At 34.5% G+C, this 127822-nt stretch overlaps 2 protein-coding genes and 1 pseudogene across 3 annotated transcripts; all 3 read right to left on the reverse strand.

The window, feature by feature from the left end:
* Window positions 1-18241: 18241 nt before the first annotated feature.
* On the reverse strand, window positions 18242-32458 carry LOC102516267 (annotated as a pseudogene).
* A 5309-nt stretch (window positions 32459-37767) lies between these two features.
* Window positions 37768-102855, reverse strand: STK31 (serine/threonine kinase 31). The gene is given in 24 exon segments (XM_032483849.1): window positions 37768-38156; window positions 44722-44790; window positions 54361-54483; window positions 57154-57303; window positions 57986-58072; window positions 59645-59770; window positions 60363-60488; window positions 62185-62265; window positions 63603-63704; window positions 64741-64872; window positions 65946-66065; window positions 67072-67185; window positions 69009-69185; window positions 73485-73607; window positions 75960-76119; window positions 77625-77740; window positions 82999-83173; window positions 84160-84518; window positions 89173-89331; window positions 90591-90665; window positions 95626-95724; window positions 100997-101049; window positions 101139-101185; window positions 102739-102855. Coding segments are annotated over 24 exon segments (3018 nt in total). The 5' UTR covers window positions 102756-102855; the 3' UTR covers window positions 37768-37928.
* A 2657-nt stretch (window positions 102856-105512) lies between these two features.
* On the reverse strand, window positions 105513-125489 carry FAM221A (family with sequence similarity 221 member A). 2 transcript variants are annotated; one of them, XM_032483850.1, is made up of 7 exons: window positions 125339-125488; window positions 122988-123161; window positions 119875-120065; window positions 118062-118268; window positions 114090-114197; window positions 110802-110884; window positions 105513-106580 (listed from the first exon to the last, which is right to left on the reverse strand). In XM_032483850.1, the coding sequence occupies exons 1-7, from the start codon at window positions 125401-125403 to the stop codon at window positions 106515-106517; spliced, it is 894 nt and encodes a 297-aa protein (XP_032339741.1). In that variant the 5' UTR covers window positions 125404-125488; the 3' UTR covers window positions 105513-106514. The 2 variants fall into 2 exon arrangements, with proteins under 2 accessions (XP_032339741.1, XP_032339742.1); XM_032483851.1 differs by lacking the exon at window positions 122988-123161 and having other exon boundaries at window positions 125339-125489.
* Window positions 125490-127822: the final 2333 nt, after the last annotated feature.

The following is a 127822-nucleotide window of genomic DNA, read 5'->3' on the forward strand; positions in this document are numbered from 1 at the left end:
AATGACTACTGAATAAAGGAACAGGAAGCATCCAAATATTTCTGAAAGGAAGGAAAGAAGAACAATAGGATTAAAGAAAGAGAGAATTAGTTTAAATACAAAAGGATAGACTTAAGGATTTAAATCCTTAAGATTCAGAAGACAAATTCTGAATGAGAACTGACTAACATTATATCGAAGCCAAGGGAGATCTAAGACCTACAGTGACTCTCCCTCATCTACTCCACTGGTTTTAACACAATAATGTAGAAACCTACCTATCAATTGTAGCCTTTTCAAAATATTTATATTTATTATAGAGTTACTGAACACAACAAAAGATAATCCAATATGAAATTACCTAACTTATCTAAACTAAGCCTTCCTATTAATACGCACACCATACTTCTTTGAGTAAAAGACCACAGTAACAACCTCTAGATGGGATCTTTGATAGTGCATTATCATCCTGTGGGTAAGGATGTGCTCCACCACTCACCTGCAGCTGCTTAGGCCCATACTGGGGATTGGGTCCAATAGGAGGGCCCTCATTGGAGCAGTGTCAATAGACTTTCTCAGAGGCTCAATCTCTAGGCTCAGGCAAGAAGAAGGAGAGCATGCACACTGTAATGGGAGCAAGTGTCATATGGCTGTGAAAGCTTGAGATTCTTATAATTAGTGGGCACTAATGTGTTGGTCCTTGACCTGTGTATGTTGATACTGTTATCTCAATCATATACTCATAAATTTTATGTATATGTAAATTAAGCAACCCTAAGGTGTTTGTTTTAGCTGTAGTTTATATATATACATAAATTAGGCAACTCTATATGTCAATTCTGGATGTGGTTAAGTATACTTCTAGAGTAGACTCTGCTGATACTCCCATTCAACTGGCTAGAGTTTTACATATATGTAAATTAGGCAGTCCTAACTTATTGCTCCTAATAAGATGTGGTCCTTTCTTTCACTAGACATAGGTATCTCCTATAGGTTAGTATGGTAAGGTGCTGAGACCAGAGCTGTGGCTCAGAATTGTAAATCACACACAACTCACAAACATTGGAAGCTATAACCTACATTGTATAATTTTCTTCTTTAAAGACAGGAGTACACATATGATTCATTTCATTCTGCTCATAATTTATAAAGGGAGCAGAAATGATTCTTGAGGTTCCTTCCCAGGTCTGTGATACCTTACATAGGTTCTAACCAAAGCTATTTCCTTTCTATCCTCTTATTTCCTGGGTTGAGATAAAGAGAAAGTTTCCCCAATGTCAAGCCCTGCTTCTATGACAGAAGTTCCCTGCACTTGACTTCTTAAAACTTATACTTAGCACAAATTCTTATTCTTGATATTCCTAAGAGAAGAGAAAATTATGAAAAATTACATGTCAATGGATTGATGGTCCCACAACAAACATCTTTCAAAGAAGATGGAATCAATACTGATGCAACACATAGCCACACAGTAGAATAAAAAGCAAGGAGACAGATTTCCCAAGATTCATATAAGCTTATTAGTTTCATTTCTGTAGTTGTGCCTCATATGTCAAGTCTCCAGAAGGGAGAATCGGTCACCTAGAGACATAATATCCTCACTACTCAAATAATCAAATACCTGTATTTACTATGGCAGAAGAATACACCACATACCGGACATCCCTCTCCCCTAAAGCTGCCTAGTAGTAGGACATGGGGAAGCCATGGGAAGCAAAAATTGAGGCATAAATACAGCATATCTTCCTAAAAGTCAATTTTACTATGAGATTTGAAGTGGGAAGTGATGCGAAAAGATGGAAAGTAGCTTAAAACATAGTTTGGTATAAAATAACTTAGATATATTATGATGTCTAATGAAACATGTCCATGAATTTTAAAGATTAAATGAAAAAAGAAAGTGTGAACTTGCTACAAGTTATTTCACGTTCTGACTCCAGCCTCTATTTTCCCCAAACCCACCTAGGCTGGTGATCACTCCCCTTTGCCTTGCCTTTCTATTTTGCAGTAGAAAAGTTTAAGCACTAAATCCCTATATATTTTTAGAAATATTGAATGAGGGCTGAAACCAAAAGGGATGTTTGTGTGTACTTTAAATAAATGGAAAATTCATCTAATCAGGGCATAGATCTCTTCATTCCAGAGTCTGTCTTCCTTTTTTTCTGTTGTACCATAGTACCTCCCCAATCCCTGCAACAACAATAATAAAAAAAACCCACATACAATATTTCTGCTGCCGTCAGGCATTCTTAGTCAGCGAAGATTTATTTGCACTGATGATAATGTTCATTACACATGGACATATCCATCTATCCCCACATCTAACAATCACTGTGCTGAACACCTCTGAGGATACAAAGATGAGTATAATGTTACCGCTACCCTGGAAAAACTCACAGGTAGGTGTGGGATCTTGATATCAATTTTAATGACTTTATAATGTGATAAACCCATTAATGAAGCTACAAACTGCAACAGAAACAGTCAGGGAGAAGGGATTCCTTGCTCCTCATTAGAAGGATTGTCAGGGAAGACTTCTCAGATAAAGCAGAATTCTTAGGGTCTCTGCAGTAGCAAAGTGAGCCTCCAGCTGGGTGGAATCCAGATGTGCTCTGGAAACTCCACTGCCCAGCTGGCTTCTTGCTTCCTAAGTGCCTCCATTGCCTGCACTTCACTCAACAGCCCAAAGACACTTTCCTACCTTTAAAATTATATTATCATTGCACCTTTTGTTGAACATCTGTCCTATGAAAGGCTGCCCTTGCACAGCTTTTACTTTAACACTTAATACTCCCCACAACCATATTTTATTATGTCTAGTTTACTCATGAAGAGATTAAGGTTCAAAGAGTTTCACAGATCAGTCTGTACTCTCCATTGCACCCAATCTCTCTCTTGGTCACAAAGCTGCCTTTGTCTGCCAATATTTGACAAGCTTATGTTTATGAATGAAATACCAACATTTAGTCTGGCTAGTAAAAAAGATTCAGGAAGAAGGGGGTCATTTTTGATGATGGGATTTTTTTTTTAATTCTTTCTACTGTTACATGTTTCAAAAAATTTTTTGTCTTAGCCTGAGCATATATTATTTGTAAAATGGAAATTATGCAATATTTATTTGTTTCTACTGAAAGAAACTGTGCCATGCTGGAAAAGATAATAGAGAAATTCAATTTAGAAGATGGTGAAGGAAGTGAAAGAAAAACAAGCAGCCAGAAAGACCTGAAGTGAGGCAACCCAGAGGAAAAGGTCACACAGCCCAATCTTGATGTCCTTTGAAATTTTAAAGGCCCAGAAACAGTGTTCATAAAATACTGATCTAAAACCGGGAAGCACCAGACTGCAAATTGAGCCTGGGAAATGTCAGGGAAGCAAGGCTCTTAAAACCAACGTGGAACAGCTCAACCAAGCAACCCCTGGTGAGCCCCTGGTGTTCCCAATGCACAGCGGTGCTCAAGAGGGAGGCCAGCAGGGGGTCCTGCTCCATAATCAGGTGTGCAGAAAGAGCTTTCACATGTGTGTTGGCACTGTCAGCTCCTCTGAGCTCGGATGCAGAGCTGAAGCTGACAACATGATGCCCCACCCCACCCTGTGTTGGGCCAGAGCTAGGATCTGTGCCCAGGCTAAAGTGGGGTGCCAGGAGTGAACAAGCCAGGGTGAGAAACAAAAACACCCTCCTCTTGTCAAATCCCTGCCTTCTGTCCTGTGCCCTGAGCGTGAGAAGGGGCAGCATGTCCACTGCCACTTTGTCAAGGAGCATTTCTCAGGGTGGGTTTGTCAAGAGGCTGAGGCAGAGCTTTCTGCCAGAGTCTTCCTGCTCCTCACCCAGGTGGCCACAAGAAGGCATCTCAAGCTAAAGACTCATCAACAAGAAAGCTAAATTTAACATTTCAACTCTCTTTGATCTCCACTCCTCTGTGAGTCCTTTTCAAAATCCATGTGGGTTTATTAAATGCTCACCTAGACCCTATTGGAAGTTAAAGAGGAAAAAATCACCAACCCAAACAGGCCTCATCATTCCTTTTTCTGTAGCTGCCACATCAAAGGGCTAGTAGATTCAGTCACAGTTACCATTTTCCAGAACCTAGTTATAACAAAGGAAAAGGATTTTTATTTAAGGTGACAAAATAAAAGCCAGCAAGTAGGCCAATTTATGTTTCTTAGAAGCAGCGAATGCCAGGGACTGGATGCAGATAAGATTATCTGAACTTATAGTGTAGTGTAGCAGAGATAGCTTACCTCCCAGTCCATTTCTCATACTCTATCTACTGATAAAGAATTGCCAATTAAAGAAAACCTCAACTTTGCATTTGTCAAAAGGGAGAGTCAGTAGTCAGACAGAAAAACTCAGATGAGAAGTATCAGCAACATTCCAGGAAATAAGTTGAAAGAAAAAGACTTCATATAAAAATACATATACACATATATGGCATCAGGGAAGCAGTCCTGGGAGATGCAGAGCTCTGTGGTATAATTAATCCCTCTCCCTGTAACCTCAGCAAAACAAAAACTGTTATCCACCCAAACCCTGGAAAGCCTCTCAAAAAGAGTTAGGGGGGTAAAAAACCAGATCCAGTCCTCCTGGTCAGGGGTTCTGATGTGGATGGAGAAGAGACACATGCCACAGATGCAGAGTTCTCCTGACACTGAATGGAGGCCCTCTGCAGCTGCTGATCTCCCCTCTGGTAGCAGCCACACAGGAACGTCTGCATATTTCTAGTAACTCTTCTAATACACAAAGTGAAATACACCCTCCTCAACAGTCATGGCCCTGGGAAAATGAGCCTGTGGTGTCAGATCCACCAGTGGACTGTTGCTAACGGGGATCAGGCATGTGCTGTCTCTCTGCCCCAGGGTTCCGCACATGGCCTACATCTCTCCCCTTACACTTACAGTGACTCTCCTGTACTAATGGCTGCTTCTCGGGAACAGTCAGTTGTATTTTCTTCTCTCATTCTGTATGATTCTTTCTAGCTCACTTTGCAACCCCTCAAAGAGGATGCACTCCAGAAAGGTGATAGTACAAGAAAATCTCACTGTAATTCAGCATTTCCCTTAAGAAGCAGTTATCATAGAACACAGGTAGGGCCATCTTTGCCCACAACATAGTGGGAGTTACCTATGTGTACAACTGTGTTAACTCAAACTGGCCTATTATGGAGTCTAAAATTCTAACATAAATAATCAGTTTCTAGAATACAACATACTCAAACGTGCTCTTACAAAATTCGACAATAGAGAATACTTAAGAATGGAGCAATTGATTTTCTCAGCTGTGCTGGATGACTGTGTGGGAATCTGGCAGAGAGAAGAACAAGGAAACTCTTAGAAACTCTACTGCAACCCAGTAAATCTCTAGTCCAGTCCATCCCCTACCAGCTGGTCTGCCCTGGTATTCAGAGGTTCGTGAAATAAAGCTGAGAGTATCTCCATATGCAATACAAACTCTTTTTTTTATTTTATCTTTAAATAAAATTCTAAACTCTCCTCAGCTTTGCATGCTCATTATTGTTCATTACCGGCCTTTAGCGCCAAGACATTTCCCATCGAAAATGAATAGTGCCTTTCCCAGAAAACTCCATTCTCCTTCTAGCCACCCCATAACAAGTATTTATTTTTATTGAAGTACAGTTGATTTACAATATTGTGTTAGTTTCAGGTGTACAGCATAGTGATTCAGTATTTTTGCAGATTATACTGCATTACAGGTTATTACAAGATAATGGGTATAATTCTCTGTGCTACCAAACAAGCATTTTTTTCTTTGTCTTTTCTCCTCTTTCTCTCACCTAGTGCCCCTCTTCCTTCTACTACCCACGCTCCAAACCTATTCTCCCTTATTTTACAGAACTGGGATGAATTACACTGTCAAACATAACAGACGAACTTTCATCCTCAATGGATTTCCAGTGAGTTAAATTAAATTTGGAGTTCACACTTCTTGTGTTTCCACTGAGCTGATTAAAGCCCAGATTTAAAGAGTTTGGGAACATGGCAGATAGTAAGACTGTAGGAATTTACTGACTGCATAAGGATTGCATCGAACCCTGATGCTAAGGAGCTATATAGAAGGAGCATGAGCTCTGGAGGCTGCTGGACTTGCAAGTCAGAAATAATTAGATTCAAATCCTGGCTCCACCACTATTAAGTATACAACTTCGAACAAATTGTTCAATCTTACTGAGTCTCATTTTTTTCATCTCTACAATAGGAATAACAATATCCATTTTTCAGAGTTGTGAGTATTAAAAAGGCAATAAAGGTAAAGAAATGTAATAAGTGTAAATGGAAGCTTTTTTTTTAATTCACTCTTTCCTTCCTGATCAAAGTATCAGTGGTTTCTTTTGATTTTGAGAGCAGAGAGCTTAGTTTCCAGTTCCATTTCCAAGATCCTGAGACTCTGGTTGAAAATATAGCTTACTACATGGGCACTGGGTATCACATGCAGTACTCAGATGACATCAATGTCAAACAGCATGAAACCAGATGAAAACTCTTGCTCAGGTTTCGTATCACACCTCTCCCTATCTTTATTTCCAGATAAGTCTACTTGAGTGATTAAAACCAGCTCCTCTCTGAAGCCTTTCAAAAGAGTAACTGAGTACCCTCTGTTCTCACTATACAATGTCAATAAAATGGTGAGCAAAACTGATATGAAACCTGCCCTCCACAAGTAATAATGTATTTACATATCCGCCTTTTCCAAGAGACTCTGGAGTCAGAGCTACGTGTGTGGTTTATTTTGGGGATCTCTATTCTGATCCGTTGATCCATATGTCTGTTTTTGTGCCAATACCACATTGTTTTGATTACTGTGGCTCTGGAGTACTGTCTGAAGTCTGGGAGAGTTACTCCTCCAGCTTCATTCTTTTTCTTCAGTATTGCTTTGGCCATTCTGGGTCTTTTGTGATTCCATATAAATTTTAGGATTATTTGCTCTAGTTCTGTGAAAATGTCCCGGGTAATTTGATAGGGATTGTATTAAATCTGTAGATTGTTTTGAGTAATATGACCATTTTAACAATATTAATTCTTCCAATTCAAGAGTGTGGGATATCTTTCCATTTCTCTAAATCATCTTTAATTTCCTTAATCAATGTTTTATAGTTCTCCATGTTTAAGTCTTTCACCTCCTTAGTGAGGTTTATTAACTATTTTATTTTTTCTGATGTGATTTTAAAAGAGATTTTTAAAAATTTCCCATTCTGATATTTCATTGTTAGTGTAAAGAAATGCAGCTGACTTCCGTATGTTAATCTTGTATCCTGCTATCTTGCTGAATTTGTTTATCAGCTCTAGTAGTTTTTGTGTGGAGTCTTTAGGGTTTTCTATATGTAGTATCATGTCATCTGCATATGGTGACATTTTTACCTCTTCTCTTCCAATATGGATCTCTCTTAATTCTTTTTCTTTTCTGATTGCTATGGCTAGGACTTCCAATACTATGTTGAATAGAAGTGGTAAGAGTGGGCATCCTTATCTTGTTTCAGATTTTAGCTGGAAGGCTTTCAACTTTTAACCATTGAGTATTATGTTGGCTGTGGGTTTGTCACAAATAGCTTTTATTATGTCTGGATGTTTCCTCTACACCCATTTTGGTAAGAGTTTTTATCATGAGTAGATGTTGAATTTTATCAAATGCATTTTCAGCATCTGTTGAGATGATCATGTGGCTTTTGTCCTTTCTTCTGTTGATATGGTGTATCATATTGATTGATTTGCATATGTTGAACCATCCTGTGTCCCTGGGATGAATCCAACTTGATGGTAGTGTATAATCTTTTTTATGTATTGTTAGATTTGGTTTGCTAACATTTTGTTGAGAATTTTTGCAACTATGTTCATCACAGACATTGGCCTGTAATTTTCTTTTTTGGTAGTGTCTTTGTCTAGTTTTGGTTTCAGGGTGATGGTGGCTTTACAGAATGAGTTTGGGAGTGTTCCATCCTCTTCAATCTTTTGGAATAGTTTGAGAAGGACTGGTATAAGTTCTTCTGTATATGTTTGGTAGAATTCTCCAGTGAATCCATCTGATCCTGGACTTTTGTTTGCAGGAATTTTTTTTTTTCAATTACTGATTCAGTTTCACTTCTAGTGATTGGTGTGTTCAAATTATCTATTTCTTCTTGATTCCGTTTGGGTGGACTGTATGTTTCTAGGAACTTGTCCATTTCTTCTAGGTTGTCCAATTTGTTGTCAAATAGTTGTTCATAGTTTAAATTCTATTTTTTAATGTAAGAGTCCCTATTATTGCCTTTTGCCACCACAAATAAAAATGATGGCTATTTTCACTCAAGACTGCACCATCCATCAGGGAAACAATTGCCCTACATTTTTTAGTGAAAAGACAAACACAGAAACCAAATTGAAACTCTTTCAGAGGGTACCTTGAACTTGAAAAAATATCTAATTCCACTTACATAAGAGATGCTCCTTAGGAGTTTATAAATGCTTATATTCAAGCATAGTATATTATTAAAAAAAAAAAAAAAAACTCAACACCCAAATCATATAACTTCTCAATTTTTAAAAAGACTGAAGCTGTTGTAGTGCTGTTATTGACACACTGTATTTTCTATTTTGAATTCTGCTAATATGTGATTGCAGTCAAAAAAGATGTACCCACAGAATCCTCAAAGATCAGAAAGCCCCAGATGAAGACTGAGTATTTAGAATGTTCATGTTGCTAGTTCAGGTTTCCGCTCTGTGTTTTTCCCAGATAACCTTAATCTCAATTGGGAATTTTAATAGAGTTAGATTGGTAATAAAAAATAAAAGGACTTCTCTCTTTCCCCCTGCTGTTTTCTATTAGTAGTGCAATGCATTGCATTATTTTCCAATGTTTACTTAAAACATCTCATAAATATTAGAGAACTGGGCTAGCAAGAATGGTGACCACAAAATAATGAACAGCTGAAGATTAGGCTTTTGAACAGAAAAAGTTCACATGTCATACTCATGTGCATAAAGGCAATCCAGGCCTCCCTTCAATGCAGTACATTCTGTGAAATCACATGGGAAAGAAACAGATTTATTCTCTTTCGCACTGAAACCTAGTTATTCCCTTTTTGCTGGTAGATGGTGACCCTGCAGTTGTAAGTGGAAACCATGGAATCAGTGACAGAATATTACAAATCAGCAGGCAAAGTGTATACCAACATGCAAAAGTACTCATTCTATCACCTGGTAGACCCAAGGGCAGAAGCTTCCACTGTCTTACACAATTCTCAAAAACACTGTGAAAAGGCAGTATTATCTCCATTTTATAGGTAAGAGAACTAAGAGAGTTTAAGCAACTTCCCCAAGGTCATTTCAGTTGGTAGGTGATAAACACCTAGTTCTGATAGATTCCCAGACTCAAATTTGTTTCTTTACACTGTGAACACAAGTGCCATCAAAGTCATTGAAGGAGCCATGAAACTGGAAATCAACAACAGAGAAACAAAGGAGAAAAAAAGGAAAGCATGGAGATTAATCAATATGTTATTGAAAAAACAATGGATCAATGAGGAAATCAAAGCTGAAATTAAAAAATACCTTGAGACAAATGATAATGAATGCACAACCACTCAAAACCTATGGGACACAGTAAAGGCAGTGCTAAGAGGGAAGTTTATAGCGATACAGGCCTTCCTCAAAAAAGAAGAACAATCTCAAATAAACAATTTAACCCACCACCTGAATGAATTAGAAAAAGAAGAACAAAAAGCCCCAAAAAGCAGCAGAAGGAAGGAAATAATAAAGATCAGAGAGGAATTAAATACAATAGAGATTAACAAGACCATAGAAAAAATCAACCAAACCAAAAGCTGGTTTTTTGAAAAAGTAAATAAAATCGACAAACCTCTGGCCAAACTCACAAAGAAGAAAAAAGAGAGAGCACAAATTAGCAAAATAAGAAAGGAAAATGGAGAAATTACAACAAACAAAATAGAAATACAGAATATCATACGAGAATATTATGAAAAACTATATGGAACCAAACTGGATAACCTAGAGGAGATGGACAAGTTTCTGGAAACATACTGTCCACCAAAACTGAATCAAGAAGAATCTGAACACTTGAACAATCCGATCACTAGAAAGGAAATAGAAATAGCAATTAAAAACCTCCCTATAAATAAAAGTCCAGGACCGGACGGCTTCACCTGGGGAATTCTACCAAACATACAAAGAAGAACTCATACCAGTCCTTCTCAAACTCTTCCAGATGATTGAAAAGGAGGGAATACTCCCAAACTCATTCTATGAAGCCACCATCACCCTGATACCAAAACCAGGCAAAGACACTACAAAAAAAGAGAATTATAGGCCAATATCACTGATGAACATAGACAGCCAAAATCCTCACCAAAATTTTAGCAAATAGAATCCAACAACACATAAAAAAGATTATACATCATGACCAAGTGGGGTTCATCCCAGGGACACAAGGCTGGTTCAACATACGCAAATCAATCAGTGTAATACATCACATCAACAAGAGAAAGGACAAAAACCACATGATCATCTCAATCGATGCAGAAAAAGCATTTGATAAAATTCAACACCCATTTATGATAAAAACTCTCAGCCAAAGTGGGTATAGAGGGAACATATCTCAACATAATAAAAGCTATATATGACAAACCTACAGCCAGCATAGTACTCAACAGTGAAAAACTCAAAAGCTTCCCACTAAAATCTGGGACAAGACAAGGATGCCCACTATCACCACTCCTATTCAACATAGTCCTGGAAGTCCTAGCCACAGCAGTCAGGCAAGAGAAAGAAATAAAAGGGATCCAAATTGGAAAAGAAGAGGTAAAAGTGTCATTATATGCTGATGACATGTTACTATATATAGAAAACCCTAAAAGGTCCACACAAAAGCTACTAGAGCTGATTGAAGAATTCAGCAAGGTAGCAGGTTACAAAATTAACATTCAAAAATCAGTTGCATTTCTTTACACTAACGATAAATCAACAGAAGAAAGTAAAGAAACAATCCCCTTTAAAATAGCACCCAAAGTAATAAAATATCTGGGAATAAATCTAACCAAGGAGGTGAAAGAATTATACACAGAAAACTATAAACCATTGATGAAGGAAATTAAAGAAGACTTTAAAAAATGGAAAGATATTCCATGCTCTTGGATTGGAAGAATCAATATTGTTAAAATGGTCACACTGCCCAAGGCAATCTACAGATTTAATGCAATCCCTATCCAATTACCCAGGACATATTTCACAGAACTAGAACAAATCATAATAAAATTCATATGGAACCATCAAAGACCTAGAATTGCCAAAGCATTACTGAAGAGAAAGAAAGAGGCTGGAGGAATAACTCTCCCAGACTTCAGACAATACTATAGAGCTACAGTCATCAAGACAGCATGGTATTGGTACCAAAACAGACATATAGACCAATGGAACAGAATAGAGAGCCCAGAAATGAACCCACAAACTTTTGGTCAACTCATCTTTGACAAAGGAGGCAAGAATATACATTGAAATAAAGACAGTCTCTTCAGCAAATGGTGTCGGGAAAACTGGACAGCAGCATATAAAACAATGAAGCTAGAACACTCCCTTACACCATAGACAAAAATCAACTCAAAATGGATTAAAGACTTAAACATAAGACAAGATACAATAAACCTCCTAGAGGAAAACATAGGCAAAACATTATCTGACATACATTTCAAAAATTTTCTCCTAGAAGAAATAAAAGCAAGAATAAACAAATGGGACCTAATGACACTTACAAGCTTCTGCACAGCAAAGGAAACCAGAAATAAAACAAGAAAACCTACGGAATGGGAGAAAATTTTTGCAAGTGAAACCGACAAAGGCTTGATCTCCAGAATATATAAGCAGCTCCTACGACTCAATAAGAAAAAAATAAACAACCCAATCCAAAAATGGGCAGAAGACCTAAACAAGCAATTCTCCAAGGAAGACATACAAATGATCAAAAAGCACATGAAAAAATGCTCCATATCACTAATTATCAGAGAAATGCAAATCAAAACTACAATGAGGTATCACCTCACACCAGTCAGAATGGCCAGTCATTCAAAAATCCACAAATGACAAATGCTGGAGAGGCTGTGGAGAAAGGGGAACCCTCCTACACTGCTGGTGGGAATGCAGTTTGGTGCAGCCACTATGGAAAACAGTGTGGAGATTCCTCAAAAGACTAGGAATAGACTTACCATATGACCCAGGAATCCCACTCCTGGGCTTGTATCCAGAAGGAAATCTACTTCAGGATGACACCTGCACCCCAATGTTCATAGCAGCACTATTTACAATAGCCAAAACATGGAAACAGCCTAAATGTCCATCAACAGGTGACTGGATAAAGAAGAAGTGGTATATTTATACAATGGAATACTACTCAGCCATAAAAACCGACAACATAATGCCATTTGCAGCAACATGGATGCTCCTGGAGAATGTCATTCTAAGTGAAGTAAGCCAGAAAGAGAAAGAAAAATACCATATGAGATCGCTCATATGTGGAATCTAAAAAACAAAAACAAAAACAAACAAACAAACAAAAACAAAGCAGTAAATACAGGACAGAAATAGACTCACAGACAGAGAATACAGACTTGTGGTTACCAGGGGGGTGGAGGGTGGGAAGGGATAGACTGGGATTTCAAAATTGTAGAATAGACTACACTGTATAGCACAGGGAAATATACACAAAATGTTATGATAACTCACAGAGAAAAAAATGTGACAATGAGTGTGTATATGTCCATGAATAACTGAAAAATTGTGCTGAACACTGGAATTTGACACAACATTGTAAAATGATTATAAATCAATAAAAAATGTTAAAAAAAAAAAAAAGTCATTGAAGGAAAAAATACACCCTATGCTATGGCCTAAATTGTTTCCCCAAAAAATCATATGTTGAAGTCTCAAACCCAATATAACTGTATTTCCAGACAGGGCCTTTGGGGAGGTAACTAAAGATAAATGAGGTCATAAGGGTGGGCTCCTAATCCAAAAGGATTAGTGTCCTTCTAAGAAGAGACACAAGAGAGCTCCCTCTCCCCTTTTCTCCCTCTCTCCTTCTCTCCCTCTCTCCAAGGGTGCACAGAAAGGAAGTCATGTGAGCACACATCAAGAAGGCAGCCATCTGCAAGCCAAGAAGTGGATCTTAACCAGAAAACCCATCAGCCAGAACCTTGACCATGGGCTGCTAAGCCTCCAGAACTATGAGAAAATAAATTTTTGTTCCAGCCACACAGTCTTTGGTATTTTGTTAAGGCACCCTGAGCAGACGAAGATACCCTACATATCCTGTGAACTCACTCACCATTCTCTAATCCTCCCACCATTTCTTATCTTATCTACTGTACTGTTCTCGGTCCACCCTCTATCCTACCACCCATGTGATCTTTCCAAAAGACACATTTAAAATCCTCAATCTCAAGGAAACAGCTCCATTGGCTTCTGAATTATCAATAGGAAATCCACTCCCAGAGTTTTCAATGTCATTGGGAGAAATCAAAACAGACATAAAACAGGAGCATAAACTCCAAACTCCTGAGCTAATGAGGCTCATCACAAAGCCCCAGGCTGCTTTTCCATTCTTATCTCGGATCATTCATACCACTCCAACACATATCCTAATGAAATACATTCTAATTTTTTTTTATTTTAATGGAGATCCTGGGAATCGAACCCAGAACCTCATGCATGCTAAGCTAATACCACTGAGCTATTTCCCTCCCCACATATATACCCTGAATATGTTTTTATACCATATTCTCTCCCCCAAGAAATGAAATTTCTCCTCACTTCATATTGTCCCCATCCCTCCAGATAATTCCTATTCTTTCCTCAAGATCCACTTTATTTCCTCCTCGAAATCTTCTCTGATAGAATCTTCCCTCCTAGGATTCCACAATATATGATATGTGACAGATGATAAATATTTATAATGTCTGGTTCCCTAGTAGGTCCTGGCATTTAGCCCTATGCATGACACACAGAAGGTCCTAATAAACATCTGTTGTATTAATGAAAACATATGTTTTCTAAGAGGACTAAGAGGACAATATCAGTGGTTTCCAAACATTGCTGCACATTAGTGCACTGATTCCCAAACTTTACTAGGGAACTTCAAAAATTTCAATGCCCAAGCAGTACTCTAATTAGAGTATCTGCAGGTGTTAGCATCAGTCTTTTTTTAAAAAATCACCAAGTGATTCTAATGTGCAACAAGATTGGAAACCACTGAACTACATCTTACTTTGTGAAATTGGCAGTGAGGCACATGGTATGTTGTATGTTTTCAAAGTGCATTTATAGTCACTACCTTGTTGCCTAGACTTTAGTTATATAATATTCTACAACTGTTGTGTGTGCTGTCTAATTTTACCAATAAAAAAATGAGAGTTCCATGATTACAGGCCACTCACACCAAACAAGACCCTTCTATTACTACTATAATGCCCATGTTGCCCTCCTGCTGTGCCAAGAGAGATAAGAGCAGAAGGAATGCCTCTTCCTGCTGGGAGAAGTCACAATGGCTCTTTCTCACCAGCAGGAAGGCTGCAGGAAAAAAGCACCTTTAACAACTGGGACCATAGAGCAGGAAAAGACAAATGCCATGGGGGAGGCCAGAGACAGCATGAGATGCATTCTCAGACCCTAGTCCCCAGCCAGATCTTAATCCATATTTGCCCACAGAAATAGTAAACAACAACAACAACAACAACAACAACAAAAACTCATACAACAGTAACTTCTTGCCTGTCCTCAAGGTCACTTATTTGTATTTAAGACTATTCAGAACTGTGCTGTCTAATACGGGAGCCACGTGCTGCTGTTGCATACTTGAATTATGGCTTTGAATTAGGAATTGAGATGTGCTATAAAAGCAAAATACACAACAGATTTCAGTATTATTGCTGAAAAAGTAAAATATTTCATTGATAATTTTTATATTGATTGTATGTTAAAACAATATTTTGGATATATTTAGTTATATAAAACGTATTATCAAAATTAGTTTTACCTATTTCTTTTTACCTTTTTAATGTGGCTACTAGAAAATTTAGAATTATATATGTGGCTCACATTATACTGAGATTAAACAGCAGTACTCTGGAATATAGTTAGGAAGAAAAGTAGATCTCAAAGCAATATAAGTTCAGAAGTTTCTCTATTTTCAGGTAGATCAGATTCTAAAAGGTTTGTCCTAAGTCCATTTGTTGGGACTTCTAAGTAAGAGTGTCAGTTGGGTCCTCTCAGAAACAGATGCCAAGAAGGAGTTAAAAGTGCAAGAGATGTACTGGGGATAATACCAGTAAGAGATAAAGGGGAGAGGGAGCAGGAGTAAACAAGTAAAACCTTTAGTCCATGATGTGGGTCTAACCTCTGTGAAAGCAGACAGGGCAGTAGGGAGGACTGAACAGCAGGAGCCTCAGACTACAGCGCAGCTCTGAGAAAGCTGGAGCTCTGGCAAGCACTATAACTCTAGCTCAAGCCACTTTGTCTCTCACCTGAGTTATCAGTAAATTCCTAATTGGTTACCTAGTTCTGTTCTTGAAATCAACAGTCTGTTCTGTGGAGAGCAATCTTTTTAAACATAGACATGATTATGCCACTTCTTTACTTAAAATTTTCCAATGCTTGCCTACCATACTAAGCATAAAATTCAAACTCCTAACTGTGATCACAGGTGTGCTACTGAATTGAGTTTGACAGTAATTTTTTGAGATTTTTTGCATCTATATTCATCAGGGATGTTGGCCTATAGTTTTCTTTCCTGTAGTGTCTTTATCTGACTTTAATATCAGGGTAATACTGGCCTAACAAAAAGAATGTCTTGGAGTGTTTCCCCTCTTTGACTTTTTTGGGCAGTGTTTGGGAAGAACTGGAATTGATTCTTCTTTAAACGTTTGGTAAAATTCACCAGCGAAGTCATCTGATCCTGGGCTTTTCTTTGTTGGGCAATTTTTGGTTATTAATCAATCTCCTTACTAGAAATTGGTCTGTTCAACAGCTTTTCTATTTCTTCCTGGTTCTGTCTTGGTAGGTTGTATATTTCTAAGAATTTTTCCATTTCTTCTAGGTTGTTCAGTTAGTTGGCATATAGTTGTTCACAGTAGCCTCTTAAGATCTTTTTTATTTCTGTGGTATCAGCTGTAACGTTATAGAGCTACTCTTCAGAGATATTCTATACTTCTAAAAGAGCATATGTATGTGTCTACTTTTTGTCCTTTTTCTTACATGAATGATAATATACTATAAATGCTCTTCTGCATCTTGATTTTGTTTAACTTAACAAATAAACTTGAAGGCCATTCAATATCAATATATAAACAGCAACCTCATTTTTTCAGATGTTCAGAGTTTTCCATTGCATGGATATATAATTATTTACCCAGTCCTCTTATGTTGTTAGGCTGTTTGCAGGATTTTTCTATTACAGCAAAGCTGCAGTGAATAGCTTTGTACATGAATCTTTTCATACATGCAGTACTTACCTATTTTTGCCCATTGCACAGGCATGACATTTGCATGTTCCGAATTTGCTCTCGGGCTTTCAGAATTAATCCTACTATTAAATAATTCTCCCATGTGCCCATTTTCTTGCTGTTCCATTATTTTTCTTCTTTGCTTTCATCTCCATCCTAATCACATGCTTCTTTTAACCAGCACTGTCAACATTCTTTCTGTTCCACACTGGAGAAGCATGATGAGGTTAATAATGTTCATGTATGACCTCAAAACTAGTTGCAAACATGCTGAAGAGTGATAAGCAATGTAGTGACTGCACACAATTACTGCTACCATCATCTCTCTGTTGAAGGAAGGCAGAGATGGTATGTTTGACTTTGGAGTATGGTTTTGTTTCTGATCTGTGACTTCAGGTAAAATTGTGGGCAAAGGAGTTTAAACAAAGACCATGTATTCTTCATGATAGTGTCTCTAAATCCTCAGAGCCTGTCTACATTTGGCTTATAGGCAATTCTAATGAATGAAGTCCTCTGGGTTCTCCCCACAGAAGATTAAGAGTAGCGCATAATAAAGCTAGAACTAGACACTAATAACATCCAGAAGTGCCGCTTTACAGTGAAGGTGAGGCATCTAAACTATAAAAACATAAAATAACACTCGAAGATAACTTAATGTAGAAGAAATAGCCCTATATAAGCAAACTGTTCTTGAGGGCACCACTTACCATATTACAACACAAGTAGTTGATGAACCAGAGTCACTAAAATACTAAATTATGGTTAAACCGTTCCTTTTAAGAAAGCAGAAAAAGGAGAAGAGAGGTGTGGCTCATCTATCTATGAAAAGATACTGCATACCTTGAGAAGGATTCGCATATTATATTATCTCATTTGACCACCAACACTTTGGGATAGACGTTATCATTCTCATGTTACAGATGAGATTCAGAGAGCAAAAGTTATTTGCCCCAGGTTACCCAACTACTCAAATTTAGGTCTGATTCCAAAGTCCTTGTTTTTCACACTACATCACACACTGTCTCTCTTGCTGTGCTCATCACTACACTGAGGATTAAAGTGCTGTGAGCCAACCCAAGAAGTTAATACCTGTTCATAACATTATTTCTGTGGAAAGAATAGATGACCTATGTCAGGCAACCTACATGTGAATTTCAAAACCCAACTTATTCATTTCTTGGATTTTTCCTTTAGCACATTTGTTACCTGTTAAAATACTTACTACTTGGCACAGTGCTGGAAAGAGAAAAGGCTTCATAAATATTTGTTGGATTTTTAGCCAGTTTCTTGTGTCTTAATATTGTCTGTTTAGATTCCTATTTTAGGTAAATCTTCATAATTCTGTAATATTGGGGGCAATGTCCTTTTTTATGGAAATAAGACATCTTTGTCAATTATGTATTGTATACAGTGGATGAAACCACTTCCTTCCACAGATCTACTGGCAGGAAGTTCTCTCCTAGAACAGTGCCAGACACATAGTAGGTATTTTAAAAACTGCCAGTGAATGAATGTATAAATTAAAGAATGAAGAGTGTGGCTTACTCAACTTTGGCAAGCTGGTTTGCCTGGGGAATCAGAATCCGGAAGTAGACCAATTCACTGAGAATCAATTCACTGAATGAGCAATTTGCCAATGTTACAGCAAAACTGAAACAAATCGGTGGACTGATTATCTGATTAATTAATCATTCGGCAAATTGATGTTGGCAAACTAGTTAATAGGTAAATTGATCCCCTGATAAATCAGTCATTACTTTTTTTTTTTAGTGAAATTTTTATATTTAGAATTAGCCAGCTGGACTGAGTTTAGATGATTCCAATTTTGTTGGCAACATCCAAAGCATCATAGTCAGGAGCCAGTCGTACATATGCCTTCTTCTCTCCATCAGGCCTGATCAGGGTATTGACCTTAGGCATGTCAATGCCATAGAGCTTCTTCACAGCCTGTTTATCTGGTGCTTGTTGGCCTTGACATCCACAATGAACACAAGTGTGTTGTTGTCTTCTATCTTCTTCATAGCTGACTTGGTGGTGAGGGGGATCTTGATGATGGCATATTGGTCAAGCTTGTTTCTCCTAGGGGCGCTCGTCCAAGGATATTTGGGCTGCCTTCTGAGCCACAGTGTTTTGGGCCATCGGAATGTGGGTTACGTCTGGATCTTCTTTTTTTTGTGGCTGTGGATGCCTTTCAGCACTGCTTTCTTGGCCTTCAAAGCCTTTGCTTTGGCTTCAGCTTTGGGAGGGGGCTTCCTTCTTTGCTTTTGGCGCTATCTTCGTGAAAAGCAAGCAGTCATTGCTTTTAAAGCACTTCTTGAGCAACAACTGGGACTTGCATTTTAAAAGCAGGGATCTAACCTGGACTGTCTCTGTGGCAATGTCTGTCTGATTAAGTATACATCAAAGTCCACCTATATAAGTTCTCTCCCTCACCTAGGCGACCCTTCCCGTCCCTTTATTTGGGTCCTTCTACTTCTCTGGCTACTACTGCCTTCTGTCACAATAAATTTCCCTTTCTCTTATCTCTGGTATATGCCTCCATCATTCCTGTCAGGTCGACAGCTCTGGGCACAAACTGTTGAATGTTTTTGTCCTTTCTGCTCTCACTCCTCATCCTAGTTCTAACCTAACCCTCCATCCATACTGTGTCTATTTGAGGCAAACATTTGGTGAGGGGTGGAAAGTGTGTTTCAATATGCATTATCTAGAGGACACCCTAAAGGTCATGTGCTTCGTGTGCTTCATCATGGAAATGGGAGTACTTCCATTAACAATGTTTTCATTGTGATTCTTCATTTTATATATATAATGTGGCAAACATTATCTATATGAATAACAATTTGCAGAGAAGTAACAGTCTAGGTTCAAAATTATTTTATTTCAATAGTTTAAAAATATTTCTCCATTGTCGCCTTGCCTTCAGTGTTGCTGTTAAGACACATGAAGTCCATTTGATTTTTGTTAATTTGTAGGTGAGTTGCTTCCCTTTCACTAAAAGCTTTTAAGATTTTCTTTAACCTTGAATTTCTTACATCTTTTATATGTCTAGATGTGGGTTTTTCTTCTCCTGATTGGTATTCTATGGGTCTTTTTGATCTGAGGTAATTCAGCCTTTTTTATTGTTGTTAATTCTGAGAAATGTTTTTTCACTAATTCCTCAACAGTTTCCTACTCTCCATTTTTGTTTCTGAAACTCCTATTATTGACACTACAATTTTCATCTTTCATTTCTCAAGTTTTCTTTCTAAGAGTGTCCCTCAATCTAACCTTTTAACTAGTTAATTCTTCAGTTGTATCCTCTTTATTACTTATCTCATCTATTGTGTTATTTCAACTGTTAACATTTTTTTATACCTTATACTGCCAGGTACTTCTTTTAGGAAGATGCAACATTTAGGAGAAGACCATCTTCCTTGATTATAACATTTATTTAATTTTCACTTTGTATTTTTAAAATACTTTTCAGAACTTGAAATAACTTGCTTTTGCTTTATACTATTCCAATGTAGTTTACATTTGTGTAGCACATTGCCAAGCACTTTCAAAGACATTATCATAATCTCTTCAATTGACCTGAAAGGTAGATATTACTTTATCTCAATGTTACAGGTAAGGAAGTGGAAACCCAGATAGAAAAAGTGATGTGCATAGTGTAATACTGTCATTCATAAGAAATATATTTAGTTGGTCTTTGTCCCTGTTTCTGCCACAGAGCTCCTAAAATCCTTGGCATTTCCTAAGTGATGAGAGCCATAAAGGTGTTTTGGTATCTTAACAAATTTCTTTCAACAACACCCGATTTTACGTTAAAGGTGACTTTTGGAAAGCCCGAGAACCAACCATGAGATTAGAGGGTTATAAACTTTTAATCCCACCCCAACCACGACCTCCCAGGATGGGAAAGGCGCTGGAGGGTAAATCAATGGATAGGCAACTGCCAGGCATCAAACATGCCTATGTAACAAAGCCTGTATAAAAACCAAAAGGACTGGGTTCAGAGAGCTTCTGGGTTGGTGAACATGGGAGATATGAGAAGACTGGAGAGAGCACAGAAGCTCTGTGGTTATTTCCCACGTACCTTGCCCTATGCATCTCTTCCATCTGACTGTTTCTGGGTTATATCCTTTTATAATAAACTAGTAATATAGCAAGTAAACTGGTTTCCTGAGTTCTGTGAGCTGTTCTAGCAAGTCAATAAAACTCCAAAAGAGGGTCATAGTTTCCTCTGATTTATAGCCAGTTAGTCAGGAGCATAGGTAAAAACCTGGACTTGTAACTGGCTTCTGAAGTGGGAGCAGGCTTGTGAGACTGAGCCATTAATCTGTGGAATCTGACACTATCTCCAAGTAGATAGTGTCAGAATTGAGTTCAATTATAGGACACCCAACTGGTGTCAGAGAATTGCATGGTGGGTGGGAAAAAAATGTACATCAGAACTGGAGTCAGAATTATACATAGTAATGGTGTAGGCTGGCCTAAAACACAATTCCTGTGACTCCAAGTCCAGTGCTAATTCAGATATGTGCATCTGAAACACTTATTCTCTACCAAGAAATTTTTGTTTTAAAATACATTATGATAAATTATATTTTTAAATTATTTAAATTATAATGGTAAATATAATCATACTACAGAAAATTTAGAAACAAATGAAAAAATTATTATTAAAATCATTATCCTAATATTACTTTATCATTTTCCGTTTAACATTGTATCACAATGCAGAGACTTCTTGAATACATTTAGAGAAAATACATTTAGCAAATAAATACAAGAGAGTCAGCAGGAAAGTTATCATTACCCCCAGTTCAAATTCCTATGTTCTGATTTCTGATGCTACCTGGCTCTCTGTGCTCCTGAGTTCTAGATCTTTGTATCTTCTTTTTAACAAACTAGAACTGGTTATTACAAACTCTAATTTCAGATTCTTGATTTTCACCTAAAAACTGAATTACTTAAATCCCTAAACTGTGACGGCAAAAGTACCTGGGTTCATGGAAAAGAATGCCATAATCTACTAAAGGATCTGTCATAGAGCTGTAGGTAGAGATATGATGGAGCATCTGGCCAGTTCCAAAAAGAAAAAAAAAAATTACGATTTGCTAGAACATGTAGGAACTGAACACCTCTGAGTAAGAAGGAGAATTCAGGCAAAAAAGTCAATAGTCTCAAATAGTAACAGCGAAGAATGCAATAACTGTGAAATGCATCTTCTATTTCCCAAAATATTTTTAAGAAAAGAAATACAGCCATCTTCTAAATTCCTCAAATAAAACGCCACATTTTCTACTCTTCAAAAGTGCATAACAAACACAAAATCTTTGGGAACACTGAGGTGGGTAACACTTCTTTCTAATCACTCCACACGCAATGCCTCTGTTCTCTTTATCTCAAATTGATTAATTAAAGAGTGAAAACAAAAACTATTTAGCATACCTACTGTGGTCTGTTTTCCCTCAAATTAAGAGATATTGCCTTCAAATTGGTGTGAAAAATAATAAAATCACTTTAAGCTCTTACTCAGACCAGAAGTGGTATTTTTGTATTCCATGTTACAGTTACTTATTCATTCTACATAGATGCTCCTTGGCAATGACGTTGCTCTGGAAAATGAGCTTCAATTAAAACTGTTTCTATTAAAGGGATATCTCCTACAATAAAGCATTCTGATAAAAAAAAAATTAAACACACACAGAAATTAAAATTTATTTCTCCACATATATAGTGAATCTTTCTGCCAGTTATTCAAGAAAATTATCTTTACACTTGAAAATAACTAGCTTCTGATTTACCAATTTAGTCAAATAATGTATGGCTTGATACCTAAGGTAAGAACTTTTTCTTTACTGTACAGAAGCTATCCTTCCAAGTGCCACTTCAAGAAAATAATCAGAAGAAATAGATTTTAACTCTCTCAAGAAAGTAAGGGCAGTAAATAGATTCATGTAAAAACAGTACAGTTCCACTTCATTTTGGACTCCTCTGCTAAGATAGTCTTAGGTAGGTTTGCTGATCCCACGGTTGATTTACTTTTGTGGGAGACACCACTTTAGGAATATTGGCACTTAGCAAACAATTCTCATCTCATTTTTTTCACAGATATGCCTTGTCTCAAGCATACTGAAGGCTTTCTAAAACAGACTCTTACCTTTGAGTGTCTTCAGCATCTATCCTGGTGTCCCACACAAAATTTCAAGAGTGATAAATACGATCCTTGACAAAACCTAGTCTCTCATGCCTCATTTTCCTTCTTTTTCTGTAAAAGAGGAGTAATAATGGCACTTTATAGGGCTGTGGTGAAGATTAAATGAGATAACGTAGACAAAATGCCTAGCATCTATCCTACCTCTTGCACTGTGGTAATTGATTCTACATAGCCTTTCATTATGAAACATTTCCAGACTTCAGAAATTTTTAACACAAAAGGAGGGGAAAATTGAAAGCAGTAGGTTAAACTAACAACCAAAGTACATTTTAACATCAACTACTATATCAGGGTCTAATGTACTTAATTACATTAAAATCATCTATGGCCACCCTGGCTCAGATTTTAATTCTGAATACGCTACCATTATGTTAGAACAAACTCCATCCCCTCCCAACTTGCAAAAATACAATGAAATAATCTTGTCAAGCCCATTAATTAGTAAATAATCAAATTTAAAATAACCTCTGAACATGACTTTAAACACTATGAAACAGGAAAAAAAGATCATTTCTGGGGCATAAAGTTTATTATTTGCTTTAAAGAAAAAGCTGAAAATTCTTACAGCAGCCAAAAGAAATTATCTGGGTTTTCCTGCGAAAGCAAATTAGTCATCACATATTTATATGTCATGGCTGATGCTTGTGTGAGGTTGAAAAGGATATAGTAGAAATAAAATTCTGTGAATCATAAATTAGAATTGCAGGAGAAGATGCAAGCCATGACTCAGGCAAGTACAATAATCATGCCCAAAATTACGCTTGTATTTTTCATATACAGTCTGTCACAGCAATTGTAATTTGCAGTTACCAGCTGGTTGCCATAAATGGAGCTGATATCAGTTAAAAATAAATCATGACATTCAAGAAAAAGCAAATAAATGTTAAAATATTAATCTGTATAATATTTGGGGGCAGTTACAAAAGCAAGTCTGTACGTTCATAGAAGTTGTTCAAGAACTATTTTATGTTTTCAATTTAATTCTTTCAGCAGCAATTAATCTTTCTCTAAATGAACTAGTAATGGTAAACAAAAAAAGGGGAAGGTGTGGAATACAGGGAGGAGAAGAGGGGAAAGAGGAGAGAGGAGAAAAAGGAGGAGGTAGAGGGTATGAAAAACAGGTATGCAATATAGACATTATTTACCTTTTAAAGAAATGAAAGATAGTAAAGGCCTTCAAAGTCCAAGCCCTTCAGGCTGTGTATATAGTGGCTCTTCTTTGTGAAGTACAGTTGAAAGAATACATGTAAAAGCAAAATACAGTGATAAGACAAAATGTTTGTCAATAACTTAAGTCTCAAGCTAAGTAATTTTGTGGTCTTGTTTCTCTGGTATTTCTCCTCTTCCTGTACAATAAGAGTCCTTCTAGAAACAGCAACTCTAGTGTTTGTTCTTATCTTCTCCCTTGATAAATTTTTTCACCTTCCTATCTGAAACTCAAAAGAATGACACTAAATTCTTTGAGAAAGACATCTCTACTTATGCTAAAATTCTCCCAAGACCTTTTACCCTGAATAGCTTCATTTTATAGAAAAAAAAAACTACTGTGTTTCATAGACAGCTTGTCAAATATTCTCTCCTTTAAAAAAAAAAAGACTTTAATTGGAAAAGCTTCCCCCTGTTATTCCAGTAGACAGTTTAACTTATTTGACCATACTATTGGATTCTTGCCTCCATAATTTTATTCTCTCATATGAACAAATTAATACAGTAAACTTACCAATTACTACAAAATAACCTTTGGTAAAATTTTCAAGTAATTTTTTATATTTATCATTCAACTAATATTTATCAAATGTCTGTCATTGTGGTAGGTGACAGTCCCAAACCTTATAGAATTTGTGTTTAAAGAAATACAAACATTAATCATATAATCACACCATTGTACAATAAAGTCTGAAATTTTCCATATCCATGACTAATTTAAACTTTCTTAAAATTAACATTTAAAACAGCTGTTAACAAACATTTGCTGCATAACCCAAAACTTTTGACCTGGAGAAGTTTTGACTGTGGAATAAGAAAGTCAAGTTCCAGGTAAGAGAAATTGTGGCAAAGACATTTTGAACAATAAAATAAATATATAACCTAAATACTGTAGATCTCAGTGAAGGAGAAATGTACTATACCCTTACCCAAATAAACAAAACAAGTCCAACTGCATTTAGAAGTTACCTTTACTAAAACCTTCCTTGCAGATGATGCTTATCCCAGGATGTGATAGGTCCAGAGCTACACCTTGTGGCCATACACAAACTTACAAGAAACTGTTCTAATGTTTTCAATGAAATTTAAAAGTCACTCTTCTGTTAATCAAAAATAAGTATATCTCAAGAAATGGCATATTATTACTTGACAGCTGGAAAAAGTTTTAAATTCTTAATAAAAAAGATTAAGGTAGGTAATTATATGGTAAACTGTAACAATGGTAATGGTAGAATTTAAGTGATGATATATGAATATTTGCTGTAAAATTCTTTTAACTTTGCTATATGTTGGAAATGTTCATAATAAAATGTTGGAAAAATGAAGGATTTTTTAAAATGTTTCATCATCCATATTTTTATCACAAACACATTTTAGGGACTGTTTCCTTTATGTATGAGCATGATGGGTGTGTCTTCATAATTTATGTTAGTATAGTAGTCTACACTAGCAGTTAGTACAGTAGTAGTGAAGTAATGTAGTTGTATTGATGTACAATGAATTATGAAACAATTCACTTGTTTCATACTTATTCAATTTTGAATTAAACATTTATATGTATGTAACTTTATTTCTATTAAATCATGTTCCTAAGACAAAGTTTTAACATTGATAGCATTGGGTTCTAAGGAGATAATCATTTTCCTGGCTCATGAGACATAGGATCAAAGTACTTTCTACCAATTCACACTGCTTTTGTAAACGAAAATGTGCACCAATTTAACTAACGTCATAGGATCTTGCCATTTTAATATTTTGCTGGTTTACTAAGCATGAAATTTGCTTTATCCAGGTTAATTGTACTTCTTTGATTTTTGAAAATTTTTTTTACATATTTCTGCATTTATCTACTGAAATCTTAATTTTCTTATAAATTTGAATAATCACTTTATGTACTGTAACTATTACCCTTTGTCTCTAAACTCATGCAAATTTTTCTGATCAACTGTCATTTTTTAGTTATTTTCACTGTGTTGACTTTTATCTATTCTCATCTGTCAGTCTTATCCTTCATGATTTCTTCAATGCATTTAGAACTAAGAAATACACTGTTTCTTCACAAATATGACAAGTATTCTAATTTTTTTGTTTTAATCTATACACATTCAATTCAGAGAGTAAAGATACCTTCAAGAAGAGGATAGGAAAGTACATAAATAAAAACATGGCTGGTAAAATTCTCCTAGAGCACCATTTTTAAATGTAGTCCTCCCAGAGTAGTTACATCGGAGATACTTATGGGTACTTGTTATAAATGTAGATTCCAAGTCCCATCTCCGATATACTGAGGCAGAATCTCTGGGAATGGACACTGAGAAATTCGCACTTTTTTAAAGATAACCAAGTGGTTCTTATCCAGATTTAGGTTTGAAAATCACAAACCAGGAAAAAGACTCTAGGTGATTCACACATAGCAGGATTAGAAGAAGATAAGAAAGCAACTTACAGTGTCTGACATTCAGGAATCACGCAAAAATTTATTGAGTGAACACGTGTATTTTTTCTTATATAATAACTGTCTGAGGTATAATTCACATGCCACAAAATTCACCCTTTAAAAGGAAATGATCAATTGAGTGGTTTTAGTATATTCAGAGTTGTGAAACCATCTCCACTATCTACTTAAAGATTATTTCTGTCACACCCAAAAAAAAGATCATACACCCATTAGCATTCATACCCTCTACCCTTCTACCCCCTATTCCCAGGAAATCACTAATCTACTATCTATCCTTATAGATTTACCTGTTTGGGACATTCCTTAATGCCCAGAAAATATGAAATGCTCAGGTAAATGAAATCATACAGTATGCAGTCTTTCATGACTGACTTCTGTCACTTATAATGCTTTCAAAGCTCGTCCATGTTGTAGCATGCATTAGTGCTTTATTCCTTTTTATTGCTGAATAACGTTCCATTGTATGAATATACCACATTATGTTTATCCATTCATCAGTAGATGGATATTTGGGTTGTTTCCACTTTTTGGCTATTAAGAATATGCTGCAATAATTGTTCATGAACAAGGCTTTTGTGTAAACATAAGTTTTCATGACTAAAGGGTAATTAGTTAGGAGTTAAATTCCCAGGTCGCATGGTAACTACGTTTACATTTTGAGGAACTGCCAAACTGTTTTCCAAAGCAGCTGCGCCTCTGTACATTCCCATCAGCAGCTCCAATTTCTCCTCATCCTCCTCAACATTTGTTATTATCTGACTTTTTAATTCTAGCCATCCTACTGGGTACAAAGTGGTATCTCACTGTAGTTTGATTTACATATACTTAATGACTAATGATGTTGAACATTTTCTTATGTGCTTACTGGTCATTGATCATTTGTATATTTTCTTTGGAGAAATATCTATTGAGAGCCTTTGCCCATTTTTAAATTGGTTTGTCTTTTTATTATTGAGTTGTAAGAGTTCTTTACACTAAATTCAAATCCTTTAGTAGATATATGATTTGAAAATATTTCTCCCATTTTGTGGGTTGTCTTTTCACTTTCTTAGTAGTGTCCTTTGTAGCACAAAATTTTATAATTTAATAAATTCCAGTATATCTAATTTTTCTACTCTTCCTTTTGCTTTTCACATCATACCTAAGAAAACTTGGCCTAACCCAAGATTTATGTCTGTCTTCTTCTTCTAAGAGTTTCATAGTATGAGCTTTAAATTTATGTCTATGAACCATTTTGAGCTGATTTTTCCATATGGTGTGAGATAGGAGTCCAACTTCATTCTCTTATATGTGAATATCCAGTTGTTCCAGTATCATTTGTTAAAAAGACTTCTTTCCTTATTGAATTGTCCTGGTACCCTCGCCAAAAATCAACTGGTCGTATATGTAACTAGAAACTCTCAATCCTATTCCATGGGTCTGTATGCCTATCTTTATGCCAGCATCCACACTGTCTTGATTATAATTGCTTTATAGTAAGTTCTGGAATTAGGAGTGTGATTCCTTCTATTTGTTCTCCTTTTTTGATATTATTTTGGCTATTCTTGGTCCATTCCATTACTACATTAATTTTAGGGTCAGCTTGTTAATTTCTATAAAAATAGAAGCAGAAATTTTGATGGGGACTATGTTGATGATTAGGGAGTATTATCATCTTAACGATGTTAAGTCTTCCAATCCATTGATATATCTTGCAATTTATATGGATCATCTTTACTTTCTTTCACCAATGTTTTGTGGTTTTAGTGTACAAGTTTTATACTTCTTTTGTTGAATTTATTCCCAATTATTCTTTTTTTATTGAAGTATGGTCAATTTACAATGTTGTGTTAATTTCTGGTGTAAAGCATAGCGATTCATTTATATATATTTACATATATATATATATATTCCTTTTTATATTCTTTTTCATTATAGGCCATCACAAGGTATTGAATATAGTTCCCTGTGCTATACAGTAGGATCTTGCTGTTTATTTTTTGTAGTTGAAGTATAGTTGATTTACAATGTGTTAATTTCTGGTATACAGCATAGGGATTTATATATATAGTCAAATTATATATATATTATATATATAAAGTAGAATTGTTTATCTATTTTATATATAGTACAAATCCCAAACTCCGAATTTATCACTCCCCACCAACTTTCCCCCGGTAACCGTAAGTTTGTTTTTTATGTCTGTGAGTCTGTCTCTGTTTTATAAATAAGGTCATTTGTCTTTTTTTTTTTTTAAGATCCCACTTATAAGTAATATCATATGGTATTTTTCTTTCTCTTTCTGGCTTTCTTCACTTACAATGACAATCTCCAGTTTCATCGATGTTCCTGAAAATGGTGTTATTTTATTCTTTTATGCCTGTATAGTATTCCATTGTGTGTATGTGTGTGTATATATATGTATGTATGCATATGTGTATGTGTATATATATATGTGTGTGTGTGTGTGTGTATCATAACTTCTTTATCCAGTCATCTACTGATGGACATTTAGGTCTCTTCCATGTCTTGGCTGTTGCAAATAGTGCTGCTATGAACATGGGGTGTATGTAACTTTTCAAATTAGAGTCTCCTCCAGATATATGCCCAGGAGTGGGATTGCTGGATCATAGGGTAAGTCTATTTTCAGTTTTTTAAGGAATCTCCATTCTGTTTTCCATAATGGCTGCACCAAACTACATTCCCACCAACAGTGTAGAAGGGTTCCCTTTTCTCCAAACCCTCTCCAACATTTATTTTTTGTGAACTTTTTAATAATGGCTACTCTGACCAGTGTGAATTTATTCTTTGATGCTACTGTAAATGAAACTGTTATAGAAATTTCTAGGCTATAGAAATACAATTTATTTTTTGGTAATGACCTTCCATCTCCAACCACGCTGAACTTACTACTTCTAAAAGTTTTTAAGTGGATTTCTTAAGATTTTCTGTGTACAAGATCAAGTCATCTGAAAACAGAAACAGCATTACACATTCCTTTTCAATCTGGATGCCTTTTATTTCTTTTTCTTGTCTAACTGTCGTGGCTAGAACCAATAGTACAATGTTAAAGAGAAGTAGTAGGAGTGGAATCCTTGACTTAGTCCTCATCTTAGGGGAAATAATTCAGTCTTTTACAATTAAGAATGATGTTAGCTATGAGTTTTTTTACAGATACTGTTTATCAGGTTGAGGAATTCCCTTACTATTAATTTAAGTGTTTTTCTATAATAAAAGACATATTGGTATGGTCAAATGCTTTTTCTGCATCTATTAAGAAAATCATGGACTTTTGTCCTTATTAATGTATTACATTGATTTTTCAAATATTAAAACAGCCTTGCATTCTTGAGACAAATCCCAGTTGTTCATGGTGTATAGTCTTTTTTAAATGTTGCTAGATTTTGTTTGCTAGTATTATGCTGAGGAATTCTGCATTTATATTCATGAGATACTTATCTATAGATTTTGTGTGTATGTGATGTCTTTGGTAGAATTCACCATGATCATGTAGCTTAGGCTTTTCTTTGTAAGAACTTTCTGATTACTAATTCTCTTTCTCCTCATTATAAGTCTATTCAGGTTTTCTAAACTAAGGTTGGGTTAGGTTACGTTAGTGACTGACATCTTACTTTTTTTTTAAATGTAAGTATTTACAGCTGTAAAGTTTCCCTCTAAACACTGCTTTAGCTGCATCCTGTAAGTTTTGCTTATGTTGTGTTCTCATTTTCATTCACCTCAAACTATTTTCTAATTTATGTTATTTCTTTCTTTGACCCATCGGTTATTTAGAAATGTTTTTAATTTCCACATATTTGTGAATTTTATAGATTCCTTTCTGTTGTTGATTTCTAATTTCATTCCACTGTGATTGGAAAACATACTTGTGATTTAAATCTTTTTAAATTTTTTAAAGTTTGTCTAATGACCTCACATATGGTCCATCCTTGAGAATTTTCCACATATTCTGCTGTTTTGGGGTATAGTGTTCTAAAGATGGTCTATAATTTATAGTGTTGTTTATGTATTCTATTTGCTTATCTTCTGCCTAGTTGTAGTACCCATTATTAAACCTGAGGTAATAAAATCTCCAATCGTTACTGTTGAATTGTCTATTTCTCCCTTCAATTCTGTCAGGTTTTGCTTTATGTATTTGGGACTCTGTTAGTAGATGCATATATGCACACATTTTCCTGATGGATTGACTCTTTTGTCATTATAAAATATTTTGTATCTTTAGTAATCATTTTTGTCAGTCTGTTTTGTCTGGTATTAGTGCAGGCACTACAGTTCTTTTGGGTACCGTTTGCATGGTGTATCTTTTCCCATCTCTCTACTATCAATCTATTTGTATCCTTAAATCTACATTGGGTCTTTTATAAATTTTTAAATTATTTAATCAATGTATAAAATATATATATGGAGAAAATATTAATAATCTATAAGTAAAATAATAATAATAATCTACAAGTACAGTTTTCTACCTCATGTACAGGAAAGGAAAAGCATAAATTCTTCATAAAATTTCATAGTCTCTTTGTTTAAAAAGAATAAAGCCAGGTTTCCATCCTCCCTCCCTTCTTCCCTCACACACACACACACACACACATTCACACGATCCAGTAGTTCAAATGACTCCAAACCTTAGGTTTGGTAGTGGTACTGACTTGCACTGAGAGAAAAGGAAATATGTGCTCATTGTTAATACTGAGCCATTTGATTTAGTGCGGAACTTGGGGTCTGGCCCTGACTTTCTTTCTTCTAATCAAGGAAACTCCACACTACTAAGTATATAATGTCTTAAAAAAATACAGCATAACATTTAAATTCATTCATTTTTTTACCAATCATATTTGCATCAGAAATTTTACCCCACTTACTTATAATCCTTTTTGAAGGCTGCCAAATCTCCCCTGGCCTCTGAGAACTCCCATGTCTTCCGCAATATACCAATGTAGAAATGTCTTCTTGGCATACACGAGGTCAACCTGTGGTCCAGGAGGGTTCAGGCCTCCACGATTACTGTGCTGTTGTCCAGGATGCAGATAGCCTGCTGGACATTGGCCAGGTCCCTTCCTGACATCACCATGGGTGGCTGATTGTTGATGCCTACCTTGAAAACAGTTGGAAACCAATCTACAAACTGAATAGAGTTCCTTGACTTCATGGCTGAAACTGCTGCATTCACATCCTTGGGGACAACATCCCCTTTGTACAGCAGGCAGCAGGCCATGTACTTTCCAAGTTGAGTACCACACTTAACCAGCTTGTTGGAGAACCCAAAGGAAGCAGTAGGGATGTTTGATATGGAGACATGGTAGGTTTTGTCAGCAGAGATGGAAGAGGGCAAAGATTGTGATGGGGAAATATATTCTCAGATAAGGTACAAGTTTTTCTCTAATTCAGTTAAGTACACATTCAAGGGCCCTTCAAAACAGAAGAAAGCAGTAATAGAAGAGACAAATCAGCCTATTAATGCTGGCATAAGAGGAGCATTCTACACCAAGCATATGATGGCATGTCATAGATGGCCTCAGTACCATGCAGCTACAGTTTGAGTGCTCTGTGGTGAAATGAGTGATAAGAATAGAGTTGTAAGGCTCTATTATGCAAGTGGAGACACTGAGGGCTGGATATACAGAGAACTCCAATTTAGTCTTCTTGCTATAGTCTATTAAAAGCCACTCTAAGAGAGATGTAATCTGGATTCAATGCTTCATCCAATGCTTCAGAAAGACCAAATCTGTTCTGCCAGCTTTCAGATGCTCTCTAGTCCAAGTTGGATAACCTCTGACCCACAGAGTAGTGACCTCAGACATAGCTGTTTGGAGTATCCTCCTTTCCACTAACAAGCTTTGGGTGGAAGAGTGAATAGTACTTCCCTGTATGAATCCTACCTACAACAGCTGGTTCTAAGTCTGAGAAGAGTGCTCTGGGCACATGATTTGCAACTCTTGTCTCACAACAGAAGGCATCAAAAGATGCATTCATATGCTCCATTTCAGCATTTTCCAACTGATCCTTTTCACTACCAAGAATGATACTATCTGGCTGAATTTCACATTCCAGGCAACAGTTTCCAGCAAGTGTCCCCAGTCTGGATGTCAGCTTGGACAATACAAATGGAAAGGCATCCCTCATGATTATCTGAAGGTGTTGACACCACTCTGTGGTAATGACAATAAATTATGTCTCTTACAGAGAGCACATCATATTTGTAAATATATTTTTTCAGCTTCTATCTTTTGACTGGAAAGTTTAATACATTTGTATGTAATATAATTACTATAGTAGGATTTACACCTTTCATTTTGCTATTTCCTGTATGTCTTATGTCTTTTTTTCTATTTATCTCTGTTACTGTCTTCCTTAGTGTTATATATTACTAGTGTACCATTCCTTTGTTGTTTCCTCTACCATATTCTTAATTTTCTTAATGATTGTGCTGGTAATTACAATTAAAACCTTAATTTAAAACAACCTACTTTGGGTTCATACTAACTTAATTTCAAGAGCATACAAAAACTTTGCCCCAATATACCTCCATTTGCTCTCCTCTCTTTTGTGCTATTGTTGGAAAAATTACATCTTTACACATTAGAAACCCACTAATACAGTTTTATAATGCTTTATGCAGTTTTCTTTTGAATCATAAGAAAAGTTATATACAAAAATAAATTTATGCTGTATTTTATATTTACCTATGTAGATACCTTTACCAGTGCTCTTTATTTTTGTGTGTGGACTGAAGTTACTGTCTAGAGAGTTTTCATTTCAGCCTGAAAGACCCATTTTTTGTTTTTGTAGAATAGGTGTTCTAGTAACATTCTCTCAGTTTCTATTTATCTAGTAATGGCTTAATGTCATAAATCAAAGTCTTAACATCTCCTTCATTTTTGCTAGACATACAATTCTTGGTTGATAAGGTTTTTTTTTTCCAATACTTTGAATATGTCATCCATTTGAATTCTAGCTTCCATTACTTCTGATAAAAATCAGCTGTTGCGCTTACTGAGGATGTCTTGTACTCAGTAGTCATTTCTCTCTTGCTGCTTTTGAGATTCCACCCTTGGCTTTAGACTTCAATAGCTTGATTATGATGTGTCTAGTTGTGGGTCTCTTTTGAGTTCACTTTGCTTGAAATTTGCTGAACTTCTTGATTATGCAGATTCATGTTTTTTATCAATTTGGAAATTTTTCAGCCATTATTTCTTCAATATTCTTTCTGCCCCTTTTTCTCTTCTCCTTCTAGGACTCCCATTACACTGTTGGTATGCTTGACGGTGTCCCACAGGCCTCATAGTCTCTTCAGTTTTCTTCATTCCTTTTTCTTTCTGCTCCTCAGCCTAGATAATCTACAATGACCTGCCTATATTTAAGTTAACTGACCTTTTCTTTTGTCAATTCAAATCTGCTATTGAGCCCCTCATGAATTTTTTATTCTGGTCATTATACTTTCAGCTCCCTAATTTCTATTTGGTTTTTTCTTTTAATTTCTCTCTTTATCATTATTTTCTATTTGGTGGAACACTGTTCTCATATTTTCCTCTAATTCTTCAGAAATGGTTTCTTTTAGTTCTTTGAACATATTTTAATAGTTGATATAAAGTCTTTGTATACTAAAGTCTAACAACTAGGCTCCCTCTGGGACTTTTTACTGACTGAATTGTTTTCTTCCTATCTAGACCATACTTTTCCTGTTTGGTGTCTCACTTTTTATTTTTGCTTATAAGTGTACATTTTAAACACAATAATTTCCAACTTTGGAAATCAGATCCCCCCTCAAACCCAGAAATTGTTACTGCTAGTTGTTACTGATGATGATGATGATGTTTGCTTAGTGACCTTCTTCCACTAATTCTATGAAGTCTGTATTCTTAGTGGTCAGCTAATAATTGGATAAATGTTCCTTAAATGCCTGAAACCAGTGTCCCAACCTTTGCTAAGGCTGTGTGTATGTTGGGGCACACCCTCAACACTGGCAGTTTACAACTCTGCCTTTGCCTTCACAAGGCAGAACGTGTTTTCCAGAATCTCAAGGTCAGCCAGAGATGAAAGATTAGGACCTTTCCTGGGCATGCACAAAGCCCTGAACATGTGCATGGCCATATGGAACCCTAGGAATTTGTTGGAGCTTTTCAACGCACCCTATGAACATCATTCCCAGATTTTCCTATTAAACTGTTTATCGCAACAGGTATCACTGCCTCAGGCAGCTGTGACGTTGAACAGTTGCCACGGCTTTTTTCAACAAATGCCCTGAGTTAGGTCAGGGAATACAAGCTCTATAAATGAGGCTTTTCCAAAGAGCTTCCAGACAGGTCAAATAGTGACAATTCTCTGGCAACAGGGCTTTATCAGAAGCTTGAAACATTCTACAAACTCCACTGGCTGTTAGACCACTGTCTTTCACAGCTAATATAATTGTGAGGCTGTTGGTTTATAAGGCTACTGCAGAGCTGGGGACAGGAAACGGCAATAGGGCAAGTTAAAACACTACAAAGCTTGCAATTCTTACCAAGAGTCAGATGTTTTTCTTGAACAAATACTCTTCAAATTGTTGCAGGTCCCTGGTTGATTCCCAGAGTTCGGAAAAAGTTGATTTTGGCAATTTTTTCCATGGCTCTTGTTGCTTTTATAAAGGAGCAGATTTTCAAAGATCCTTACTCCACCATTCCAGAATTGCTTCCACGTGTAGTTTTAATGGCAGAAGACATGGTTATACTAACAACTAAGAAATGATAAAGCATGTCATTTGCTGAGTTAAAAGAGAGATGCTAAGAATAAATTTAATAAATATTAACATTTAAATATACACTGAAATGACTTAGCACTGATACTATGAAATGGTCCAGAGGCTCCCCATACATTTCTTTTGAGAAAGTTTATATTCTTAATTCTCTTTCAATACCTTGTTCTAAAACAGGATGTTTTCTTTGCCTTAATTACTTCAGTGAAATATGCCATCCTTGACTTTTTCCATACTGCCATTACTTCCCAAATCATCCTCTCTAGTTAGCTATTTCATTCTAAAACAAACAGGACTGTGTGATTCAACTGCTCATAAATTTGTAAGAGTCCCATCTCTTATAGAGCAAGTCACAACCCTGATTTGTCCCAAAAATACTTTTCTAAGCCTTTTTCTCAGCTACCCTGTGAATATCCTATACTCCAGTCAAATCCATGCTCTTTCACAAATCTACCCTTTGAGCTTAATTTCCTTTGTCTGAAATACTTTCTTCAAGTTCCAAACAAGCAGAATCCTACTGCGCCTCTAAAATGAGTCAAATGTCTTCCTCAACCTCATTATCCCTCTCTTCCTTTCCTCTTCTTTGTGATGACACACATTTTGTTCTTGTAGCTTATTACATCATTCTCAGACTGCCCACAGGGCAGTGAACACATTTGTTTGCCTTTGCATTGTCCTTTCACCTATATACATATATTTCAAGAAACATTTGTGGCACTGAAGAGATACTTAGAAATTTGTCTCTTTTCACTTTATATTAATATTTGCCATTTTAAAATAAGAAATAAAAGTAAGTACTTTCTAACTTAGTATGCCACAAAATCTCAAACTCTAGCTTCATAAGAGAGAAGTTGCTGGGTATTATTTGAAAAAAAAGGAAGTCTCATTGTCAATTCAGGCAAATGCTGGCTAAATAAAACTGAACAGGTTTCTTTTCTGGAGAACTTTTTAGAACTTTTACCCTCTAATATGTGTGATCAATCTCCAATTTAATATTATGTTCCAAACAACTAATCACAGAATTCTTTTTGCGCTGAACATCCCAAGGGACTAGTATTCAGCAGAACACATTCGGAAAATGCTGATCTAATTCTTTATTTAAAAGAGTGAGTATAAGTAAAGTGATCTGTTCTTTGTCCCCTTGAATCCACATTTGCTTTAAACCTAACTGCTGTGTTTATTACTTAATCAGCTAAAATTAAGTTCTACTATAAAACAAGAAACCCAAAAAAGTAACAATAGCTTGAATGTGTGGCAATGATCCTCTTTAGTATGCATTACAATGACTTAAAGTGCTTGTTAAAACACAGACTGCCAGGCTCCACCCCCAGAGATTCTCACTTAGTAACTCTGGAGTGGTGCCAAGGTTCTGCATTTCTAATAAGCCTCCAGGTGATGCTGAGGCTGCTGATATAGAGACCACACTCTGATGTAAGAGTTTATTCTCTCAAATAACATGAAATCTTGAGACTAGTACAAAGGCTCCAGAATTATTAGGAACATCAGTTCCTTCTAACTTGCTGCTCCATCACCCTAGTTCATGAATTTCATCCTCCAGGTCATCTCATGGCCCAAGGAGACTGCTCAAATTCTAGCCACCATGTTAGCCATGTTATTAGCTTCCAGGCAATAGGAAAGGGGTAAGGGTAAAAGGGCACATCTCCAAACTAAGCTCCTTCTAAGGAGCCTTATTTGCAAAAACTTAGTCTAAAGGCTTCAACTAATAGAGAAAAATGGTAAATGCAATCTTTTAGTCAAGTACACTGCCACCCTAAATAAAACTTAATTACTACTAAGGAAGAAAGGAAGACTAGATTTTGAATAGGCATCTAGAGACTCTAACATACTTTAGTCTACATATACTTCAATAACTAAGTCCAATCGATCTGCCTGTTTCATATATTTGACCCATATGTTTCATCACTATTTCTCCTTCCCTAGATTCTTTTATTATTGCTCACCTACCTTATTATAATATTCTTTAAATCAGTCTTCCTATCCCTTATCCGGTAGTTGCTATAAGATGGATTTTGAGGGAGTTAAAACTGTTTAAAATTCTTCAATGACTCCACATTTCCTATAAAATTATAAAGTATGAGCATTTCTGTTTCACATAAAGCCCTCATCTATGACTATTCCCTGCGTCATATTCTACTATTAAACACAACAAACTGTTTCTCTCTTCAGTGCTTTCATCATGCTTTCTCTGCTAATTAAGATACTCCTGACCCTCCTTCACTTTTACTACTCACCTTTAAGATTTAACTAATGTAGTACCTCCTCCAGAAATCTCTCCCTGAGACCCCTCTTCCATAGGATGAGTACCTTTCCTCTGAAATCACATAAAAGCTCTGTCCAGAGATATCACTGGATATTACATATTGTATTATGAGGATCTGTTTAGATCTCCAGCTTTCACAATAGATTATGTGCTTTGTAAGTGTAAGGACCATGTTTGATTTATCTTTATGTTCCCAGAACTGGGTACAAAGCAAATGCCGACTATCATTTGTTGAACATAAGTATTACCCTTCATCATGAACTGGCCTATACAATGAAAATCTGAGTTGGAACTGTCCAACAATCTAATAACCTTTTCTGTTACAAATAACATATTCTAATTACTCAATTCAAAAAAGTAACTACAAATGGAAAATTCTTCCTTAATAACTCTAGTTAAATGAAATTTCAAAGTATACAATTTTTTTTGCATAGCCAAACATCTTTTATTTTTCAGAACTAGAATACCAAAGACACAACCCAACTAGCTCCAGAACACTTCCAGACTTTTTATGTTTATTTAACCAAACTAAAAAAAGTTTTTAAAAGGAACATCTGCAACAACAAAATAACACTAATCTATCAATCAAAGTTCGCTTCACCATTTCTTGTCTTTTCCTTATGTTAATCCGAGCTCTCCACCTTTAATTCTTCTTCCTCTTTCTTTTGGGAATATTCAGTATCTTCTTCTGAGTTTGGAGATGATGTCTCCTTTGGTAGCACAAAACATTCAGCACTTACAACTTGTTCAGCAGTCACTGAACTTCTACAATAGATCAAGCTGCAAAGGAGGGATCTGACATTATCATCCTGCAAGAAAAAAGGGATGTTATAAAACAAGAATCAATAAAAACAAAACAAATGAACAAAAAGATAAATCTGTAAGGAGTATCCAATGCAAACAATCAAAATCAATTTTGCCTATTTAGGTCTTTAAAGATTTCTATCAAATTCAGCTAGTTTTTACTGGAAAAGAATTAATCCACTATGAAAACAATGGGATCAAATCACAGGGAAAAAAATAGAAGGAAAAAAAAATCACAGTTGAAATATATTAAAAACAAGTGTCTATCTAGTAAGGTTCTCGTTCAGATTTGATGGAGAAATCAAAAGCTTCAAAGATAAACAAAAGCTGAAAGAATTCAGCACCACCAAACCAGCTTTACAACATATGTAAAAGGAACTTCCCCTAGCAATCAAACTATAAGAAAAGAGAACAAAAAGAAGAGAGAAAAAAAAAAAAAAACCCTACAAAAGATTGCTTTGGCAGTTCGGTTCTTTTATGATCCCATATAAACTATGGAATTGTTTGTTCTAGTTCTGTGAAAAATATGACTATTTTGACAAGGGTTGCATTGTGTCTGTAGACTGCTCTGGATAGTACAGCCATTTTGATAATGTTGATTCTTCCAATCCAAGAGCACAAGATATCTTTCCATTTCTTTGTATCATCAATTTCCTTCATCAATGTTTTACAGTTTTCAGAGTATAGGTAGCCTCCTTGGTTAAGTTTATTTCTAGGTATTTTATTGTTTTTGATGCAATTGAAGTGTTTATGCCAGTAATAAAATTCAGATTTTTGAAGTGAAAAGAAAAACAAAAGTGAATGAAGGGCCGCAAATGGCAAAATATCCTTTCTTACTGGGTGAGTTGTACTCCATTACATATATATGCTGCATCTTCTTTATCCATTCATCTACTGATGTGCACTTGGGATGGTTCCATATCTTGGCAATTATAAAGTATGCTGCTGTTAATAGCAGGGTATATGTATCTTTCTGAATTCTTATTCTGCGGTTGGCTTTATTCCTTTGATAACTGTGTAAGTTTAAAAACTTAAAGCTCTAAATATTCTTGGAAACAGTGAACAGTACATATATGTAAATTCTTGAAAAATATGTACAGTATATTAGTGTATATGTATTTATATACAATATATTGTACATGTGCAAACTGTAATAATTCTACCTAATAAAACTGGAAAATTTTTTAAAAATTAAAATTTTTTAAAAAGGACATTTTTTAATTCCCCCTGTCCCTCTTTTTTGGGACACTAGTCAGAGTTTGATACTATGAAAATTTTACATTGACATTCCTGTCTGGAAGGGTAACCTCCGTTACATGGTCAAACGCTTCTAGTTTCACCTATGAAGTGACATCCTTTTGAAACACTTCTGCACCACTACCACCATCATCATCATTATGGAGACCAGAATTTATTATGTACCACTATTTTAAAGAATGTTATTTGTGTTATCACATGTAAATAACACTATAATGTTGCTCTTCCACTAGTTCCACCTCCCAAAATACCTGGGTATGCTCTTTTTTGCTCCCTGTGATGACTCTAATTACAGCACATTTCACATTGAATAAAAATCACCTATTTATTGCTACTGTCCTCATCAGACTCTAAGATGCTTAAGGTCAGAAATTTTAGTTTATCACTTCATCTCCAACAGCAAACACAGTATCAGGGATATAGCAGGTATTCAGCAAATAATGCCCATACTTCATTCTACAGAATACGTTTTAAAACAGATTTTAAAATAGTATCTTTAGTAAGTATAAACTAAAACTTACAAAACCTAAATGAGAAAAAATAGCATATGCTCTTGAAAGCCACAAAAACAGATTTAGAACATGTAGAAAATCTTAGACAAAAAGGATCTCACCACAAATGTGTCAATTTTTAAGTTAATTTATAAACTTTACATGATTCCAATAAAATTCAGTTTTTCCCCTTGGAACTCGATAAATTAACTGTAAAGATCTTTTATAAGAATAATAAGCGAGGACAGATATGAAAGGCTCTGATAAAAAGTAGTAGTAAGGAAGGAACTAGCCTTCTCAAGTATTAAAAGATATCAAAGTCTGTTAATTAAAAAGAATATGGCACTGGGATATGAATAAACACATCAGTGGAACAAAATGGAAAAAATAAAAATATACTCCTGCACAAATAAAACTTTATTATATGAAACGGTGGCATTTCTAATGGAAGAAGGGGATAACTTTCCAATAAAAGGTACTAAGACAAATGGACCCAATGGAAAAAGATAAAATCAGATCTATTCCTCACACCAAACACCAGGATAATTATAACTGTATCAAAAATCTAAATGTATAAAATAAAATTAAATAATTACTAGGGAAAAACAGTTGACTCAATTCCCAAAAGTAACTACAGCGGAAAGAATTTCTACCTTAAGCTTTTCACTCTCACAAATTATAAAATTATATAAAATTGGTTTTACACAGTTAAAGAACAAACAAAAAAGCAATCCCTAAATGTCAAAAGCAAAATCAAACAAATGGACTTAATTATGTATCAGGTAACATAATCACATAGAAAATTATTTCAATTGACTTTAAAACAAGTATTTTGGACTGTCCAATCTTAGTGGGATAAAGATCTAGTAAGATACTTCCTAAAGTCAAAAAGAAAGAACTTCAAAGAAATGTTTAACTATATTCAATAACCTATACTTTTTAATAATATTGTCATTTTTAAACTATCACATTCATTGTATGTAATTGTTAATACCACAAAAATTAAGATTACTAATATCAAAGTAAGAAGGGACTTGTATTTAAAATTAAGTAAAAAGCCTATAATCTTGAATCTGATTTGGAAATATCTATATAATGTCTGTATTCATTCTTCTTTTTCTAATAAAAAATGCACTTCCTATTGAAAAATCCCAACCAACAATGATCAATCTTTGCATCCAAATTTTTGTCTCTAAATTTCCTACTAAAAGGATTATAGGTTCCTTGGAAAAATGGTTAATTCCAGTTATTAGGCAAGGAATGTACAAGATAATCAGGGACATCTTATGCAAAAAGCAAGTTATAAAAGACAATCTGATTTGTGACAAAGATCACAGGATACATCTTGAATAGGGTCCTCAAAAAATTAGAAATTGAGCAAAAACACTGACTTTTTAAAATGACTTCAACAATCTGAGACACATTAAAATGTTTAAATCCATGAGATTATAATGATACAACTTAAAATAAAAAATTTTAATTTGATACCTTTTAGAGACTGCTAAGAAACAAATTCATTACTCTTAAAATTGCTTTCCCAGGATGAACTAAAGTTTAGGGTAACCCAATTAACTGTTGAGGCAAAGTTTACCTTTATAATAACATTCCAATTCATAAACACAGATGCAATAACAGAACTGGAAAATCACCATTCTTCAACAAAATAAGGTGTCTAGACTACAATCATTAATTGATGCTAAAACTATTAGGCAGTTTAGAATGGAAAAATTAGATAATGAATGGAACAGTTTAAGAAAGACAGAACAGTGTAAGAGATAATGAATGAAACAATTTAAGAGACCTTAGAGATAACTTGAAGCATACCAACATCCACATTATAGGGGTTCCAGAAGGACAAGAAAGTGAAGGAGGCTGAAAATGTATGATGAAATTATGACTGAAAACTTCCTAAACCTGAAGAAGGAAACAGATATCCAGGTCTAAGAAGCACATACAGTCCCAAACAAAATGAACCCAAACAGACCCACACCAAGATGTATAACTAAAATGTCAACAGTAAAAGATAAAGAGAATTATAAAGGCAACAAGAGAAAAAAAGAGTCACATACAAGGGAACTCCCATAAGATTTTCAGCTGATTTTTCTGCAGAAATTCTGCAGGCCAGAAGGGAGTACAATAATAGATTCAAAGTAAGAAAGGGGAAAGTCTTGTACCTATGACACTCCACCCAGCAAGATTATCATTTAGAATTGAAAAAGAGATAAAGAACTTCTCAGACAAGAAAAAGCTAAAAGAATTCATCAATACTAAACAAGTAATCTCACAGAGTTTTCTCTAAGTGGAAAAGAAAAGGCTGTAACAAGAAGAAAAAATCTATAGGAAAGGAAAAATGCCACTAGTAAAGCAAATATATAGTAAAGGCTGATGATCAACCACTTAAACAAGATAATATGAAGATTAAAAGACAAAAACATTGTAAAAGCAAATATAAGTACAATAATGAGTTAAGAGATATGCATGAAGAAGGAAAATATGACATCTAAGCCACAAAATATGGAGAGGGAAGTAGAAAATATAGATCTTTTAGAATGTGTTTGAACTTAAATGACTACCAATTTAAAACTAGTAGATATAGTTATATGTCAACATATATGAAGCCAATGGTAACCACAAATCAAACACCTTCAAAAGATACACAAAAACTGGAAAGAAAGGTACATAAGCATATTACTAAAGAAAATCATCAAACCACAAGGGAAGAAACAAAAAGAAGAAATAAACAAGAGAACTACAAAAACAACCAGAAAAAAAGGTAATAAAATGGCAATAAATACATACCTATCAATAGTTACTTGAAATGTCAATGGACTAAATGCTCTAATCAAAAGACATAAGGTAGCTGATTATATAAAAATCAAGGCCCATCTGTATACTGCTTACAAAAAGCTCACTTCAGAGTGAGAAAATATTTGTAAAAGACATACCTGATAAAAGACTGTTATTCAAAATATATAAATAACTCCTAAAACTCAACAATAAGAAAACATGATTAAAAAATGAGCCAAAGACCTTGCCAAATACCTCACTAAAGAAGATATACAGATGGCAAATACGCATATGAAAAGATGCTCCATATAGCGTCATGAGGGAAAATAAACTAAAACAACAATATACTATTACGTATTTATTAGAATGGCCAAAATTCAAAATATTGACCAAATGCAAGCGAGGCTGTAAAGCAAAAGGAACTCTCATTCACTGCAGGTGGCAATGAAAAATGGTACAGCTACTTTGGAAGACAGTTTGACAGTTTCTTAAAAATCTAAATATACTCTTACCATACAATCCAGCAACTGCACTCCTTGGCACTGACCCAAGGAAATGAAAACTATGTCTACATAAAAACCTGCACCTGGATGTTTACAGCAGCTCTATTCATCACTGCCAAAACCTGGAAACAACCAAGTTGTCCTTCAGTAGGTGAAGGGATAAATAAACAAGTACATTAAAACAATGGATTCAACGCTAAAAAGAATTGAGCTAACAAGCCAAGAAAAGACATGGAGGAACCTTAAGTGCATATTATTAAGTGGAATAAAGCCAAAATAAAAAGGCTGCATACTTTATGACTTCAACTATATGACATGCTAGAGAAGGCAAAACTATGGAGACAGTAAAAAGATAAGTCTCCAGGGACTTGGAGAAAGTAAAGATGAATAGGTAGAGCACAAAGAATTTTTGGGGCAGTGAAAATACTCTGTATGATATTATGATCGTGGATACATGTCACCATGCATGTGTGCAAACCCTAAGAATGTATAACACCACGAGTGAACCCTAATGTAAACCATGGATAATGTCAATGTAGGTTAATCAATTGTAACAAAATGTACCACTATGTTAGGAGATGTTGATAATGGATAAACTGCATATGTGGGGGATACATGGGAAATCTCTACCTTCTCAAATTTGCTGTGAACCTAAAACTGCTCTTAAAAAAGTAAAGTCATAAAAGCAGTCGTAAAATACAAAATAAATATGTTCTTAAAAAAAATGGCAAGAGAATTTTTTATAGTCAGATCATTATACTTTCATAGACTTGTTCATTGCCATAATTAACACCTTAATATCTAGTCACACTGAGGACTACAAAATTTCAAAGATTTTAATATTTCCATGTTTTAGTGCAAGTTACTGTGTTTACCTGAAATGCCTATCACCTCATTCTACCTCTTGTAAAATCCTAATTCAATATTGAAGATTCACCTATTCAGATAACTATTTGGTGGCATTTTTTAACAACCTCTTGCCTCCTCCTCTCTCTGCCGAATTAAAAATTAGTTTCCTTCAAAGTATTTTCTTAATATTCTATATATAGATCTTGGTTGTTTAACTTGTTCATATTTCTAAATTATTAATTTCTTCAATGCTGCAATCCTAGAAACCAGTACCAATTCCTGATATAGAACAGGTACTCAAAATACGTTGGCTATACCCATACCTCAAAGCAATTATCAATGACACACATGTATGACAAAGAAAAGACACAGCTAGATACATACAAAAAGTAGTAAAACATTAGTTTCAATATAATATGATCTTTGAAGATACAGCAAAGACTGTCTTTCCTTAATTATTACACAGAATACTTACATAATTTGTGTGACAAACATACAATTCAGCAGTACTCTCTAGCAGTAATTTTCTGCCAAGAGTGTAAGGGCGCTTAAATTTTTCAATACTTCTTTAGTGTGAATGCTATTTTGTATTCCTGCAAATCTTCAGTCAAATATAAGTCTTATTACTGCTACACATCTATATCTCAGGTTTCCAACCATTAAATGACAAAAAGGTCACATACCAAATGAAACTGATCCACCTTTGGAATTCCTTCCTCATTTGTCTCAAATTCCTGATTTTGAACAGAAAGCTGTTAAAGAGAATAAGAATGAATAAATTCCCAATGTACTAAAATACCAATCCTATAGCAGAGGCCAATCTGAAACTCTTTAGGTTCTAGAGAGAAGAGATCAAAGAAAGCACATTACTTCTAGCAAAATAAAAATATCTTCATTAAAAAAAAAAAAAAAAAACACCACCACTACTTGTTCACAAGCAACCAAACAGTTACTGGGGCTCCTAAAGTATCAATCAAGAGTTGATGCACATACTATAAGCACTTTTAATATTTCCTCACCTTACAAGCAAATATATTAATATGCAGTAGCTTACACTGTATTGGCTTCACCAGTACTCATATATTAAACACAAAGAAAATTTATCAGGCAAGTTTGCTTCCTCATTAATACCTAACCTGTGTTCAAGAAATACTTGCTAACTTTTATAAACTATCAAATATGGAGAACTTCTTACAAACACAAAGATAATCTGAATCCCATGTATTTATCACTCAGCCCCAACAACCATCAACCAATGATCACTCTTGCCCTATGTACAAACCCATATATATTATTTTTGAGGAAAATCCTATATATCTCATAATTTCATCTATAAATGTTTTACTACATATTTCTAAAAAATAAAGTCTTACTTTGACATAATCACAATATCACACTAAAAAATTAATAATTCTTGAATATAAAATATCAAGTTTTCAAATTTTAATCACCTCATATTTTATTTTCTTATCATTTACTTAAACCCAGATTTAAATAAGTTCCACATACTGTAATTTAAAAATGAATAAAAGGACTTCTAAACTATTCCTGCTCCTCACCACTAAGTTCAGAAACAACATAAAAGACAACAAAAAGAGATCTCTCACAGGTCAAAAGAGGAAGGAAAACTGATGAGAGACCCCAGGACTTGAGGAACAACATAGTGACAGGGTGTCTTATAACCTTCCTCCATCAAGGAAGATTAAAGCCTTATTTTGACACAATCACAATATAACAATAAAAATTAATAATTCTTTAATATAAAATACCCAGTTTTCAAAAAGAAGGTGACTTAAATAACATAAACTCAAAGAAAATTATTGGAATTTCTGACAACTAAAAACAAAGAAAAAATCTTGAGTGCAACCAAAGAGAAACAAAACATTACCTATATAGGAATATCAATTTGAGTAACAGAGGATTTTTCATGTAAAACCATGGAGATTAAAAGGAAGTAACACAACCACCATTTTTTCAACTGATAAAGAAAAGAACTTTCAAACACAAATTCTACATCCAGTGAAACTATCCTTCAGGAATGAAAGTGAAATCAAGATGTTTCTACGTGAAGGGAAAATAGAAGAATTTTTCACTAGAAGACAACCTCTTAAAGAATGGCTAAGTACCTCAAACAAAAAGGAAATGAATTTTTCAGAAAGGAATGTTGCAGCATCAAGAAGGAAGAAATAACAGTGTAAAGAATAGAAACATAAATACCAAAGACTATTCTTCTCACCATGAGTTTCCTAAAGTATATATGACGATTAAAACAAGTTATAGCATTATCTGATGCTCAAGACAATGAATGATATTTAAAAGTGGGGAGGGTAAAGGAACCCAAATAGATTTCTATGCTTCGCTCAAACTATTAAAACACTCATACCAGTAGAATAGGCTTAATTTCCAGAATATATAACAGATACAAGTTTAATAATAAAAAAAAACCCAATTCAAAAATGGGCAGAAGACCTAAAAAAGCAATTCTCCAATGAAAACATACAAATGGCCAACAGGTATGTGAAAAAATGCTCAATATCACTAATTATCAGAGAAATGCAAATCAAAACTAAGACAACATATCACCTCATACCAGTCAGAATGGCCATCATTCAAAAGTCCACAAACGATAAATGCTGGAGAAAGTGTGGAGAAAAGGGAAGCCTCCTATACTGTTGGTGCAGCCAACAGTGGAAAACAGTATGGAGATTCCTCAAAAGACTAAAAATAGACTTACCATATGATCCAGCAATCCCACTCTTGAGCATATATTCAGAGGGAATGTTAAATCAAAAAGATACATGCACCCCAATGTTCATATCAGCACTCTATGCAATAGCCAAGGCATGGAAGCAATCTAAATGTCCATCAGCAGATGACTGGATAAAGAAGTTGTGGTATATTTCTATAATGGAATATTACTTGGCCATAAAAAATAATAAAATAATGTCACTTGCAGCAACATGGATGGACCTGGAGACTATCATTCTAAGTGAAGTAAGTCAGAAAGAGGAAGAAAAATACCATATGATATCACTTATATGTGGAATTTAAAAAAAAGACAAACGAACTTATTTATAATAAGAAACAGACTCACAGACAGAGAAAACAAACTTATGGTTACCAGAGGGGAAGGGCGTGGGAAGGGATAAATTGGGGGTTCTAGATTTGCAGATACTAATATACATAAAATAGACAAACAACAAGTTTATACTGTATATTACAGGGAACTATATATAGTATCTTGTAGTAACCAATGGTGAAAAATATGAAAACGAATATATGTATGTTCCTATATGACTGAAGTATTGTGCTGTATACCAGAAATTGACACAACATTGTAAACTGACTTTACTTCAATTAAAAAAAAATATATTGGAAATTTAAAAGCAGTTAAAGTAAAATGAGAGAACTGGAAGTCCTGTCCAGATATATATTGGATTGGATTCTATTACTTTTGTAAAATAGAAATTATAGGGAATCACAAAATCATGGTTTTGGAAGATAACTGAAATGGCATGAAGGTATGGGTCTCAAGTTGTTAAGGAGGTCCAAAAACTGCAAGGCTACGTTATTCAATGAGTGATCAATATGACCACTAACATATTCTAGGAATAAGTTTGAAGTTGGAATAAAAAGAAAATCTTTATAAACAATTTTCCAAAGAAATATATAAGGGGCCATGGTTGAGACATGGCTGAGTAGATGAACTCATCAAGGAAACATGGCACATTTTATTTTTTAAATAGTATTTCAGCACATAATTGTAGGCTAAAATTTAAACATTCATTTGGATACGGTAAAGGCATGCATTCCATAATATTCCAGCAACTACTCTGCACCAGGCACACACTCTTAGGCATTTAGAATACAGGAGCAAACAAGACAAACTGCCTTAAAGGAGCTTACATTCTACTGGCAGAGCAGACAATAATAAAGATAAATAAAAGAAACGTATAGTATGTTAAGAGAAAATTCAAGTAGGGAAAAAGGCTGCATTTCAGAGAAAGTCATGCTAAAAAAGCGTCACCTGAATAAAAGAGCCAATCGCTTTTATTTTAAAATTATTCAGCTTCCTCACAGCAGCACCCACACACAAACACAATTTTTTTCACTATAACGCCAGAAGTGCTGTACTTTTTTTAATGAGTTCTAGAAATGTCTTTAAAAATTTCATTATAACCTGAAAAAATATAGAAGCATCTTAATACAAATGACTTTAAGACTATCTTCCAAATATACCAGTTAAAAGATACAGTTTACTGCTGGAGATGGAAGGGTTGCCAACACTCAAAACACTAGAATTTTTGAGTAGTTGAAGGCAGTCTTCAAAATATTTCCGTCATTCAATCTGGGTCTCATAACAAAAATGATCCTAAACCAAAATATCTTACAATATGCCTCAAAATATCTATAGTCAGTATTCTAGTGTTTTGACATCAAATAAGCTGTTACTTTTATTTTTGCTAATTCTAAAACTTTTAAAAGCCATAACATGATAGTAATCTACTGATGGCTCTGGAAATAAGATTCTCTGCTAATGATTCCAGTTTAACTCTAAACATTGCCTTTTCAAGCACAACCCTTGGGTATGTGCCTTCGTACACATTTTACACTAGGTTCTTCTATTGTAACCTGCTTTATTTGAGGAGGAAGATCAAAATATCCATAACCTTTGGAACTAAACTAAATTTCCTATCCAAAAAAATTGTTTAAAAAAAAAAAAGAACCTGAACAACTAGAAAACATTTTTAAGATATCACAATAGTTCCAAAAAATGGAATACTTAGGTATAAAATCTAACAACACATGGATAGGATCTACACACTCAAAATAACAAAATGCTGATGAAACAAATCAAAGAAGACTTAAAAAATGGAGGTCATGGATTAAAAGATTTAACACAGTAAAGATGCAATTACTCAAAATGCCACTTCTCCCCAAACTGATCTGTTCTATTCAAAATCACAGAAGCTTTCTGTACATACAGAAAAGCTGTTTCTAAATGTATCTGAAAAGGCAAAGATACCTGAACTGCTAGAACAATTTGAAAAAACTGTTTTACTAATCATACTACCCAATTTTAAGATAAACTATCTTACTACTATATACTACTTATACTTAAACTACCTATACTTAAACTATCTTACTATATACTACTTACTACTATAAAAATACAGTAATCAAGACAGTGTAGTATTGGTAAACAGATACACAGATCAATGAAACAGAATAAAAGTCCTGAAACAGATTCACACAAATATTACCAACTGATTTTTCACAAACATGCAAAGGAAATGCAGTAGAGAATCACTGTCTTTTTAATAAATGGTGTTGAAACAACTGGACAACCCATATGCAAAAAAATGAACTTTGACATAAACCTCACTTCTTACAGAAAAATTACATCAAAACAGATCCTAGATCTAAATGTAAAACACATAACTATAAAGCTTTTAAAAGAAAATATAAGAGAAAATCTTTATAACCTAGGGTTAGGCAAAGATTTCCTATATACAATACTAAAAGCATTATCTATAGAAGGAAAACAACAATAAGTTAAACTTCATCAAAATTAAAACCTTTTTCTCTGCAAAAGACACTGTTAGGGGAATGAGAAGACAAGTTATAGACTAGGAAAAATATTTCAAACAACATCTGTTAAGATATTTGTATCCAGAACATATTTTTAAATGTTCACAACTCAATAGTAAGAAAAACAGTTTTTAAACGGGCAAAAGATTTGAACAGTCACTTCACCACAGAGGATATATGGAAGGCAAATAATAATCAAAAACATGCTCAACTTCATTATCCATTAGAGAAATTTAAATTAAAACCACAATGAGACACTACTACAGACCTAAGAGAATGGCTAAAACAGAAAATAAGGGCAATATGAGATATTAACAATGATGCAGAGCATCTGAAACTCTCATACATTGCTGGTGAGAAAACAGAATGGTACAGCCACTCTAAGTAAGTTTGGCATCTCTATATAAAATTATACATACAATTACAATCAACCCAACAATCTCCCTCCTGGGTATTTATTCTGGAGAAATAAAAACATATGTTCACACAAAAACCTATATACAAATGTTTATGGCAGCTTTATTTGTAACAGCCAAAACCTGTAAACAACCCAAATGTCCTTCAACAGGTGAAGAGATAAAGTTGGCACATTCATATTATAGAGTACTACTCAGCAACAAAAATGGAATGAACTACTGATATACTAAGTAGCTTGAATGAATCTCAAAGGCATTATGCTGAGCAAAGCAGCTAGCCTCAAAAGGTTACATACTGTAAGATAACATTTATACAACATTCTTAAAAAGACAAAACTGTAGTGATAGAGAAAAGACCAGCAGTTGCCAATGGTTAAGGGTTAGGGAGAAGGTGTGACTAGAAAGGGATAGCACATAGGGGTTTTGTTGTTTGTTTGCTTGTTTGTTTGTTTTGAGTTATGGAACTGTTCTCTGTCCTAACTGTGGTGATGGCTATACTAATTTATACATATATACATATGTTAAAGTTAAAAGGACTGAAGACTAAAAACCAGTCAACTGAAACACATGATAATTTAAAACTAAAGATTTTAGAAGACCTTAGTCAACATTAAAGATGAGCAGGAATTCAGTGCAACAACAGTGTATTTACTAATAGAGCTCTTTACTACCATTTAAAGATGAAAGGAAATTGGTGGAGTAAAGACTGCTATCACCATACTTAAGTGATATTTTATGATCGTTCTCAGGAACACAAGAACATTTGAGACATTAACTTTCATCCCTCTGATGTAAACAGTAAGGAGATTACTGCTGCGATGATAAAAATGCCAGTATAATCATTTCTATGGCTATGATGATTCTGTGAAACCAGACAACTTTAAATACACATGCTAGCATAAGGCTAAAACTTGTGAATAATTGATTGTGGAATGGGATTCCCACTGATTACTACTTGGGTAGGTATAAACACTCTCTTTATTATAGCTTTATTGGGGTATAATTTATGTATACTAAAATATATATATTTGAGGTATATAATGTGATTAGTTTTGTGTAAGTATATACTTATATAAGTATATATAAGTTTTGTATAAGTATACTCCTACAAAATCACCACAATCAAGCTGGACATGGTGATCATACCAAAAATATTTCCTCATGCCCCTTTGTAATCTATCCCTCCCTTCCCCTCTACCCTCAAACCCCAGAGCATTGATGATCTATCACCATAGATAAGTCTGCATTTTTTAGAATTTTATATAAACAGAACCATAAAGTATATACTCTCTTTCTTTTGGTTTCTTTAGCATGGCAGAATTATTTTGAGATTGCATCTTATTACTGGGTGTAAAGGCAAACCTCAAAAATATTGAGGTCCAATTTCAGACCACTGCAATAACTCAGATGTCACAATAAAGGAAATCAGATAAATTTTTTTAGTTTCCCATAACATAAAAGTCATGTTTACACTATACCATAACCTATTAAGTGTGCAATAGCAGTATGGCTAAAAAAATGCATATGTTAGTTTAAAAGTTTAAAAATACTTTATTGCTAAAAAATGCTAACCATCATCTGACAATGCAGGGTTGCCACAAATCTTCAATATATAAAAAACACAGTTATCTGTAAAGCACAATAAAGCAAAGCACAATAAAACAAGGTATGCTTGTATTAATAGTTCATTCCTTTTAATTGCTGAGTAGTATTCCAATGGATAGATATACAGCAGACTGTTTAGCCATTCAGTTGTTTATGGGCACCTGGGTTGTTCCCAGTTTTTGGCTACTACAAATAAAATGTCTGAGTATTTATGCACAAGTCTTCATGTGGACATACACGTTCATTTCTCTAGGCTAAATACCTGCGAGTGAAACGGCTAGGTCATATTATAGGTTTATGTTTAAACTTTTAACAACTGCCAAATTGTTTTCCAAAGAGGCTGTTACATTTACATTCCCCTCAGTAATATACAAGAGTTTTAGCTGCTATACACAATACCAAACATTTGGTATTGTCAGTCTTTAATTTTAGACATTACAGTGGGTGTGTGGTAGTATCTCATTTTGGTTTTAATTTCCCTAATAACTGAGAGCATCTTTTCACATGCTTATTTGCCATGTGGACATTTTATTTGGTTAAGTACCTATTTAAATATTTTGCCTATTTTTAAGTTGAGTTGTCTTTTTATTATTGAGTTGTAAGAGTTCTTTGTAAGCTGGATACAAGTCTTTTGTCAGATAAACGTTTTGTAAATGTTTCCTCCCAGTCTATGCATGACTTGTCTTTCATTTTCAGTGTCTTCTGAAGAGCAAAGTTTTGAATTTTGATGAAATCCAAATTATTTTTTGCTTTTAAACTTGATGTTTTCTATGTCCTATTATTAAGAAATCTTCACCAAAACTCAAAGTCAGTAAGATTGTCTCCTGAGTTTCAGAGACTTAGGTTTTACATTAAGGTCTAATATATATTTAATTAATTTTTATACACTGTGCAAGGATTGAGTCAAAGTTGAGTCATATTTTTTACATATAGATACCAATTGTTACAGTACCTTTGTTGAAGACTATTCTTTCCCTCATAGAATTGCCTTGGCACGTTTATCAAAAATCAATTGACCATATATGAGTGGGTCTATTTCTACTGTCTCTATTCTGTTCCATTGATCTGTATATCTAACTTTAGACCAGTATCACACCATATTGATTTATTACAATTTTATTACGTCTTAAAAATCAAAGTCCTCCAATTTTATTCTTCTTCAAAATTGTTTTAGCTACCCCAAATCCTATGTATTTTCATACTGAACTATAGAATATGATTGTAAATGACTGCAAAAAAAAAAGTAAGCCTAAAAGCACTTTTGTTGGAACTATATTGAATCTAGACCAACTTGGGAGAACTCATGTCATTACAACACTGAGTCTTCCAGTCCATAAGCACAGTGCATCTCTCCATTTATTTCTGCCTTCTTTAATTTCTCCCAACAATACTATGTATCTTCCAGTGTATAGGTCTTGCATATCTTTTGTCAAATTTATCTCTAAATAATCCATATTTTTTATATTTCTATAAATGACTTAATTTTCAATTTCCTAGTATACAGAAATACAATTAATTATTATACTGACTTTGTATCCTGCAACCTTGCTGAACTTGTTAGTTTTAGTAGCTCTTATGTACATAACATTCCTAAAAATTTTCCACATAACTAATCATGTAATATGTAAATAAAGACAGCTTTATTTCTTCATTTTCAAACTGTATGCCTTTTATTTCTTTTTATTGCCTTATTTGACTGGCTAGATCCAGATCAGCAGACTTCAGTCTGCATGCCAAATCCATCCCACTGCTTATTTTCATAGACTCAAAGCCAAGAACAGTTTTCACATTTTTAAATATTTGAAAGAAAATCAAAGAATACTATTTCATGACACATGAAAATGGTATGAAATTAAAATTTCAATGTCCACAAATAAGGTTTTATTGGAACAGAGACACGGATTCATTTATGTACTATCTATGGCTGCTTTCATGCTATCGCAGCAGAAATCATATGACCCACAAAGCCCAAAATATTTACCATCTGGCCTTTTATAGAAAATTTTGCTGATCCCTGGGCTAGAACCTCTAGAATAATGTTAAGCAGAAGTGAGAACAGACATCTTTCCCTTGTTAATACTTAATCCCTCATATTTGACAGGTTTAAACCATGGATAAGAAACAGCTATTTGGTTTACACTGAAAGCAGGAACATTTACTCAAGGCTCACTTAATATTTGTTTTCCATATATGCATGAATTGCTTCCAGGTTAATACAGAACAAAATCAACTTCACAGTTAATAAAACTAAGACAACAGTATGATATGTAAAATACATATCAAGCCAAATTTTGGAAAGTACATAATAGGTGACAGGAAGTACAGCTGACCCTTAAACAACTGTAGGAGGTTCAACTGAACGGAGGTTAAGGCACCAACACTTGGGACAACTGAAAATCTGCATATAATTTACAGTCAGCCCTCTTTATCCATGGTTCCTCTGTATCCATGCAGCTACAGATGGTATACTACTGTAGTCTTTACTACTGAAAAAGAAACCATGTTTAAGTGAATCTGCACATTTCAAACCCATGTTGTTCAAAGAACTACACAGGAACAGTTTATGATAAAACTTTAAAAACAGTTGGAAAATTTTTTCTGCTTTTTATCCAGTGTAATATATTGAGAAAAACCACTACAATCATCACTTTCTGTAATGAAATATATATAAATGTTTTATCTGTTTCAATAAAAAAAAAAATAACATACCCACAATAATAGGCAGCCATAAGCATATAAGTCAGAACTTGGAGAAGCAGGTTTTCCCATTTTCAACTCAGGTGACAGTAAACTCAAGTCACCAACCATCATGTTCACTGAGGCTCGCTGACTCTACAAAAAATCGGTTAAATATTGGTAGGTTAAATATTTTAGAGACAACACAGTTAAGGTGGCTTTCTGTGTTTAATCAACACCAAAAAAAAGTATTCACTTGAAGTATTTTATTCTCTCTTGCTTTTAAACATTTTTACCCAATTTCCACTATTATAAATTGCTCTCAAAATCGGTCTCATAAACAGTGTCTCATGACAGTGAGACAGACTATGATTACATTTCATATTGTAGACTCAACAGATTAAAAACTAAGAACTAATTGATTCTTTAAGAATTTGGTACTCTTTTTTTTCCAATAAATTTCATAAGGGCAAGAGGCAGTGCTATTTTTTTAATTCTGAAAATTCTAAATAACTTTTAAAAGCCACAAGTCTACAAAGTTACTTTCCTTCCTTACGGACCATTTTCTAAGTCTACCATTTCCAACATGTCAAAGGAAGATCAATGACAAGAACATGAACTCTGGATTCAGACAGATTTTGACTGCAATTCCCACTCTGCCTACTTATTTGCTGTGTGACCTTGGGCTTTAACTAACTCTTTGAGCCTAAAACAATTATTATAAAGGTGACGGTAATCAGATCAGTAATTACCTAGCACATATCACTAAATGTTAATTATCTTCTCCTCCTACTATCTTTATTCTTGAATCTCAGAGTGTGGTCCAAAGACCAGTAGCTACAGTACCACCTGGGAGCTTGTGAGAAATACAGAATCTCCATTCTAGAAATGCTGAATAAAATCTGCATTTTAGTACACTTGAAACATATAATGTTATATACTAATTTTACTTCAATTTCTAAAAACTGCATTTTAACAAGATTCCCAGGAGATTCATATGTACTGTAAAGTCTGAGAAGCAATGTTCTTGACTGCAATTGCTTTTCAAATTACTCTTCCTGTTTAACATCTCAATTTGAGAGTAAGATAAAAAATGGAACAAAAGGTGAATTTAATCAATATTTCAAAGTAAGTAACTTTAAATAAAAGATTACAAACAATGTTTAGAGGGATAATAATAACTGACAAATCAGTATAAAGGGGAAGAATAAAGCTCATGATTCCTAGAGCTGTACAGATGATATGCTCAAAAGGCATATCAACCAAGATCCCTAAGAATTGAGAACTTTTTAAAACTCACAACTCAGTTATTTTTCTTAAGATGTTATCCTAAGTTTCAAATAAATTAATATAAATATTTCAGCAAATCCATTTTGTATAAATCCTTTATAGTTAGAGTTTTACATTTTTATTTTCTCATCTTTTTGAGGTACCATATGAACGCCACTGAAACTACAGACAGGTGGCATTAGCCAATGATTTACAAATGATATATAAAGCATTGTGAGTTCTACTGGTCAAAAGGGAACTCTTCATACACAATAAAATACTGGCAAGGATTCAGAGAAATTGGAATCCTCATATATCCTCATATATCACTGATGAAAGTAAAATGGTGCTGCCACTTTGGAAAACTGCGTGGTTCTTCAAAAAGTGAAACACAGAGTTACCATATAACCCAACAAGTCCACTCCCAAGAAAAGAAAACATATGTCCACACAGAAACTTGTACTAATGTTCATAGTAGCACTGTTCACAACAGTCAAAAAGTGGAAACCCAAATGTCCACAAACTGATGAATGTAAAAACAAAATATGGCATATCCATACAAAAAAAATACTATTTGGGCATTTTTTAAAAGGAATGAAGTTCAGACACATGTTACAACATGAATGAACCTTGAAAACATGCTAAGTGAAATAAGCCAATTGCAAAAGGCCACATATATGACTCTTATCTATAGGAAATGTCCAGTCTAGGCAAATCCATGGAGACAAAGTAGATTAGAGGTTTCCAAGATGCTGAGTAGAGAAGAAAGGGGGAGGGACTGCAAATCGGTATGGGGTTTCTTTTTGAGGGTGATAAAAATGTTCTGGAATTAGACTGTACTGACTGATGCGGACTCTTGTGACTATATTAAAAACTCATACTGAATTGTACATATCGAAATGGGAATTATGTATTAATAAAGCTGTTTTTCTATAAAAGAATTTCTCTCTCGTGATTGTGTATATTTTGAAATTGCTCATTCTACCAAAAAGAAAAAAAAAAGATCACAGTAAGCTCTTTAACTGTTTGATGTTTGTTATCCCTACAAACTGCCTCTTCTGAGATAATATGGCACCAAATTAACAACCAATATAGTTGAACCGACACTTGAACTAAATGTAAAAGCCCAAGGTTCTCTAGTTTCTAAAAATGCTCATTAATCAAAAAACAGCAAAGTATATAAAGCTAAATTTAATCTATTGAGGAGGGCACCAGCAGATGGGGAGAGAGGAGATGGCCTCCTAGTTTTCCTTGTGTACTTCCCAGCAATTAAATGTTTCTTGATGACAATAAAATAATTAATGTTAATGGTGTCAATACCATTGACTGTAATTTCAAGTCGCTCCTAAGACTTATGGTTAAAAAAATATAACGCACAACTTTGGAAATTCTCGTTCCAGGACCTAACTGATAACACATAATTGCTTACACTACATGACACACCATAACTGAGAAGCAAAGATCTTATAATAAATAAGTATATGATATAAAAGTGCTGAACTGCCTAATAATATTAAATCAAGTGTAGAACTTATTTATAAAACCACTATATTTTACCACAGATTTGGTGAAGTCAAAATCTCCAACAATTCCTTGTTCACGGTTTAAAGCAAATACATTGTTCTGATGAAGTGATCCATGAATTATGCCAGCCTTGTGCAATGTATGCAGGCCCTGGGCAACACCTTTCATGACCTTTAAGACTTCCTACAGGTAAGTACACATAAAAGAAGTCAAGAAGTAGACAAATCATTTTAATAGCTGAACCTTTTCTCCAATTACAAGACTCTTCCATAAGTGACTAAAGATTCCTCCAAAAGAACACAGCATAGAAAAGGAATTAAAAGCCAGAAGCTCTGACTATGTAACTGGTGATATCATATACATATGACTTAGAGACTACAGTCTCTAAGAAGACTTGGTTACAAATAAGACCTTATAAAGCATCTAGGAAAAAAAAAAGAGATGAAAACAGTGTTACTGGGTAGGTAAGAATCAGGGCATCCTTTATTGTTATTACTAATTCAAATCTACAATAGAAATTAAAGCTATCACTTAAGTACTTACAATATCAAGTGCTATACCACACAATTTACATACAGCACAGCTTAACAGTTATAAGCATAGGCTTTGGTGCCAAAAAGACCTAATTTCAAGCCCCAACTGTGCCTCTGTTTGCCCTCCATCCTCTGCAACTCATTTTAATCTCTGTAAGCCTCATTTTTCTCATCTGTATATAATGGGATAACTCATGTCACAGGGATGATGTGACAATTAAATAGAATGAGTCAAAATTGTGTATTGTATAAAACATGTAATATGCCCTCAATAAATTTTAGGTGTTATTTTCTCATTTAATACATCCAAGGAAATAAAGTTTTTTACTTACTTCTGAAGTTAAAGGCATACTGGCTTGAACAGCACTCAGGTTTGCCATAGGATAGTATGGAACCATCAGATAAGCCATAGGATCAGACTGAGAAGCAAAAGAGAGAATAAGACTCAAAGTGAAAAATTCTTCAACATATTTTTAGTATGCAGTGATTATACAAGATAACTTTTCTTTATATAAAAAGGAATGAATTATTTCTCCACTGTGCAAAAGCTTTTAAGTTTAATTAGGTCCTATTTATTTTTGCTTTTATTTCTTTTGCCTTGAGAGACTGATCCAAGAAAATACTGCTATGATTTATGTCAAAGAGTGTTTCACCTATGTTCTCTCCTAGGAGTTTTGTAGTTTCATGTCTTACATTTAGGTCTTTAAACCACTTTGAGTTTATTTTTGTATATGGTGTGAGGTAATATTCTAATTCCTTTGTTTTACATGTGGCTGTCCAGCTTTCCCAGCACTACTTGTTAAAGAGACTGTCTAAACTTAAAAGCTTTTGCACAGCAATGGAAAGCATCAACAAAATGAAAAGACAACCTACAAAATGAGAGAAAATATTTGCAAATGATGTGACTGACAAGGGGTTAATATGCAAAATACACAGACAGTTCATACAACTCAATATCCAAAAAAAAAGAAATCATTCAATCAAAAATGAGCAAAAGACTTGAATACACATTTTTCCAAAGACATACAGATGGCTAACAGGCACATACATGAAAAGATGTTCAACATCATTTATTATTAGAGAAATGCAAATCAAAACCACAATATGGTACCACCTCACACCTGCGAGAACAGCTATTTTCAAAATATCTACAAATAACAAATTTTAGAGAGGATGTGGAGAAAAGGGAACCCTTGTACACTGTTGGTGGGAATGTAAATTGGTGAAGCCACTATGGAAAACAGTTCGGAGATTCCCTAAAAAGTAAAAATTGAACTACCATACAATTCAGCAATTCCACTCCTAGGTATATATACAGAAAAAAAAATGAAAACTCTTATTCTAAAAGATACCATGCACCCCCAATGTTCTCAGCAGCACTATTTAACAATAGCCATGTCATGGAAGCAACCCAAACACTGAGCAACAGATGACTGGGTTAAGAAGACATGGTATATTTATATACAATGGAATATTCCTCAGCCATTAAAAAGAATGAAACATTGCCATTTGCAGCAATGGCGATGGACCTACAGAATATTATGCTTAGTGAAATAAGTCAGACAGAGGAAGACAAATACTATATGGTATCACTTTATATGTGGAATCTAAAAAAATAATACAAATAATGTGTATACAAAACAGACTCACAGACATAGAAAACAAACTTGTGGTTACCAAAGAGGAAAGGGAAGGTGGGAGGGACAAATTAGGGGTATAGGATTCACAGATACAAACAATTATATATAAAATAGATAAGCAACAATGATTTACTGTATAGCATGGGGAATTATACCAATTATCTTGTAACTACCAATAATGGAATATAATCTCCAAAAACACTGAATCACTAAATTGTACACCTAAAACTAACACAATATTATAAACCAAATATACACTTCAATTTAAAAAAGGAATAAATTACTTCCCTAAAGTTTGGAGCTAAAACTTACTTTAAATGTTTCCTACAAGAGACTGTCATAAAACTTTACCTTACACAAAAATAGGAACATCAATGGTAGTAACCCAGACTCTTTTTTAGCTTCTCTCCAAGCTCTGTGATAGGCGGCTGCTCTCTGAATTACCCTGGCTTCTGTGTCAACATCCACAGAATAGCCCTTGAACCAAAAAAAGAGGCAATGGTAAATCCAAGATTAAAAATCTCTAATTATACATCACTCCAACTTAACAATTTAGATTTTTACGTAAGTTAAAATATATCTAAATTTATTTTTAATTGTATAAGTACTTTTTCCATCTGCTTTGAATAATAGAAAGGAGCAATTCTACCTGCAACTTAATATACATTTTACAACATGTAGCCACTAAGGCCAAATTAATTATCCTATTATCATGATTAGCAGTTCCCCAGGTCAGTGAAGAGAAGAAATCAAAGAATAGAACATGGTGTTGGCAAAATAGCTGAGATTTTAAAGAGAAATGTAAGAAAAACAAGAATGTAAAAGGCTCTTGGCTAGAATGTAATAAGTTCACCTGAAAAAGGAAAGCAAGTATATCCTATTAAAGACATATATTATTTAGGGAAATGAGGAAGTTTTAAATTCAAAATTAGTTCTGGCAATCAAACTGGAAGCATAATCATCATGTAATTTAGAAAACAAACATGGGTCTTTACTTTCCTGAAAAGTCACACCACCACTTCCCTTTATACTTTTGACTCTCCCACAAGTCCAAATAACTTAGACTTACCTTTAAAAGAATTATCTGCCCGTCAACCTCAGAACATACCAAAGGACGCTTGCTGCTAAGTTCCTTCATGGGCTCAGCATCAAGAAGATCCCTTTCCAAGCTCATAGTAAGAAGACCACCAGAGTTCTAGGTACAAGTTTTTGTTACAGTTGAAGAATCCAAGCAATCCAGCACTTTTAAATAATCAATATAATTAATTACATACTATTAGATGAGTTGTACATCATCAATTCTACTGGAGATATCAATAAAATAAAAATATTTAAAGTTTCGTACTTTTTCTAGTTCCTGGCTCTTGAACTCCTTCCACCCAAAACGTAATCACCATACATTTAATCACTGCTATAGCTCTGTAACAGATTCTGAAAATGACCGGGATTAACCAGACATGCTTCCAAGGAACCCTAATGTTTACTTGGAAAATTTCATGTGACAAATAAAAAGGAGGTTGTAGAATGGGAATAAGAATTCATAAAAGTCATAATTTTTAGACTTCTAACACCTCTGCCTCTGTTTGAAGTGGAATCCTCAAAAGTGAAAATGGCTTTCAAATATTTTTCTACTAAATATTTCTGCTACTTTTTAAAAAGGAGTAATTTTTGCACTAAAACCTGATTATCAATATTTTAAATCAAGCTAAGTTTTAAGACAGTATAGTTTTAGTAAGAGGAGTTGTGAAACTATTTTCTGATTCTTTTTTTAAGCATTGTCAGTATATTTAAGTAATCTACATACATAATCATATATACAATATACATATATATAATAAACATATATTTTATATAAGTAATCCACAATATATAACCATACACATACACACACACACACAAACACACAAACAAACCCTACAGGGGTTTCCTAAGTATACATAATGGTTAAACATCTCAAAATAATTAAAGGCATCCATAAGCCATGACTCAAAACCTTTTATAATCTTCCACAATGAAACAGATTAGCATATTTTCTTAATAAATTTTCAAGTCCTATATAGCACCATATATTTACTCACCCATCCTACAAGAGACAGTCTCTAAGCAAGAGTTAAATAACTGCAAGGAAAATCCCACATTATTTTAAAGTCTAATCTGGAAAGATTATACAGTAACTGCTTTAACAATTTAAGGAACTTTAGTCTTACACATTTATAAGTTCACAAGCCTATTTGAACATCTCTTTCTGTACTATATTTACACTATTATCATGGACTAATGACAACGTTAAAGAATAAATATCTCATCTAGTCCCTCATTCCTAGCAGGGAATATAAAACACAGAGCTACCAGAATCTGCTAAAAGCCAGAGTTTACCTGCTCCATACTGTCCTTCTGTCTAATACACTGATCTCCTAGGCTTTGGATCCTGTCTGCCTAGAAAACCATACCCACATCAGCAGCTCTACCTTAACCAGATTCTCTGGAATTGTCTTCCCAGCCTACTTTAACTTAAAAAATACATTCTGTTTAAATTCCTCATGACTATCAGTGTCCTGCTTTCATTCTAACTCTTGGAATAGCAGCTAAAACTGCTTTACCATTTCAAAAAAATAAACACCTGTAATTCAAATAAGTTCCATGCAATATAGTAAGTGGGTATAAGGAAAAGGGAAAACATAGAAAAACATGAAAATTAATATAAAAATTTAAAAATAGATTGCAAGCATTAAAGACAGTCTTGAGGAAAAGTTCTAATAATACCAAGAAATCATTCATCATGGATGTTATTAAAGTAAGGATATTATTAACTTAACACTGACACAGAATTTTAACATCATCACTTCAATACTCTCTGCAGAGTAGTAATTCACAGGGGAAACAAAGCTTACCATGTACTTAAGTAACCCTATTTCAGGATGAAGCAGAGGAAGCTCAGGGAACCATTTCTGCACCAAACTATTCAGCTTCTCCTAAATTTAAAAAATACCTTCATTATTATAGTTCAATGTATATTCAACTGTCACATGTTATTATCTCCCTTATTATATATCTAACAAGATACATAATCTAACAAGATACACAATCTCATAAAGTATATAATCACTGATTCCACTACAAGAAATACCAAATGAAAACCAAGAGTCATCTTAGATGTAAACTACCATCTTACTAACAGAAGAAAAACTTGATTACCAATTTTTAGCTTGCTATATATATATATATATATATATATATATATACACATATATATGCACAAAAATCTTGCCTAAGGTCAAAGTCTACACTCATTTCCAAGCTAAAATGAAAAAGTGTGATGAAAAACTAATGTATCATAAAATTGTCACTATTTTAAAATAATGGCTGTTTCATTTAGGAAGAAAAAAATCATAGAAGTCTTGAGAGAAAAAATAAACAAGCAGCTCTACAAAAGCTACTGTGAAGCAAATGTGAAAACTGAGAATCCCTAGAAAAGTCATTTATCATGTTTATTCAGTAAAACTTCTAGACAATTATCAAGTTCTTGGGAGATAGCTATGTTATCCAAGGTTCATATGGTGAACAATGAAGTACACAAAGTCAGATAAGTTTGCTGAATAATGCATAACACTTAAATGCCTAATATTTTCATAGTATTTTTATTTTCGGAGCACTGTTTCTTATCTTACTTCTTTCCCATAACATCCCTGAAACATAAAATACAATATTCTTTCCATTTCAAAGAGAAAATATCCTCACTGACTCTCCCAAAGTCACAAAAATTAGTGGTAGAATGGAGACTTAAAGGTGTAACTTTCCCCAAAAGCAAGTAGTTTTATTTTGTTACATTCTTCAAGTAAATTATGGTGCCCATTAATGTTTTCATTGCTGTTTTATGCTAAAATGATATTCAGGTAGATTTTAATAAAGGAACAAATCTTTAGGCTTTATGTTAAACAGAAAACAAGCAATATGCAAAAGTGTGTTTGTACTATAATCTCAATTCTTACAAAAACAAGCAGAAAGAAGACCAATAGAAAGTTAAGTCAAAAGTTAAATGTGATTATACTACTGTCACCACTGAGTCAGAAAAGTTATAGGTGATGTTTTTTCTTCTTTGTAATTTTCTGTAATTTTCATATTTGGTACAATGGTTATGAATTTTTTGTCATCAGAAACTACTTTCTAAATTCACATAAACATTACTATGCCAACATAATGCCAATATAATCTCTAGCCTTGTGATTATAGCACACTTCATAAAATGGATGTCTGAATTCAATTTCTAGAGTAAAAACTAATTGAAAATTTCAAAGAATCAAACACTTACATATTCCTCCTGCTCATGATAAATTTCCTGAAAGACACTACTGCGCAATTGAGTTACTTCTTGTTTTATTTTCTCAATCTCAGATTCATCATGGTCATCAGACTTTAATCAGAAAGAAAAAAGTGATCTTACAAGCTTATTAAAGTAGACTGAAAACAAGTCTTCTTACTAAGAATTAATGGAAGTTCTACAGCAAATCAGTCTGTCTGATTTCTATGTATCCTCTATACCTAGCACATAACAGAACCTCATAGCACTGGTCAAATTAACATTTATTAGTATATTCTAACACTGACTTTGCCAAAACCTACAAAAAGAAATTATAAAATAAAGTCATAAAATCAATTACATAGATTTTTCTTGTCTCTTAATTTGCTGTAGATTTTCTCTAAGATGATCAACTGCCACCATAAAGTAAATGTCAAGAATAGGAACCAGAATGCAATTAAATTCCCTGGAATTGTTTTCTACATAAGATTTTATTTTTTAAAAATTAGTAAATGTGTAGCATGTCTACTAGAGGAAAGACAATGGAGGACCCACAAAGGCTCTATGAAACTCTAATGATAATAAATAAGCCATCTTAAAAGGTACATGTTTTCAAAGTTAAACTATTAAATTAGCTCCACTCCATGCTTAAATGCTCCAAAGATGAAGAAAGCTAATTCAAGTTAGATTAAGATATAATGTAAATCCCTTTTATAGATTAATCAAATCCTTAAGGGAACACAAAAAATTACCAGTTTATTCACAAAGTTTCGAGCCTAAAGAAGGAGATTAGTCCAGTTTAAAGTGTCCTAATTCTTCCAGTTCTATTATAACATGAAAACAACTTAAAATATTTGCAAGAAATAGTATGTCCAGCTCTTAAAAAGAGGGTTAACAAAAGACATCATGATCTTTAAAGTACTTTATGACCAAATTCTACTTTGGTAGAGTACTCCATCAACTTGCAGCATGAGGTAGGCTTGTATATAATAAACACATATTATAAAATTTACAAACATAGAGGAAAATAAGATAAAATATATAAAACAAAATGTGAATAATTTTAAAGTGTATTTATGCATTACTTTCATGAAGCAGAGCCTAAGTAAAATGAGCTACATATGAAGTTCAGTAAGAACCATTTCCTTACTTCTTCCAAATTATTCTTTTCAACCAATTTCCATCTCAGTCGAGCCTTTAAGCTTTTCAGTGTTTTTTTAATGGACAGCAAATGATCCACATTGGGGCTCTTATTTAAATATTCAGTAATCTGCTTCTTAAACTAAGAGAGAAAGAATTGGTACATTTTCAACATGAAGACAACAATATTTATTGAACAGTCACTTTTTGACCACTTATTATTTCTCTATTTATATTCAACTAGCATTTTACTGAGTTCAGACTGAAATAAGAAATTCTACAATTTTCAAGAAGCCAATTCTACCCTAACTTCTTAATTATCCACATATCTATTTAGAAGAATATTCATTCCAGCAGTCAAAGGAGCAAAGGTAAGAAATATTTTAAGCTGAGACACACAGTGAGATGTGCTTTGCTACAGAGAATGCAAACTGGAATTTCTAGTGAGAATGTAAATTGAAATTATCTTTCCCAAAAGTGGTCTGACAATATGTATCAAGTTTTAAGAACATTCCTTTTGACTTAGTAATTCACAATTTTTAGACATCTCTTTGAGGAAATACACACACAAAATTATGTACAAAGATTACATACAGTGTTATTTATAATTTAAAAATACAGAAGTAACCTTAACATCTAATACAGATGAAAGGTTAAGTTATACTGTATATCTATGCAGAAATGATGTTTAGTCACTCAAAATGAATCATTAATCTTATGGGAAAATGTTCATAATACATCATTAGATGAAGAAAATATTTTCAAAACAGCTTACAAAATGATGCAATGCACCTAACATTCATACATACATATAAGTCACCATCCAAAAAGGAAATACTCTGAAACTAGAGGAAGTATCTCTTAGACTAAGGGGATTATAATTAATGTCTATTTCTTCTTCTTATCTTACTGTATAAAGCAAACTTTCTGCTATAAACTTGTCCTGACAGAAAGAAAATGATAAAAGTTATGTTTCAAAGAACATGATAAAATCAAAAATTTAAGACAAAAAAATCTCAATATACTTACATTAATGAAATTATCATTTCCATTTAATGGTGAATTTAATTATATACCAGCTAACAATGGCTATAGTGTCTTTTTAGCAATAATAAATAATTTACACACTGGATATTAAACTACTTGATAGAAATTTAAGTATTAAAAATTCAAAGCATCAATATATAAGACCAACAATATAAAGCATAATCCAACCTCAACACTGTCCTTGTACTTGGACTGTACTGAGGCAATAAGCCTTTCTTCTGAATGGATCTTTTGTAAAACTTGACTGTATGTATTTGAAATAATCTCCTTGTCTGCAGCACCTTGTTCCTAAATGAAATTACACACATAGAATTATATAAAAAGGAGTATTCAAAATAGTTAAAACCTTCAGTAACAATGGATAAACTTCAAAATGATACCTTCAACAAATTTCTGTATCTATATCAGAATATTTCTTAAACATAAATCTTTTTCTAGAGAAAAGAGAGATTGATGTCAAAAATATTCATACGGGAAATTTTATTCCCATAACATTATTATTGTTAAAGCTATCTGGAGTATAGTGTTAAAGGAAATCAGGGATATGACAACACTAAATATAAGAACTAAACAATATATAAAACTTCAACACTTCAAATTAGTTTTAGAAATCACCTATTAACAACTACTTCTAAAATCAAGCCTGAAAAAAATCATCTAAATAAGGACTATTTGACACTGGGAAATACAGCAATGAGTCTGTATTTTTAAACGCCAATCTAAATAAAATCACAAAAGGTAAAAACAAGCAAAATAGAGAACCACTGATATTTTGATAAGCAGCCTGAAAAACTGGGAGAGTCCCAGTAAGCAATATTAACATTACAAAGTACTCTTGAGGAGCTATACTAATTTTTAACTTCACACAGCAATAGACAATATACACAGCAGGGGAAGGGAGCTATTAGTCAATCTTGTGTATCCACTTCCAAGAGCTCTCTCAGCTTTTATTTCAAGTGTTCTCAAACTCTGAAGAATCTTATCTTATAGTCACTGGGTATGATGGACTCAAGAATCAAATGCTACAGAAAGCTGATAGATTCAGATTAAGAGGAGTTTTTTTCCTGAAATTAAATATTAGATTTTATTATTTTTTAATGTGAAATATCCTATTAAAATAGAAATATCATCCTGTGGAATAAGACTTCTCATTGTGTTTGGATTAGAACTTGACAGTGTTACATTTCAAACAGACCTTTAAGAGGAAAGCTAAGACCAGTCTTAACACACTCAAACTAGCAGGTAAAATCATTTTGCTTCAAAGGAAGCAATAATAAAGAATATCAATACTCACAATCAGAGATATCTCCAGCTCTTTGCAGACACTTGACTCAGTCTTCTCTAGGATTTCATCAATATTATCAATTGTGTCTTCAGTCAGCGATTCTTCCACAGATAGATCAAAGGCCTCATTTGCAAAAACAGAAACACGAAGTATCTCATTTAATTACTTCAATTAATGTTGTGTCCTTATACTAGGAGTAGGGCATTAGCCTATGAATTGGGCAATGTGGGGGAAATAAACACAAGAAAGATAAAATACTGCCCTCATAAAACTTAGGCACCAGAAATGAAAAGATATACACACATCACACACCTAAAGAAAAAGCAGATTTCTATTAAGGTAATTAACGGCTAAGAGAGATGAGAGGGCAATACAGTGGAAAAGCATGAGAAAAATCAGGAATAAGACCAAGATGTTTTGGGGGCATTGTAAAAGAGGCCATGTGACCAAAACCAGTAAACAACCTTGACTACTCAGGTGGCAACTTTAAATTTGGCACGTAGTGGGCAGACAATGTCAGCCTTTGCGTAAGGAAGGGGGTATGGTTACACCTGGTACTTACTGATGACCCACAAGCATTTAGGAATCTGAAGATTAAAAGTTAAAGATTAAACCCCAATAGTTTCCTTCTCATTAGGAAAACTAAGGTACTATCTATCAGGAAATAGACTTTATAACAAGGTGTTAAACAGAATAAAATCAGAGGCCCAAACTGCAATATAGAACATAAAGGTCACAAGTAGTCACTTTGATTTCAGAGGTTCAGATTTGTGATTATGAAGATCTAAGTATGAAAAACAGTTATGGAAATGAAAGAAAAGGTTAACAGCTAACCAACCTAAACAGAAAGACAATTATGATCAAAGCAAAAAAAGACAAAGAAATAACTTAGTTATATTAATGTATACATAAGAAAATACTAAAAATGAAGAGCTCTAGAAGTAGATGAAGATTAAAGGTATTTTTCCCAAAACAAAGCTAGAAATGTTTATTTGGAAATCTCTCACATAGAAAGATAAATACCACCATGGGTGCCCCTGCAAGAGCTCAGGAAGTTGTAAAGCAAACAGAATAGAGAATCAATAAGAGAAACAAGGCAAAATTTAATTAGGGTTTTGAGTACACTACAGAAAACCAACCACATGCCCCCAAGCCTTCTGGGAAATTACATGGTGTTTTCACAATAATAAATAAGAACTAAAAAAAATTATATACAAAACATCTTTTCTAACATCTAATATCAATTGAGACTAATAATCCCCAATTATTTTAGGTATCTTTAAGATACTGAAGATAACTAAAACTTAAAAGACCTAAACAAACACTACCACACATCATTTTAAGCATGAAGTTAGTTAACATTAGTTCGCCAACTAATGTTAAAAAAAATGTCTTTATAAAATAAAGAAGTTTCTTCTGTATAACACAGGGAACTATATTCAATATCTTATAGTAACCTATAATGAAAAAGGATATGAAAATGAATATATGTATGTATGTGTATGACTAAAACATTATGCTGTACACCAGAAATTGACACATTGTAAATTATACTTCAATTTAAAAAGTATGTCTTGCTAAAAAAGAAACCAAAAAAAAAGAGGAAAGCTGTCTACCCTCTAAGGCATATACCCTTATCTCTACACTACAGCTATAAAACATACACTACACTTGTATAAACTCCACTGATACTATCTTACATCTATAGCTTAATTTAAGTTGTTTTCAATCCTATTGCTCTACACCCTAAACAGAGAACATAACTATGTAAATCTCTCACTTTTCCATCCCAGCATTCTCATTCATGTTTTCTCTCTCTCTCACTCTCTCTCTCTCTCTTTCTCTCTGTCTCTCTCTCAGAAAAGAGGTAAACTACATGTGGGAAGTTGAAAAATATATGTTCCCTGCTTTATGCTATGACACCACCAGGCAACAGCTCTTGTTACCTTTAAGGTACTCTGGAACCACGCTGTAAGATGTTGTAGAGAAACCTCTGTTTCACTTCTAACATTGGTGAATTCCTCTCTTTTATTACACTTCCAGTCATAAAATTTCTTAAGTATTTCTTCAGAGTCTGTCCCTTTGGCCTGTCCATATACTGCTTCTAAAGAGGTTGACAAATCCTGCCGAGAGATATTTCTGTTTATTAAAGTTTATCAACTTTAGATTAGGATTCAAGCACCATATTCGAATCTAAGAGACAAAGAAGTAGTATGTTGAATCCTTATCTTTGAGCATTTTATAAATAAAACTTAGAATAATTAGACATAAAAGCATAAAACTACCTAGAAGGTGATTTATTTGGACTATAATAGTACAAGTTCGTTAAGTGAATTAAGATTACAAATTCTTTGTACTTAGATTTTTAATTAAGTAGAAATTACCCTCATTTCTCTGACTTTAAGAATCGCTACTGTTTTGCCCTAACATGGAAGTTTCTAAGAGTTACTGCTAAATAAAAATAAACACACCAAAATACAGAAATAATTCCAATTAAGGAAAGACACTGAGCATATATACGCACTTAAAAGCATTTCTGAAAAGGACTGAAAGAGACAAGAGAGATTGATGGCTCTATCAATCAGACTCTAGAAATGTCACAGAGATAAGAGGAAAACTTAACAGATTCCAGAAATTGTTATCACAAAACTCTGAGAAACCCTTGGAAACAAAGAGGATGACTGGTGCTTAGCACTGAATGAATACAATCACTGCAAGTGGGAGAAGACCTGTACCACAGCAGAGAATAACCTGAGGGAAAAGACAGCTTTCTTCATATGCCTTTCCCTCTCCCTCACACTGGGCAGGAAAGCAGCAGCACAAGCAAGAGGCAGTGGGTTTACACAACAACAGCTAATGAACCTAGATGAGGCAAAACTTGATAACCAGTAAAGAAAAGAGCTGACCAAGCATTCTCTTTTCTTCCCTTTTCCCCGAATACCCGGTAGCATTTACAACTAAGGGTGGTAGCCCCTGGAAAAGAACAAAAGCTGGGGCAGAGGGACCGGGAGGTCCTCGGAAGAGTAAGATCATCTAGAAGAGAAGCCAACAGGAAGTAGTTGAGCCCAGACTGCAGCCCTAGAAGTTCTGAGAAACAACCTCATCCTATTCCCTAAACCAACCTAAAGTCTCTGAAGTTATGGTCCAAGCCTTCACCCCTGCCTAGGTCCCTCTATCACCCTATCACATACATACACAATAGTACACTAAGAAAGTTTATAGTTCTTCAAGAGAATATGAGATCTTGACGGGAAGTACACAGGAGGATGAAACGAGTGAAAAATACAAGCACTCTGAAAGAAATATGACAAACAAAGCTACCTCATAAAAAAAAAGCAAAAGCAGTAGCCCAGATAACAGCAAGAACTCAAAATAAGCATAATAAATATTCTCAAAAAAATAAAGAATATTGGGAACATTAAGAAAAACCAAGTAGTTATAAATAATAACCAACTGAAATTTTTAGGTAAGAAAGAAATAATTTTTGAAACAAAGAACACAGTGGATTGGTTAAGCAGCAGAAGAAATACAGTTAGAAAACCAGTTAGTGACTAGGTCGTTAAGTCAAGGATCCCTCAAAAAAGACACAGAAAGGGATAAAAGGATAGAAAAAAGATGGATGAACAATTAAAATACACAGAAAATGTAAGTTTAAATATCCATCTAAAAAAATTCCAGAATGAGAGAAAAAGTAAATGAGGTAAGAAAGGGGAGGGAGAACAGTATCTTAAGAAATAATTATCAAATATTTCCTAGACTTAAAGATATACAACCTCAAACTGAATTGACTCAGATTAAATCTAAACAAATGTTTTAGTACAATTTAGGAACAAAGTCAAGAGAAAATGTGAAAGCTTCCAGGGTGGAAAAAGATCAAAGAAGAACAAAAATCAGACTCATATCAACAACTACAGAAATAAGAAAACAATGGATTATTACCGTCAAATGTCTTAAGGGAAAATGACCTTTGGACATAATATTTTATAGCCAACTAAACAATTGTGTAAAGAGCTTAAATGTTTAAACTATTTAAATAAGATAACCTGTGGGACATTTAATATCTCAAAAGTCAACCACACAAAGCCCTCTTTGAAAGCACTCTCAGAAAAAGTAATCCAGCACACAGAATAAACTGAAAAGATACCCAACAACTTATGAAATAAGACTGAGAAAATAACTCTAAAGTGTGTTACTTCACTGACTTATCATATACAATATCTGTAACAATCTGTGACCAAAATCCTAGACAAGAAGTGTGGCTATTTGGTTAGGTGGTTTGGGGAGGGACATACAGACAGACAGATGACATATAAAAGGCAAGTGAGGTGAGTGAGACTGTTCTAAGATACTAGGGGTAGAAGGTAGAAAAGGAGGGGGAAAAAAGAAACCATGATAAACACAAAATTATCACAGAAATAAATTCTAATAAAGCAGTAATTATAAATACATAAATCAACTAAGTTACCCATCAAAAAGCAGATTTATTCTTTTTAAAAATGATGCATTAGTGTGTTGTCTAAGACAGACATTTAAAATAAAAGGAGAAAAAAAAACACACAAATCAAATATTAACCAAAAAGACAGTGGGATAAGAATTTTAAAAAGAAACAAAAGTAAAATTTTATCCCAAATCATCTTAAGGGAAAAATAGTATTACATATGATTTTTTTAAAAAACACAGTTTAAAATTCGTAACAATCATGAACTCATTAACACTTAGCAATATAGTATTGAAATATTTTGAACAAATTAAAGAACTACAAAATATAACAACATATTAACTAGAATATATAATAAAAATATCTCAAAACTGATAGACTGATCAGATAAAAAACTACGCAAAAATATAGAACATTAAAGCTTAAAATAATAGCTGTATGTCAGAAACACCATACCAAGAAAACCTAGAATATACTTTCTTGTTGAACTTATAAGGAACAGTCATGAAAAATTTACCATGTATTGTAGGCCACAAAAAGTCTCAATAAATGCTGAGAAAATCAAAAATCATGAAGTTTCACTCCTACGACCTCCATTATCGAAGTATAAGTTACATTTCTTAAGTACTTAAAGAGTATAAATAAAAATCAAACTATTTTTCAGCAAAATAAAGAGAAGTTTAAAGAATAATCTGGTGATCAAGGGGACAGCAGAAAGGGAGACACTTGGCAAAAAGTCTTTTAAGACTAAACTTTAAGAAGAAAGCTTTAAAAATGATCTTGATTGCAGACCCTTTAGCTGTTTCCTAACAGTTAAGGAGAAGAAATAAACCTTTACAGGGTAAAGTAGAAGTTGCATTGCAGAGAGGTGAATTCTTACATCTCTGCCCTCTTACACGCAAAGCTTACTTCACCATTCTGTAATAAATAGCATACTATTTATGCAATTCCATTTAAGAAAATGTTTCAAACCAGGGTTCCAATGGTTCCTGAACCATACACAGTATCAATGAAAACTACATCTTCATCCAGGTAGACTGAAAAAGACAGTACCCAGATGTCCCTAAATATTCTTTTCACCAACTCTCTAGCAAGCTTATTCTCTAAAGTCCAAAATAATTACTAAAGATACTGACCAAAGCACTAAAAATTCAAAGATACATTTAAAAAGTAGGAATAGAAGAGGGTTATTGTGTTCAAATGTTCAACCACACAGAAAACTCATATCAACTGACAAAAACTAAAAGAGAATTCAGCAGCGTTGCCCAAGAGGTGTCAATATTTAAAAATCAACAGTATCCCTCTGTATCACCAAAAATAACTAGGAAACGGAAAGTAAGGTAACATCCACAAGAGTAACCAAAAGTATAAATATCTTAGAGTTAAACTAAGGAAAACGCATGAGGCCTTAAAAGAGAAACATTTTAAATATCATTAAAGGACTTAAGATCTAAGTAGAAATATTAACATTACTAGGTGGAATGACAACACTGCCTCACTCATTCACTCCAAATTAGTCATTTCTTAGATGAAGACAAGGTTCCACAACATCATATAGCTACTGTACTCTATTGCCAGACCATGGATCTTAAAAGCCCTGTAACTCAAGAATCAGGGTCCCTCCCCCCAACTCTGACATAAGGCTTTACTAGATTTTCTGCTAGAATGCAATGGGCAACAGGGACTCACCTGACTGCTACTGTTCCTGTTTCCGTGAGTTTTCCCAGTGAATGCTGCTCTAGAAAGCCTGATGTGCCTGACCATTCTACCTTGTTTGTAAGATAGATACACATATATACATAAATATATTAAATATATTTATATAAAAATTTAACTCCATAAAAAATAAACTAGGATTCATCAAAGAAAATAAAAACTTTTGCAGCCATCAGTACTATCTGAAGTCTAAAGATAAATGCTAATTTCACCTCTCAAATGATAAACATATTTTAATGTATATTTAATATTTTTAAAAATTCTAACCTGCAATGTTTTCAAGCGTTTAGTAACAGGTAACTCATCTACTTCCAGAATAAAAGCTTCTACTGCCACATACAGCTTCTGTTGCACTTCATTTCTTTTGGCAATCAAAACAGTCCCTTCATTCTGGAGGAAGTAAAAAAGAACAACCAACTTTAATTTATAATTTAACACACTGACCTCTATGAAAAAGACTAATCACTTAAAATTAGTAAAATTTAACATTACATTCTCCAAATACAGTAACATTTAGGACGAACACTATCTCTCCTTAGATCACCAAACTGACAAAGAACTTTCTTTTCCTTAATTCGAATTAAGATTTAAATTCATTAATCCTGCTCCACTGATCTTTATTTTTTCCAATTATATCTGCGGCAACAAAATTTTTGCTTTTCTTAAGGAAATTATACAGGTGCCTATTATTAATTACACACTGCCTCCTTCCTAGTTCCATCCCACCCTCAATTCCTTCAGCTACTTATTCTTCAAGATTCAGTTAATCTCCACCAGGATAAAATCTCCAATTCACCCGAGAAGCTATGTTTGGAAATAGATACGAGAGATATTCAAGAATCCTATGCATTATCTCTACTACAGTACTTACCAAACTATATTAGAATTATCCATGTATCCATCCCACACCCAAGGAAGACAGAGAGACAGGACCATGTCTTAACAAATTTGTGCCTCCACTACCTATAACAGCATCTGACACATACACTTAAGAGCTTGAATTTTAGAATATTCTTTTTTGGGTAAGCTTGACTAGACCACTTCATAACTAATTATAAAGACAAAAGAAAAGAATCTCTTTCACCAAAAGTACACATGGCAATCAAGTTAAGTAACTATGCAAAATATTCATAAATGAAAATAAAAACACTAAGATCCAAATTAAGTACAATAAGGAAAATAAAATGACAGATTTACTTGAGTGACAATTATGACTCTGTATTTATCCAATAATCTACTCTTCTATCTGTCAAATAAACTTTAGGGCAGTGAAGCCTAAATTAAGTCCTAAAAGATCAGCAGTAGCAAACATAAGTATTTGCTTTTTAAAAAAATCACATTTGTTCTACTGGAATACCAAGTCCTAGAGATACATTAAGCCCCCTCCCTCTTTGTCCTGAATCACTTTCCTATGCTCAAAAGACAAAAAAAAAAAAAGTTAAAAAAGCAGTTCTTTTTCATCTTTTAATCCTATGACATGAAAATACATGATGAAGTCATGATGAAGTTGGCAGTACAGTTTAAATGGAAATAGAATGCACTTTGTAATCAGACATACCTGGGTTCAAATTCCAACTAACATTTAGAACTATGTAATCAATATTGAGCAATTTCCTTAAACCCTGGGGGCCTCAGTTTCCTGAGGAGCAAAAATGCCCATTTTAAAAGTTAGTATAAGAAAAAATTTATAAAGTACCTGTAATGTTGCCTGTGTTTCACCGAGATCCAAAAATTATTACTTCTGTCAATTTTTTCCTTCCATAAACAGAAGCCACCAGTTAAGGTCTAATATGTAAAGTAACTCAAACCTAATACCTTCTCCAAATTAAACATTCCTGGCATTTCCGAAGGCTAGCTAACCTGTTTACTTTTCTCATTCAGAACCAGTTAGGCTGCCAGCTTGCCAACGTAGGTATGAAGAGGGTATAAGACTTTCAAGATACAATCCCCAGAGACAGAAATCACCAATACTTAAGATGGGACAACTCCAAACACAAGTATAGTGCTCCAAGGTACTAAGAAAAGCTATGACTGATGTGCCAAATATCTTTATATGAAAAATAAGATGCTCTACTGAGTTCATACAAAAAATAAAGAAAATTCCAAGAAGAGATAAATACACTTGTACCTACATTAATAAAGAATTCACATGAAATATTCCATTCTTTATGCCCCTCGCCAACGTACAAATCATCTCCTCTCAAAAATGGATGACTTAGATAGCATTCAACAGTAAGGCAGAGTCCTATACTGCAGCACAAAACACCCTACTAAGACCAGAAGACAAGATCCACATTAGCAGGTGTGGGAGCCACCCTGGTTTACAAGACTTATGCCCCTTGAAAGCTATAAAGCATAGCTTCCAGGGCCCCTCAAGGGGTATGCTCAGCTCAGTCGAGATACAAATTACCAAATCAGGGGTTTTATTTACCTAAACAATGTTGCCAGTAACATGATTGAAATGTCATTTTATCAAATTACCAAGGAAACAGAGAGAGGTCAAATTCTCATGCAAAAGGGGAAAAAGAATTTATTAACCCTTTATCCAAAATCACTACTTATCTACCCAACCTTTCTTACAAGGCAATAAAAGAAATCAAGTTATTAATATGAAGACACTGTAAAAGTTGAAGATTTCATATAAAGTATTGTTACAATATCTGCAGTCCTACTTTCTTGAAAGATAGTATCTCCTTATGTTTAACAGATAAAAATTATAAGAGAGAAAAATTCTTGACCCACCATATTCTGACAAGTTTGAATCTTCTCCTGAGCCAGACTGTATTCTGCCCAAATTAGCTCTAATTCATTCAAAGAAGCTGGGGTAGTAAAGCAGTCTTCTTCCAACACTTGTATAGCATTTGAAAGGTCATTTCCAAAACGAACGCTGATATTGACACGTCTATTTTTTTTTAAATAGCAAAAAGGAAAAGATCAAGAAATTTTAAGATGGTATGAGAAAAAAATTACATTTAGATAGTAATGGTCTAAACTTACTATTTACAACACTGACTATGAAGAAGTACTTTTTAAAATTATATAAACTCATAAATAACTTTGATACAAACTTTTAATTAAAAATATATTTGGGAAAAAAATTAAATTTTTTTCCAAAATCCTTTATATAAAAAGACAATTCAAAAGTCTGCAGAGTGCGGAGGGATATAGCTCAGAGTTAGAGTGCATGCATGCATGAGATCCTGGCTTCAAACCCCAGTATCTCCATTTAAAAAAAAAGGTAGGGAAAAAAAAGCCTGCAGAATTTAAAAATGGTATCAAATTAGATTTGTAAATACTTCTTTAAAATTTTGATACTTAAGCCAATCTTGCTTACCAAGTCCTTGTACCCTAATAAAAGCAAACTAATATCTGCAGAATTTAAAAAAAAAAAATCCAAAAAACAAAGCAATCAGAAAGGTCAACTAGCAAAACCAACAAGGCCCATTATATTCTTTTTTCGAGCTTCCAACTAGACTGTCACCATTCTAGTAGTGCATTATTTCCTCAAATATCAATTAAAATAAATTCAACTGTTTTGATCCAAAGTCTTTCTCACAGCTTTGCCAGTGTAGTCACTTGGATTTTTGGTAGGGCATTAAAAGCTGATTAAGTTCTAGAGAGACCAAGTTACTCAAACTATTTAGAGATTTATAAACCAGATGCCAACTGACAGATTTATACTGGAGAACATAAATTTCCACTGGACGAAAAACCAACATGCAGTATTAATTCAGGACATCTTCTTAGTGTTTCAAAGTCTGTGAGAAAATGAATTACTGGCTTAAGTTGTATATATAGCACAAAAAAAGAACCAGGTTGTTTTGAGAACTATTTTTTCCACATTCCAGAAAAGGGTGAAAAATTATCCCTAACCAACAATAAAGCAATCCTCTATAAAGTAAAATACCTACATCATTCATATACAGAGTCTGAGATATGCTGAATAAACTCTGCACAAGGCTTGCTAACCAATTTCTTCTCTTCTGACTCCACAACGATCACTTTTCTTCTAACCCTATGAAAATGACTTTTTCTTTAGACAGAGTATAAGTAATCTAGATTACTGAAATCTTTATAGTTATAGTACAAGCCTGAAAATAACCCCAAGCAAAGCAACAGGACACAGTAGTTTCCCATTAAACTACCACTTAGAAGTTGTGTTGATTTTTTTATTTCATTCTCATAGATGACTTTAGGACACTATCATTCCACATAGTGACAACAGAACACCAACAAAAACACTACAAATAAATTTGTCTCAGGAGTAACTATTTTTAGTTTCCCTCTTTAAAGTAATAAAAATACAAATATTGAATTTCAAAGCAAAAATAGTAGGCATATAAACAAAGCATCAACTGATTAGCATATGTTTTAAACAATCCTTCTCAAAAATATGCTGTTACCTACCTAATTTCTTTCAATAGTTCAACCTTAGCTGCCAGATTTTTCATTCTGGTACCTACATGAGTCTTCAGAGTGCTCTCTAAATGTTTAGTCAAATCCATCATAGTTGCTTTCTCTTGCTGAAACAAAGAACAAATACATCTTAGACCCAAATAGGAAACTAAATTTCTACTGTTATTTAAATGATTTTTAGGCATAATTAAAATTTTAGAGGTAAAAAAATAATAGGCCACAGGATGACAAACACTGATTTCCCTATTAGATGGGGTCTGAAAAAGATCATCTATTCCAGTCTTCTGCCTTCACACAGATTAGACACTCTTATAGTTCATCCTAATAAGAAGCCAAATAAAAATAAAATTACATATATTATATGTCTTAATTCTTAGATTTTAAAAAGACAAATAGAAGATTCCCTCAGAAACCAAATAATTATCAATGAGAATTTGTTTTCTGATAAAGTCTGATGTCATTCTGCATTATGAAAGAATCTAAAACATCATTTCCTTGACCCAAGCTACATTAAACTCTCTGATTCTGAGTGGTACCTCAAGATATGTCTAGTATAATTATCCAAAACAGTATATAGAGCAGTAAGATAGATAAAGACGTATTAATTTTATTCCAATTGTACTACAAATTGGGTATTACATAGTTAAACACAGAACATTTACTCAACATTTAAACAACATGCTCTCCAGTGTTCACATTCTCTCCAATCCTTCAGTTAAATAAAAAGACAGAGCTAATGTATTCTTACTAATAGTAAGTGTATTAGCTATCAGTAAGTTACAGTTGGGAATGCTCATGGCCTTCTGCTCCCATTTGCTGAGTAGGACAACCATGAAGCAGCAGTTATGTTTGTTCTTAAATCTATTTCTATCCACTGTAATTGCTATGATAATTACTCCAAAAGTTATATAAATCTAAGAAACAGAAGTAGGAAAACAAATCACTGAATCTTTGAAAATGTGTTTAATGCTCTGCAAAGTCTCCATAAAAGCAAATTTTTAATACAAATTGCTAATGGATTATATGTGGATGAGAACTACAAAATACTAAGGAAAAGAATCATTCAAATCTAAAAGAACTAAAAAAAAAAAATCTAAAAGAACTGTCAGCTTATATTTTTTCTCAAATATCTTGAACTTACTAATCCACTTGTTAAAAAAAAAAGCTGGAAATCAGATGACAAAAATTAGCACGGTTTTTAAGACAAGAACAAATAAGACAAACAGAAAAGATGGCAAACTTGAATCCAACCACATCAATAATTATTTTAACTGAAAATTAGCTAAACACTCCAATTAAAAGATACTGAAAGATTATCAATCTGGATGAAAAAGCTTCGACTCAACTATATGCTGCTTATAAGAAACACTTATTAGATACATAAAGACAGATAAAAACTGAAGGATGAAAAATATATACCAGGCAAACATTGCTATATTAATATCAGGCAATGTGGACTTCAGTACAGGCAGCATTCTCAGCAACAAACAGGGATATTTCATAAAGACAAATGAGTCAATTCATCAAGAAGACACAATTCTAAATGTGTATGCACCTAATAACAAAGCTTCAAAATCACGAAGTAAAACCTGACAGAATAAAAGGAAGAAACAGACAAAAGCACAATAACATTTGGAGATTTTAACACTCTTCTCTCCGTAACTGACAGAACAAGTAAACAGAAAATCAGTCACAATACTAAAGTCTTGAACACTATCAACTAGTTTGACCTAACACTTATAAAGCATTCCACTCAACAACTGTAGTATACACATAATTTTTAAAAGTACATGGAACATTTCCAAAGACTAAACAAAATGCTGGGTAATAAAACAAATATAAGTAAATGTAAAAGGACTGAAACCATACTGAGTATGCTCTCTGATAACAAGAAAATTAAATATCAGTAACAAAAATATACTGGGGGGAAAATCTCCAAATATGTGGAAATTAGGCAACACACTTCTAAACAGCTCATGATTTAAAAAAAAAAAAATCACAAGGGAATTTTTTTAAATGTTTGATTGAATAATAAAAACAGCATATCAAAATTTGTGGACTACAAATAAAGTGGTGCTGAAAGGGATTTATCTTTAAACGATAAAAGAATAAAGAATAAAAACAATGATATGAATAAAAACATAAATAAAACAATGATATGAATTTCCATCTAAAGGAGCTAGAAGAACTAATTAAACTTTAAAGAAGGAAATATAACAATAAGTAAAGGAATCAATAAAGTAGAAAATAGACAAACAATAAAGAAAAAAAATCAACAGAACCAAAAAACAGTTCTTTGAAAACATTAAGAACTTCCAGTTTCCAGCCCAGTTATGTTAAGAAGAAAAGTCAACAGTCAGTCCATCCTAACGATAAGTAAAAAGTTAAACAAACTGAAAAATCAACAACTCTTCTTAGATCTTTTGGAGAGACAAAACAGGCAAATAAAGGCAAATCATAACTTACTGAAGCAGCAACCCCCATACTATCAGGGAACTGGTCTGGAGTAAGAGAACCACAACTGTAACTGACAGATTGGTAAAGGTTCAGTGTGAACAACACTGAAAGTTAAAAACTCCAAGGGGACCCCATCATCAGGATGCCCCCACATTTCTGAGTTTTATCCTCCTGGATCTCTACCAGGTCTTCACAGTAAATATAAAAGAAAAATCCCCTCAAGCTTCCAGCAGGGGTAGCAAAGAGGAACCATTCTGAAATATGCCAGAACATTCTATACTTAACAAGATCTGCCCTCAGGGGAAACTAAACAGAGCCTAACCTGCTAGAGTTTTATCCCTGCCTAACTAACTTGAGGGAAAGGAAAAATCTAAATCCAGCCCACTTTTGCCATTCTGTCCTTTCTAAAGGGAGTGGGGGAAAATGAAAGGCATGTGTGAAATTCAGTCTAAAGGCATAGGTTTACTAAAAGACTGTGACCTTTCTTAGTCTTTCAGGACTATAAGACACTTCTCCTTTCCCCACACCTAATCACATTATTAAAGTCCTATTTATAGCAGTTCCTTTTACCCAGTACATCATGCCCAGCTATCAAGGAAAATTATAAGACATGTTAAAAGACAAAAAACACAGTTGGAAGAGACAAAGCAAACATCAGATTCAGATATGGCAGGAATGCTAGGACTATCAGACCAGAAATTTAAAACATATGATAAATATGCTAAGGGGTCTAATAAGTAAAGCAGACAGCATGCAAGAACATACAGGCAATGTAAGCAGAGAAAGAAATTCTAAGAAACAAACAAAAAGAAATGCCAGAGATCAAAAACACTGTAGACAGAAATGAAAAATGCTTCTGATCAGGATACTAGATATAGCTGAGGAAAGAATCTCTATAATCCATGATACATGAATCCATGTATTCACAGAAAGACTTGTACAAGAATATTCACAGTGGCTTTATTCATAAGGGCCAAACAATGGAAACAATCTCAATGCCCATGAACAGGAGAATGAGTAAATAAACTGGTATACTGATAGAATGGAATACCACTTGGCAATAAAAATGAACAAACAAGATGAACATGCTTTAAGTGAATGAAGCTAAACAAAACACAATATAAATTAGAGTATTATTCCATTTATATGAAGTACAGGACCAGGAAAACAAAATTATGGTTACATAAATAAGAATAGTGGATTCCCTAGGCGGGGAGAGGGAGAGAGAGGACAGGCTGGAAAGAAGCACCAAGGAACTTTCTGGGGTTGAAGGATATGCTTTACATCTTGGACAGGTAAAGTAGATGGCCTGAATCCATCTATTCTCTTCATACAAGGGGACCAGGACACCCATATAGAAGAAAAAAAAAAAAAGGCAGGTGACTAATCTAATCTCCTTGTCAATTAAATCTCAAAACAAAACAAAAACAAAAACAAAAAAAGACTGTTTTCTAAGAGGAAGAGACCTTATCCCTGAAGTGCCCTTACCAGTATGTCCCTGGCGAAAGGATCAGTTATAATGGATAGAACCCAAGATTATGGATTTATTATCCCCAAAGAATGTCACATATGAATTTAAAGATTGGAGACTGAGATTGAGTTTAATTTTCAATGGTCAATGACTTAACCAGGCCAATGGAATGAAACCTTGATTTTAAAAAAACTCAGAATGATGCAGTTTGGGAGAGCTTCCAGACTGGTGAATAAATTCATGTACTGGGAGAGTGGCAGGCCAAGAGACCTCCCTATCCCTTTCCCCACCTCCATCCCCATCATAACTTCCTCTATGGGGGGGATTTTACTTGACTGTCCCTGAATTATATCCTTTATAATAAAACACTAACCATAGTAAGTATAGTACATTCCTGAGTTCTGTGAGCTGTTTCAGTGAATTTCTGAATTGAGGGCAGAGGATAGGGGTGGGTCATAGGAACCCTCAATTTTATAGTCAGCCAGGCAGAAGTAGGGTAGCCTGGCACCTGATTGTGGCTGGTGTCTGAGGTGGGTCAAGTCCTATGAGACTAAGTCTCTAATTTGTGGAGTCTGCAATAACTCCCAGTATTTAGTGTCAAAAATTAATTGTAAGGCATCCAGTTGGTGTTAGAGAACTGAAGAAGTAGTGCTAGGATAACATATTTGGTGTCAGAAAAAACGACATACTTGAAAACCACACAGTATTCTTGAGGGGAAAAAAAAAGCCCTGAATCTGAGCAAACCTTGAGATCTAACTACCATAAAAGGAAATACATGGAGATAAAGGAGCCTGTTAAGCAACACAAGATGCAAGTTAAGCAATTTATGTATGGGCCTAACTGGGATTCTGATTCCAAGAAACCAACCCAAAAAGGACATTCATGAAATAATATGGGAAATCTGAATATTGACTGTATATTAAATGATATTAAGGAATTATTAATTATTAGGTATAACAGCATTATGGTTATGTCTTTTTTTGAAGTTCTTTTCTATTAGAGATACATACTAAAGTATATACAGTAAAATATTATGAATGGGATTTGTTTTAAAATGACTCAGGAGATACAGATTTAAAATAAAGATCGCCCATATATTTAACAATTGTGAAAACTGGGTGATGAATATGTAGGAATCTCTCTTTTAAAAAGGTTTAAAATTTTCCACAGTTAAAAGTTTTTTAAAGAACATAAAAGGAAATCCAACTGTGAAATTATTACTCACAAACATCCAATGAACTTCAAAGATGGTTAGTTTGTAGTGTAAGAAAAAATTTCACCTATAAATAAATATAAAGAAAGAAGGAGAGAATGAAGAGTGGGGAGAGGAAGGGAAGGAAAGGAAAGGAGACAGAAACTTAAACAAACAAGAGCAAGCGAATGTACAGATTTCCTAGTTGGTCATTCTTTACCTTAAGCCATTGAACGTATCATACCTGTAGCTCCTGGGCAGTCTGTTCTACTTTCAATTCCAATGCCGTATACCTTTCAAGAAGAACCTCTTTCTCTGTTTTAAGCTTTTCATTTTCTTCAATCAATTTCTGGTCCTGCTTAATTTTTGCCAGGCTGACATTAGACCCTAAATTAAAGTCACCAACAGCCAAAGTTTTCCCTATCAAAAACAAATTCACTCATTTTAAAAACCAAACTATGTAAGGAAGACAGAGATCAAAATCCAAAATTATCTTGGGGTTTTTATACTATAATGTATTTTAAAGTTAATTTTGAAAACTAATCTAAAACCTTTACCTAGTTCAATATTTTAAAATATTTTTTAAAATATTTTAATGCAAACTAGATTTTATAACTGAAGTCATACTTCAAAAACAATGCCCCCAAATCTCAAAGAAACCATATTCCAATATCCTCATAGCAATATAACTCCAGCAAATACAGCAAAAAGCACTTCAATATCAGTTTCTTCCGATCCCTCCTCCCCACCACCATATGACAGCTTAGTTCCTAAAGCACTGATAAGACCCCAACAAATAGCTATATCATCCAAGACATGGCATCATGGCCTGGATGATGATAATACAGTAGTATGTGAATGATTTGGTACTTTTAAACATCAAACGTGGCTTTCTGATTCAAGTCTGTTATTTGAAATTACCTAAAAAGTGAACACCTTTTGTAATAATCAAATTTCATCACAATAAGTTTTCACAGGAAGAAAAAAGAGCCTCTCTTTCGTTAAAAAGGAAATGTAATTCCCTAAAACTCATTAAAATATTCTTAAAGCCATGGAAAAAAACTTCAAAGCTTATCTGAAATTCTGGTTCTGCCTGAATAATTTAGATTTAGGAGTAGATTTTTATTCTTGATAAATGTATTCTAAAGAGTTGAAATGAAGAGTTTGTATGTGAATTTTAAACAATTCAGGAATGAGTCTTCTTTCAAAATGGCTTTTAATTAAAAGATTTCTGCTAAAGCAGAGAGGAATACATGTTAAAGAAAAATAGAAATAATCACTATCATCCCTTAAAATTAATGACATAGTTGGAGGACTCAAAACCATCAGCCCTGATTTCTACTATGACAAGGGCTTCTACCATAAATAAGAAATAAAGTAAGACTAAAAATCCCACCAGTCTTACTTTGGAAATGTCATATGATTTCCTGTAACATTTTCATTCTTCAAGTCAAGAGCCAACTTCCCACTTAAGCGTCCCTTTGGCCTGCTGAAGGCTGACTGGTTTGATCTATGTCCCCACAAGGGAATGGGACTTTTGAGGTTCCTGAGGACAAGTGGACCAGGATCTGATTTTTTTTCCTCAGAGATGTTAGTACTGGAAGTGAGTTTGCATTTTTCTGCAAATCCTTTCTTAGCCACCTCTTCCCCTATATCCACACTGCCATACTCAGCCTGAGCAATAACTGTTCCATCTTGATAAGTTGCTTTAATTCTCATTTTTATCTCCTTTTCAAAAATCAAGCTCCCCAAAAAGGTTCTGCCCTAAGAAAGACAGGAAAAATGAAGACATAAACCAGCCACACCAACATGTTCCTCTTCACTCATTTTATTTCTCCCCAGTTCTTTCAACAATCATACTTCTTCATTCTAAAATCTCAATAAAAGTGGTCTTACCTTGTTGTTGGCTAAATGCAAACATACTTCTGCATGTGTAGGACTACATTCCAATTACATACTTGCTAAAATCCTTTCCAGAAGTACAGCTAATACCTGTATAGGGGCCATATTTATAAATTCTAAAACATGTACAATTAAATACCCTAGAAAAATTATTTTAAACCAAGAAGATTGTGCTGACCATTTTGGCCCCAACTAACTAAATATAAAGGTGTCTTGAGGAGCTACAGTACATAAAAATGAATTCTGCTATCTAGAAAAGGTGCTCAAATTCAATAAAACTTTAGAAATCATTTTGAGACAGAACCAGGTACTCTTCATTTTAAAGATAAGAGCAGGAGCAAAAAACAAATTCAAAGCATAAAACATCTATAAATTTTTTAAAAATCAGCAAATTAAAATTATGAAATATGAGATGTTAGAAATTCCTAAATTCAAAACCCTCTTAAATAGAATTTTGTTTAAGGGAGCAATGCTTGTACAAGTGGCATAGGAGAAGCCATTAGTAATTAGATAACTTTTAATTATTGATTATCCATCCACAGCACTGATCAAAGATACACCTAAAACATATTTGTAATTGGAAGGTATCTTGAGATATAATTTTAATAAGAACTTGCCTACACCTCTAGAAATTTAAATTCCTCAAATTACTTTCATGTGATCTAGTTTGATAATTCTTCTCTTCTCAAATTTCTGTAAGTTCCTTACCTAATTTTCACCCAGCACTGGAAAGGAAATGAATCATTTCTCAGAATATATAAAGCATAAATCTGAAACAGAAATGGGTACTTCTCAAATTTACTGGGTCTATTTTCTACATCAATAACTAGATTTATTTAAAAGGGAAATTTACTGGTTCCTTGGAATAGGGACCTGATGTAATTAATCTTATGGGCCATATCTCTCTTATAGGGAGGAGCTTTATTTTTAGCTATATTCCCACTAGGTAAATTCGAAAAACAATATAGTTTATGCAAATAAAGCAAACCAAATAGGAAATCATACTAATGATAATCCAGACAACAAGAGCATAAAGAACACATTAAAAACCAGAAAATAAAAGCTGGCCACCTTTAAATTAAAAAAAGAGAGAGAGAAAAATATTTTTCAAGGTCTAGGAAACTAAATAATATTTATAGGGAGAAACTATCAATAGTTAGTTTTTACCTACATAGTAGTATAGCAGGTAGAAGTGAAACCTATGTAGGAGTTCTTAACTTTTTCTATGTCAAGAGCTCCTTTATCAGTCTGATGAACCCTCTGGAACTCTTGGAAAAGTGTTTTTAAATGCATAAAATAAAACACACAGAACTACAGACAAAATTATTTCACCGTGACACGTCTTAAGTTCAGGTTAAGAACCCCTGGGCCTAGAAAGATGCATCTGAAAGGGCAAACTATATAGTCTCAAGGATAGCCAACCATCACTACCCAAAAGAAAAAATATTTTTTTAATCCACAAGCCAAAATGACAATTTCACGTTACCAAAAACAAAGGTTTAATAAATTTTTCAAATCATAAAAATTAAAAATACATACATATTGAGAGACTTGAATTCATCAAGAACACCAATATAGAAAGCAAAGATGGTCCTGAAGGCATCACCAACAAATGAAATCAAGCAGGCAAAGCTAATAAACTCAAAATCTAATTCACTGAAATACATCAGATTAAGATTTTGACCAATCAGAATGTAATTTTTAGTTAACTTCTTTCATACAAAAACCCTGAATTTCATCCTTAATGTTGAAAGTCTACCTAAAATCCAAGTACAACTTCCACCCCTAATCAATCTTAATGGAAGTGACAGTGTCTGAAAATTATTGCTGCAATGTGTGGAATTCTTAACATTTCAAGAAACTCTGTCCTGGGGCAACATGAATTTAACTGGAAATAATCTTCTTTTTACAAAAGTTTCAATCACCCAAAGATGAATATTCTAAAGGTATACCACTCCTTACATAAAAGTTTTTATGCACAAATCTGATTTCTAGATTTTTCTCTGAAGTCAAATTCTTTTTAAGTTATGATCACCAATCACAACTAGTACAAAATTGTTCAATCACATTCTCCCTGAATCATATATAACAACAAAGACAGAACCCTAAATTTGGAATAAAATCTGAGTTCTCCTAAACTCTAACAAAAAAAGACAGAGTAGATGACATGTGGGTATTTTAATATTATAGTTTATCATTAATATATAGCCCATATATGCTTTTTTAATGCCTTAATATTTAATCTTTACAATGAAAAGTGTTATAGTTGCTATTAAATCTGTGTGCTAGAGATAGACCTAGATATGTATTTTTAAGCATATTTAGCTATTTAAAGGGTATAAAATATACCTTTTAAGTAAATCTAGTCATTGGTTTAGAAAATAGAGCTTTCAATCATTAAAAAAAGATGTCACTTTTCTAAGATATATTTCATTTTGTTTTCCAAATTGGTAAGCTTTATTCTGAAGCTTTATTCAGCTTTATTCATTACTTGCTTTCTTAGTCTACCTAATCTTGTCTGGATATATCAGAAGACATGTTAAAAGACCTTTAAACTGTTAAATCTATATTTCAATCTCTAGCTTTCATTCCCTGATTCTACATACAAATTTTCAAAGTAAAAAAGGCATTTAGGACATAATTTAATCTCCTTTGATCTTCAGCAATTTGTAACCACCATTTTGAGTATCAATTTCAACTGTGCTATATAGCATGGGTGTGAAAGTGTTCGTTTAAAAATGTGTTGAAGGTATTTCAGTGCCCAGGACACCCTCTGGAAGCGGCTCTCTTTTTTTTTTTTTTTTTTTAAACTGAATCCCTATCTATCCATTAATTCGTTCAAATACTAGATAAACTGGATGCTCATCTAACACCTAACAGGCAGAAACAGGGAGATTAGGCATAGAGAAATGAATAAAATCTTTTCTCTACCAAGAAAATCTTATCTCCACCAAACTCACCACCTTATGAGGGGAGGAAAAAATTAAAACTCTACATGCCTTACACACTGACCAAAACAGCTACAGCAGAATGAATGGTGGGTATTAACAAAGACTTCCTATAGGCAATTACATTTGAGTCTTGATTTGAGAATTAATGGCTAAACATGGACTTTCTAATCAGAGACATTCAAGAATAACTATTTTTTCCAGAAAACATTCAGTTTGCTAATTAGTTCAACTCTAATCAATAGTCTTTTTACTGGACATAAGCATGCAAATACAAATAGCACCACCTATTAAGAATCTATGAAGCATATAAAACATTCTCAATAACAGAAGTTTCCTTCTTCTGTTCCAAAACTAACTTTTTTAAAAACACCTTTTTCCCTTGATTCATGTTTGTTTCAATCAACATAAATTTTATATCATCTTACTATGAGAAGAGCAATGGACTTGAGCTTTATGACTTTAAGTCATTTAACTGTTGTAAACTCAACTTCTTTATTTGTAAAACAGTAAGGTGAGAGCAGGTGAATTCTAAGGTTTATAAATGTTAAGATTCTACAGTTCTAGGCATGCAAGGAAGTCAAAACAAGCCTCTACATTAGTCAAAACATTTATAGTAAAGAAAAAAGTAATAAATTTTAGATTTTAAACCAAAATTTTAGGGTTTATTTTTACAATAATTTCTATGCTTTACTCTGTTTATGAGACAGAGTTCTAAGAAACTTTTTTTGTAAGTAACTATAGTGCAGATAAAACTACACCCAACAACCTAGAAGATTCTAAAAACAAACAAAAAAAGAGGCCAAGAGAAGGTTTTCAAATTTTACTGTTCCTTCTAGTGCTGATTAAATCATTTTCATTTAAGTTATCTGAGCTGGTAAATAAAATACAAGTGTGATTATTTTGCAATGTAATATTTCCTCAACAGCAGTATGAGATACCAAAAGAACACCATTATTGCACAGATTTTAAAAGGAGGCAGGGTTCCTATAAGACTACCCCTGAAATTATCAGATGTCTTTCAGAATTAGGTTGTTAACCCAAAATTCACGGAAATTATTACAAACTGAAATCTAGATTAGCAGAACATCACTGTCAATTATGACATTAAACAGCATGAGCCTCTGCCAAAATGATCAAATCTAATTATCTACAACTGCACTAATTTAAAATCTGTGATATTTATGGCCAGAGCTAGATTAAAGATCACTTTTTTTAGTAAATACATTCTCAAAAGCAAAAGACAACAGAGTAATTATATTCATCATTTTCTCCATCATGAAAGAGACTATCCTCTCAAGCTTTCACATCAGAAGAAACCACTTACTATATAAGTGCATATATACGCATATATAACAATCTTATCTGATCAAGAATGTTTACCTAGCAAAGATGAGCACAAATATATTACATAACTGCTTTTGAATAGTCTATAATTTCATATTTTTCATGAATTTATACAAGCTTTTATATTAAAGAAAATTAATGGATTTTAACCACTCTTAAGTTTTATTTCAAGCATATAGTTTTACTTTCATTAACAAAAATATTAAAAATAAGGGTCTTGCCTGATCAAACTGGGTAACTTCCTGGCCAGAAGGAATCTGTAGTCCCCAAAGTCTATACTTTTTGGCAACACTAGAAAATTGCAGATCCAAGGGAATCTCAACTATATCAGATCGCTTCAGAATTTCAGTATTGCCATAATCAATATATCTCACCAGACACTGGGGAAAAAAAAATGAGAGAAATACTAATACAGAACTGTACTAGGAAAACTAATACAGAATGAGAGAAATACTAATACAGAATTAAATCTCCAAAGAAACTGCCCATTTGCTCTCTGTTAATTCCCTGTAAATCATGATAGCATTTTACCTGAAACTGACAAAATGTATTCAGGAATGAGAGGTCCAGTAATATCTTCAAAATGAAGAAAATCTATAGTCTATGCGATCCCAGGGATTTCTAGTTCAACTAGGACCAAATAGTACTATGAACAGTACCATTTCTCATTTTTATTCTTTTAACAATAGTATCTAAACAAACATAAATCTATGAAGCTATGATCCTCCTATCTCAAATGTCAAAAAAAATCAATCAACATTCTTAAATTCAAGTTGGAGACAATAAAATCTGAAAAGAAAGGCAAAGTTATGAAATCTCCTCTGATAAAAATTAAACCCACTCCATTTATTAAACAGACCTTCAGAAATGAATCAAATTCACCCTTACCTCCAGTTCTATATCTATATAAAGTGTTTCATCTTATCTCATTACACCAAGAATAATATTTACAAAATATATATATTATGAAATATTTTAAATCCAATAAAATAGACATAGAAAAATACAGTAAAGGAAATCCTAGAGAGATGCTTTTGTACATCCTGCAATGTGCAATTGCCACCAAAACAGCTATTCAGAAACCTAACTCCACAAATTTCCTTAAAAATCTCCTACAAGTTCACAATGTAAAAAATAAAATAGCCAAACACAAAAAAAAAAAATTCATCACGTTTAACCAAGACAGGAGAAAGTGGCAAACCAATTATTAACAATATACACATCAATTAAGTAAAAGATAACTTCATCAAATGTTCTTTTCCTACTCAATCTTAACAGAATGAACTTTTGAATTACTTAGCAAGAACCAAACATAATTGTTAAGAATTGAGGTACCAAGAACCAATTGGCCACCAAAAATAATCCATAAATTATATAATCTAGTCTTGGACAATCTGGAATGACTATATGACAACTTAAAGTCAGAAGAATATTCCTGAGTCTGACCTGGATTTTTTAAGCAATTCAGTTCTTTTGTGTTCTTTAGGGGAACAAAATGTATGTTTTAATCAATCTATAAGTTCATTCCATCAGATTTTATTACTACTATGAATAAGCAATGAAGGGCTAAAATAAGTATCAAAGTTTGGAACCAGGATAAATATTCCTCAGAGCAAGAAAACTGAACACTTGTTCCTGCCTTTACATCACTGATGATTTTCAGTACTTTGCATCTGTACCAACATTTATCTTCAGAAAATAATCCACCATAAATCTACAAAGAGAAAAAGAAAGTAAAATTATTTGGCATCTTAATGAGTCAAAGCATACTTTGTAGATCACAATAATGGCTAGCATTTATTAAGCATTTGCTATACATCAATAAGCACTTTATATATAATAATTTATTTTATTCTCACAACAACCCTACTGAGGCAGGTACTTTGTTTTCACCTTTATGTGCTAGTCATAAGCTAGTAAGCAGCAGAAACAGAATTCAGACAACTGACTTCAGAGTCCATTATGCTATTCTGCCTTTCCAAAATAAAAAAAAGAAAGAAAGAAAGAAAAAGAGAGAAGTGGAAAGATGTAAAAACAGAAAATTCAAAAAAAAAAAAAAAGGCAGAAGCATCAAAGACTTAAAATCATGCTGTTTTAATGTCTGATGACATAACTGTACAATTAATTGTTCTTAAAACATAAACATGCCAAGTAAATGCCACTTAAGTCTAATTCTCAAACATGGTGGGATCCCTATGTCCTATTAGCCAAGAAAGACTTTTATACTTTTTACTTTATATATAAGGATTTCAGCGTTATTATAAATACAAGTGAATAAATAAATAAACATTCAATAAAAGAACAAAGAGAAAAATTTACATACTTTAAGTCTGTGTCTCAACCTCAGCACTACTGACATCTGAGACAGGCTAATTTTTTGGTGGGGGGATAAGGGCTGTCCTCTTTCCTATACATTATAGGATGTTTGGGGATATCCCCTCTAGCCTCTAACTACAAAAGGCCAATAGCACTCACTCCATTGTGACAATCAAAAATGTTTCCAGACATTGCCAAATGTCTCCTGGGGATAGGAGCACAGGATACAAAGTCACCCCAAGTTGATAACCATTTTAAATCACACATTCTCAATGGGGGGAATATTACCCCCAAGGGAATGAAAACTGGTTCTTGGGAGTACGGAGGAGAAACTCAGATATTACAATATTACAAGATATTACAAATTTAGATATTACTTAGATATTAAACTTAGATATTATAGGGTTTATAGCCCTCCAAAGTTCAACCATACCTGACAACATAAACAGATATACAGTTTATCTGTGGTGTTAAAAATCTCATGGGGAGGAAACCCATTAAAGAAAAAAAACACTTTAGAGGTCATAACAAAACAAAGGTTAAGGAGCATGGCTTTAAGCGATGGAGTATAAAATTAACTTTAAGTATATCATTCTGAACTAGGACAAATTCATAGATTTTAAAGCAAAAGGAATACACACGGTGAAACCTAAAAATCCTTAACTCCCCACAGCAACAAAGTACAAATCAATTTAGACATACAAATGGATATCTAACAAAGCAAATGCTACAAAGGACAAGAGTGTTCAATTAGCACTTAACTCTGGCTCCCTCCGCTAACATTCAACAACTGGAGTGCAAGAGAGAGCACAAAATGGCGTGGTACTCTCTCCCAACCATGTCTTTATTTTTCAGCAAGAAAACAGGTTTAGTAGCAAAAATAGCTGATAATCAACAGTCCTATCTAATTTCAAACTTTGCAAAGGGTCACATTATCTTTAGTTAAGACTTTGTAATAATAACATCAATATAATTAACAATTCAATATAAGGTAGGTGACAGAAATGGTATATCACTGTAACACAGTGTAGGTAGAAGTGGCGATAAGTGTATCCAGGAACAGAGCTGGGACCCGACCAAACTGAGGAATCTAAAGTTCTTGGCTCTGTCAGTATGAATAATCACAACAACCATCAAAAATACAAAGCATTCCCAAACAGGTTTATTTGTCTTGAGAGTATAGTCAAAACTATATATTCACCCCTACTGGGCCTGGTCCCAATTTCCTCCCACAACTCCACAATTCAGACCCCACATCCTGGCTACATGGTAAGAAAGAGAGAACCATTCAATCACTAAGGAAAATTTACAAAGTATAATCCATTCATGGATAATCAGAGCAGCTAAGCAATAATGAGAAGTATCTATGGAAACAGTGTGAATTTTTTGTAAACCAAGTAATTTATTTTGCAGTTCAAAAGAAGAAAAACAAGTACATCTTAATTTATAACACTATTAAACATAGTCATAGACTACAAGGATGTTTTAAAAAGAAAAAAACCTAAAAACTTCATAAATTGCATTACTTTATCCATTCTGAGGCTAGCTCCAAGCTACATTCCTCCTTTTCTTCTAAATTTCTTCTTTTTACACATTTTTATATAGTGCCATTGGGGTTTTATAATTATTTTTAAATAAAACTAAATAAAGGCACATTACTAAAAGAAAGTCAAAGTATATCAAAAGAGGTAGAGTAAGACTTCCTTTCCAACAGTCTTTAACATGCACCTCCTGCAAATAATTCTACATTTACACTGATTTCACAGGACACAAGGATTTATGCTTTTTTATTTACACAAGTATGCTCATTTTAAATACACTATTTTGCACCCAAATTCCTCAAAATACAGAGCTCTATCTCCCTCATTTAAATAACCAGGCTTGGAATTAGGTTAAGACAAGCAAGGCACCCAGGACACAAGATTTAGAGGCACTCAATCTGAGGTACCAACCCTGCGCTTGTGTAAGTACCTCCTTAAATTTTGCACTTGCCTTACCCTAGTTATCAGCCCCCGAGATGATAACTTAATATTCCAAAATAAGGATCTACCAGAATTCATTAATTATTCCAATATATGGTAACAGTTAAGAAAGTGAGCTGTGAATTTAAATATTTGATCTGCCATGAACTAACTGGTGACTTTCATAGTTACCCTAGCTGTGTATCAATTTCTTTTAAAAAAAAAAAAAAAACCCTATAAAACCTATAACATCTGCCTCACAGGGTTGCTGTGAGTATTAAATGAGTTAGTACACGCAAAGGGCTTAGAACACTGCCTCAAAAAGGGTAAGATTCAAATGCTAGCTATCATTATTATTACTACTTATTATACTGTATTAAAGGATATTTAGTTAATCTTCACTTTTGCCTATTACAAGTAATGCTACAATTAGTACCTTTGTACAAACATCTTTGTGTACTTAAATGTCCAAAGGGCAAATTCTTGGCAGAGAAATTGATGCATCCAAGACTACAGGCATTTATTCCTTTGAAAAAGATGGTTAACACTCATATAGTCACCTGATATAAAGCAAAGATTCCAACACAATTCAACAAAGAAAGAACTGTCATTTCAATAAGTTGTGCTGACATAACTGGATATCCATATGGAAAATAATTAAATTTGACCTCTACTTCACATTACAACCAAAAATTTACTGAAGGTAACCATAGCCCTAAATGCAAAAGGCAAAAGCTCCCAGGGGAAAAAAAAATTTGGAGAATATAGTCATGACTTGGGGTAAGTAAAGAGTTCTTAACTAGGAAACAGAAGCACAAACCAAAAAAGGAAACCAAAATAAGACTTCAAATGTTGTCAAGAAAGGAGTAGGGAACCACAGACTGGGGGAAGACACTGGCAGTACACATATAAGACAAAGGACTCATATCCAGAACATATAAAGAACATATGCAAGCTGTCCCTCAGTATTCCTAAGAGATTGGTTCCAGGAACCCCTCTGGATATCAAAATCCAAGGATGTGCAAGTCCCTTACATAAAATGGTGCAGTAATTGCAATATAACTTACACACATCCTCCCATATACTTTAAATCATCTCTAGATTACTTGTAATCTTTAATACAATGTAAATGCTATGTAAATAGATGTTGGTACATGGCAAATTTCAAGTTTTGCTTTTTGGAACTTTCTGGAATTTGGGGGGAATGTTTTTGATATGCAGTTGGTTGAATCCACAAATGCGGAACCCATGAGTATGGAGGGTTGACTGTCTAGAACTTCCTACAGATCAATCAAGACAACCTTAAAAACTAGAAAAAGATCTGAATAGGTACTTCACAAAAGAGGATATCCAAATGGCTAATAAAACGTGAAAGGCATGCTCAAGCTCAGTACTCATCAGGAAAATAAAATAAAAATCACAACATAACATTACACACCCACCAGAATGGGTAAAATTAGAAAGACTGACAATACAAAGGGTTGGTGAGGACATGGAGGAACTGGAATTCTCTTACTTTGCTGGTAAGGATGCAAAACTGGTTCAGTACTTTTGCTAAACTGATTGGCCAGTACCTACTAAAGTGAAACATGCCTAACCTATGACTCAGCAATTCTACTCCTAGATATATGTGCAAAAGAAGTAAGTTAAAGCATCCAGCAGGAGGCTTGTATAAGGATTTCATAGCAGTTTCATTCACAGTAGCCAAAAGCTAAAAGCAATCCAAATGCCTATCAAAGGAGAACAGATAAATTTTGGTATATTTATACAATGAGCAAACTACCAATACACACAATAATGTGGCTAAATCTCAGAAATTATGTTGAACAAAAGAAGTCAGACATACACAAAAGAGTATATATTATATAATTTAAGGACAGGCAAATGAACCTATGATGATTGAAATCAGAATAATGATTACCTCTGTTAGGAAAACTACTGATCAAGAACTGTCTGAGAAGGGGCCTGAGGGAAATTTCTGGGGTGACAGAACTGTATCTTGATCTGGGTGGTAATTACATAGAAGCATACAAATGTCAAAATTCATCAAGAGGTATACATTTTACTGTAAGTTATACATCAATTAAAAATATATGTATGTATCGTTCAACTATTCTCCATAAATATATCTCTTACAAATTTTTTGTGAATCAATGTCAAAGGCAAGGATTCTATTTTGTTTACCACTGTATATTCAATACTTAAACACAGTGCCTGGTATATAGCAGATAGTTCATAAGTATTTGTGAAAGAATAAATTTATTATGACTGTAGTTTATACAAATTTTTAAAACTTGCCTCTTTCTAATATATCAAAAATTCCAAAAACTGTAAAATCTTAGACATAGGAAAGCTAATAGGGAAGATGGAATAATTATACCCAAGAATACAGCTCACCTTCTTTGGATCAAGGGTCCCAAAAACTGAATTGGCATGAGGACAAACTTCAGAGAGTGAACAACTAATCTTCATAATATCCTTATTTCTATTGATACTCTAGAAGGAAGAAGAGATACGGTGTAAGATTCAGTAAAATATTATTTGACAGCATTATGCAAATGAGGGTTCTACTAAGCATAATACTTAAAGGATTTTGAAGCATTAGAAATTAAATCAATTCTTATATCGTTAATTTTTTCATAATTTAAATGAGTTCTTTATAAGAAATGGAACTAAGCTATAGAAAATTTTTACTTCCCAGAGAATTCAAATTACTTGGAATTCAAACTAAGATAGCAAGTATTACTAGTATCATATGAAGAGGTAACTTTAAACAACTGTCTAGATTTTACTTCAGATCAAATTCTGATTGCTTAAAATAGTTACCGTATTTTGGTTAAATGATATGGGTATGCTTACATATTTGTTGTGTAAAGGAAACAGATGTAAAAACAATTTCCAAATGTATAGGTATAAATATTGCACTCTAGTTAGTAAATTAATTTCTCAGAGGAGCATGCATTAACAATTTTGAAACTACTTTAGGTGTATCCTAGGATTGAACAAATAAATAAACATACAGTAAATAATAAAAGCAGAGAGGAAATAAGTTACAAATAAAGAAGGAAGGCTAGAATAAACCTGGCAGTGTTAGATTACAACTGGCAGTTACCAGCATGAATTCATGTGTGTATATATATGTCTTAGTAATAAGCACACATAGTACTCAAATCTTGATTTCTAAATACCATTCTCCAATAAAAGGAGTAAGAGCTCTTCAGAGAGTAGCTAATTCCAGGGCTACGACAGAGAAATAAAAGATGATCCTGGAACATCTGGTGGTGACAGAAAATAAAGAAATATTCAAAAAAGAACAGATGTATGTTTAAAGGATACAGTGGCCAATATTAATAATCTCCTAATGGCCAAAGCTTGAACAATTTAAACAACAAAATAAATAATAATAGTACTAGATTATAACCCATGGAATAAATATCCATGGGTTTATATTAATATAAATAATTGAATAAATAAATAAATAAATGGCAGAGACAAGACAGTTCTTCCTTACAGAGGAATTCCAATTAAGAAATGTAGAAGGAATGAGGAAAATAGAAAATCATCATCAGGCAAATGCCACAGTAATAAATAATGAAATTTGTGGATAAAAAGTTTAAGAGAAATAAGATTAGATAGCCTCAATGTATCTCCCTCTAAAACATTACTTACCAAAGGAAAAACAGTAACTTTACAGTTAAGAAACCCAGCAGTTACCATCTTAACCAAGCAGATCAAGGTTAACATCATCAATAATGAAATATATCAACATCATAAATCCCCAACATGATGTACTTTCAGGACATCAATTCCATAGTATTACTACCAATTCATTTAAGAGAAATCATACACAAATCCAAACTGAGGGATACTCTATAAAATAACTGACCAGTACTCATCAAAAATATCAAAATCATGAAAGGTAAGTATAAAGGAACTACCAAAGGTTGGAGGAGACTAAGGATACACAACAACTACATATAATGTGGGATCCTGGAATAGAAACAAAAAGAAAGGAAGAAAGGAAGAAAGGAAGAAAGGAAGAAAGGAAGAAAGGAAGGAAGAAAGGAAGGAAGGAAGGAAGGGAAGAAAGAAAAAAACTGGTAAAATAATAAAAAAAATTTTTTAAGAGTTAATAGCACTGTACTAACATTAATTTCCTGGCTTTGACCATTGTACTATGGTTATGTAAAATGCTACCATCAAGGAAAGCTTGTGAAGGATATAAAGAAAGTAATTTTACAACTTCCCTGTAAGTCTTAATGTTATTTCAAAATAAACAGTTAAATATATATATGTTCTTTAAAAATTATCAATAAAACATTTAATAAGGTTAGAAAGAACATGATTATCTCTGACAACTGAAAGAACAGTTCAAAGGACATCATGATGAATATCAGTACCAATATACAGTAAAAAGGGGAAGCAAATTTAAACTGATCCCAAGACACATTAGAAGCAGCTTTTTGTGGGAAGGAGGGTATATAGCTCAGTGGTAGAGTGTGTGCTTAGCATGCACAAGGTCCTGGGTTCAATCCCCAGAACCTCCATCAAAGGTAAATATGCAAACCTAATTACCTCCCCCCACAAAAAGATTTAAAAAAAAAAAAAAGCAGCAGCTTTTGTGAATAAACCTAAACCTCTGAAATTAGCTAAATAAAGGAGTTCAAAACACATCAAAATATTCCACATACTTAGATTTTGTAGGCATATGGACTAGCAAAAATGGAAGCTCTTTTTTTCAAATAAAGGTGGAGGTCAAATATTTAGATTCTTCAGCTGCCACCCATCAAACTAGACCTACCAAAAATTCTGAAGTGTTCTCACATAAGTGGCTTCAACGGCAGAAATCCACAGTGGCAGAAAAACAGAGAATATATGTGAACAGATCTTCATCTTGACCTGCCTCCACATATTCCTAAATCCCTATTTACTCTTCTTCAACAGCCCATTCCAATACAATTTGCTTCTTTTTTTTCCTTGCCATAATCTTTCTGTAGGATTGCTATTTAATTGTTGCCCTTTCTGTTACACGGGATGTACAAATCAGGTGTTAAAAGGTTTGATACATTCTATAACTGAGCATCACCTTCTATAACTGAACAGGCAGAGAAATTACACTGAACATCAGCATCTGGCAATATTTTTCAGGGAAAAAAAAGTGACTAAAATGGGTTTAAACTGACTAACACTATTAAATACATCTAATTTTGATACTATCTGATACAATACAGCTATACGATACAATTATACAAAATGTGTTAACATAAAGGAATAGACAAAATCAAGATAACAAACAAAACCTATATAACTTTTCTTTAAAGGAAAATATTTTTTAAGGAAAATATTTCTGAAGTATGCATGTAACTTCCCATTCTTTTAAAGAAAATCTACTGCAAGTAAAGTTATCAACCTCCAGAAAATCATGCGTACCATTACTAAGCATATCCCCAAAAAGTATACAGTATGTACACTACGAAAACAAAATTTTTTAAATAGTAAGCAACAGGTGAGCTTCATATTTATAAGAATGTGAAAAGAAGTCCCAATTTTAGCACTGTTGTATAAAGAACTCTCTCTTGATGCAAAGTTCACAAATTGCCCTCTTGTTGGGACCACATTTTACAAAAACACCATGTTTCTGAAATAAGAATACAGAGCAAGACAGAGCATCTTAGCAATGTCATCTTACTGACGTTTTCTTTTAATTTTTACTTATCAAAATCTGTCCCTTAAATGTGTAGCGCTCATTTTAAAAAATCTTTCCTAGAAAAAATATACAAAGGAGAGGCGTATTTATCCCCAATCATACTCCTGGAAGATGCTTCCTGAGGTTGAGAAGGGTCTTATCTCTCTTCTTGTTTTTGGCCTCAGCATGTGTTAAGATGTGAGATTTCAGGTTAGTCGTCTGAGCAAACTTCTTATTACAGCCATCAAAGGGGCACACACAGGGCCTGTCTCTAGTATGGATTTGCACATACGTGTGCAAACAATTTGCTTCTCAAAAAAAATCATTTGATTCATATGGATGCCTTGGTAGTTTTAACTCTTAATCTTTTCATCCACTTAAGACATGTTTCCTCACTTTTTAAAATGTGTTTAAATTTCTAAGGGGTCTCAACTTCATGGCTGAAATCAGAGGCTGGCAAATTATGGGCTCTGCCGCTTGTTTTGGTAAATAAAATGTTAATGGATCACAGCTGTTTGTTATGTACTGTCTATGGCTGCCTTTGCACTACCACGGCAGCTTCTGCAGAGTTGAATAGTCGCAACAGAGACTATATAACCCACAAACCTTCAAATATTTACTATCCAACATCTTACAGAAACAGTTTGCTGACTCCTGGTTTAAACCATAGCTCTAAATTCAAGCAATAGCTTCACATAAAAGTCAATAAAAATGAAAGTCTACAGCTGCACTGACCAATAGCCAATACTTACCCAAAACATGGCCAGTGTGATTTAAGACATGCTAGTCTAAAATATACACCAGATTTCGATAACTTAGTATAAAAAAAGGAAAATAAAACACCTTGTTAACATATTTGTGTTGATTACATTTTGAAATATTTTGGATATGCTGAATTAAATAAAATGTATTTATTAAAATTGATTTCACCTGTTTCTTTTTAGTTTTTTAATGTGTCTGCTAAATTTTAAATTACTTATGTGGTTTGCATTATATTTCTACCAGAAAGTGCTGGTCTAGAAAATCTTCTTTAAGCGAATAAATGTTGCTCCTATATAGCAAGCTTAAAAGTATCATTTATCATCCAAACTTGGACACTGTTGAGAGGAACACAGGTACCATTAATGCAGAGACAATGAGGGCTAAAATCAGAACATGTGGGCACCCTTTATATAATATGTGCATAAACAGAGACGTACATTTGCGGAAAATTTTTTACGAAAACCATCCTTCTACATTTTCTTAAATATAGATTTAAGAACTTTGAGTTCTCCATATTATTCTATAACCTTTCTATATAGAAATAGGATTTTTATAACCATAAATTTGTATTTCTATGTAAATTTCTATTTCCCACATTGCTAATTCACTCCACCCCCACAAAAAGATTTCATGCTGTAGAAGTATGGAGAAATGTTATTCCCTTCCCTCTCATAACATGTGTAGTTCACAAAATTAAAAATTAATGAGTAATTGTGTATATTAGAGGGATTCACTTTATTAAATAATGGAACATAGTACTTTGGTGCTTTGCTTTGTATTTAAAACTGAGTAAACTTATCTGACTTGAAGCCTGCCAACAGAAAATTATAAATGTTCCATTAGTGCTTCCAACTATATAGTGAGAAAGATACTGTATCTCAAATTCAAAATTAAGCCAACAGAAAAAATGATTGAGATTTTAAAACTTAATCTCTTAAGAAACAATCTTAGCAGAGACCCCTAGATGGGGCTGTAACTTCACAAATACAAGTTTCCTCAGAATCTTCGGTAATTTATTCAGTCTAGACTGTTGGTGTTAAATTGAGTGTAATTCTGAAACCACAATTACAATCTTCCTGTTCTTAATTTTAACTCAGTGTTATTATGAGCCTACTACTCATAATTCAGGCATTAAGTCCCAGCTGTGATCATTCATCTTCTAAGAATGCCCTATGTTAAATAACATTTAATAAAAATTAAACACTGAGAGTAACAATGATATATACACATCAGAGGGTTTCTAATTTTTCTTTTTGTTGGGGAGGACCTAAGTTAGTGGAGGGAGAGGTGGGAGAGGAAATCAACCAGGCTACTATTTACCTGGGCCCAAAATGTTACTGCATCTTCCACATGACTTCCAACCACATCTTCAACTAAAATCAAATCATAATGCAAACAAAGTTAGAAATGTATCAAGATTACCTAGCTCTTTGCAACCAAAAATAATTTTTAGTGTCAGTACCTTTATTGTAATGTATATTTTCATCCATTTGGACAATTCCTGAAAAACTGAAACAATTCAATAGATTGAATTAGGTTCTATTAATCTGTCCATTAACAGTGAATAAAGACTAAAGCATTTAATGTTCAAATTTCTCCAGTATGTTTTGTCCTAAATAAAGTTATCAAAATTCAAACTGTATACTATAAGACGATCTCAGATATTTTCTTCAGTAATTATTTTGTTCCAAGTATACAGTATTTTGCTATTTCATCACATGCAGTATCTGTCTTTGAAATTACCTTCAACCAAACTTTTACAAATTTATGTTGAAGTGTATAATTTAGGCACATTTTGATCTGTTGCATGAATACTTCAAAACAATATGCATATTCCTTTAAAAGAACTGATGCCCCCTCAAGAGTAGGACTTCGACAATTTAAACAAAAAACACAAATACATATAAAACAAATGCTTCAGGCTGATATTTAATCTTTAAATAAAAATATCAATCCTATTTAAAAGGCATAGTGGTTTTTGCTTTTGAAGATATCTTACATTTAAAAACTGCAAAATGAATCAAATTTTACCTATAGCTTCAAAAATAATTTTCAATATATAATATGCTTTCCCAGCTGCAAAATATTTCAAAATAAAAGTCTACTAGTTTATAATTTTATCCTTAATACACTAGAACATTGCACTTCACACGCATCACCGTTAGCTCTTTGAAGGAGATTGAAAATAACAGATTTTTTAAAGAACTTTAAAAGCTGACTAAGAACATCACTATACCAAAAGCTCCAAATGCTCTCTGAACTATAAAAGAAGTTAATACTTTGTCATGGGGGGAGGGGGTATCATAAAAATTTTTTAAACTTTATTCTGATTTTTGTTACAACTTAATTTTTTTTTCACTCGGTAGCATCATAATATCTTGAAAACAAGGATCCTTCCTCGATTACTGGCCAAAAGTAATTTTTAAATTGAGCAAAAAGTTGTAAATCCAAAGTTGGAATCTGTTTAGGGCTACTATATTCATCGGGAAGACATCCGCTTAAACTTAGTAAAAATTAAAATGTTTGCTTTAGAAACTGTACCACACCATCTAAAAAGCCATTACTAGAACAACTTTAAAATCTTATTTTCAAAGAGGTCAAAAAGACTTTTGTGCAATGATTCTGAAGGAACTGACGCTGCATCTACTTTCTGCAAACCTGGATTACCACACAGCACTTCCAAAACTTCGATTCACATCGAGAATTTGGAATGAGCGAGTTCACGTCGCTCCTTGACACCTATTTCATGAGGGATTTGGAAGTTTAAATGGCACAGAATTTGCGGAAAGAAGGAATGCCACCCTACAGGAGGCCTACACGTCCCCGTCTTCACCCAGAACACGCAAGGCCCAGATATCTGCAAGGCGGTTTTGCCTGCCGGTACCAGTCAGAAACTGGGGTCCCCGTCACCATCAGAAGCGGGCAGGCAGGCCGAGGGGCTCGGAGACAAGAAGGCCCGGAACTGGGCCTCGCCCTTACTTGTAGACCTAAACACAACCAGGGGTGAAAATACCGTCCTTGAAGCAGCCACCAACGATCCTACCAAACGGACTACTACTGACCTCACGCTTTCCGCCATAGAAGTTCTAGAAAAGCGACCCCAGGCCCCACAGCTGGGCCCTCTGGCTCCGCGCCGCCACTGTGGCTCTCCGTCAGCCTGCCGTCGCGCACGTGCAGAAACTTACCCTGCTCGCCTCCTCCGCTCGGGCTCCACACTGCGCTTGCGCGCTTGTTGCTGCGCCATCACCCTGGCTTGGCGTGAGCAGCTGCCTCGCTCACGTGACCGCCGAGGACCTACCTAGGGCGAGGCCTGCGGGGTGGGGCGACGCACGCGGAAAGCAACGCACAGAGGCTGCGCGCGCAAGACTTACGGGGGGGGGGTATGTCCTACACCTGAGGGCTAATGGCCACTTTTAATAGGGCTTCAAATACCGACAGAAGATGTGGCCTTTCCTAATCGATACATGCTGGTTTAAATTTTAAAACAGCCAAATTGGAAGAATCTCAGCTTTTTTTTCACAAGGTAGAAAGGAGAAAATGACCGTGGTAAATGAAAATGTGGTTTTTAGATTAGTAGCTTTACAAGCATTTCTCAGTCCAAACTTAGCATCAGATCTTTTGTGTTGCACATTTTTTCCACGAGAGTAAGGCAGGCGGGGGAAGTGAGGAGATTAATTCAGTTTATCTGTCTGATTATATGCAGATGTTACACTCTGTGACTGGCAAACCTTGTAGAACAGTTGGAAGTTATCTCCATGGATTTTTAACAGCTTGATTGAGGTATAATTAGTATATAATAAACTTCAGTTATTAAAAAGTACATAATTTGGGGAGGGTATAGTTCAGTGGTAGAGCACATGCTTAGCATGCATGAGGTCCTAGGTTCAATCCCCAGTACCTACATTATAAATAAATAAATAAATACATAACCTAATTACCTCTCCATCTCCAAAAAATTAAGTGCATCATTTGGTAGGTGAACATATGCATATGTCATTGAAATCATCCTCATGAAGCAGTCATTCCTTCACCCCCTGTAAAACTTTTCTAATGCCCATTTATAATTCTTTACTTCCCCTGTCTACCCCAAGTAACATTTGCTGCTTTCTGTCATCATACATTAGTTTGCATTTTCTAGAACTTGGTGTTAATGAAATCATACAGTATGTACATTTTGTCTGTTTTCTTTCATTCAGCATAATTATTTTTAGATTCATCCATTTGGTCATATATATCAATAGTTCAATGCTCTTTATTGCTGAGTACTATTCCACTGATATTACCTGTGAGTTTTTAGTAGACACCCTTTATCAGATTGAAGAAATCTATTCTTAGTTTGCTGAGAGTTTTTATCATGAATATTGTTCAATTTTGTCCAATATTCTTGCATCTATTGTGATGATCAGTGGTTTTTTTATAGTTTGCTAATATGATGAATTACACTGACTAATTTTCAAATGTTAAACCACCCTTGCATCCTTGGATAAAACCCACTTGGTAATGATGTATTAGCCTTTTTTATATCTGCTTGTATTAGATTTGCTAAGGCAAATTAATATTTGTTAAAATTTTTTGCATCTGTATTCAAGAGGGATACTGGTCAGAAATTTCCTTATATTATAATGTTTTTAATTGGTTTTGATATCAGAGCAATGTTGGCCACACAGAATTAGTTGTAAAAAATTCCTAATTTCAATTTTCTGGGAAAGTCTCTATAGAATTGGTAATCGTTGTTCCTTAAATATTTGGTAAAATTGAACATGCAGCCATCTGGGTCTGGAATTTTCTTTGTGGGAAAAATACTAACTACAAATTCAGTCTCCTTAGTTGATATACAGGCTAATCAGCATATAATAGATACAGGGCTAATCATCTATTATTTATTATTGGATAAGCTTCATAGTTTATGTCTTTCAAGGAATTTATCCATTTCATCTAAGCTGCCAAATTCATTCCCTTATAATCCTTTTAATATCTATAGAATCTATAGTCTACTCTTGTTCCTAACATTGGTGAATCATGTGCTCGCTCTCACTCTTTCACTCTTTCTGTCTTGGCTGATCAGTCTAGCTAGATAGAGGTTTATCAATTTTATTTGTCTTCTCAAAAAAAAAAAAAACTTCTTTGGTTTTATTCATTTTCTCTATTGCTTTTCTGTTTTCTATTTCTATTTCTGCTCTGATCTTTATTATTTCCTTTTTCCTATTTTAGGTTTCATTTGCTCTTCTTTCTTTAGTTCCTTAAGGTGAAAGCTGAGGTCACTGATTTGAGACCTTTTCTGATATAGGCATTTGGTGCTATAAATTTCCCTCTAAGTACTGCTTTAGTGAAATCTCACACATATTATGTTTTCATTTTCATTCTCATTCCATTAAAAGTACTTTGATGCTTTTGATTTTTTTCTTTGACCCGTGGATTATTTAGACATATGTTATATAACTTTCAAATATTTAGAGATGTCCCAGATATCCTTGGTTTTCTAACTTCTTCTGTTGTAGTCAGAGGACATAATTTATGATCTGAATCATCTTAAAAGTATTGAGACTTGTTTTATGGCTTAAAATACACTCACTCTTAGTAAATGCTCCATGTGCACTAAAAAAAAAAAATGTGCACAGTAGTCCCCTCTTATTCACAGTTTCACTTTCCAGTTTCAGTTACCTATAGTCAACCAGAGTCCAAAAATATTAAATGGAAAATTCCAAAAATAAACAATTTGAGTTTTAAATTATGCACCCTTCTGAGTAAGCATGATGAAATCCTATGCTGTCCTGCTCCATCCTGCCCCTTGCTCAAAGGCAAAGCATAACACAAATGTTCAAAAATAGGTAAATTTATTTGGGAAGTGATCTTACGGAACCAGAGACAGGGATCATGGAGTGGAAAGCAGAAAATGAGAAAGCTAACATAAGGATTATGGGGTTTACCACTGCAATGGGTGACTAGTGCTCAATCCCACAGGATTTTCTGAGAAAGCTTATGAAAGGCATCTCAGAACTGTCCTCCTAGCAGATAGAAGGGGAGTATTTATCTATTGGCTTCCACCTCCCTAATAGTCAAGGCTGGTCCCAAGGCATTAACCCACCCATATATTTCATACATGTTTGATGCAGAGGGGTTCCAGTGGGCATCCCAAGTGACATCCACTGTGTCAGAGGATCCCTAGAGAAGAAAGCAAGACAGTAATGACATGGTCCCAAGACAAAGTGCCATCAAATGGCTTCCATATGAAGCTGTCAGAAGTCTGCTTGGAAGTGTTTCATAGCAGTACTAGAGTAAGAGGTGGGCCAAGAGAACTTGAAGTGGCACACAGGAAATGTCAATACACTTATATACAATGCAGAGTTAACAAAACAACTTAAAATTTTATCATTAGATACCACTGGAAGATGATTAAATAATTTTAAAATACAGTTTTTTATTTTACAACATTACAAAGTTTGAAAAATTAAACAATTAAGGATTTTAACTGTTTTGAATGAAATACTTATATATTTGTTCAAAACTCTCAATATATTTAATTTTTAATAGCCTAAAAAAGTTAAATTATTATAAACTAAAAACATTTACTGTACTTTAAGGTTTTGACTAACATGAAAATAACCATGTTTGTTAGGAGAGAGGAAAAGTTTATACAAAGTAGTAAATCGTGAATTTTGACAAAAGTGATATAAGGTATTTTCACTAATTTAAATAAATTAAGGGAACATCCAAAAAGACATTTTTACACAATAAAAGAAGTAAATACTTTGAAGGAAAATAAACTGCATTATTATATTTAAATAATTAACAAAAAAAGACACATTTGGACGATATGTTTTAATTTCCCCGGTAGTCTTCATGAAGGTTTTGTAGTTGATGGCAATGCTTTTCCTTTCTGCTTAGCAGCCTTTTCCATTTTTATCTGAAAATTTAAAATATTTGTTGATACAGTAATTTGTAAAACATCCTAAAGAAAAAAAAATGCTTGCACATACCTCATTTGGATTCATGTCTTAATTAGCACAGTTATTAAGCTACTAAATACTAAAGCCAAAATCTGTTGAACGGATCCAACTGTATTTTTTTATTGTAATGTAAGAAAAATATTTAATATGAGTAACTCATACACACAGTGCATAAAAGGAATGTATTGCATCCATGTATTGCCTTTGAACTTCATAGTCAAGAACTTGTGCTCTGACATTGTATTTTTAGAGTTTGAATTCTGGCTAACAAGTTATTTCTTGGGATAACTGCATTTTTAAATTAAATACAGTTTGTTGGGGTATGCAAGCTCCCAACTCCTCTCCCTCCTCCTCTTCCTCTCTCTCAGAGCCAGGGCAGATTTCAGTAATGTCCTAGAGACAGAGAGAGAATGGGCTAGAGGGAAGGGGAAGAGGCAGTCACACACACAGGTGCAGCACACAGGAGAGACTCAAGGAGTGTTGGCTAAACAAAGGGTTGAATGCCCATGACTCACAGAAGGAGCACAAAAGCGAGACCCCCGCAGAGAGGGGACCTGTCAGGGGCTCTGTCTCTCTCTACCTCAGTGTGTGTGTGTGTGTGTGTGTGTGTGTGTGTGTGTGTGTGTGTGTGTGTGTGTGTGTGTGTGTGTGTGTGTGTGTGTGTGTGCGTGCGCATGTATGTACATGCTCGCGTGCATGCACATGCTCATGCGCGTGCTAAAGAATAACAAAGTTTTTAATTAAAAAAATCAAGTATGGTTTGATTTCAACTTTACAAAAGCATTTTAATAAAAATAACATATAATGAATATTGCTTTGGTGAAATTATTCATTTTAATTGCCACTAATGTTAAAAGAAAAAAGATTAAATGTCTAATGTTACATCTAGCCTATGCACATTCCCTACAGGGTTACAGAATACACCTAATCCAGTTGGATTATCTCTGGAACACACACTGCTTAAAAGACAGCTTCCTATAATTCTGATTTCTACATTTCTGACAGTTATCTGCCTGAAGGCTGACCTTCTCCAGTGAAACTGAAACAAAGAAGCTTGCATACCCTTAAGTAGCACCCTTCTGACCTTTTAGAAACATATAAACCACTTCCATGGGGGAAAGAAAAGACTCCAGAGAACACAAAACCCACCTTCCTCGTACTACCACTCATACACACACCAGTTCCCAGAGGCAGCACCACTGTCTCATCCCTGCGAAGAGGGGGAGAGAAAATATGGGGCATAGTGGTGGAGGCAAGGCCTCTTACTTTCTCATGTGACAGGAATAATACCAAGAACCCAGAAGGGACCTGATTTTCAAACCAGTCTACCCAATCTCACCACACTGCAAATAACTTACCAGTAATAAATGAATCCCCCCTTTGTCTCTCCCCCATTTTTTCATTTTTTCCCTCTCTCCCCTCTTTGAGATGGTTGGGAACCTCACTCAAAAATCATACACTCATATTACTCTTGTACACTGTGCCACTCAATAGGTCATCTTAAGGACCCCCAAAGAACACTCCATTCTAAGGCAAAGATTACAGGCCTTGGAATCAGATAGAAGAGTACTTGAATCCTGCCTCTACCATTTATTTACCATTTGAGGCAAGTTATGTAAGCAATAGTTCCGTTTGTTTAGAAAAAAATAAAAGGGTCATAGTAATAGGTACTATGTAATAGGGTTGTTCTAAAGGTGTAAATAAGATCATATATATAAAGACGTCATATATATAAAGACGTAGGTACTTAATAAGCACTCAATAAATGCTAGTCTCCTTACCTCTCTCATTTAGGGCCAAGTTAGATCTTCAGTAACATCAAAAAAGAGCAAAGATGCTAAACAAATAAAAGTCAAAGCAGTGTTTGTTCATTTCAAACAGTACTTTGCAAATCCATCTACCTAATACAGTGTTCGAAGAGCAAAGATACCTCCTCTTGCTCCTTTTTTTTTTTTTTTTTAATTTCCTGGCATTAACACAGTGCCTTGCACCTAGTTGACCTTCAATAATTATTTCCTTAATAAAATTCTCCTTTCTTGGGTAAAAGAGACCAAAGGTCATTCACAGGGGAAGAAAACAAGTAGACCTAATACATAAAAGAAGCTAAGAAGCAACTCTTCAATAATATATAAAAGTAGTTAGTAAACTATGTTACCGTAAAGGCTTCAATTATCAAAATCAACTCACACTGATCATAGATTCTTTCCTACACCAAATGATATCAATGATTAGCAAAGGGTACAAGTAAAAACCAGATAGAGACATAGCACTGCTTTCTAAAGGGGCCCTGGACTCATCAGATTCAGCTTCCTAATCCTCCCTTTTCCCTCAATGGTGCTTGTCTTAGTTTTTCAGAATAAAGAGCAAGTACAAACAATGTGTATGGTACACATCAGCTCAGAGGAAGTTGTTTCAGTTTGAGCTTCCTAGTTTTTATATTCCATTCATCACAAGGCTGGAGAGTTTATAAGCTGTATCTCATAAATCTATAAATCACACAGGCTGGAGAGTTATAAACCACATCTCATAAATCCATAACTTCTAGGTCTATTTATAATAAGCAGTCTGCATGGGTCAAGCATATTCCCTAAAACATTCACAGGTAAGAACTCCCCCCGCCCCCCATTATCTTCCGACAAGCAAATACCACCGCCATGTTTTCAAGGCAGTCAACACCACCCAAGCTTCTGTAGGAGGGAGGGAAGGAGTCCGAGAACACTGTGCCTTGTAAGCCCATGAGGAAAAACCAAAATTCAGCTGTGAACGTGTGTTCCAAGAACAGAGATTGATTTGATTAAAACTCTATCCTTGATGCTGCTGCAAAAACAGCCTCTTCTTTCCTCACTCTGACCATTTCATCTTCCTCCCTTAGGTTTTACTACCACCTCTTTCTCTTAGAACAGAGATTTCCAAAAGAACTTTCTGCACTGTCCAATAAGGTAGCCACTAACCACATGTAGCTACTGAGCCCCTGAAAGGTGGCTAGTGTGACAAGAGGAAATAAAATTTTAATTCTAATTTATTTAAACTTGGACTTTTATAGCCACATATGATGAATGGCTATAGCACAGACAGAATATTTTCATCACTGCAGAGAGTTCTATTTTCTAGCTCTGCCTCAGATCACATCCAGGACTCTCCTCCTTTACTTCAACACTCTTCATTAGGAAAAACATGCTAATCTGCCTGTCCCCTACTCATTTCCTCTGCTCTTGGATGGTGAATTTATTTAATGGTCTCACTTTTCCACACCTTCAGTTACTCAGCAAGCTCTTATCTAAGAGTTATAGAGAATACAACAAAAAGTGACAAGTGTTTTTACTTTCATGGCACTTATCACCTAGTAGGAGAGATAATAAACACACACAAAGCAACTATAAAGTAAACCTAAGGAAAGCACCCTGGGGAAGGTACCATATGGCTGCATATCATCCCCCATGCCTCATCAAGCCAGCATCCTTTCATCTGGCAATAAACAAAAAACCCCCAAAACTCTCAAATATGAACAGTGTTAATGAAATCGATCAAATGTCAAATGTATAAGAAGATGACATGTCTGAAAGCAAGTATCAATTAGATCTGTGTCTACTTTTTCAATTTTCCACAAATATTTATTGAAAACTTATTATGTACAGGCCCAGTACTTAGTTCTGGGGAAAACACAAAAAATGGAATACTATGTTTATTCTCAAAGAGTGTACAGTGTGGTGATGAACTGATGGAAATTATCACTACTGAAAGAAGGGAACACATCAATACTGCAGTTGTTGAGCCCTGAAAATTTTTAAAATACGTTTATGTTAAGTGTTGTTTCTTAAAGGCTACTGCGTTAATTCTAACTTGATATACCTAGAATCCACTAAGGAGAAGAAACACAATACATTAATAACCCAATACACACATAATTTATAAATCTGCTGATGGTTGATGTTTATTATTGACAATTTCATATGTAGTCAATCTTTGTGACCTCCATAAATTAACCAGTGTATTATATACCAAATTCATTAGTCCTGTTTCTCTCTGAATTGTCCTAAATAAGTCTTAAGGCCTAACATCAGCTATAAATAAAGACTTTATAAATTATTTTTCATGATGATCCACAATCAACATATAATTATTCTACAGTGTCTTTGTTACAAGTAAATGCTTAATGCAGATTTTTCCCACAGACTTACCCTTTCCTGGTATCGTCTTTCAAAGAAAGCCATATCATCCTCTTCAGGTTTACTTAAGGAAGAAACTTGACTACTTGTACCTACTAATAAGGAAAAAACATTCTAAGTACAGTTGACTCTTGAACGACATGAGTTTGAACTGTGCAAGTCCACTTACATACAGATTTTTTTCAATAAATCCCTACTACACGTTAAACAGTAGTATATATTGAAAATAACAGTACTATATAATTCTGGGTTGGTTGACTCTCTGGATGTGGAGGACATATGGATACACAGGAACTGTGTAAAGGAAGGGTCAACTATAAAGTTGCATGAGGATTTTCATCTGCACGGGGGTCAGCGCCCTTAACACTGCTGTGTTGTTCAAGGGTCAACTGTAATATGTAATATATTTATATAATTACTAATTCTCCTGAAATGCAAAAAAACAGAAAGAAACCTTTCTTTCTACCTAGTGATATTTTTCTTTTTTCAAAGCAGAAATGCTCTAAATGAATCATTGATCCTACTCCCTACCTCTTTTTTAGAAAGCAGAGCATCATAAGACAAAAGTAATTTTCATTGGCAAATATTCTCCAAATACTTAAGTGGTTCATATTAAATAACACTATATAGCTATTTCACATAAGAGCACACTTAGCTTTGCTCAGCTACGTTTCACATTTTATAGCTAGAAATGCATGTGACACTGTAACAGATAATGCACAGAAGTAACTATTGAAGGTCTGTACTATGGTATGAATGTTTGTGTCTCCCTGAAATTCATATGTTGAAATCCTAATGCCCAATGTGATGGTCTTCGGAGGTGGGTCTTTGGGAGGTTCTCAGGTCATGAGGGTGGAGCCCTCATGAATGGGATTAGTCTCCTCTAAGAGACCCCACAACCCTTCTACCACGGAAGGACACAAGAAGGCACTGGCTTTCACCAGAACACAACCAGGCTGGCACCTCTGTCCTGGACTCCCCCATCTCCAGAACTGTGAGAAGTAAGCTTTCGTTGTTTATAAGCCACCCAGACTATGGTATTTTGTTACAGCCACCTAAACGGACTAAGACCATATGTGCAGGCAACCACAAGTGATGCTACTACCTGCTTTGAAATTTTTCAAAATAATTTTAATCATTTTCCATGGTATTCATTTTTTTAAAACTTACCAAGAACTAGTTGACATGCTGAAAGAAATTTAAAATTGCTTCAGGAAGGAGAATCTGATTTTCTTTTTTTTTTTCTTTTTTCTTTCTTTTTTTTTTTTTTTTTTTTTTTGCTTTCCAATTTTTTTTCCTTTTCCAGTTTTATTAGGTTGAATTATTACAGTTCGACTGCAATATACATTATATTGCATGTAAATACATATATACAGTACACTGCACTTTTTTTTTAGTTTACATATATGTACTGATCATTGTTTCTAAGAGCAGATTAGAGCTTTAGCTTTTTACACTTACATAGTTATCAAAGGAAATCTGTTTTTTTCTCTAGGCATATCAAGCACCTAGTTCCACAGAAGAGTTCACCTTCATCTCAGGTGAATGTCTTGGTTTGGGTCCCTTCACGTCCAAAACAGAATATCAACCTGAACACCTATTTTCATTTTTCAAGCATATGAGTTCACCCTCAACCAGCAGCAGAAAAATCATATTAACTCCAGACACTCACCGCAGAGTATATAATCACACTCTGTCAACAACTATCTAACAAAAGCCTTGCTAAGAAAAACTGCTTAAAATATATGCCATCTATCCATTCATCCGAAAACTCTGGGTCTTTTCATGGATCACACTGGACCGTTTGAGCTAAGCTTCTTGCAAAAATCACCTTCACTGAGTTACATTTTAATGGTATGTTACCATTTATCTGGTAAAATCGGATGTTACCACTTTTATCAAAGGTAAGCATCAGAAATGACCAACCATATGCTGTATTTGCCGGAAAAAAAAAGTTTTTAAGAACCATGGGCCACTGCATTACTGAGGGTCACTACATAGACATCTTTAAAATCTAGCATTGCGGGGAGGGTATAGCTCAAGTGGTAGAGCACATGCTTAGGAAGCACAAGGTCCTAGGTTCAATGCCTGGTGTCTCCTCTTAAAAAAACAAAACAAAACAAAACAAAACAAAAAAACCTAATTACCTCCCCTGCCAAAAAAAATAAAATAAAATAAAATAAAATCTAGCATTGGTATAGTTTTCATTAGTACCAAGGAATTCAAGTTTCCTCCTTTCTAATAATGAAAAGTATTTATCTTATCACACATCCCTTTGTGCCTTGGCTGCCACTACACTCAGTCAAAACTGCAGCCTAATGCAGCAATTACATCAACCTTGAAAGCTGACACAACTCACAGATATAGAGAACAAAGTAGTGGTCACCAGTGGGGAGAAGGAAGTTGGAAGAGGCAAGACGGGGGGTGGGGGAAGGAAGAGGTACAAATTACTACATATAAAATAAATTAGCTATAAGGATGTATTGTATGGCATAGGGAATATAGCCAATATTTTATAATAACTTTAATTGGAGTATAACCTATAAAAATTCTGAATCACTATGTTATATACCTGAAACTAATACTGTAAATCAGCTATACTTCAATTTTTTAAAAAGTTGACACAATTATGTCCTTTTCTTTTTGGTTTTGATTTCTTACTTCTATCTACATTTTATAATTACTTCATTGTATGTTGTTTTGTAAGCAGCCTTAGAATCCCTTGTGGAAATAGTCAGGGTACATGAAAAGGTTGTATGACAATACAAATAAAGCAAAGAAAATTCTCATTTTAAAATATTTTTAAATGTTAAATGCCTCATAAATTATACAAATTCCTTCTTCATTGTTTTCATTCTTGTTTTAAATAAAAGAAATAGGAAACTTAAACTTGATTAAAAATTAATTCTATTCATTTTTATGTGTAATTTATAAATGGTAAAACCTTGCTAACCTATCATCAATGAATTACATCTTGTTTGGAAGAGCCTAAAGGATCAAGGCAATTAGTCCACTAGAGGGCTCTCTCATCCCAACATCAAAGCAATAATATGTGCCAGAATAAGGTTTTTAAACTTCAAATTTTTATGTTATCAGAATCCTCATAATTCTCAGATTTAGCAATTTTTCCCAATTAAAAATGAAATTTCTTGCTTTTTCTCAGTGCCTGGCAAATATAAAAGTAAAATGATAATCAAATTGTGGTCATATTGGAGAAAAGAAGAGTAATCTGGAAAATGTATCAATCTATATATTCTTATTTACTACATCCAAAAGTATTTCTCAACTTAATTTCATTACCATCTGTTAGTGTTTCTGGAGAAGAGCTAGATGATGCCTGAAACACTCTGAGAAATGGATGGTCCGTGGCTGCAACTGGAGAGTCTAAAAATTCAATTGAAGGGGCACCTGAGAAGAAAATATGTGAAGAATGAAAATTCAATCTCTATTTGTTAGGACACAAAGAAGTTATTTCACATATGAAATAAATGAGAACCTCATAAGAGTCATTAGAAAAATCCCTTCCATAAAAAGAAAAATTTTATTTAGATTTTTATCTGCCATATAAAGTAAAAGCAAATGGGTAAAAGTATTTCTGCACTTCTCAGAGACCTTTTTCACAGGAAACAATATATATACATATTACACACAAATGTAACTGTATGTCAGCAAAAAATGTAAAACCTTAATATACCTACGAAACATTATCAAAAGCAAGACATCCACAATAAAAAAAAAAAACCCCTCTAGCTGAAGAGGGCAGAATAAGTGTATTTTTCATCTATTCTTCACTGGGAAACCATCTAAAAACAAATTATGAAAAACAAAGAAAACTTCTTCAATGAAATGACGAAACGTCCACAATCCTAAACCCTAGACTACAAAGGCCAACTGAAGGAAGCTGCAGAGAAAATCAACAAGTGCTCTGCCTTCTTCACAAACCATCCCCACCCCCATATGCCTACCCCATACCACAGGCAGAGGGAAGGAAATAAACATTTAGTCCTATTTGGTTTTTAAAGTTAGTCCTGTCTTATAATGTGAACAGTGCGGGAATTGCTCAGTCCTTCAGATCCCTGCCCCAGCCCCTCACTCCTGTGGCTTGTGGAAGATCAGAGAAGGGGGCTCAGGTCCAGCCCGGTCCTCTTGCTGTCCTCTGTCTGCTGTGTGCACGACTGATCTTAAACTCTCAAGACCGGCATAAGCTGTCCTTTAGTCTCTCAGCTTGGTAGGGCCTGGCAGCCTCACACTCTCTCACTAGAGGTACAGAGCCCTCCAATGCCTGCCACTTTTTCTACTGAATCCCCCGGTGCTCAGGGGACCCACCTTCAGCCCTGCTCTGGAGTCCCCATTACCCCTTGCTGTGACACATGCCATGCTGCTGCCTCACAGCTCAGCTGCCTTCCAAGCACCCACTGTGGCTACAAATCATGGGCTCTCTCCACATCATAAAGAAACCAAATTCCAGCAAGAGGTCATCTCTGTCCAAGACTCCACATGGCTCACAGAGCAGGTGTCCCTCGGCTCCAGGCTCCCTGACGTCCAAAATCAAGACAAAAACATCTCATGTTTCCTCTCCTCACTCTCACATTTCTTCACTCCACCTTCTCTCAGGGTCTTATAAAGATACTTAAGTGATAAAATAGCAGAAGTCATAAAAAGGCAAAGACACCAACTACTACCACTATTACTTAGCACTGTTCTGAAAGTACCTGCCATTTTGATGGGTCAAGAGTAAGAAGAGTTGTAATATTGGAAAGGAAGAGGCAAAAATATCATTACAGTTGACCTTTGAACAACACAGGAATTAAGGGTGCCAATCCTTTGCGCAGTCGAAAACTGCATATAATTTTACAGTTGGCCCTTGGTATCCATGGTTTCACATCCACAGATTCAAACCAGCTGCAGATCGTGTAGTGCCATAGTGTTTACTATTGAAAAAAATCCACCTATAAGTGGACCCTCACAGTTCAAACCGCTGTTGTTCAAGGGTCAACTGTATTTGCAAAATCAATGAAAGATTTACCTTTAAAATTCTACGATTAAGTAATGATGACTGGTAACAAAAGCAACAGAAAACATTTGCCTTTTTATAAACAATCTAATACAATCATGTATCCATAAAAATTTTAAAATGATTTATATATGGAATTTAATAAGATAGTTGTAAAATAACCTAGAAGAGAAAATGCACAAATGTATCAAGGTAATCTTGAAAAAGAGCACAAACAGGGAGAATTTACCATACCAAGTATCAAAACACACTATGAAGAATAATAATTTAAAAAAAAAATACTGGCACAAAATAGGCAAATAAGCCAATAGCATAAAACAGAAAGTATAATAGAATATAGTGAAGATAAAGTTTCAAATTATTTGGGAAAAAATGGTGTTTGGATAACTTGCCATCAATTTGGACAAAAACTGAAGTTACAGACACCTCACACTTTCAGAAAAAATAAATTTCAGATACATGAGAAAGTTAAACATAAAAGCAAAAAAATTAAGCACTGAAGGAAAATATATTTATAAAATTAGAGTAGGGAAGGTCTGCCTCCAATCTTTAAAAGCTATAAAGAAACCAAATAAATTTTAAAAAACTAAAAGACAAATGACATATTGGGAGAAAATATCTGCAAAATAAATACAAAGGATTAGTATACAGAATATATAAGAGACTTCCTATAAATCAATGAGAAAAGATAAAAATATAAAAATGAGAAAAGTATATGAACAGACAACACATGGAAAGTAAAATGGCCTCTAAATATAAGAAGACTTTCATCTCACCAATAACCAGGGAAATCGAACTGAAACAATGATGACATTTTCACATGTTAGACTGGCAAAAAAACTAAGTTTAATGATATCAGTGATCAGCATAAATGTGAGGAAATAGGTAAGCTAAAACATCACTAGAGGAAATATAAACAAGTAGAGCATCTTTAGGGGGGAGGGTATAGTTCAAGTGGTAGAGCACATGCTTAGCATGCACGAGGTCCTGGGTTCAATCCCTAGTACCTCCATCGAAAAACTAAATAAATAAACCTAATTACTTCCCTCCTGCAAAAAAAAAAAAGTAGAGCATTTTTGTAGAGCAATTTGACAGAATACATTAAAATTTCACATGTACATGCACTTCAACCCAACAATTCTACCTCTCTCTGTCTACCTTAGAGTCAAATTTGTGTAGTGTACTAGGAAGCAAGTTCAAGGATTTGGGGGGCAGGATTGTTTGTAAAGGCAAAAAAAAAAAAAAAAAAAAAGAAGAAGAAGAAACAATCTAAATGCCATGAACAAGAAAATGGTTTAGATAAACTGATACATATCTATAGTGTGGAATACTATGAAAGAGTTTAAAAAAAATAAGTAATTTGTGTGTCCAGATAACAGGCCTTCAAAATTTTTCTAAGTTAAAAAAAAGTAAACTATAAAAATGCATGTTAAGAAGAAAAATACATTATCAACTGATGACAGCAAATTACCCTCTAGGAAAGAATCTGAGGTAAAGAGAAATGTTCAAAGGGAACTTGTTCTTCATTTCTATTGCTTGACTCTTATAACAAGAAAATATTCATCTATATTTATGCAATTTTTGTAATGAAAAAATAAAATACATGCTTACTGTAAAAAAAAAAAATTCCACATACATAGAAGTATTTAAAATAGAAAGGAACCATAATTCTTCCCCTCAGTCTCACTCAACTCAGAAGGATCCAGCTACCTTCAATAGTTTGAGATAGCTCCAATTAAATTTTTTCATGTATTACCTTAAGTGTTTATATACGCAAGCAGATATGTGTGTACGTACATGTACAGACACACATGCATGCATGTGATCATACATTACAGATGCAAAAACATGAACATACATGCATGTGCATATACACACGTGGACACAAGCCTATGTTTCCAAAATCAGATGGTTACAATGGCAAAAATTACAGACAATAGGTAATAGGTAAACTGTATCATATCAAATAAAAGAAATGCTATTCAGCTATGACAAACAAAGGGGTTATGAGTTGGGATTTGGGTAAAAGTACTGGGGTAGGAGTGATCTTTTCTTTTGTGTTTACCAATTTTTCTATAATAATCATATATTGCATAGTAGCATTAAACCTTTTTTAAACAATAAAAATCAAATGAAAGAATGTTTTTTGAAAAAAAAACCATGAAGAATTTAAAGTGCAAAACAAATATATGGCTTCACTATTGTTAGCACACATAAAAACAGTATGACAAGCTCACATTTTTTGTATTAAAACTTACCAATTCCACTGTCATCTAATCGTATGTAGCCTTCTGCCAGTGAGCTGAAGCCAGTTAATCCTCCCATTGCTGCATAAGGAACATCTCGTCCCACTGGCTTTCCCTGAGCCAGTCTTTCTTGCTTAGTTTCCACTACTGTGTCATGGGCATATGCAGGCTGACCACAAGCACAAGTGAAGCAGCTATGAAATCCTGAACACTTAGAACCTGAGTCAACAAGATGTAAAAGAAGTTAAAGGTTTTTAAGTATAGATACTGAGATGTCTGCCCTAAAAATCACTTAGCTTGGCCAAAATCACCTGAATCTGGATTGCTCATATGCTGTCCTCTGGCCCCTGTACCCCTTACCTCTAGCCCCTTAACTTCCTCTCAGCCACTGCTCTAGAAAGATGCTAAAGTGGTAAGGGGGTATGCAGCAGAAAAAAAAAAAAAACTGGAAAAACCAACTAGGACTAAAGGAAACTGGGCTAAACACTGGTGATCCAGGAAATGTAGGCCCTCTCCTCAAATATTGAATTCAAAGTAGGTGTGGTAACAGCCCAGTGGTGAAGAGATAATGCAAAAATGTCTCTATGGGTCAATCCCCCAGGAAAGCCATGTTGGAAGAGCAACCCATAGACACAGAAAGAATGCAAGGGAATACTATTTAACAATAAAAAGGAAAGAAATACTGATGCATGCTATGACATGGATGAATCATAAGAACTATTTAAGTGAAAGATGCCAGTCAGAAAAGACCACATACTGTATGATTCCATTTATATGCTAGAATAGGCAAATCCATAGAGACAGAAAGTAGATTACTGGCTGTCTAGAACTGAGGGGAGGGAGGACTAATGAGTGACTGCTCATGGACACAGAGTTTCCATTTGGGGTGACAAAAATATTCTAAAATTTATTGTGGTGACGGGTGCACAACTCTGTGAATATATTCAAAATCATTAGATTGTACCCTTGAAACGAATAATTATATGGTATGTGAATTATATCTTAATTGCTATATATAAAAAAACAAGCCTTTGAAATAGAGTCCAGAATACACCATTAACAAAGTCTTCACAGACTCACACTTCTGACAAATGTGTATGGGAATCAAGGTACATAATAAGTTTTACCCAAATACTCCCATACTTAGCCAGTAAAACATATCTGTTCCTGCCACTGTCATTAAAAATATTTTTTAACATATTTCATCATAAGACTTCAATTCAAGATACTACAAAAACAACTGGAAAAACTATCTCCTGAAGAAAAATACTGGACTAATATCCTACCGATTTCAAAGGGTTTTTAAGAAGGATGATCAAGAGAAAGGGCATATGGGATAAGGGCTGGAATTTGGATACAGGTATTGAGCTAAGGGTGCTATTGCATATAGTGTTAAAGTCGTCATGTTACATTTTGCTTTCCCCATCAACCTATGTTTTAGGAAATAACATAATAATCTGTTAGCAAATTATAAAAATTTTTCATACTTATAAAATCCTTTTTAAGGATTATTATTCTGTGAATAAAATTCAGTTAATAAAACTTCCACAATTCAAAAATTTGAATTGGATCACATCTAGTGATTCTTTAAAATCTATTACTTATTTGAATTACATGAGGTAAGATATTGAAGTTGATGACAGTGAAGCCTATAAAGAACTCCGCTTCTCCACAAAAATAAAATTTTAGAATAGCTATCCATCAAATTTTTCGTACTTGTTTCATTTTAACAATATAGCTGAATGAAGTTGGCACAGAGACGCATGAAATATTCAATAAAGAATTAAAAGCATCCTGTTCGTGTGCTTATCATAAGGAAACTCACAGGCATTGCAGGTAAAGCCAGGCGCAGCGCTGTGCTGATCGGCAAAGTGCTTGCAGCGGCAGCGAACGGGCTGCGCGCCGTTCAGAGGCACGTAGAGGTAGGCCCTGCAGGGGCAGCCAGTCACTCTGCAAGGCAGACTGATGGGGCGCTGCTGAGGAATCGCTTCAAAGTCCGTTTTATGCTGCTTATACCTGAAAAAAATCAAAGGGAAGGGGGAAAAATGCAGGGATTGCCAGAAATTATAACTGCTATTCTTTTAGATGCAAAATGATTCTTTATCCTTTTCACTTTAGTTTCGTTGTTCTTGTTAGTAAGGTGAAGTACACTCACATGACATGCAGTATTTGTCAACTCTGTTGCTTTGGTAGGAGAAAATCTTCACCCTTGCAGATTTTTATTTTTAGTTACTTAAGAAGAGTTTTCACAGCAATATACAAAGAAATATCATGTAATTCTCATAAAATACTGACCACTAGAGATTCTTTTTTATGGAAGTACAACCCAAGAGCATGAAAAAAGTTCTTTGTGAAAATTCTTCTTACCAAAGTGCATTTCTTAAATTTATTTCCACAGGTTTACTATTTAACATTGAAATAAATTCAATAAACATATATTCATGTAATTTATTTTAATATCACTCAATTTTAACTTCAAAAAAACTTTTGAAACTTTTTTAACTTCAAAAAAAAAGTATCACACCTTAAACCTAAAGCTCTTTGTTAAAATGCTGTACATAATTTTCTCAAATCATTGGCTTCCTTCTCAAATGGTGATACTCAGTAAAATAATATTAAATTTATTATTTTCAATATTATCCTAGATAATATGTTAAAATAACAATGAGATATCACTTTCACTTAGCAAAGAGAGCCAAAGTTTTTTTCCTATTTACATATATTTCACAACACTGTCAAGAGTGTTACAAAAGAACCAATCCCATTTAATTATGGTTCAAGAAACATAAAAAGATCCATCCTTTAACCCATTTTTGAAAAATATACCCTAAGAAAATAATTCCATGTATAGAAAGAGCTGTGTGCATAAAGACAGTATCAGCAACAGTACTTACAATAGCAAAATATATACAACATACTAGTAACAAGGGAATGGGTAAGTAAATTACTAGAAAACAGTTTGCAGCTTCTCAGCAGTGAAATCCTTTCTTCAAATAAAATCTTTCACAGAACCATAACAGATAATATAGATAAAAGCAGACTTGGTTAAAGCAAAGGAAAGAGCCAGAATTGGAGTCTGTCCTTCCCCCTAACCCTTCCACCTAGTACACCTGAGACTCCCTCACAGTTTCAAGGAAAGCACAGTGAATACCACTGGACTAGCTGGAATATCGAGCAGGCATCCCAAATCTTGTCTACAACCACTATGTAACAATGTGGAAACATTTTGGTGATTTTGTCACGGAAAAGTGGTTCAATATTTATATGCATACATAATTAACAACAAATGAACTATTTCATTTAGTAAGAAACGTAAAGGAAAAAACTACATGAACATAGTAAAACATTAAAAGCTGCCTTTGGGTGGTGAAACTTCTATATTTCTATATATTTATTCCTCATTTTCCTTAATAATGTTTCACTTTTATACTAGGGAAAAATTAACTTAAGAGATCTCACTGAGTGACTGGTACTAAAGAACTTTTCCATCAGAGTAGAGTCTGGTCAGTTTTGAAAGTTAATTCCATGTTATGTAATTACACATAAATAAGAGACTGGCACTAAATGTTTACAAGAACAAATGATAAAACTAACACAAATTTACCAAAGTCCTCTCCAATTCTGAAAGGTATCAACATAATCCTCATCCTCCATTCCTCCACAGTGTTTTCAGTTGGGGTTGCTAAATAATTTTTAAGTCAATCTATACACATTACTCATCCTAGCAACTGCCTTACAACCTCTGGCAAACTGCAAGTCAGTAAATAGCAACTACACAAAGAGTCTCTCAGGAAAGAGCCCCAGAAACTATCAGAACAGGGCGGTTCTCCCATGGTTCCTTTGGAACAGAAAGTTAAACTTGTCACCTAAAACCACGTAATAGTTCCTGTGATTTTTTCCATGAAGCAGCTTTGTCCTTTTGAGCTTGACAACCGTGACCCGTGATAGTCGTAAAACATAAAGTAGAACACGACAAACACTGCCAAATGCCAACCTCAGGTACAGGTAACACACATCAATGGTTGGAGCCTCATGTATGTCCTTTCCTCCATATGCTTTTCTCAGAAAAAGACCATTTGTAATAAAAAGCTGTGTGATTGTTTTTGTTTAAAGAAAGGTGTTTACATACACACACACACACACTCACACACACACACACATTCACACATACATACATATACACACACACAGTTGACTCGAACAATATAAACTGTGTGGGTCTACTTATACACAGATTTTTTCCAATAAATATGCAGTACGCCCTTAGGATCCACAGGTTCCATATCTGGGCATTAAACAAACCACTGTGTTCCTACTATGTTTATCATCCCAGGTTGGTTGAATGCAAGGACGTGGAATCCACGGATAGAAGGGTTCAGCTATGGGACTCGAGTATCCCCACATTTTGGTATCTGTAATAGGTCATGGAACCAATTCCCCCAAAAGGTGAGTGAGTGGGTGGGTGGGGGTGTGAGTGTGTGGTTGTGCGTGTCAATAAAAAAGTATTCACACAACATGTTTCTTAAAGTATAAAGGGAGATTCGCAAATGTGAGGAGAAATGCTTCTATCTGTAGATTCCCAAGCTGTTCAGTGTGGGGCAACTCAAGTAATTCTTAAATCAGTTCTGACTCTGCTCCCCAGCCTAAATGAAAGACCCCTGTTAAAGCCACAGGAGCACCAATATCTTTTTTTGACCATCGCAAGAGAAGAGGTGCTTACAGTGATGGACTTCATAATGAGTTTTAATAGGATATAATAGGAATTTTAGAATCACAGCAACAAAAAAACCCTTAGATGATTTCTGGCGTATTATATAAAGGTCTGTTTTCAAATGTTTCTCAATTATCACAAATCATGTTATTTATAGAAGGAAGATATGCTTTGTTACAGTGTTATATTTTCTAATCACTAGACAACTTAGTAATAAACTATCTTACCTATGTGTACAAAAACACAGTGTCTCTGGACCCACAAGTTTACAATCCACTCCAGTTGGTGATCGCCAGCTCACAAATAATCTGTTCTGTAAGCGCATAGGTAAGACTTTTCTTTTGTATTCTTCATATTCTTCAGGAGTAAAAAGTTTCCCTCCATCATCCTCACCAACAATTCTATAATAAGAAATACTTCTCTTGAGCCTTGGGTATTTATTTTCCAGGTTAAAAATACTAACCTCTGAAATTAAACTATACTTGTATAGTCAAAGGAAAGGCTGCTTCAGCTTTATTTTTTTACTTACTTTTTACTTAGGTTCATGTTAACAGCAAAATTACACACAATGGTAATAAAGCTTTTGCTCCCCATATCAAAGAGGATTATAAAAAAGAAAGTCAATGAATTCATAACATCTGACTTTATGGATCCAGTTTTACCACTGGAGAATTACCACATATTCATCTCAATTTCTCCTGTGATTCTGAAGCAAACATGTTCATTCTTCTCATTAAAAGCTGGAGCCTAAACTGCTAAAAATTCTAACATTTTCCTCCTTTAAAAATAGTAACCCTACCCCCCAAAAAGTACAGAGAACATCAACACAGAAGACAACATAAATACTGTCCCTATCTGACTTCAAACCCTGACCAGAAGTTTAAACTAAGGTGGGACCCACAAACACCCTTGGGTCTGCACCTGCTCAAATCCCCATTGGTGCTGAGAAATCAGGTGCATCCTTGTTTAATTCCAGAAGTAGGATTTCAAAATTTTACGGGAAAAAATTAAGCCAACACAAATTTCTTAAGAGATTAAGAATTGGCTTCCCTGGAGGAAAAGGAAGCACAATTAAAGCATTTGTTCAAAACTGAAGAAATCTCTTCTTGAAAATACACCCTTTAAATGTTATGAAAAGTGTTGTTTGCAGAATGCTACATAATTTGGAGCCAATTCATACCTTTTTCTACTTTCAAGCCTTTAGCTGAGGTAGGTAAGATCAACTCAGAAGCTATGAATCATCACAACCTTCCTCATTACTTAAAGTAATTAGATACACAATAGTTTAAAAAAAAGGGGCGGGGTAATTTTATTCTGAGATAAGTTTTGGGTCATTTCACTTTATTACAGCTACCAAGAGGTATACCAACAGGTACTAGAAAGACATTAAGACCAATGCATATCTATCTTAAAAGAAAGATCATTTGCATTTAAGTTCTAAACCGTGCAGCTCAAACTTTATTTTATTTACAGAATCCCCAAGAGGTCTAGTTCAAATGCATATTCAGATAAATTATGTCTGAAGTGGGTCTGGTGATGCTCCCAGGTGATGCCTACACGGCTGGTCCATGACTGCTACACTTTGAGCAGCAAGGCTCTAACTTTTATAGAGAATTATACCAGACTTGTTTATCTTTGGAAAATAATTTCCTACCAGACCCTAATATTTTCTGGGCTAAGCAAGAGACTACAACTAGAGGCCCACAATCCACATACCTAAACATCTAAGTATCTAACTTGCCGGTCAACACCAGGGCCCAGCAACCTGCTCCCAGAGAAAAGCCCTGGAGATTTGGAGGCTAAAAGAGCCGGCTCTGCCCCAGGTGAAGACTGGATGGAAGCTGTTCTGGGTACAGGGCTCCTGGAGTTACCTGAACCAGGAATGAGGCCTGACCCATTAAGCTTCTCACATTCACTTTTCTGTCTTAGAATTAACAGGTATTTCTAGGAGTTACCCAAAAGTATACCACCTATATAGGCAGTCGGAGGAAGTGCAGTCAGCTAGGAACCCGTATGCCCAAGTGCTGTGGGGCGACTGCCTTTAAGCAGAGGCAGGTACCATCAGCCTTTGTCAGGGTCCCAGAGAGGGCTAGGGGCTGCTGAGCGACCAGTATGGGAAGAAGAGTTTCTCCAGAACCACCGAAACTACACCAGTCGGTGTAGTTCTCCTAAAACCAGCACCTCGGGATTAGGAGAACGTTTGAAGTTCACGACTAAATTTTAAATCTGCTTTTATAGGCCCCGAGCACTCAATACGCGACTTGCAGTGACCATTTAGAAAAAAACAATTGGATATCTTCATAAATCTACAGTTAATAATCCTTGAAAGGGGTCAGAACAGGAGACCTCTTAAGTCGCCCCGAAAGGCATTTATTAGAATAGACCTGCGTGTCATTACAATATTTAATTACAGAAAGAGGAAACCTGAAGCCAAAGTAAGCCTCCCCCGCCAGCCCGGGAACGGATTCCGGGAGCCCCGGCGAGACGGCGCCGGGCCCTTCCCCCGCCACCAGCGCTCCTCTGCGAGAGGGACCGAGCTCGCCACAGGCATCCTCGCCCCGCGGAGCCGCCGCCTCACCTCCGGTACTCCAGGTACTCGTCCACAGCCGCCGCACCGCCGGGGGGCAACGTCAGCCGCTCCATGGCCGGAGGGGAACCGAGAGGCTCCCTCGCCGCTGCGGCCGCCCCAGCCCGCCTTGCGCACGCGAGCCGCCCCGGCCGGCCGCGCCCCCTCCCGCCCGCCTCCCAATTGGCCGGGCAGGCGGACCGCGGTGACCGCGCGGGGCGCGCGCTTCCACCTGGCCGCCCACGCAGAGCGCCAGAAACCAGGTCTCCAAGTTGAGGCTCGCCGCTCATCAGGTGCTGTTTACCACCCTCCGCACGCCTTGCCCCCGTCACCCTTTCTCCCTGGTCTGGTAGGTCTCCTTGTCAGATAACGATTGCCAAGGGAGTGCAATGCCTTGCATATGATGGACGCACAGAATATGGCTTAATTCTTCGTGCAGCGTTTTCGCTGGTTGCGAGAAGGTTCTGGATAGTTTGAGGCCTGCCTCATAATCGCCAACTGTGTTTTCAGTATTGGCGTTTAAAAAGTGATGTAAAATTGGTAGTGCTGAGTATGTGCGTCCAGTTCTGTTGTCGCTATAGCAACATATCCTTCAAAGAAAGTCAACAGCAGGTTCAAGGGGGAACAAGTAGAAACAATCTAAGATTTAAAAAAAAAAAAAAAAACCTTTGGAAATATTCGCCACAAAATCCTTTTTAAAGTTGAATTACCATGCGTTTGGTAATTTGGTTTAGCAACCTGGAAAAGAGACAGGAAATCTATCATTTATACAGAAGTCAAACTCTGAGGCTCTCTAGAAATCATCTTGAGCGCCGTCTAAGACTTACCTGGGAGGGAGAATCGGCAAACAGTAAGAAAAATAATTCTTTGAATTCCAATACTTTGTTTCAGAAATACTTCCCTGGATAGTTAAGGACCCAAAGGCAAAATATGATATAGACAGATTGTGTAGGTGCCCCCCTTTTCAGTGCCCTTTTTTTCCCATCTAGAGTCGGTCCTCCTACACAGGCAGGCAGGCAGGTCTCACTCCCAATTTGACACTACTTTTTCATTACTTACTCTCCACCAAACTGTTACCTCAGAACTCAACCTTCGCCAATAAACTTTGACGCCTTCCAGACACATTTGCAATTTATAGAGACTTTTGAAGGTTAAAAAGCCCTTACAGTCAGGTAAAGGTAGAGGAATGACCCTGAAATGGGGTTATTTTAGGGGAAGAGCTCCACTGAGTACTTTCTCCAATCACACCTGTGGCTGCTGCTGCCAGTTTTTAATCTTTTTATGAACAACTAGCCCTGTTTTTAACTAACAGCAGCTGCACTAATAAAATGCCAGGCTATGCGAACTTATAGAAAAGTGGCAGAGGACTGTGTAGCCAAGTACAAGTTAATGAATCTAGAGGGAAATAATTAAAATCGGCTTAGTGCAATTGTGGGCTCTTCCAGGAAGCTGCTGGAGCAATAAACTGTTCTGACCAAAGACATTAACAAAAACTTCAGGCATGACAAATTAGACTACGAAATAAAATAGAAAATGTTATCCTAACCTTGCAGAAAACTGACATCTTTGCTAATTAGAATGCTGTATATGGTTTTGACCTCTGCTTTAACTTTTTAAAGTATAATTGGACTATAATTTATTCCCAAAGGTATCTAAATTGATCTAGGAAATGTGATGGACAGAGGGACATGAAAGAGAGAGATGCTTGCCTTGTCAAGTGTTAGACGTTTTACATATTTCTTCCTCATAAAATAAGATGAGAATTATCAGCATTTTGCAATGATGTGTAAGTTAGGAATGCTTTCTTCTGCAAAGAACAGAATAATCCAAGTAACAGTGGCTTAATTAAACAGGGTTTTTGTTGTTGCTGTTATTCTAAACAAGTGTTGGGGTAAGTTATTGCTGCCATTGATTTAGGGCATTTTCCCCATAGTTGCACAAACTCCTGAAATTATATCCAAATGCAAAGAAGAAAGAAAGATAGCAACCAACATCAGTTATTCCTTTTATCAAGTAAGAAAGTTTTCCTAGAGTTTAGCTCTTATAAAAATTTTTCACTTTTGTGTCATTGACCAGAACTATGTTTCATGGTCATCCCTAGTTGTATAAAGGAGGCTGGGAAAACAAGTACAGGACTAAGGTTTCCCAGGCTCTCTGATGAAGGTGGTCAAGGAGACTGTGTGTTTGGTTAGTCTGTCTATAGGGTCTGCCCCAGCTCACCCCCTGAACCGTGTAATACCCATACACACCCTTCTTTCCAATGCAGGCATTTTATACTGAATGCATCATCAGACCCCTAAGGAAGGCAACCCCAGAGTCTCAGCCAGCTACTGCGACTGGCTTGAAGTCTTCTCTGTCATTCACTCTTAAGTTTGGCAGTTGATAGCTAAAAGACCAGAAAGTTGCTTCTCCCCCACCCCAAAATACCCAGTATTACAATGTTGAGGGTAGAATATGATAATTACAATTTTAAAAGCTCTCAGAAAAGGGGAGAAT

This window comes from Camelus ferus, chromosome 7, assembly GCF_009834535.1.
Source record: "Camelus ferus isolate YT-003-E chromosome 7, BCGSAC_Cfer_1.0, whole genome shotgun sequence".
NCBI lineage: Eukaryota > Metazoa > Chordata > Mammalia > Artiodactyla > Camelidae > Camelus > Camelus ferus.

Excerpts from the sequence above, each read along its gene's own strand:
- FAM221A (XM_032483850.1), bottom strand. The coding sequence starts at position 125,403 with ATGGAGCGGCTGACGTTGCCCCCCGGCGGTGCGGCGGCTGTGGACGAG. Across the intron at positions 110,885-114,089 it reads TCCAGAAACACTAACAGATG|TAGGTACAAGTAGTCAAGTT; the intron begins GTAATGAAATTA and ends TTTCCTTATTAG. Across the intron at positions 106,581-110,801 it reads AAAGACGATACCAGGAAAGG|ATAAAAATGGAAAAGGCTGC; the intron begins GTAAGTCTGTGG and ends TTAAATTTTCAG.